At 39.6% G+C, this 144,179-nt stretch overlaps 3 protein-coding genes and 1 long non-coding RNA gene across 10 annotated transcripts; all 4 read left to right on the top strand.

Annotated features, from left to right (window-relative positions):
- Positions 1-9,002: 9,002 nt before the first annotated feature.
- On the top strand, positions 9,003-72,232 carry LOC108946747 (uncharacterized). Of its 7 annotated transcripts, none has more exons than XM_070188372.1 (7): positions 9,004-9,086; positions 28,053-28,208; positions 30,620-30,706; positions 30,956-31,250; positions 31,320-31,410; positions 32,768-33,054; positions 71,824-72,232. In XM_070188372.1, the coding sequence occupies exons 3-6, from the start codon at positions 30,629-30,631 to the stop codon at positions 32,961-32,963; spliced, it is 660 nt and encodes a 219-aa protein (XP_070044473.1). In that variant the 5' UTR covers positions 9,004-9,086; positions 28,053-28,208; positions 30,620-30,628; the 3' UTR covers positions 32,964-33,054; positions 71,824-72,232. The 7 variants fall into 7 exon arrangements, 6 of the variants coding, with proteins under 6 accessions (XP_070044473.1, XP_033514468.1, XP_033514466.1 ...); XM_033658577.2 differs by having other exon boundaries at positions 30,956-31,232; XM_033658575.2 differs by lacking the exon at positions 71,824-72,232 and adding an exon at positions 33,127-33,361.
- An 18,595-nt stretch (positions 72,233-90,827) lies between these two features.
- On the top strand, positions 90,828-93,847 carry LOC108946752 (uncharacterized). Its single transcript, XR_004509520.2, has 3 exons — positions 90,828-90,847; positions 93,520-93,607; positions 93,698-93,847. It is a non-coding gene; the product is annotated as an uncharacterized lncRNA (long non-coding RNA).
- Positions 93,848-113,984: 20,137 nt separating this feature from the next.
- On the top strand, positions 113,985-118,542 carry LOC104105671 (ruBisCO large subunit-binding protein subunit alpha). The gene is made up of 8 exons (XM_009614041.4): positions 113,985-114,166; positions 114,771-114,960; positions 115,602-115,723; positions 115,868-116,075; positions 116,169-116,314; positions 116,418-116,724; positions 117,199-117,650; positions 118,011-118,542. The coding sequence occupies exons 1-8, from the start codon at positions 114,110-114,112 to the stop codon at positions 118,296-118,298; spliced, it is 1,770 nt and encodes a 589-aa protein (XP_009612336.1). The 5' UTR covers positions 113,985-114,109; the 3' UTR covers positions 118,299-118,542.
- Positions 118,543-121,803: 3,261 nt separating this feature from the next.
- LOC138902030 (uncharacterized) lies at positions 121,804-133,914 on the top strand. The gene is made up of 2 exons (XM_070189836.1): positions 121,804-122,242; positions 133,136-133,914. The coding sequence occupies exons 1-2, from the start codon at positions 121,804-121,806 to the stop codon at positions 133,912-133,914; spliced, it is 1,218 nt and encodes a 405-aa protein (XP_070045937.1).
- The last annotated feature ends 10,265 nt before the right edge of the window (positions 133,915-144,179 follow it).

The following is a 144,179-nucleotide window of genomic DNA, read 5'->3' on the forward strand; positions in this document are numbered from 1 at the left end:
TAAATCATCAATACGAGGCAAAGGATACTTGTTCTTGACTGTGACTTTATTCAACTGCCTGTAATCAATGCACATTCTCATGGAACTATCCTTCTTCTTCACAAATAGAACCGGTGCACCCTAAAGTGACACACTAGGCCGAATAAACCCCTTATTAAGGAGTTCCTGAAGCTGTTCTTTCAACTCTTTCAACTCCGCCGGTGCCATACGATACAGTGGAATAGAAATGGGCTGAGTGCCCAACACCAAATCAATACCAAAGTCAATATCCCTGTCAGGCGGCATGCCCGACAGGTCTGCAGGAAACACATTCGGAAAATCACGTACTACCGAAATAGAATCAATGGTAGGAGTCTCTACACTAACATCCCTCACAAACACCAAATAAGATAGGCAACCCTTCTCAACCATACCCTGAGCCTTCTAATATGAAATCACCCTACTAGGTACATAATCTATAGAACCGCTCCACTCAACCCTCGAAAATCCTGACATTGCCAACGTCACAGTCTTAGCGTGACAATCTAGAACAACATGACATGGAGATAACCAATCCATACCCAATATCACATCAAAGTCAACCATACTGAGCAGCAAAAGGTCCACTTGGGTCTCCAGACCCCTAGTAGTCACCACACATGACCGATATATGCGGTCCACAATAATAGTATCGCCCACAGGAGTAGATACATGAACATATGAAACTAAAGACTCACAGGGCATATCCAGAAAATGGGCGAAATACAAGGAAACATATGAATACGTGGAACCAGGGTCAAATAATACGGAGGCATCTCTGTGATAAACTGAGACAATACATGTAATCACAGCATCTGAAGCAATAGCATCTGGTCTAGCAGGGAGGGCAAAGATATGGGCCTGGCCACCCCCTGATCTGCCTCCCCCTCTAGGGAGACCCCTAGATGACTGATCTCCACCCCGAGCTGATTGGGCGGGTGGTGAAGTAACCGGTGCTAAAGTCGAAGGCTGACTCCTCTGCTGAGATAGACCTCCACGACGACGAGGACACTGCCTCCACATATGCCCAAACTCCTCACACTCAAAACAACTCCCTGGTGCTGGTGGCGGGAACTGAAGGGAGCTTCGAGCACCGGGATAACTTGTAGAAGAACCTAGCATAGAGGGGCCCTGAACTGATGGAGCACTAGACGAATTCTGAGCTGGAAGGGCACCGAGTGATGAGTGGCCCTGATGAGAACTGTGAGAACCATGGCCAGATGATGCACCACAATGAAATGGCCGAGCTGACTGAGCCTATCTGAAATGACGACCTCTACTGTACTAGAACTGACCCCCAAAAAGAGCACCGCTGAATCCACCCTAACCACGAAGCCTCTTGGCCTCCCTCTCAACCCTCTCCTAACTACAAACCATCTCAATATGTCGAGCAATATCGACAACCTCCTCAAAAGTAGCACCAGACACTCTCTCTCTGGTCATAAGCAACCGAAGCTGAAAATTGAGGCCATTTATAAACCTCTTGATCCTCTCTCGGTCTGTGGGAACCAACCAGATCGCATGACGGGCCATCTCGGAGAACCGCATCTCATACTGTAACACAGACATATCATCCTGATAAAGCTGCTCAAACTGTCTGCGCAGCTCCTCTCTACGGGACTGAGGCACGAACTTCTCCAAAAAGACCACGGAGAACTGCTGCCAAGTAAGGGGTGCTGCGCCAACAGGCCTATGCCTCTCGTAAGTCTCCTACCATCTGAATGCAGCCCCAGAAAACTGAAAAGTATTGAATGAGACCCCACAAGTGTCCAGAATACCAACAGTACGAAGTATCCTCTGACACCTATCCAAGAAGTCCTGAGCATCCTCTCTCTCTGTGCCACTGAAAGGTGGAGGCTGGAGTCTCCCAAACCTCTCCAACCTATGCTGATCATCCTCAGGCATAGCAGGAACCACATAATCCTGAGCAGCTGCAACCGGCTGGGCTGGTGGTGCCTCTGGTGTCTGGAGTCCCTGAACAACCTGCTCGGGTGTGCGAGCGGCGGGAGTCTGAGTGCCTCCCCCGTCCTGAGAAGTGGTTGCCGCAGTCGAGATAGAGATTGCCTGAGCAAGGCCGGTACACACTGTCAGAATCTGAGCTAGGGCCTCCTGGAGGCCAGGAATCACAATAGGCACAGGTGATGCCTGAGCTGGTGCATCAACAATTAGAATCTGGTCCTGATCGAGGGCAACTGGTGGATCTGCAGGTACTGCCCCAGCTACGGTGCAGGCTGCACCTCTGCCCCTACTACGGCCTTTACCGCGGCCTCGGCCTCTTGTGGCCCTGGCTGGTGGTACTGGTGGCTGGCCCTCCTGCCCGGTAGTACGAGTCCTCACCATATGTGAGAGAATGAAACAACGGATGTTTAGTTACCAGAATCAACAGATTCGCACGACAAGAATTCAAGAATGTGGAATTTTCCTAAAGGTTCTACAGCCTCTCGAAGATAAGTACAGACGTCTCCGTACCGATCCGCAAGACTCTACTAAACCCGCTCATGACTCGTGAGACCTATGTAACCTAGGCTCTGATACCAACTTGTCACGACCCAAACTAACCCTGTCATGATGTCGCCTATCGTGGAACTAGGCAAGCCGACTCATTTCCAAAACAAACCCTATATTTTCATTTCAAAGATAATTTCAAGACTACTTAACATAAAAACCTTCGTAAAGGAGTTTGAATAAAAGCAAAAGTGCGAAAAGAAAAGCCCGACATCGGGGTGTCACTAATCATGAGTATCTACTATAATTTGTCTGACAATATCGAGACTAACATAGTCTGGAAAATAGCTAAATACAACTAAAGGAAGATAAGAGAGAGAAGAGCAGGGCTACGATCGCCAGGCAGCTACCATGCTATCCCCCAGAAAATCTGCAACCGGAATAGTCAACAGCCACTACCGTGTCCAGATACACCTAGATCTGCACATAAGGTGCAGGGAGTAACGTGAGTACGCCAACTCAGTAAGCAACAACAGTAAATAAAAACTGCGAAGTAGTGACGAGTAGTAATGCAAGTAAAGTTCATATCACAAAAATTCAGTAAGACACACCATGCTTTTAAAATTAGGGTTTGAATCAAATCAGCTCTTTTAAATCCAGTTCCAGTAAAATCATTTAAAGAGATCTTTCAATAGTTTTTCAAAAAAAAGCTCAATGCAAAGGTGAGAAAAATAATGAAATCATAATCAGCCACTCGGGCAACATCACTCATATACAGCCCCTCGGGCAAACCTCACAATCACTCGTATACAGCCCCTCGGGCATACCTCACAATCACTCGTAAACAGCTCCTCGGGCATACCTCACCATCTCTCATGCTCCCAGCCACTCAGTACTCGGCACTCACACTCAGTAGGTACCTGCGCTCACTGGGGGTGTGTACAGACTCTGGAGGGGTTCCTTCAGCCCAAGCGCTATATCAAGCCAAATCATGGCATAAATCAATCAGGCCCTCAGCCTATATCAAATATGTTGTGGCGTGCAACCCGATACCATAAATATCCTCACAAATCAGGCCCTCGGCCTCACTCAATCATAAACCTCTCAAGCCACTCGGGCTCTTAGTAAAACAGGGTATTCAGCCCAAAACAACATTTATATGTATCAAAACAGAGTAATAAAAACTGAGTTATGCAGTAAACATGTATAACCATGACTGAGTATAGATGTTCAATCGAAAACAGTGAGAGGATAGTAAGAAAAGGTCCCTAAGGGTCCAAACAGCACTGGCACAAGGCCCAAACATGGCATTCAACCTAATTTACATAAACTCTTTCTAAAACACATAAGTATCATATAGTTTTAACAAAATATGCAACTTTACAGTTGCTACGGGAGGACCAAGTCACAATCCCCAACGGTGCACGCCCACATGCCCGTCACCTAGCATGTGTGTCACCTCAAAATAGTAAAATGATACAAAATTCGGGGTTTCATACCCTCAGGACTGGATTTACAATCATTACTTGCCTTAAACCGGTCAAATCTCTACCCCACGATGCTCTTGCCTCTCGACTCGGCCTCCAAATGCTCAGAATCTATTCACAATCAGTACAATACCATCAATATACGCTAATGGAATGAATTCCACAAGAAAAACTATCAAATTAGCCCCAAATTCTGAAATCGGCTCAAACCCGACCCCTGGGCCCACGTCTCGAAATCCGATAAAATTTATAAAACTAGAAAGCCCATTCACTCACGAGTCCATACATACGAAATTTATCAAAATCCGACATCTATCCGAAACACTCCCGAGGCCCTCGGGACCTCAACCAAAAATACCAACAAGTCATATATCAACATACAAACTTAGTCGAACCTTCGAATCACTCAAAACAACATCAAATCACCAAATTATCCTCGGATTCAAGCCTAAAAACTTCTAATCTTCCGAATTCCACAAACAACGCCGAAACCTACCAAACCACGTCCGAATGACCTCAAATTTTACACACACGTCATAAATGACACCACGAACCTAGTCCAACTTTCGAAAATCTATTCCGACCCCGCTATCAAATTTTCCACTGCCAATCGAAAATTGCCAAATTTCCAATTTCGCCAATTCAAGCCTAATTCTACCACGGACCTCCAAATCATATTCCGGACGCACTCCTAAGTCCAAAATCATCTAACGGAGCTAACGGAACCATACAAATTCAATCCGAGATCGTTTACTCATAGGTCAACATGCGATTGACTTTTCCAACTTAAGCTTCTACTTTAGAGACTAAGTGTCTCATTCCACTCCGAAACCACTTCGGACCTGAACCAACCAACCCGGTATATCATAATATAGCTGAAAAATATAAAAGGAAGCAAAAATGGGGAAAATGTAGCTATAACTCTCGTAACGACCCAGGTCATTACAGTCTCTCTTCTTGCTGGCTGGAACAAGTGAGTACTTCTTGCTTCCTCTTCTATCTCTTCCTTTAGATTTCTGTGTGTTTCAACAGACTGCAGTGGTCTCGATAACTTTTAATTGCTATCCAAGAGTTTGTATGTGAACTAAATTGAACTAAATTATTTTTACGACTCTACTTGAAGCTGTACCAATTTTTTTCTTCCCATGTCTGCTTTGTTTTTCTGCTAAAGCCATGTCTAGTTTTGTTTTTCTGCTAAAGCCATGTCTGCTTACGACATATTCCATAGGAGAGTAGGAAAGAATTAAAAGCAAATTGATGGATCATGATTTCTCCAACTGTAAGAAGGAAGCTATGTATTTGAGAGAATGAATATAGCATCAACTGAAGATAATGAATTTAGGAAAAATTCTTTATTTTGTCAGACAATTCAGCCAATTTTCTAATTTAAAATGATCGACTATCGCATTTATGCATCTGTGTGAATCATTGTAACTCCTTTCATTCTTGCATACATACAATACAACAACAACCCAGAATCTCACTAGTGGGGTGTGAAGAAGGCAGAGTGTACGCAGACCTTACCCTTATCACGAAGGGATAAAGAATGAAAATAATAGCATCTGTAATGATGAAGTGAGTATAATTACTCACAATATCGGTATGCCTTTCCTCAAGAATACATTGCTACATGTGGTCTGTAGTGATGATTTTGTTTCAAAAGTCAATGCGGCATTTGAGTTGTGTAAACAGGGAAATATTTATATTACTCTGTCTAACAAATCAGAATTTTGAGCTAACAGTATTTGATCTGCCTGTGTTTTTAACAGCTAAAAAGAAAGATCATTCACCAAAAACACGTAACCTTACTATCTATGTTCTGGTTAATAACCATTCTTTAACTTGTGTGAACCAAAATGTTCATTTTGGACAACCTATTTAATTTATGCTTTCTGTTATATGTTACCTGCATGTGTGGTTTTGCTCTACAAACTTTCCTGTCTTCTTTCCCTTCATGTTTTCCACTTTGGTAAGCTCAGTCACTCTGATGGCTGTGTTTAAATATATCATCCACTGCCATTACTCTAGCTTCTGTCTTCCTTCTCCTTCTTTAGATCTAAATGACCTGCCTATGGATTTCGTGAAGAGTTTTTCAAAAACGCTTCTACACATTTTGTAATGTTTGCTTCCGTCCCTATTTCTTCTATTCTAATTTTAGGCACCTTTTTGGGTCCTTGCAGTTGTTGGGACCAAACACACTCACGCAAGTATACGTGGTCGTCAAGTAATAGAGTATCGTTCCCCCGAGGACTTATGATTAACTTTTGACTAATTCAAACTCAAATAGCTTATCTATTCAAGCGATTTCTTATAAAATAGATAATTGTCTAATTTACTACCTAAAGACTATCAAGTAATGGAATACCAGAAATCAACACAACACTTAAATAGTTTTAAATAACAATCAATGGGAGATAATATTTCAGGGTCACGGGTTATCTAACAATCATGTTGCATTCTTAAGTTAAAGTAACTAATTGATTTATCTGGATTGTTGATTCACAGGGTTGATATTGCTCGTAAGCATCTGTCGAGTCCTTACTCGCCTATTCAAGCTAACTTAATACCTATATGTCTATAGAATTAAGTTTAACAAGAACGCATTTACAATTCCTGTATTGCAACCAAGTAAGGCAATTAGGTATATGTCTATCCTAATTGCGAATCTATTCTCCGATGCCCGGATTTAAGAACTTACTCTATTTAATTCTATATGCAATCTAGAGTTCCCACTTTCGAGTTCAACTCTAGATTCGTAGATAGTATTTCACTGTTAGCTACTCAGCAAAATAATTTAAAACAGAATTAAATAAACAACCCAATATGATAAAATCAACTTCGTCAATTTAAACTTCAAACATCAACATTCATGTATACCCATGACCCTAGAACAATAGGGTTTTTAGCCACTCATGTTCATACAATCATCAAAAATTATATTTTCAAACATAAAATCAATGAATACTAGGGAAGGGATGGAAGAATTGATCAAATCCTCGCTTTTTAGTGTTTTGTGCCTCTCCTCTTCCTTTCAATCCGTTTCCTCCCTTCAAAAATAGGTTTTGGTTGGCTTTTATATGAGTTGGGGGCGTTTAGGGGTCGAAATAACCGAGTCCTAGTCAAAAAAGGAGAACTCCCGCTGGACTTGGCGCTCAAATTTCTTTGCTTCTGTAAAGTGCGCCACAGCGAGCGCCCCATGCTGGCTGTGGCACTCAACTTCCATTTCTGCAATTTTGTTCCGATTTCGTGGCCTTTCGTCCCAAATTGCATCCGAATGATTCCTACACATAGAAATACCAAAATTTAGCACAAACAATCATATTAAACACCTCAAATCGTCGAGACATGAGCAAAATGTGAGGCAGTATATATCAAAATATGCATACATTAAGCCGATTATCAGCAGTCTTAATGATAAACAAAAGTTAAATCATTCATGAACAGAAATTAACATGATTATAAGGTAAAGCACCATATGAATCGGATGAAGCAGAAAGAATAGCAGGGAAAAACCTTTTTTCAATCCTTACATTGTTATAGAAAGGAAGTTATAGCCATACGATTAGAAATTCGTTTAAACTATAGTTGTCTATATCCCAGTAGACAAAGATAGATTTCTTTCAACCTCACCAAAAAAATATAAAACTGGAAAATGCAATTTTTTGGGATACTGTGGGTTCTATTTGATCTAAAAAATATCGGTTAATGTGTGTTGATATTTTGATTCTGATATATTAATGAATACTACTGTGCGGCGTTGTGTCACAAGTAAATGAGATAGGATGATCTGCAAAAGCATCCATAAGGTTAGTCATATCATTTTCAAGCTTTCAGCTGATCGTGTAGGTATATGTAGGCACCAAAAAATTATGTGTACTAACAACCCAAAGTAATGACAGTTGTAGATTGAATAATAAAAGGAGAAGCAAATCCTTTTTTAGGATATCGCACAAATTATCACATTCTCAAGCCAGACGCTTTCAGTCCAAAATTACCTTAGACCTTTACTTGCCTTTAAGTAGCTCCTACGAAGCCTTCTTCTTCCATAAAGAGAGAATAGATAAATATTAATTACTTCAACTTTTCTTAGTGTATATGAAAAAAGGCATCGCGAGAATATTATTGGCCGGACAGAGAATCTGCTAATTCATCTAATTCACAAATGAAATATAGCCACTAAACGTCAGAGGATTTACAACCACATTGAGGACTTACTGATTGCTCCGTAAGGAGTTAGTGACTTATAATTAAATCTGAATAACGTACTGAGGTTATCAAAGTTTAGGTGTTGAACAACTAAGTTTCATTGTGTATAATTCATTCGGTAACGAAGTTTGTTATAGTAATCTTCACTCTCCAATATTCCTTGTAATCGAGTTTCACATGCCAATGAAGTCGAATTGCGCACATATGATTTGTGCCCTGCACCAAAAAAATATAGTTCTATTTTGAGAGCAGAGATTCTACTAAGTTGGCAACCGCCAAAAGAGAGGGACCTGCCTTAAATCGAACCACATGGCGAAGTTTTTCCATAATGTTACTCAAGACAGGAGAGTCAGAGTGAACCAAAATGTAAAGCTCTTTATATTAACTGTTGCACTTGCAATTGACATGACCAATGATTCTTGCTCACTGATGTGTTCGCTAATGTGCCAGAATGATATTTTTAGTGATTCGTATCTATTAGAACACACACAAAGAAGGGAAAAAAGGGGAAACAATTTGCTTTCACCCTACGGAGATGAATTGAACCATAATTGTTTTTTTAATGTTCGCTATGATAAAAGATTGTTGCCAAACTCTGTAAGAAATTCTCTTTTTTTAAATCCTGAAAGATTCTCCAATGAAAATTGGTGAATTACATGTTATTTTGATCGGTTAATCAGTTCACACCATAAACTAATGGAATAACCCAGTAGCACACACCAACAACCTGTTTTCTTCCTTGTACCATTACATTTGAGACGGTGACGTTACAATTTCCGTAGAGAATTATTTCTAAGAGTATTTTCGATGCCAACGTGTTCTACACGTTGACCACGACTGAAATTGTTTTTTTGCTTTGTAGAAAGGTTGACGCTTCTCTTACGTTTAGTACAACCAACATACTTGTAGAAGAAGTTCAGCACAGTAAAGGTAACCAACTATCTTATTTTTGTATATTTGTACATGTTGGGTCATATTAACATGTTCACTGTTCCTCATCCTCGTTGAACTGCTAATGGTTACTGTTGTCTACTATTTTATTTTGTACAATTATTTTGTTTATTTTTTGTTTGTAAACTGATTTTGTAACGACCCGATCGGTCGTTTTGAGCTCTAGCGTGTCGTTCGACGGTTTGAGGCCTTGAGTAGCTTCACTTCAGGTACTATGACTTATACGTGTATTCGGAATTGAATTTCGAAAAGTTCGGAGTTGATTCGGATGAAAAATTATAAATTCGGAAGGTTTAAGTTGGAAGAGTTGACTAAGGTTTGACTTTTGAGTAAACGACCTCGGAATCGGAATTTGAAGGTTCCAATAGGTTCGTATGATGATTTCGGACTTGGGCATATGTTCGTGTTGAGTATCGGGTCGCCCGGGAGTATTTCATCGCTTATTATAGAAAGTTGACATTTTAAAGGTTTTAGAATTTCCTAAGTTTGGTTTGAGATGGACTTTGGTGTTATCGATATCCGTTTGGGGTTCCGAACCTTGGAATAGATTCGTATCGTGATTTATGACTTGTGCGTAAAGTTTGACGTCATTCCGGAATATTTAAGTATGAATGGGATGCGTTCGTCAAAGTTTGAAAGTTTAAAGAAAGATTTCGATCATCGATTCGTAGTTTTGATGCTGTTTGGTGTGATTTGAGGCCTAGAGCAGGTTTGTGTCATGTATTGAGACTTGTTGGTGTGATTGGACGGGGTCCCGGGGACCTCGGGTGTATTTTGGAGGGTCTACGGGTCATTTTTCCATGTTGAGCTGTTATTTTCTGAGGTCTGGTACGTCCTTCTTCGCGTTCGCAAGGAAAGGGTCGTATTCGCGAAGAGGAAAATGGGAGAAAGGAGTCTGTGAATCGCGTTCGCGGAGGCAGATTTGCGTTTGCGAAGAAGAAATTTCTGCTGCATAGGACTGACTTTGGAAGCCTATATCTTTCAATCTATAAGGAATTTGGAGATGATGTAAAAATGAAAGTTGTAGTCCTTGGTGACTAGTTTTTATAAAGGCAAATAATTTATCATTTGGAGTATTGTACAAAAGGTTATGACCATTATACTAGAGGCTGTATGGAGGAGTTGGGCAGCTTGCTCTTGGCGATCGCGATTGGTTTTCCGCGATCGCGAAGGGCAATTTTGAGCTGAGAAAAGTTGTGCTTCACGATCGCAAAGAATTTTTCGCAATCGCGAAGGGTTAATACTTGGGCAAAAGCTATATTTCAGGGGTTTGGCTAATTTTCACCTCATTCCTTCCATGAGAGCCGACTTTAGGGCGATTTTGGAGTGCCATTTTCATCATCAAATTTTAGGTAAGTGATTTATATGTGGATTAAAACATGAATATATATGAAAATTGTGGGATTTTAAGAGATAGACCTAGAATTTGGTATTTTTAGATTTTTACCACGAAATTGGACATGGAATTGGGAATAAATCATTTATTTGAGTTCGTAGTGTTATGGGTAAAGTTTATCTTTGAATATTTTCGGAATTCGGGCACGCGGACCCGAGGGTTGACTTTATTGACTTTTCGAGCGGAGTTGAGAATTATTATCAATTAATTTATTATGAGTATTAAAGTATATTTTTATTGGTTTGCACATTGTTTGACTAGTTTTGGAGCGACGGGCATCGGTTTGAGGTGCTAGAGTGGTGTTGGAGCCAGTTATGGAACTTCGAAGTGAGGTAAGTCTAACTCTGTGAGGGGGAAAACTACTCCTAGGTGATGTATTTGATATGTGCTACTTGTTGGGGGGGGGGGCGGGCTACGTACGCACGAGGTGACGAGAGTCCGCATGTAGCTAGATTCATGTTATGTCCAGCTAGACTTAGGTTCCTGCCATGCCATAACTGCACTATTTGAGCTGCCCCTTGCCTATTAAATTCCTATATTTTAAATTACAACTTGAGACTAGACTTGTGTAGAGTGATAGACTTGCTATTGTAGACATTTAACGGGCTTCATGATTAGCCGCGGAATAATTATACTCCTCTTACGAATTTCTCCCGTGCTATGCGTGTAACATCCCAAATTTTTACTAATATTTGCATTTTTGATTGAGCATCTTTATAATGAGGAAATATTTTTTACTTCGCACTTCCTAAACGTGAAATTTACAATACATGAAAATTCCTTACTATAGGTTGTATTAATACTAACAAAGAAGTTCCATGGTGTTGCTATGCGTAACACTTAATATTATTTTGATGAATTGTTATTAAATACATTATAATTAAGATTTTAGGCTGTCACTCTTTTGTATTTATCTAAGGATATTTAGTAGTTGGGCAGCCATTTGTATTTCATATTTATCCAAAAATTCTTAAAGACAACTTTGATTGACTTAGTCTTCCATAAACTCCCCATTTTTATTCTTTCAAGAGAAAAAAAAATCCCTACTCTCTCTCCTTATTATCACCTTAAAATCATGAAAAACACCATAAATTTCCACTAAACCAACCAACAAAATTCGTTCTTGGTGAAGCTCAAGTTGCTCCTCTCTTTTGTGGTAAGTTACTAAACCCGTTTTTACACTAGACAGCTATTAGTATTTTCTTCATATCTTGTAGTATAGAGCTCCGTATTAAGTGATTAAGGACTTTCTCGAAAGCTATTTTATATATGTATAACTTTTATGAAGGAACCAAAATCTGGTTTGTCTTTTATTTATCCAAAAATAGGTGATGAAGTACAAGGCAGGTGCTGCCCAGATTTTCTGATTTACAAACCCTGCCCGTACTACTGTTAATAAGTTTAGCATAACGTTTTGTACAAAATTGATATGGGAGTGATTCAAGATGTTCTGAAACGCTAAGACACATATCTACAACTATAAAGAAGACCACACAGTCTAGTTTATCCTTTTTCATCTTCAAATCTGAGTTATAACACGAGGTAGTGATACTGTCCAGAATTTCTATTTCAAACATTTTGGGTAATTTTCACCAATATCATGTTTAGTTTGACATGTTAAATCACTGACTTTATATAGATATTTTATTATGTATTTAAGGTATATATATCCTTGTAAAATCTAAGGGGAAGTGTTTGAGGAAGTGGACGGATTTGGTTTGTCTAGGGCGTAGACGATTCGAACGTCCTCAAGTTGTGGTCGAACTATTTTGTGGTAAAACACCAAGGTTAGTGTATAAATTTTGTACTCTTTTTACTTGCTGGAATATTTTAAAATAACCTGATATTTTATTTTTCTTGTCTTTAATTAATAGCATTGTATTCGTGTTATATCAAGTATTACAAGATATTTGCTAAATCGTCCACTCGTACGGATTGTTTGATCATTTTGCATTCTTGTTGGGACTTTGTCCTTCTTGTGGCAGTGACTTTGTCACTCATCTTGGCATGCCTCTTGATTTGGAACTTTTTTCATCTTGACTTTGGATTTGTAGTTCGTCTTAAATTATGGAACTTGTCAGTGTTAAGTACGAACTAGGAAGCCATTTTTAATATGGTTCTTGATTCTCTTGACTATTGAGTTTTGACCCTACTTGATTTTGGGTTTCGGTCCATCTTGATATCTGATTTTACTTAGTGTGATGGCATGACATACATATTGGGCGAAAAATAGATATTTGACAAGCTTTCTTGGATTGATAGTATACGTTTTCTCAACTCTTGAATCTTGAACATAGTTATTGATAATTGGAAACACTTCAAGGGTTGATATTTGATACTTTTAATATATTTGTTCACTTGTTTTAAATTATATTTCATTTGAGATACCTATGACTAAAAATGAGAATTGGAGAAGTTAATGGCTCCAAGCCCCCAAAGTTTATACGCCACTAAGCTTTATGCTTAACGATAGTTGTTTTCTATCGTAGGTAATGTACGGGATGGAATTTGAAGACGGCCTTATGAAATAGTCTTTTTGTGAGCACTTATGGAGATCACATTTGCATATGCACCATGGTTTTGTATAGTTTTGGGACTTGTACATGACACATATGTCACACTTATGTATGTTATTTGGAGGCTTGGATATTAAGACCAAAATCTTGTAACTTGAATTTGGTAACTTATTTTATTATTTTAAGGTGTGTTAATAACTCAAGTCTTGTAATATGTTAAATTTACACTTTGTCTTATATATATGTACAAAGGAAAAAACTAGTTTTCTTTTTTATACATGATAGTTTGAAATTTATGTACAATACAAACTTGTAGTGATGTCGAATGAAAGTATAATTTTGTTATGAAGTTGCTTTAACGTGTTGATTATTCAAGAAGGTTTATATCACCTTATGTTGAAATTTTGACATTGTATTTCATTTTAAAAAAATAAAATAAAAATTATGAAGAGTATTTTCGAAAATAAAAATATTGCACTTTGGACCTCATCGCATGGGCCTATTTCTGCTACTAAATTATTCTGAATAATTTTTTAATTAATATCTTCTTAATGTTGTAAGTAGTAAATTAGATTTGTTTCGTAAGTAGCACCCTCCCAAAGGGGTTGCTATAAGTTTTGGTATCAGAGCCTATGTTTGTGATTCTAAGATTTTTGTTGTGATCGTACTTAATATTTTTGTTATTTTTCTTCTTAAAAATGACTTGGAGATTATAAATTTTTGCACACTTGTTTAATGTAATTTGATGTATTATTTGTGCATATGCATCATGTACATGTCCCTAATGCAGTGTGATCTTATCTTTTATAGAAATTTAATATGGCCTCTTCTTCGAATTGAGCTATTGAATCCGTTGATGAAAGTCAGGCCTATTATAATGCTCCACCTCACCTCCAAGAAGGAGATGAGGTACCCTTGCCTAACCTAAATCATCATCGTGTTAGTGAAAATGAAGTGGACAATAATTCAAGAGCAATGGGTCATATTACTCCTATTATGACTCCTCCATTTCAGTAGATGGCTGAGTTCTTTCGTCACTTGGCTGGGACAATGTCAGAACCTAGTGAAATAAATTTTGAGAAGATGAGGAAAATGGGTGGAGTTGAATTTGATAGCACTACTGATCCCACGGTAGCTGAACAATGGCTCGAGCGCATGGAGAGAGTCTTTGAACAACTAGAGTGTACTAAAGTTGCCAAATTTAAGTATGCTATCTCTCTTTTACAAAACGATGCCTATGATTGGTGGGTAAGTGTTCCAAATGCAAAAGCAAAATCTCCGATGCTGACTTGGGATGACTTTGTGAAAGCATTTCGTGTGAAATATGTCCCTCATGTGTATTGTGATTCAAAGAAAAAAGAGTTTCTAAATTTAAGACAAGGGAGTATGTCTATTGTAGAGTATCAACAAAAATTTCTCATGCTTTCTCGCTATGCTGGAGGTATTATTGATGGTGAAAGAGACAAGTGCAGAAAATTTGAAGAAGGTTTGAATGGTTACATTCAAAAATCTGTGGCAATCTTGCAACTTGAGGATTTTTCCAAGCTAATTTCAGCTGCTCTTACATGGGAAAGAATTGACAAGGAAAAATCTAGTAGGAGAGAAAACAAGTTTAGGAAGGGTAATTCAGATTATGGCGGTCCATCCAAGAAGGGAAAGTTTGACTATTCCAAGACTGAAAGTGCACAGAAGTCATCATATCATAAGCAGAATAAGCCAAATTTCTCTAATTCTAGTACTCCAAGTTATGGCCAAGGCAAAACTTATACACCTACTTGTGCACAGTGCGGAAAGAATCACTATGGTGTCTACAGAAGAGCTTCTTGTGCTTGTTTTAATTGTGGAAGTATGGATCATAAAGTGAAGGATTGTCCTAATCCTAATCCTCTTTCAGATACACATACAAAGGGTTCAGTTCAAAAGCCTATCACTACTCATTCTCAAGCTAATAGCGGTGCAAGACCTAGAAATATGCAAGCGGCGGGTTTGGGTGGAGCTAATCAGGCTAGTGGGTCGAGATCTACTGTACGAGTCTATGCTATGAGACAGAAGAATGACCAATATGGCCCGGACGTGGTTGTTGGTAAATTTCACTTATTTGGCATATCTGTTGTTACATTATTTGATTCTGGATCTTCGCACTCTTATGTTTGCTCATCACTTGCATTTTCTGATACTGTTAAATCTGTGAGACTTGACTTTGATGTGCTGGTCACGAGTCCATTAGGTCATCAGGCTATTGTTAACAAGATTTACCGAGATTGTCCATACATGATTCAAAATCTGGTCTTCCCTACAGACTTGCTTGAAATGCCCTTCCAAGACTATGATGTTATTGTTGGTATGGATTGGCTCCATAGGCACCATGCATTGGTTGATTGTAGGTTGAAGAAAGTGACTTTTAGAACTCTTGCATACTCACACATAGTAGTTCAAGGAGAAAGATCATTGACAACTAATATTATTTCTGTGGTCTTGGCAAGAAAGATGATTTGTCAAGGTTGTGATGCCTATCTTGCTCATATAGTCGATACACAATTGGGGAGTCCAAGTCTTAAGGACATACCAACTGTGTGCGACTTTCCTGCTGTATTTCCTGATGATCTTCCTGGGCTGCTTCTAGAAAGGGAGATTGAATTTTCTATAGAGCTTGTCCATGGAACTACTCCTATTTCTATAGCTCCTTATAGAATGGCTCCAGCTGAATTAAAAGAGTTAAAGGATCAATTGCAAGAACTTCTTGAGAAAGGTTTTATCCATCCTAGTATTTTGCCTTGGGGAGCTCGTGTTTTATTTGTGAAAAAGAAAGATGACACTCTTAGGCTTTGCATTGATTACCGGCAGCTGAACAAGGTAACAATCAAGAACAAATATCCACTTCCTAGAATCGATGGCTTGTTTGACCAACTGAAGTGTGCCAGCTTGTTCTCAAAAATTGACTTGAGGTCTGGATATTATCAATTGCGCGTGAGGGAGCAAGATGTTCCTAAAACTGCTTTTAGGACCAGGTATGGACATTATGAATTTTTGGTAATGCCATTTGGTTTGACAAATGCTCCTGCTGCATTTATGGATCTAATGAACCGTGTATTTAAGCCTTATCTTGATCAATTTGTGGTGGTGTTTATTGATGACATTTTAGTCTATTCCAAGAATAGAGAAGATCATGATAAGCATCTCCGGATTATCATGCAAATTCTGAAAGAGAGGCAACTCTACGCGAAGCTTTCCAAATGTGAATTTTGGCTGAGTGAAGTGGCATTTTAGGGGCATATTGTATCAGCTGAAGGTGTGAAGGTTGATCCTAGTAAGATTCAAGCTATTGTTGATTGGAAACCTCCTAAAACTTCAACTGAGATCAGAAGTTTCTTGGGTTTAGTAGGATATTATAGGAGGTTCGTGAAGGGCTTCTCTATTATAGCTTCTCCTTTGACCAAACTTTTGGGGAAAGACGCCAAATTTGTGTGGGACGACAAGTGTCAAGAGAGCTTTGAAAAGCTCAAATCCTTGTTGACACAAGCTCCAATACTTTTTTGCCAACTGAAGGGAAAGATTATGTGGTATACAGTGACGCATCTCACCGTGGCTTGGGTTGTGTTTTGATGCAAAAAGGGAAAGTAATTGCTTATGCCTCTCGAAAGTTGAAATCGCATGAGTTGAATTATCCCACTCACGATCTCGAACTTGCTGCCATTGTTTTTGCCTTAAAAATTTGGAGGCATTACTTGTACGGGGAGAAATGTTACATATTTATTGATCACTAGAGTTTGAAGTACTTGGGTACACAAAAAGAGTTAAACTTGAGACAACGTAGATGGCTTGAACTCATCAAAGATTATGATTGCACGATTGATTATCATCCTGGTAAAGCTAATGTGGTTGCAGATGCGTTAAGTCGCAATTCCCTTGCAAGTTTAACTCTAAGTCCTTTGCCCTTGCTTCTTGAATTAAGAGCCATGAATATTTGTCTTTCATTTAATTCTAATGGTTCTATCATTGCTAATTTGTAAGTCAAGCCAGTCTTACTAGAGCAGGTCCAAGAAGCGTAGAAGTTAGATGCGAAGCTTGTGAAACGGGTTGAAGAAGTCCAAAATAGAAGAGAATCAGATTTTACATTGAAGAAAGATGATTCCTTATTTTATAAAAATAGGTTGTGTGTTCCTAATGATGATTAATTGAGGAATCATATCTTGATTGAAGCACATAGTTTGCCTTATGCAATGCATCCTGGAGGTACTAAAATGTACCGGACCATCAAGGAGCACTACTGGTGAAGTGGTATGAAGAAAGACATTACAGAGTTCATTTCTAATTGCTTGGTATGTCAACAAATAAAAGTTGAACATCAAGTCCCAGCTGGTCTACTGCAACCCTTGTCAATACCTAAGTGGAAATGGGAAAGGATAAAGGAATCATGATGCAATTTGGGTCATTGTAGATAGACTAACTAAGAGTGCTCATTTCTTGGCAATCAGAATGGACTACTCACTGGAACGTTTGGCAGAATTATACATTAATGAGATTGTGAGGCTGGATGGAATCCCCGTTTCTATTGTGCCTGATAGAGATCCAAGGTTTACATCCAGATTTTGGTCTAGCTTACAAGAAGCTTTGGGTTCTAGGTTGAATTTTAGTATCGCTTTCCATCCACAAACAGACGGCTAGTCTGAGGGGGTAATACAAATCATGGAGGATATGCTTCGAGCATGCATTATTGAGTTTGAGGGTAGTTGGGACAAACACTTAGCCCTGATAGAATTTGCTTACAATAATAGCTACCAATCAAGTATAGGCATTCCTCCTTATGAAGCTTTGTATGAGAGAAAATGTAGAACGCCTCTTTGTTGGAACGAGGTTGGTGAAAAAAATTTGGTGGGTCCTGAGATTGTTCAACAAACTGAAGATAAGGTAAAAATCATCAAGGATCGCTTAAAAATTGCCTCAAACAGACAAAATTCTTATGCTGATCTTAAGAGGCGTGAAATTGAGTATAAAGCGGGTGATAAGGTATTTTTAAAGGTTTCTTCATGGAAGAAGATTATGAGATTTGGCCAAAAAGGTAAACTTAGTCCATGATTTATTGGACCTTATGAAGTACTTGAGAGAGTTGACCCAGTTGCTTATAAACTAGCTCTTCCACCAGAGTTAGACAAGATCCACAACGTCTTCCATGTTTATATGCTTAGAAGATACCTCTCAGATCCATCTCATGTTCTTCCTATTGAATCTATAGAGGTCAATCCTGATTTGACATATGGAGAAGAACAAATCCAACTCTTAGCGCGTGAGTTAAAAGAGCTTAGAAACAAGAGCATCCCCTAAGTGAAAGTTCTTTGGAAAAATCATTCTGGCGAAGAAGCTACCTGGGAGCGAGAAGAGGATATGCGAATTCAATATCCACATTTGTTTAGGGACTAGTACCAAGTAGATTTTGGGACAAAATTTATTTAAGGGGGAGAGAGTTGTAACACCCCAAATCTTTACTAATATTTGCATTTTCGATTGACAATCTTTATAATGAGGAAATATTTTTTACTTCGCACTTCCTAAACGTGAAATTTACAATACATGAAAATTCCTTACTCTAGGTTGTGTTAATACTGACAAAGAAGTTCCATGGTGTTGATATGCGTAACACTTAATATTATTTTGATAAATTGTTGTTAAATACATTATAATTAAGATTTTGGGCTGTCACTCTTTTGTATTTTTCTAAGGATATTTAGTAGTAGGGCATCCATTTGTATTTCATATTTATCCGAAAATTCTTAAAGACAAATTTAATTGACTTAGTCTTCCATAAACTCCCCATTTTCATTATTTCAAGAAAAAAGAAAACCCCTACTCTCTCTCCTTCTTATCACCTGAAAACTTTATGAAAACTACCATAAATTTTCACTAAACCAACCAGCAAAATTCGTTCTTGGTGAAGCTCAAGTTGCTCCTTTCTTTTGTGGTAAGTTACTAAACTCGTTTTTACACTAGATAGCTATTAGTAATTTCTTCATATCTTATTGTATAGAGCTCAGTTTTAAGTGATCTTGGACTTTCTGGAAAGCTATTTCATAGATCTATAACTTTTATGGAGTAATAAAAATCTGGTTTGTCTTTTATTTATCCAAAAATAGGTGATGAAATACAGGGCAGGTGCTGCCCAGATTTTCTATTTTACAAACCCTCCTTGTACTACTGTTAGTAAGTTTAGCATAACTTTTTGTACAAAATTGATATGGGGGTGATTCAAGATGTTCTGAAATGCTAAGACACATATCTATAACTATAAAGGAGACCACACAGTCTAGTGTGTCCTTTTTAATCTTCAAATATGAGTCATAACACGAGGCAGTGATACTGTCCAGAATTTCTGTTTCAAATATTTTGGGTAATTTTTACCAATATCATGTTTAATTTGACATGTTAAATCACTGAACTTATATAGATATTTTATTATATATTTAAGGTATATATATCATTGTAAAAGCTAAGGGGAAGTGTTTGAGGAAGTGGACGGATTTGGTTTGTTTAGGGCGTAGACGATTCGAACGTCCTCAAATTGTGGTTGAACTATTTTGTGGTAAAACACCAAGGTTTGTGTATAAACTTTGTATTCCTTTTACTTGCTGGAATATTTTGAAATAACCTGATATTTTATTTTTCTTATCTTCAATTAATAGCATTGTATTCGTGTTATATCAAGTATTGCAAGATATTTGCTAAATCGCCCACTCGTACGGATTGTTTGATCATTTTGCATTCTTGTTGGGACTTTGTCCTTCTTGTGGCAGTGACTTTGTCACTCATCTTGGCATGCCTCTTGATTTGGATCTTTTGCCATCTTGACTTTGGATTTGTAGTTCGTCTTAAATTATGGAACTTGTCCGTGTTAAGTACGAACTAGGAAGTCATTTTTAACATGGTTCTTGATTCTCTTGACTATTGGGTTTTGACCCTACTTGATTTTGGGTTTCGGTCCATCTTGATATCTGATTTTGCTTAGTGTGATGGCATGACGTACATATTGGGCGAAAAATGAATATTTGACAAGCTTTCTTGAATTGATAGTATACGTTTTCTCAACTCTTGAATCTTGAACATAGTTATTGATAATTGGAAACACTTCAAGGGTTGACATTTGATACTTTTGATATATTTGTTCACTTGTTTTAAATTATATTTCATTTGAGATACCTATGACTAAAAATGAGAATTGGAGAAGTTAATGGCTCCAAGCCCCCAAAGTTTATATGCCACTAAGCTTTATGCTTAACGATAGTTGTTTTCTATCGTAGGTAATGTACGGGATGGAATTTGAAGACGGCCTTATGAAATAGTCTTTTTGTGAGCACTTATGGAGATCACATTTGCATATGCGCTATGGTTTTGTATAGTTTTGGGACTTGTACATGACATATATGTCACACTTATGTATGTTATTTGGAGGCTTGAATATTAAGACCAAAATCTTGTAACTTGAATTTGGTAACTTATTTTGTTATTTTAAGGTGTGTTAATAACTCAAGTCTTGTAATATGTTAAATTTACACTTTGTCTTATATATATGTACAAAGGAGAAAACTAGTTTTCCTTTTTATACCTGATAGTTTGAAATTTATGTACAATACAAACTTGCAGTGATGTCGAATGAAAGTATAATTTGTTAGGAAGTTGCTTTAACGTGTTGATTATTTAAGAAGGGTTATATCACCTTATGTTGAAATTTTGACATTGTATTTTATTTTAAAATAATAAAATAAAAATTATGAAGAGTATTTTCGAAAATAAAAATATTGCACTTTGGACCTCATCACATGGGCCTATTTCCGCTACTAAATTATTCTGAATAATTTTTAATTAATATCTTCTTAATGTTATAAGTAGTAAATTAGATTTGTTTCGTAAGTAGAACCCTCCCAAAGGGGTTGCTACAATGCGTTTTTCTCGAAAGGTTTTTCTTAAAATCTATTACTCACATGTTTATTTGTGAGTGGGGTCAAGGACCCGTTAAAGTTTTTTATTCTAATGGGATCGGGCAGTTCGCCTCGGCAGCATAATAGATATATCTATGGTTCATATCGTTCGACCCTCGGCACTGCACACATTATGATGGCATCAGGCCGTTCGCCTCGGCAACATAATAGATGTATCTATGGTTCATTCCGTTCGACCCTCGACAGTGCACATATTATGATGGGATCGGGCCGTACGTCTCGGCATTTTTATAAAATACTCTTATAGAATCGTGCGTAATATTTGACAAAAAGCCAGTGTATCTGTGAGTTTTTCCTGATTTCAACTGTGACAACCTATCTTGTGAGGCCCATTATATATATACTCCGGTTGAGGAGGTAACTGCTAATTGAGAGCTCGAGTTTATTGTTGAGAAGGATTGTACCACGTATTACACTTGTTATTCTTTGTATTTACTCTGCCTCACATCTGTTTACTTCTACTGTATCTGTCTTATTGGGCCACTAGTAAGTGTCGATGTCGACCCCTCATCACTACTTCTCTGGGGTTAGGTTAGATACTTACTGGGTACGCATTGATTTACGTACTCATGCTACACTTATTGTGAAGGTATATATATGTTTCTGGTGGTCCTCTGGGCGCAGAGGCGCGACATTTGCGGGGACTTTATGGTGAGCTGCATTGCATGTTATGATCTGCAACATACAGAGTCTCCATAAGAGTTATTTATATTCTCCTGTCTAACTTATATTCCAGACAGATGTTGTATTTTATTTTATTTCCTAGTTAATGCTCATGCACTTGTGACACCGGATTTTGGGAGTTCCTACGGGTTGTTCATTATTGTAGTTCGCGTAAATATTATCATTTACCCTATAAATTCTATTTTGTACTATTTAATTAAGGAAAATTATGATTTCAAAGTAATAAAATGAGTAAACAAGTCGATCGATCACCATTAGCTTGCCTGACGGCGGTGTTAGGCATCATCATGAACTATAGTTGATTTTGGGTCATGACAGATTTATGTGCGTAACAAAAACTTGGGCTTGACATATTCGCTCTTTAATTGTTGGTGTCGTTTCACGGTGTCCACTTTATTTTATTTCACTTCGGGTCGTGTTTTGGTTAGATTTTTCCGCTTACTTAGCGAAGCTTTACCTTTTGAAAAGTACCTTTGTGCGGATATTATACTACGAAGAAAAAAACCTTAAAAATTATCCTAATTGCCCCTCCTATAAGTACAAAAATTGATCAGAAGTCAAGAGGTATTTCACTTGATTCCAATGTCACTTGTGCAAAAACAATAGTCAAAACGAACTTTTTTTTGAAAACATACCATGACATTATGAATCGCTTTCCATGTTTTCTTCCCTGGGGCAACTATATCTATTCAAAGAAAGCCTTAATTTTGTCACTTCCTGCCGTGTGATATGCATCTCAGTGATAAAAATTAATACACTGCTAAAAGGCTATGACAGTTTGCGCAGTATCATTTAAGAGTAGATACTACGGTTCTGATGGATCATACACAAAAAAACAAACGCCCCCTCTCAGAAACGTATATGAATGTCAACCGACGTGAAAAATACAAAGCATTGTCAGCAGAGAAAAAGCAGAAGTTGCTACTATAACGTCGACTTAAATACCAAGAGTCAAAGACACGTACACTTCTTGAGAATATAATTGTGGATCGCTTGGCTGGAATAATGGATCCAGCTGAATGCTCTACGAACACTTCTTACATTCTGCATCCAGGTTAGAAGATACGATTCTCCGTTCAGTATCGCTTTCACCTTTTCTCGCAGAGTTATCTCCCATTTTAAATAGTCAACTTCCTCTACGCTTCCTCTTCGATGTAGCTTTTAATACGTCTAAGGATCATCCTTTGCCTTGTGCTTTAGGTAACGAAAGAGATGTACTGCATCCACTTTATATCTACGAAAAAGGAGAGTATGCCACTTTCACACTTACTTTTATACTACTTGCCACCATTTTGTGCCATCTAAGGACCATCTAACTTGGTCTTAGATTCAACGTCAGCAGTACCCGGTGAACTACATAACAAAGACTCCGAAATAGTTAACCTAGAGATTCGTTTGGTTTTCTGTCTGCCGAAACAATAATTATTTCCTCTGGTTCACCTTCATTTTAACGGTCTATTTCCAATATATAGGTCGTACACCAACTACAAAGTCTGCTCCAATTATCGGTCAGTTGCGTTCAAACTATGTTCTGCTTAAGAAAGTTCCAATCTGCAAATTTTGCTCAGCAAAGAGATTTGAATATGAACTGCCTGCATTTTGCTGTGGTAGTGGGACAATAAAGTTAACTTTTCATCAAATGTCTGCCAAACTGCGTAATTTATTTCTTGGAAATAATATGGAGTCCAAACACTTTCGAACATACATTAGAACATATAATAATCATTTTACGCTCACATCACTTGGTGTAAAGTATGACAAAGATTTAGCAAAAATAAACTTTGGTATCTACACCTTTAGAGTTCAAGGGAAGATGTATCATTAGATAAATAATTTGCACCCTACAGATGGCAAACCAAGAAATATACAGCTATACTTTTATGATAATTGCAATGAGCTGGCACACAGGATGAAATATTCTGACAGAATCCATGAATCAGTAGTGAAAGAATTGATGGATATATTATCAATAAACCTATACTCTGTGTTTTCACGAACTTTGGTACATATACTGAACCTTCAAGATTTCCACATAGCCTTCAAATGTGACTTAAATTTGGACCAAAGAGTATATAATTTGCCGACTTCATCTGAAATTGCAGCAATATGGACCGAGGAAAATGATGAAGAAGCCTTTAATGCACCACATATTCAAATTTATCCTCGCACTGATCGAACACAAATAGTGAATTACTATTATGGCTGTTATGATGCATTGCAATATCCGCTATTGTTTCCGCTATGGTTTTCGCTATGGCAATGTGGAGGGCATTGTGGTATTAAGAAGCTCCCAGCAAATTTTCCTGCATACTTAAGAGCTGCGCATCACGAAGAGGTACCAAGTATAAGAAATGTTACGTCACTTGACGGATATCTTGAAATGGAAGCTGAAATTCTTAAAAAAGGACAACGACGAAGAGATACAATTTTTGTTAGTGAGTATTATTGTTACAAATGACAAATGAGAAATGATGATAAAGATGAAATATTGCATACCGAAAGAATATTTCAGCAGTATTCAGTTGACGAGTACATTAAACTCGAAACACAAAGGTTGGATTTCACAGTGTTCAATCAAGATTTATTCAGAATGGCTATGCTACAAGGACTTCTTGACATCTTGCAATTAGGTGAACGTGATTCTTCTAATATCGGGAAACAAAATTTCCTTCCAAGCTCTTTTATTGGAGGGCCTCAGGATATGCGACAACGGTACATGGATGCTATTGCGCTCGTGCAGCATTTCGGTAAACTTGATTTATTTATAACTATGACATGTAATCTCTCTTGGACGGAAATAAAAGAACATTTAATCTCAACTGATAAGGCACATAATAGGTCTGATTTGATCAGTTGAGTATTTAGAGCGAAAATAGAGGAATTCAAAAAGGATATACTAAAGCGAAATATCTTTGGAAAGGTAGCAGCTTTTATGTATACTGTAGAGTTCCAAAAGCGAGGTTTACCACACGCTCATTTTCTTATAATATTAACTAATGAATACAAGTTACTTACCCCAGAGGCTTACGATAATATTATTAGTGCTGAAATACCTGATGAAAATACAGAACCAGATTTATATTCACTTGTTCTTAAACACATGATGCATGGTCCATGCGGTAATCTAAACCCAACAAATTCTTGTATGAAGAAAAAAGGTTACTGTAAATTCAAATATCCAAAAAGCTTTGCTGATCATACATCAAAAGGAATAGAATCTTACCCAATTTATAGAAGACGCAATGTGGTGGTAAAAATAAGAGAACAATACTTGGATAACTCATGGGTTATTCCATATAATCCTTTTTTGCTCGGCAAATTTGATTACCATGTGAATGTTGAGATATGCTCTGATATTAAGTTTGTTAAGTATCTTTATAAGTATATATGTAAAGGACATGACAAGATTGCATTTTCAGTACATAATAACGACACAAATGCAGAAGTAGATGAAATAAAGGAATATCAGTCTGCTAGATGGGTGCCGCCTGCCGAAGCTATGTGGCGCTTGTACGGTTTCTCCATTAGTGAAATGTCACCGACTGTATGCCCTCTTCAACTTCATCTTAAAGGACTACAATTTGTTTCATTCAGAAGCAACGCAAATGTAGATACAGTTGTAAATAAGCCGTTGATTAAGCAGACGATGTTAACACAATTTTTCCAAATGAATAGAACAAATGCAGAGGCTATGGAGCTCAATCTATTATACCGGAAATTCCCTGAACATTTTGTTTGGTCTTCAATAGAGAAGATGTGGACACCTCAAAAACAACGACGTGTTATTGGTCGTGTTGTAACATATCATCCAACAGAAGGTGAGGGTATTATCTTAGAATGCTATTAATGAATATTAGAGGACCAAAATCATATAGGGATTTACTAACTGTTAATGGGGAACATTGCAACACCTTTAGAGAATTAGTAAAAAAATGGGGATTGCTACAAAGTGACAATAGTTTGCTTGAATGCATGTCAGAAGCAACAAGTTACCAGATGCCATACAGTTTGAGATGTTTATTTGCTACATTACTGATTTACTGTAATCCTACTAATCCAAGACAATTGTGGAAGAAATTTGAAGAGCACATGTCTGTGGATTATACGTTGGTACCCAATATTCACAAAAGAGATATTTGATACCGGGTTTTAAACCATATTAACGACATATTACACTCTATGGGTGATGACATAAATGAATATCAACTCATTCCTGAAACAATAAGGCCTTCTGTAGCGGCAAATGAGGCAAAGGAGGTACACTTTGAAAGGACCATCACGGTTACTAATGAGGATATACTATTACACAAAAAGTTGAATAAAGATCAACTTAAAGCATACAATATAATTATAGAGAGAATTTTTTCAAACAAAGCTAGGGCATTCTTCATTGATGGACCCGGAGGAACATGGAAAGCCTTTTTATCGTACATTGTTGGCAATTGTACGATCTAAAGGGTATATAGCATTGGCAACTGCCACTTCCAGTGTAGTTGCATCTATACTTCCTAGTAGACGAACTACACATTCAAATTTTAAAATTCCAATAAATATTGATGGCAATGTCACCTGCAACATCAACAAACAAAGTTCACTTATATGGGACGAAGTATCTGTTGCGAATAAGAGAATGATCGAACTGCTTGATTTACTTTTAAAGGACTTAATGGATTCAACGATACTATTTGGTGGAAAAGTTATAGTTTTGGAGGTGACTTCAGGCAGACATTGCCGGTAGTGCGGAACGGAAAAAAAGAAGATTTCATTAATGAAAGTTTACTATATTCTCATATCTGGGAAGAACTTGAAAGTTTGCGATTATTCAAAAATATGAGAGCGAAAGATGATCCTTCATTTTGTAATTATTTGTTGCGAATAGGAAATGGAGAACAAAAAGTAAACTTAACAAACAAGATTGAAATTTCAACTTCTTTCATCATTCCTTATACAACCGAAAAGGAATCTTTGGATAAATTATTTGCGATAACTTATCCAGACGTGCATACATTTTTTTCCTCCTCATCCTGTACAAGTTTCCGCGTTATCTTAACAACTAAGAATGATTTCGTCGATGATATCAACGACATGCTTATTGCTCGCTTCCCATAAGAATCAAAAACTTTTATTGGTGTTGATGAAACTATTGAATGTCATGATCAATCACAATTTGAGGATCTGTTGCACAGTTTAAATTCACCTGGTCTGCCTCCTTACAAATTGACATTGAAACAAAACTGCCCAATTATATTATTACGAAATTTAAATATGTGTGATGGTTTATGCAATGGAACACGTTTGACTTGTTGTGATTTTAAATCACATGTCGTTAGCGCCAATATTTCAGTTGGTGACTTTAAGAATACACATGTGTTTGTCCCTAGAATACCACTATTATTATCCCAAGATGAAAAAATGCCTATTCCGTTTAAAAGGACACAATTTCCTGCAAGACTGTGCTTTGCAATGACTATAAATAAAGCACAAGGTTAGACATTAGATTTGTTGGAGTTTATTTGTGAGAACCTGTGTTTTCGCACGGTTAACTTTACGTGGCTTTGTCTAGAGCAAAGAGTTCGAACGGTGTGAAAGTGCTAATCCGATCCATTATACCAGGTAGCGAGGACGATCACTACACGAATAACATTGTTTACAAAGAAATCATCCAAAAAGCTACTTTATGAGGATATTGCGACAAGAACAGATATTATCCTAACTAAGAAAAATGAAACAAATGACGAAGGATACTGATGATGTGCAATCCGATCGGTAGCAATCAGCTTGTATTCGCTCAAGCGATGAAAACTATAGCTATGACCTCTTCGCACATGACTGCTCCAACAAAGATGAATCAATAAGAGGCTGTGGTATTGGCTAAGATGGTCTTGGAGAGGCATTTTTTCATGAAGATTTAGTACATACTACTGAAGCTAAAGGGCGATAGCTGGACAATCGATGACATCACTTAATACACTGGTGGAGAATTGTTCCTATATGTAATTATTTCACAATCTAAAAAGATGACATAGATATTTTTAAACAGATGTACCTTTATATTTTATAAAATATAAATGTTTACAAAACTTGAGTGTTTGGTGCAATTGAACTTCTGTAAATGACATGACAAAAAACAATTTGTTAGATTCTACAGAGTCATTAGGTATACAGGGACAAGCCAATTAGCCATGAATGATCTTTTTAACTCATAATGCCAACTTTGTGTGCTAATTGTCACTACATATAATTTATTAACAGGAAAAATTTAATCCGTCTAATCAGGTTATCCATTTTATTAGCTGTGTGTATCTATTTTTTATCTTTCGGTATATACTGATGATGTCTTCTTTTTTCTCCCAATGTAGAGTCTGCATAACACATGGAGTACAGACTAACCATTGATAGGATCACTCCACGAACAAAAGAGTGGACGTCAAAGGTACAACTCATTGAGAAACCTCGACCAAGGCAAAGTAAAGATGGAAAGACGCGATTCTAAATTGCTGTTATCCGAGACGAAAGAGTAATCTTCTAACTATCATGTCACTTCTTATTCTTCTGGTTCAAATATAATTGCAATCGCTACTATTCTTTAATTGAAAGAAAAGAAAGAGATCCATCAACTTAGGTAATCACAAGTTTAATCGTTTCTCTCACAGGAACTAAATGTTTGAGATGCTTTATGGAAGTAGACATTCCACATTTACCATTCATGTATGTCTGATATGAGTTTCTTTAGATAAAAATTGTGGCACCAAACTTTGGAATTTCTTCTTTGGATTACTTACTTCTGCCTTTATAGTACTTTATTTGTCCATAAGAATATATTTGCGGTACATTTTGCAGTCGTCGTGTTTGAAATTTGCTTAAACTTCTTACATGTTGAGAAATTAAAGGGCAAGAATTCGGAAGGCAGGACCAATTTGATGGTAATTATTTCATTCATTAAATGTTCTTTCTCCAAGGCCACACTCTGATAAAACAATAGGAGTGGCAAACGGGCGGGTCGGGTCCGGTCAGATATGGTTCGGGTCGAAAACAGGTAATGAAAAAACGGATAAATTATCTGTCCTGACCCATATTTAATACGGATAAAAAACGGATTATCCGACATATTATCCATGACTTTTTACATATGATCACTTTTGGGAGAATTCTTAGTCTCCCTAACTTGAGGAACCCCCAATTTGAGACTTTACAAATGTAAAAGTTAGACACATTAGTTATCCATTGGTTACCCATTGGTTATCCATTTTCTAAATGGATAATATGATTCTTATCCATATTTGACCCGTTTTTAAAAAATTTATTATCCAACCCATTTTTTAGCGGATAATATTGATGGTTACCTGTTTTCTTTTAACCATTTTGTCACCCCTATAAAACAGATATCCATAAATTATTGCAGTTTGCTCCTTCATTAGATGTGAACGTGTAGTGGTCAAATATGATGATAACATTGTCATTAAGTACCTCTAATTACTTTTAGTTTAAAATTTATCTACCGAGATATGATTATGAGATCTGTTACATTACACAGAGTAATATAAATCTTTATAAATTGTAGGAAGCTGCTATTTGTATCTTAGGAAGCCTTTTGAAAATCCAAATTATGCATTACAATAAACAACATAAAATCACGTTAAAATTAGATTACATATACTATTTCAAACAAAAGAGTAAATGGAAGCATTTTTAATTGCTAGACATCTGATAGATCGTCTATATTGTTGAACACACACCCACAATGCTAATAATACCAGAAACAGTTCATTAAAGTACTTCAGCTCACAAATTACTTACATAATGCAAATTAAATATTAGGTACTATTATCTCAAGAATATGAGTTTATTTTCTTGCAAATACATGGGCATACGCATAGGAATATGTTTCCTTTTAATTTAAAGTGCCCTCTTATTTGAAAGACTCTTCGCGACTGATTTTCATTCATTAAGATAGCACTTTAGACCTTTCTTCAATTGTAGGAGTGTCATTTCATAGTTATCCTTCCACAACTTAGAGATTATTGAAACCATATTGTTTTCCTTGTGTTAACTGATCAGGTATACTTTTATATAGTAAGCTGAAGGATTAAATGTAGACGTTTCCTCTAACGTAGTAAACTTACACACTTTCATAATTGAGAGATTATTGAAATCATATTGTTGTCCTTGAAACCTTTTAGGTAGTTGGCTGATAATAATAATACGAGTAGCTAATACGTCAGTATCCTTTGGCAGTCATACATCGTATATTCAAGTTATTATTCATCCTGCTAATTTGCGATCCTTTCAGGTTTAATTTTATTTACTACCTTACTGCAAACCTTTTGACTGCTAAACTATGCATTTTCCATGTAATACCAATTCTCAGTTAATTAATGTATACATCATTTTAATTTTTCTTTTTACCAATAGCATTTTTGACTTTCTAGCCGCCTGGAATACGAACCACACTTGGTAGCAGGTCTATTTGGTCCTGGAATACGAACCACATTTTGCAGGTCTATTTTGTCTCGTCCACAGGGAACTATTAACTTGCTTTCTTTACCATTACTACTGGACTATTGGTAGGACTAAGAACGAAATATCATCAATCTCATCCAAAGTTGTTTCGAGCAGTAACAAGGTTTTACAAATAACAACTTTTTTTATGCTATTATTCTTCCATAATTTTGCCCAAATTTTCATGTTCTCAAGAGCTTGTGCATTTAGTTTTCCCTTGCCCCCTAAATTCCAATTGAGAAGTAGAAAAGAAAAAATAGCTGGTGGAAGCTTGAGATGGTGGCCTCATAAGAGAAGTAGCTAAAACTGGTGGAAGTTTGGGGTTGTCATAAAAAGTTTCCCGAGTCGGTTTCTTCTCTCATTTAAACATTTCAGACATATATAATTATTTTCCAGATTTTGTCATGCAATACAGTGGATTCTCTTTAGTTTTGGTGGATGAGATCTACATTTGGGAATGGGGAGTTCAACTACACATTCTTTAGTTCAAAGAGTCATGCTGACTTTAGGTCAATGGTATGAAACAATTTTAGCTATGCTTTATGACTGACTAATATTCTTCCTCGGGCCCCTTTTTTGGTAACGCTCTACAAATTGCAATTCCTGTATAGATTAGTTATCAATTGTGTTTCATGAGTTTGAGGCTGCTCGTACTTGTTGACTATCTTAATATTTCAATATTTTGCATTTGTATGTCTCCATGTGTTTATATGGATACACTTTCGCAAAGGTAGTTAACTAAGTCATCATTCTATCAAAATGCAGGAAGAGCAAGTAGCTGCTGTTCTGTACGGGGAAGACATAGAAAAGTATGCAGACAAGCTCACCCCGTTTTCCACTTACTTGATATCTACTACAAAAGTGAGGGTTCCTTTACCCTACGGAGTACCTATCAACCGTTTTGAATGGGTTATCGACAAATTTTCTGTCGTCGAAGAGGTGAAAGATGACAACATACAAGACCCACCGCTCCCACCTCCGACGAGGTTGAATACTGTACCCTTTGCATATCTGCACGAGCAACAGCGAAATACGGAATTTGGTAACCATTATTTTACGCGTATCCTTACATTCTGGGACTGTGTATATTGGTCTAAATTACAAGCCACTTGCCATGTCCACTAAACAGACATAATTGCCATTGTGGTGAACTGTGGCTCGATAAAGTATGTTGGCGCTAACAGTAACAAATATTGTAAAATCATCGTAATGGATACCAAGTAAGTCTGCTGGCATTCTTTTTACCTTATTACTTTCGCTACAACTTCCAAAAAAAAATTGGCTACAAATATATAGCCAAATACTGTATCACGATGTCGTCTTGTTTACTTGATTACTTTGGTAAGATACCTTTAATTAAGAAGTTATAATGTCATGAGATTATAATCTTAGCCATCTCCTCATCAGTGTCACCTTCTTCGACTAAAGCTGACAGGAAGAAATTTCTCCAGACTTATTTATTGCACCTTGAGCTTGATCTATGCCACTTGCCTTACCGTTTTGTTCAACAAATTTAATCTTTCTATGAATAGAACAAGGCATAAGATCCCCAAAAGGAAACTGTATAATCTTTCAGACATAATCCAGCTTTCTCTTTGTCTTGACATTTTGAACTACAACATTTCAGTGATCACCATGGTTTAGCACAAATTTTTATTTTGTACCTTGGCCTAGGTAAAATCCAGCATTGCTCACGAGAAAAGAATGCAAAGAAGTCTGAAATATGTCTATCGTTATTTTTTTTTAATGTGTCCATCGCTGCCTTTTTTAATGTAAACATTGACTGCTATCATCTGAGACATCTTAGTCAAGAAGACTTCATTCGTCAATGGGAGATCAAAACTCCTCATTTTCTATTGTCCATGTCATTTTTGTAGCTAAGCATGATTCATATATAATATGAGTTAAGAAGGTTTGTTACTCATTTTAGAAGATCATCCATTGGAAAAGATTTAAATGTGCAGCTAACTCTAATATATTAGATAGACGTGTATCATTTCTCCAAATGCTCTCCTATTTCCTCTTCTAGGTCAGTTACAACTTTTTGTAGAAATATTTTTGGTTGACAAAAAAACCTTAACAAAGAATGATAAAATGCGATATATTAGCATATGAAAAAATATTTAGATAAGTTCTTAAGTTCCTATATAGGCAGAAAAATTCTCTTCTCAATCTTTTTTCCCCTCCAATCTATCATCTAATTTATTTCTTCTCTTTTTTGGGCCCTAAAATATATATTTTTACTATGTATTCGCTGCGTAGATTTTAGAAAATACAGTGACAACTTCATACTCCACTATTCATTAGTTCCAAACTGGAAAAAATTGTATAGGTCATGCTGCATTTGTCTGCTTAGACACGCAAGATGCATCATTTAAAAAACCTTTCTGCCAACCTTCACTCTCCTGCGCAAACGTGTTACTTAATTCTTATAGCATTGTTTGAATTACGGTCTTACCGAATTGTCTCTCCTATTTTTATATTTACATCCTCTTCTTTGTTACTCTTCCTGACATTATTAGATTTGTAATTTTTTTATTGGGTACTGTCACTTATTGTCCATTCCTTTTACTGTAGTATGAAGCCTATTATCCTTACGCTGTGGGAAGACTTCGCCGACGTTGATGGAAGAATTCTCGCTGCACAGGTTGCTGAATATCCAATAATTGTAGCAAAACAAATTACCCGAGCCAACTATGTTGGTATGGAAAACATTACGCTTTTTTATTTTTGGTATTGCAAGAGATCTGTTGTGAATTCTTTACTAACATAATGTGTCATATGGGATTATCATTGTCGACAAGGTACAAATCGGTCATACTGATAAATCCACTATATCCTCAAGTTGGAAGACTTTTGAACTGGTATGGAACAAATATTGATATAATCAAATTTTATATTTCGTTAATTAGTTCATGCAAACTAAACATGCGCAGGTAAAACTAGATGGTCCAGCGTATGCAATTCCCTGTTGTACCACCGCGTTTCCCGTCTTACCAAACAAAAGGGACATACTTAGAGGGCTATAATTTCAAATTTTCTCTTTCAGTTAATTGCAAGTTTATAATAATTTGGTATCTATGCATCTTCATTGAAATTGTTTTGAACTACATTGCATCTCATTTTATAATATAACTTTATGAGTTAAAAATCTTAGAGCTTATATGCAAAGTCTCTCACCAAAATAATTTACTAAACAATTCTTGGGGATGTGTGACTTTGTCCTTATATTCAGTTGTTAATTATAGGTTTCAATGATGAAAAATAATATATCACATTTGGTGCAGGATCAAGAAGGAAACCAAAGGAATCAAGAAGCAATATCAGCCAAGAATAGATTAAGGAAATAATCTATTAACGGGAGTTCTAAAAGCAACGCAAGGAAAATAATCAATGATTAACGATGAAAAAGGAAGGGGCGCCGAAGATCCGGAAGAAGAATCAATCAGTGATTCTATAAAATGATTGACAGAAGCTATTACTGGAAGGTCCCAAATCAAAGGGAAACGAGATCAAAAAAGGATGCATTGAAGATCATTGAAGCCAGAAATCAAGGGATCTAGCGGATATGCTTCAAGTAACGAAGTGATATGTCTAGCGGATGAACTCCCTTGGGTTTGCAATCTCTCAAGATTCACGAATCGAAGAGGCCTCATGAAGTGTATATATATATATGTTCCGGACTTGAAGAAGATATACTTTGAACAAACCATTTTCACTCCTTTTGTTCTATTCCAAACAAGCATTGTAGTTCTTATAGATCTGCTGTGTAATTAGTGAGAGAAGAAAAAGAGATAAACACTGGTGAGACATTGTATCAAGAAAAGAAAAGTGACATAGAGATCAAACTATTGGTGTAAAGCTACATCAACTACTCTGTACTCAAGAAACTTCGATCACTGAAAGAGAACACCCTTGCAACTCAAGGGGACTGGAGTAGGATTCACATTGAATCTGAACCAGTATAAAATCCTGATGTCTTTAATTCCTGCACTTTATTTCTGCATTATTATTATCCTGTTCTTATTTCTAGTAGGCTAGTTGGTAAACTAATCAACTGCTTACAATACAATTTTTAATAGGCAATTCACTCCCCTTCTTGTACTTCCAATTGGCATCAGATCTAGTCTCACACTTTTTGCTTAACAGCTTGTGAGAAAGATCATGGCAAATCAAGTAATTGTTGGATTACTCTTTCAAGAAGGAACATCGCAGGTTAGGCCACCATATTTTAATGGACAACACTTTTCTCACTGAAAAGTGCATATGAAAATATATGCAAAATCCTATAATGTCATAGTATGGCACGTTATCAAAAAGGGGAACTATCCACTGCCAACAACTGCTCAACCACCTGCTGATCCAGAAGATATAGATGAGTACATAGACGAGCAAATGGCAATTGTTCAGGTCAATGCTAAAGAATGAAATTTACTCTATAATGCTATAAGTGGAGAGGAATTTGAGAAGATCTCAAGTTGTGATACAACCAAAGAAATGTGGGATAAACTGGAAGTTACTTATGAAGGAACCAGCAAAGTGAAAGAAACTCACATTAACATGTTGGTTCATGACTATGAACTCTTTCAGATGAAAGAAGGAGAATCCATTGAAGAAATATTTGCAAGGTTCAACAAAATCATTAGCGATCTAAAAGCTTTTGGTAAACCATACTCAAGTGGTGATCAAGTTCGAAAAATTCTGAGGAGTCTACCTACCACTTGGCAGACACAAGTAGTTGCACTTGAATCACAAGATCTAAACAAACTTTTATATGATGAGCTTCGAGGAGATCTTATAGCATTCGAGAAAACTCACCTCAAGAAAACAAACCAGGAAGAAAATAAGAAAACAGTCGCCTTCAAAGTCACAACTGAAAGGCCAGAAAATGATATTGATGACGACCTTGAAGCTCTTGGAGAAGAGATTGCCATGGTATCAAGGAACATGGATGGTTTAATGAGAAGATACCAAAACACAAGAAGAGGAAGGATACCTCCCCAGGCGAGCCAGACAATATAATGAACAAGACAAGAATGATGGACAATGTTATGAGTGTGGAAAATATGGATATGTTCAAGCTGAATGCCCAGATCTTAAAAGAAAGGTTTCCTGAGGATTCAATAAAAACAAATATTTTGGAAGCTGGAGTGATGAAGACAGCTCAGAACACGAGAAAATAGCAAATCTATTCTTCATGACAATCCTGGAAAATGACATGAACAAACTCTCCGGCTGCTGGACCGATGAAGATGCATCAGACGACGAATGCAAAGATGATAATGAAAATTGTTTTATGGCACGAGGTGAAACAAGCGAGGTAAGATCGCATAACTGTGATAGATGTAATGAATTGCAGGATATTCTTGACCTTACTCTAAAAGAGTCTCAAAAAATGATGAATGAACTAAGGGGAATAGGGAGAAGAAAGACTGGGGACTCAAGCTTGAAGTATGTGAAATTGAAAAAGAGGTACTTCAAGAAGAAGTTCAGGAATTGGAAATGTAACTTAATGGCATGCGCAAGTCCACCAGTCATAGTTCTGTCAAGTCTAACCAGGCGACTTACAAGTCAACTGGAAAAGGACAAGTAAGAACTGAGTCCACAAGTACTAACACAAGTGGAAGATCAAAAAATGGATCAGCCCCTATGTGTCACTACTGTAATAAAAGTGGACATAAATACTCTTTCTGTCGATTTCGTAAATCTAATATTTCGGGATGGATTTGGAAACCCAAAAACAATCCTGATCTTAGTAATACTAACAAACAAGGATCCAAGCAAGCTTGGGTACCTAAAAAAAAGTGATAATTCTGTTTTACAGGAACACCACAGGAAGAGTCGCAAAGAAAAATTGTACTTAGATAGTGCGTGTTCTAGTCACATGGCAGGTGACAAAAACCTATTCAAACAAGTTACAAAGATAAATGGAGGAAGTGTCAAATTTGGAGATGACATAAAAGGAAAGATAGTTGGCACTGTCACAGTTCCATTCAATAACAATTGTGATATTACTGAAGTGTATCTTGTAGATGGACTCAACTATAATCTCCTGAGTATAAGTCGGCTATGTGATTCAGGATACGAAGTTAAATTCAAGAAAACAGGTTGTGCCATTGAAGATGAGATAGGTAAAATAATACTGCAGGGAAAAAGTGATCATGGAGGAGAATTCGAAAGCAGAGCATTTGAAGATTTCTGCAATGATCAAGGATATACTCACAACTTCTCAGATCCAAGATCACCTCAACAGAATGGAGTAGTTGAGCGAAAGAATAGAACTCTACAAGATATGGCCAGAACTATGATATTGGAATATTCCTTGCCAAATCATTTTTGGGCAGAAGCAGTAAGCACAGCCTGCCACGGCCTCAACAGATGTCTTATAAGAACCATCTTGAAGAAGACTCCATATGAACTGTGGAAAGGTAAACGACCCAACATAGGTTATTTTCATCCTTTTGGCAGCAAGTGTTTTATGCACAACAACGGTAAGGACAATCTTGGAAAATTTGATCTAAGAAATGATGAAGGTATTTTTCTGGGATATTCCATTAACAGTAGATTTTTTAGAGTTTATAATAAACGCACTTTATCTGTAGAAGAATCAGTGCATATCATATTTGATGAAAATAACACTACAGTCGAGAAAGGAATTATTGCAGGTGATGAAGATATCAGTCAAGAAATACCACAGTCAAGCAAACCTCAAGAGTCGACTGATAGGCTAGACGGGATCACAGAGTCAACTAATGAACCTACCAACAGTCAACCAGAATCACAGAAGGAGTCAACTACTAATATGAGTGCAACACGTCCAAATGAGTAGAGAAGTGAATCGGAATACCCTTAAAGTTTATCATATGAGATCCAAGTGAAGGAATGAAAACCAGGGGAGCTCTCAAGAAAAAGGCAAATGTCGCACTCATTTCCCAGATTGAACCAAAGAAGGTTGAGGAAGACCTAAAAGACTCCAGTTGGGTGCAAGCAATGCAGGAAGAACTCGATCAATTTGATAAGAACAAAGTTTGGAAACTGTTGCCTAAACCTGCAGATGCTACTGTAATTGGAACAAAATGGGTTTTCAGAAATAAGCTCAACGAAGATGGAAAGGTTATGAGAAACAAAGCCAGATTATTAGCTCAAGGCTACTCACAGCAGGAAGGAGTCGTGTCATGACCCAAACATCCCTCCGAGACATGTCGTGACGGCACCTAGTCTCTACGACTAGGTAAGCCTAACAGATTGTGAAAATATTAATAATGGAAGCAAAACTAAACAGCTAACTACATTAGATACTGAATAACCAATAATAATACCGCTCGGCATATACAATAACCAAAACACTAGACGTACACAGTTTCCCAAAATCCGAAACATCGTGAATCACAAACTACAGAAGAAAGCCTAGTATCTCTATACATCAGAGTTTAACAAAAGAAATACAGAAGATAATGGATATGGGGAAGAGTAGAAAGGGACTCCTAGGTCTGCGGACGCGGAAGATCTACCTTGAAATCTCCAAAGCTGTTTCAACTCACTGATAATGCGGCTAGTAATGAGTACCTGGATTTGCACACGAAAACATGTACAGAAGAGTAGCATGAGTACACCTCAATTGGTACCCAGTAAGTGCCAAGCCTAACCTTGGTCGAGTAGTGACGAGGTCAGGTCAGGCCCACTGGTATATAATAAATAAGCAGGAGAATATAACAATATAATAAGAGACTGGAATTTAAACAAAGAGAACATAGCAAAGTAGCAATGCAGAACACAGGGATAAACAGCAGGGGATCTCCCGAGATACCGTCTCGTAGTCCCAAAATACAAATGCAAGGAGATCTCCCGAGGTACCGCCTCGTAGTCTCAAAAATAAATATGTAGGGAGAACTCCCGAGGAACCACCACGTAGTCTCAAAAGTCAATATGCAGGGAGAACTCCCGAAGAACCGCCTCGTAGTCTCAAAAGTAAATGTGCAGGGAGAACTCCCGAGGAACTGCCTCGTAGTCTCAAAAGTAAATATGCAGGAGGATCTCCCGAGAGACTGTCCCGTAGTCCCAAAATAAATACGTAACTCAAACAATTGAATATAACAGTTACAGCAAGAAACCTATAATTTAGACTAAGTACAAGTCAAGAAAGAAGTAGGACTTACTAAACATGCTGCAAAGAGTTCAAATAGGTAATTAGGACACGTAGACATGCTATTCTAGGCTAATAGGATAACTACACATGCTCGTATACTCAGATAAGATGAAAATAGGCTATTACTCAGTAAAAATCATATTTTTCCACAAATAGCCGATGTACGCACTCGTCACCTCGCGTACACGGCACTCACATATCATAACAACACCAAATCCTAAGGGGATTTCCCCCACACAAGGTTAGGCAAACCACTTACCTCGAACCAAGCTCAATCAGTCAGTATGAATGCTCTTTTCTCGATTATCCGACTCTGAATGACCCAAATCTAGCCAAAAATGATTATATATCATAAATACAACTATAATAGACTAATCTAATTAATGAAATCAAGACTTTAACAAAAATTTTGAAATTCGTCCTGAAAAGTCGACCCGGGCTGACGTCTCGGAATCAGGTAAAAGTCACAAAATATGAACACCCATTTACTCACTAGTTCACTCGTACCAAAATTATCCAAATCCGACATCAAATTCCGAATCAAAACTCAAAAACTTGGTTGAAGAATTTCTCCCATTTTTCCCAATATTTTCAACCCAAATCCGAAATTAAAGGATGGAATTAATGATAGATTAGTGGAATATAACCAAAAACAAGTGAAGAATCATTACCCAATCAGTGTCTCTGAAAATCACTCTAAATCTCGTCCAAATCCGAGCTCCCTTATCTCAAGTTTTGCTAAAAATGGCTTAACCCTCGATTTGGAATGTTATATTCTGCCCAGGTGCTCACATTACGCGATCGCGGAATTTTCCAAGCGATCGCGTAGAACAAAATTCCAATAGCTTTAAAACATGCTATGCGAACGCGCCACCTCACCCGCGATCGCGTACCAGTGACTGCATAAACCTACGCGATCGCGTAACACTCTGCGCGACCGCATAGAGTAAATCCTCCCACTGCCCAGGTCCTCTCTTCCTCACTGCGAACGCGGAACTAGCTATGCGTTCGCGTATCAATGGCCACGCAAACTTCGCGATCGTGGACGAGCTATTGCAATCATATAGAACAAAAAAGGTGACTGCCTAATTCAAGGCTTCGCGATCGCGTCTCCTCCTATGCGACCACATAAGAGGAAACCAATAACTAAAAATGCCAGAAATTTCTGAAATCTTTCAAGTCCAAAACTAGTAAGTTAACCACCTGGAATCTACCCGAGGCCCCGGGACCTCAATCAAGCATACCAACAAGTCCTAAAATATCATATGAACTTAGTCGACCCCTCAGATCACATCAAACAATGCTAAAAATACGAATCACCCTCCAATTCAAACTTAATGAACTTGAAACTTCAAATTTCTACAACCGATGCCGAAACCTATCAAACCACGTCCGATTGACCTAAACTTTTGCACACAAGTCATATTCAACATAACAGACCTACTCCAACTTCCGGAATCGAAATCCGACCCCGATATCAAAAATTCCACTCTCGGTCAAAATCTCCAAAAATTCGACTTCCGCCATTTCAAGACTAAATCAGCTACATACCTCAAATTCACAGTCCGGACATGCTCCTAAGTCCAAAATCACCCAACGGAGCTAACGGAATCGACGGAACTCATTTTGGAGTCGTCTTCATATAGTTCCGACTATGGACAAAATCCTAATACTTAAACTTCCGTTTAGGGACTAAGTGTCCCAAAACACCCCACAACCCAAAACAAAATCCCCCGGCAAGTCACATAAGCTGAAACATATACGGGGAAAGTAGTAAATAGGGGATCAGGGCTATAACTCTCAAAACGACCGGCCGGGTAATTACATCTTCCCCCTCTTAAAATAATCGTTCGCCCTCGAACGAGCATAGAGACCTACATGAAGTGGTAAACAAATGAGGATAACGGTTGTGCATATCTTGCTCGGTCTCCCAAGTCGCCTCTTCGACCGGCAGACCCCTCTACTGAACCTTCATGGAAGCAATGTTCTTTGACCTCAGCTTTCGAACATGCCTGTCCAAATAACCACTGGCTCCTCAACATAAGATAGATCCTTGTCCAACTGGACGGAGCTGAAATCCAGTACATGGGACGGATCACCGTGATACTTCCGGAGCATAGAAATATGGAATACCCGATGAACCCCTACAAGACTGGGAGGCAAGGCAAGCTCATAAGCAACCTCCCGAACATGTCGCAACACCTCAAATGGGCTGATAAACCTTGGGCTCAGCTTGCCCTTCTTTGCGAACCTCATAACGCCCTTCATAGGTGAAACCCGGAGCAAGACCCGCTCTCCAACCATGAATGCAATATCGCGAACCTTACGGTCCGCATAACTCTTCTGTCTGGACTGGGCTGTGCGAAGTCGATCCTGAATCACCATTACCTTATCAAGGGCATCCTGAACCAAGTCCGTACCCAATAATCTAGCCTCGCCCGGCTCAAACTAACCCACTGGAGACCGGCAGTATGGAGCTTCATACGGTGCCATCTGAATGCTCGACTGATAACTGTTGTTATAGGAAAACTCTGTAAGTGGCAAGAACTGATCCCAAGCACCCCCAAAATCTATCACACAAGCGCGGAGCATATCCTCCAGTATCTGAATAGTGTGCTCGGACTGTCCGTCCGTCTGAGGGTGAAATGTTGTGCTCAGCTCAACCCGAGTACCCAACTCCTGCTGTACGACCCTCCAGAACTGTGATATAAACTACGTACCCCGGTCAGAGATGATGGATACTGGTACGCCATGAAGCCTGACAATCTCGCGGATATAAATTCGAGCCAACTGCTCGAAAGAATAGGCAGTCATCACAGGAATGAAATGAGCTGACTTGTTCAGCTTATCCACAATCACCTAAACTACGTCAAACTTCCGCTAAGTCCGTGGGAGCCTAACAACAAAATTCATAGTGATCCGCTCCCATTTCCACTCTGGAATCTCTATCTTCTGAAGCAATCTACCTGGCTGCTGATGATCATACTTAACCTACTGACAATTTAGACACCGAGCCACAAACTCCACTATGTCCTTCTTTATCCTCCTCCACCAGTAATGCTGCCTCAAGTCCTGATACATCTTCGCGGCACCCGGATGAATGGAGTACCGCGAACTGTGAGCCTCCTATAGAATCAACTCACGCAATCCATCCACATTAGGCACACATAGTCTACCCTGCATCCTCAATGCACCACCATCCCCAATAGTGACCTCTTTAGTATTACCATACTAGACCGTGTCCTTAAGGACAAGCAAATGGGGGTCATCATACTGACGCTCCCTGATATGATCATAAAGAGAAGACCGAGAGATCACACAAGCCAATACTCGACTCGGCTCAGAAATATCCAATCTCACAAACTGGCTGGCTAAGGCCTGAACATCCAACGCCATGGGCCTCTCTGTTGCTGGTAGATATGCTAAGCTCCCCAAACTCTCTGCTCGACGACTCAAAGCATCGGCCACCACATTGGCCTTCCCAGGGTGGTACAAAATGGTGATATCATAATCCTTAAGCAGCTTTAACCACCTCCTCTGATGCAAATTAAGATCCTTCTGCTTGAACAAATACTGCAAACTCCGGTGATCAGTGTAGATCTCACAAGGAACACCGTACAAATAGTGCCGCCAAATCTTCAAGGCATGAACAATAGCTGCTAACTCAAGGTCGTGGACAGGATAGTTTTTTTCATGCATCTTAGTTATCTGGACTCGTAGGCAATCACCCTACTGTCCTACATCAACACCGCATCGAGAGCAATCCGCGATGCATCACAATATACAGTATAAGACCCCGAACTTGTAGGCAATACCAATACTGGGGTTGTAGTCAAAGCTGTCTTAAGCTTCTGAAACCTCTCCTCACACTCCTCTATCCACCTGAACGGAGCACCCTTCTGGGTCAGCCTGGTCATAGGTGCTGCAATGGATGAGAATCCCTCTACAAATCGACGGTAATACCCCGCCAAACCCAGGAAACTCCGAATCTCCATGGCTGAGGACGGTCTGGGCCAACTCTGTACTGCCTCCACCTTCTTCGGATCCACCTTGATCCCCTCACTCGATACGATATGACCCAAGAATGTTACTGAGTCTAGCCAAAACTCACACTTCAAAAATTTTGCATATAACTTCTTTTCTCTCAAAGTCTGGACCACAGTCCTCAGGTGCTGCTCATGATCCTCCCAAGTCTAGGAGTACACCAGAATGTCGTCAATAAATACAATGACGAAAGAGTAAAGATAAGGCCGGAACACACTGTGCATCAAGTTCATACAAGCTGCTGGGGCATTGGTCAGCCTAAATGATATCACAAGGAACTCGTAGTGACCGTACCGAGTCCTGAAAGCAGTCTTCAGGATATCTGGCTCCCGAATCTTCAACTAATGATAGCCAGAACGTAAATCAATCTTGAAAAACACTCTGACACCCTGTAGCTGATCAAATAAATAATTAATACGAGGCAATGGATACATGTTCTTCACTGTGACTTTTTTCAATTGGCGGTAATCAATACACATCCGCATAGAGCCATCCTTCTTCTTCACAAATAAGACAGGAGCACCCCAAGGTGACACACTGGGCCGAATGAATCCCTTATCAAGCAATTCCTATAAATGTTCCTTCAACTCCTTCAATTCAAGAGGAGCAATACAGTATGGAGGAATGGAGTTGGGCTGAGTTCTCGGCAACAAATCAATGACAAAATCAATATCTCTGTCGGGCGGCATGCCCGACAGATCAGCCGGAAACACATCTTGAAAGTCCCTCACTACTGGAACTAACTCAACTATAGGGGTATCAATACTGAAATCTCTCACATAAGCTAGATACGCATCACACCCCTTCTCAACCATTTGTTGAGCTTTAAAAAATGAAATAACTCTACTGGGAGTATACTCTAAGGTACCTCTCCACTATAATCGCGATAATCCTGGCATAGCTAGCGTCACGATTTTAGCGTGACAATCAAGAATAGCATAATGGGGCGACAACCAGTCCATGCCCAAGATAATATCAAAGTATACCATGCTAAGTAATAATAAATCGACTCTGGTCTCAAAACCACTAAGAGTAATCAAACATGACCGATACATGCGGTCTATAATAAGAGAATCTCCCACAAGAGTAGACATATAAACAGGGGAACTCAAAGAATCCCGAGATACTCCCAAATACGGGGCAAAATAAGAGGGCACATAGGAATATGTAGAGCCTGGGTCAAATAATACCGACGTATCCCTATGACAGACCGGAACAATACCTGTAATGACAGAGTCAGAAGCAACTGCCTTTGTATGAGCCAGAAGAGCATAGTATCTGGCCAGGCCTCCCCCTCTAGGGTGACCTCGACCTCCCCAACCTCCACCTCGAGCTGGCTGAGTAGGTGGGGCGGTAGCTGGTGCTAGAATCATAGCCTGAGGACCCGTTGGAGCATGCTGTGCCTGAGAAGTCTGTGGAGGTGCACCCCTCCTAAGTTTGGGGTAATCCTTCACCATATGGCGAATGTCGCCACATTCAAAACAAGCTCTCGGAGGGAGTGACTGCTGTGACTGGCTCGGGCCAGGTCTGCTGGACTGGCCACTAGGAACACCCTGTGCAGGAGGCACACTAGATACTGGCAATGCATAATAAGGCTCCTGGGGCCTAGAAGGGGATGGAACACCACTGGCGGCTGGAAGAGCTGAATGAATGGGGCGACTCACATAACCCTTACCATGGCGAGCTGCTGGGGCACGAGCACCAGAATAAGAACTAGTCTCTCGAGACCTCTTGGCCTCTCCCTCCTCTCTATCCCGGACAAGCATGCCCTCCAATCTCCTAGCGATACTCATAACCAACTGATAAGAAATATCCATCTCCAACTCATTGGTCATACTAATCTGGATACTGGGGTAGAGTCCCTCAATAAACCGTCGAACCCTCTCTCGAACTGTGGCAACTAAGACCGGTGCATGTCGGGCCAAATCACTGAAGTGGACTGCATACTCTGACACAGTCATAGCACCCTGGTGCAGCTACTCAAACTCCACGCGTCATGAGTCCCTGAGGCTTTGAGGGACATACTCTCTCAAAAACATGTCCGAGAGCTGAGTCCATGTAAGTGAAGCTGCCTTATCCGGACTACTCAACTCATAAGCACGCCACCACTTATAGGTTGCTCCTCTAAGATGGAAGGTGGTAAAAGAAACCCTAATCGTCTCCTCTACGCCCATAGTACGGAGAATACGATGACACTCCTCTAGAAAACTCTGGCATCCTTTGACGCCAATCCACTGAAGGTAGGAGGGTGGTGCTTCTTGTACCTCTCAAGTCTGAGCTGCTCCACCTCAAAAATTGTTGTCCTAGTCTCTTGCTGAACCGGAGCTACCGGTTGCATAGGGATGAACTCTGGGGCCTGGTCAACCTGGACCCTCGGCTCAGGAGTATGGGTTATGGGAATCTGTGCCCCTCCCCCGGCCTGAGATGTGGCAGGAGCTAGTGGGATCAATCCAACCTGAGCTAAGGTGCTGAACATGCTCATGAACTAGGCTAGAGTCTCCTGAAGGGCTGGTGCAGCAACAGGTACATCAGGTGTTTGCCCTCCAGCTGGAGCTACTGGGGGCTCCTCTGTGGCAGCTCGTGAGGGTGCTCTGGCTGCACCGCATGGGCATCCTATGCCTCTTCCCCGGCCCGGCCTCTAACGGCTCTAGCAGGGGATGCGGGTGCCTGGCCATCAGATCCTCCAGTACGGGTCCTCACTATTTGTGAGAAGAATAGAATGCAGAATTTTAGAATTCTTGATGTCAACAATTTTGCATGACAAGGAATCAAAGAAGTATAATTTTTCCTAGCAGTTCCATAGCCTCCGAAGATAAGTACAGACGTCTCCGTACCGATCTGCGAGACTCTAACAAACCGGCTTGTGAGTCATGACACCTATGAACCTAAAGCTCTGATACCAACTTGTCACGACCTAAACATCCCTCCGAGACATGTCGTGACGACACCTAGTCTCTACGACTAGGTAAGCCTAATAGATTGCGGAAATATCAATAATGGAAGCAAAACTAAATAGCTAACTACATTAGATACTGAATAACCAATAATAATGCCGCTCGGCATATACAATAACTAAAACATTAGACGTACACAGTTTTCCAAAACTCCGAACATCGTGAATCACAAACTACAGAAGGAAACCTAGTATCTCTATACATCAGAGTCTAACAAAAGAAATACAAAAGATAATGGACATGGGGAAGAGTAGAAAGGGACTCCTAGGTCTGCGGACGCAGAAGATGTACCTTGAAGTCTCCAAAGCTATCTCGACTCACTGATAATGCGGCTGGTAATGAGTACCTGGATCTGCACATGAAAACATGTGCAGAAGAGTAGCATGAGTACACCTCAATTGGTACCCAGTAAGTGCCAAGCCTAACCTTGGTCGAGTAGTGACGAGGTCAGTTCAGGCCCACTGGTATATAATAAATAACCAGGAGAATATAACAATATAATAAGAGACTGGAATTTAAACAAAGAGAACATAGCAAAGTAGCAATGCAGAACACAGGGATAAACAGCAGGGGATCTCCCGAGATACCATCTCGTAGTCCCAAAATACAAATGCAAGGAGATCTCCCGAGGTACCGCCTCGTAGTCTCAAAAGTAAATATGCAGGGAGAACTCCCGAGGAACCGCCTCATAGTCTCAAAAGTAAATATGCAGGGAGAACTCCCGAGGAACTGCCTCATAGACTCAAAAGTAAATATGCAGGGAGAACTCCCGAGGAATTTCCTCGTAGTCTCAAAAGTAAATGTGCAGGGAGAAAACCCGAGGAACCGCCTCGTAGTCTCAAAAGTAAATATGCGGGGGGATCTCCCAAGATACCGTCCCGTAGTCCAAATATAAATAGGTAACTCAAACAAATGAATATAATATTTACATCAAGAAACCTACAATTTAGATTAAGTACAAGTCAAGAAAGAAGTGGGACTTCCTAAACATGCTGCAAAGAGTTCAAATAGGCTATTAGGACACGTAGACATGCTATTCTAGGCTAACAGGATAACTACACATGCTAGTATACTCATATAATATGCAAAACAGGCTATTACTCAGTTAAAATCATGTTTTTCCATAAATAGCCCGTGTACGCATTCGTCACCTCATGTACACGGCGCTCACATATCATAACAACACCAAATCCTAAGGAGATTTCCCCCACACAAGGTTAGCCAAGCCACTTACCTCAAACCAAGCTCAATCAATCAGTAAGAATGTCCTTTCCTCGATTATCCGACTCCGAATGACCCAAATCTAGCCAAAAACGATTACATATCATAAATACAACTATAATAGACTAATCTAATTAATGAAATCAAGACTTTAACAAAAATTCCAAAATTTGTCCTGAAAAGTCGACCAGGGCCCACGTCTCGGAATCGGGTAAAAGTCACAAAATATGAACACTCATTTACTCAATAGTTCACTCGTACCAAAATTATCCAAATCCGACATCAAAATCCGAATCAAAACTCAAAACCTTGGTTGAAGAATTTCTCCCATTTATCCCAATATTTTCAACCCAAATCTGAAATTAAAGGATGGAATTAATGATAGATTAGTTGAATATAACCAAAAACAAGTGAAGAATCATTACCCAATCGGTGTCTCTGAAAATCGTTCTTAATCTCGTCCCAATCCGAGCTCCCTATCTCAAGTTTTGCTAAAAATGGCTTAACCCTCGATTTTGAAATGTTATATTCTGCCCAGGTGCTCACACTACGCGATCGCGGAATTTCCCACGCGATCGCGTAGAACAAAATTCCAACAACTTTTAAACATGCTATGCAAACACGCCACCTCACCCGCGATCGCGTACTAGTGACTGCATAAACCTACGCGATCGCGTAACACTCCGCGCGACCGCATAGAGTAAATCCTCCCACTGCCCAGGTCCTCTCTTCCTCACTGCGAACGCGGAACTGGCTATGCGTTCACATATCAATGGACAAGCAAACTTCGCGATCGTGGACGAACTATTGCGATAGCATAGAACAAAAAGGTGATTACCTAATTCAAGGCTTCGCGATGTCACGACCCAAAAACCATTAAAGGTCATGATGGCGCCGGACACCGTGGCCAGGCAAGCCAAAAATAAATACTTAATTTGTTTCTCATTTTTAATATTTCTAAAATCATATTTCCTTCAATTAAATAGTAAAAGATGAAGTTTACAAAATAAATAATAATATACAGTGCAACCCATAATCACCCAAAACCCGTTTTCACAAGTACATGAGCACCAACTAGGAATATAAAATAAAATACAACATCTGTCCGGAATATAAATTGGACAGAAAAATATAAATACTCTGAAGGATATTCTCCTGGCTGCGGACTTGTAACGTGGAAGGCAGCTCACCTAAGTCCCCGCAATAATCGCGCCTCTGCGCCCACGAGACCACTAGACATATATGCACCTGCACAAAAACGTGCAGCAAGTATAGCATGAATACTTAAATCAACGCATACCCAGTAAGTATCCCGCCTAACCTCGAAGAAGTAGTGACGAGGGGTCGACTCCGACACTTACTAAGGGCCAACAATATGATAATATGAAATTCTAATTAAACAAGATATATATAACAATAAAACTCAGAACAAGAAATAACTGAACAAGTCTTCAGAAATATTTAAGGTTTGAATCACCTCCTTCCTTTAAAACATATGATCACACAAACAATGAATTTATACCGATTATCAAAGGAACTTCCAGTTTTATTATCACACACGAATACCACCGAGGATATTCGGCTCGATCCAACATAAATGTAAATTGTGCACTGCCGAGGGTCGAACGACGCTAACCATAGATGCATCTATTACCTCGCTCGCGAATCATACATGCGACGCGGTCAAATATAAATTTATCAATAAATCATAACCATTTCTTGATTCTTTTCAAAATAAAGACAATTCGACTTGAAGCTTTTAAATCCTTAAAAATCCTCAACTCAGTTCAATTTGATACGGTTAACAAATATAATAAAATAACGGTGTCCACAAGCATAGTGTAAACCTAAAACTACCCGGACATAAATAGGAATAGTAGCTAAGTATGGACTGTCGTCACTTCGTGTGTACGTAGCCCTCACAAATAACAACACATATTAATTAGGTTCACCTATAGGGTAAGTTTCCTCTTACAAGGTTAGAAAGGAGACTTACCTCGCTCCAAAATTTCATAACCGGCTCCCAAGCCCTTCCAATAACTCAAACTGATGCCCAACACTCCAAAACTAGTCAATATACGTTCAAATTCGTAAATACACACTCTAATACTTATTATAATCTAATTTATAACAATTCCTAACTCCGCTTGAAAAGTCGATAAAAATCACCATCGGACCCACGTGCCCGGATTCCGAAAATTTTCGAAGATAAACCTTACCTATATCACCATGAACTCAAATAAACAATTTATTCCAAATTTCATGTCCAATTTCTTGGTCAAAATTCAAAAATATCCATTTCTAGGTTTTTCTACCAAAAATCCCAAATTTCTACAAATTTCAAGTCTAAATCTATATGTAAACCAAGTACTTAACTTGCAATAGGTGGGAATCACTTACCTTGCATAGGATGGAGAAAATACTCCCTTGAAGAGCTCCAAAAATCGCCCAAGCTGTGTGGAAAATGGGTGAAATGAACCCAAACCCAGCTTTAAAACATTCTGCCCAGCCACGATTTCCGCTTCTACGGCTCCGCATCTGCGGAAATAACCTCGCAGATGTGGTTTTCCCCCCTTAGCTGGCTTGTCCGCTTCTGCGATCAGCGTCTCGAATCTGCGAGACCGCTTCTGCGGAGCCTTGACCGCTCCTGCGGATACACATCAGCGCCCCCAACTCCGCATCTGCGGCTCTTGCCCAGGTGTTCCAGGACCGCTTCTGCGACCATAACGCCGCACCTACGGGCTCGCACCTGCGACCCCTTTCTCGCAGGTGCGATTGCACCAGACACCAGCTGCTTCAGCTCATTCTTCAACTCCAAATTTGATCCGTTAACCACCCGGAATCCACCCGAGGTCCTCGGGACCTCAACCAAATATACCAACACGTCCCAAAGCACATCATGAACTTAGTCGATCCTTTAAATCACATCAAACAATGCTAAAAACACGAATCACCCTCCAATTCAAACTTAGTGAACTTTGAAACTTTAACTTCTACCATCGATGCCGAAACCTATCAAATCACGTCCGATTGACCTCAAAGTTTGCACACAAGTCACATTCGACATTACGGACCTACTCCAACTTCCCGAAATCGGAATCCGACCCTGATACCAAAAATTCCACTTCCGGTCAAACTTCTCAAAAACCTTCAAATTTCTAACTTTCGCCAAATGACCCCAAAATGACCTACGGAGCTCCGAATCCATTTCCGGACGCGCTCCCAACACCAGAATCGCCATATTGAGCTATTCCTAGTCTCAGAATCCCAAAAGGACATCGATAACATTGAAATGCACTTAAACCCAAATTTATGAAATTCTTTCAAAATGCCAACTTCCATAATAGGCGCCGAAACGTTCCTGGGTCATCCAAAACCTGATCCGGACACACGTCCAAGTCCAAAATCATCATACGAACATGTTGGAATCTTCAGATCCCGATTCTGAGGTCGTTTACTCAAAAATCACCCTTTAGTCAATTCCTCCAACTTAAAGCTTCCGAAATTAGAATTTTTTTTCCAAATCAACTTCGAACTTCCCGAAATTAAATTCCGACCATACGTACAAGTCATAATACCTGAAGCGAAGTTGCTCATGGCCCCAAACTTCCGAACGATGTGCTGGAGCTCTAAACGACCGGTCGGGTCGTTACATTCTCTCCCACTTAAACATACGTTCATCCGCGAACGTGCTAAGAACTGCTCTGGAGTTGTCTGAAATCACTATTTAAAACCTCGTGCACCTACCCGTGCTACCACCACTCAGTTCAGTACATTTGCTCGAGCAAATCCAAAGATTCCCCTTTTTGTTTAGTTAAATTAGCCTTATAGTCAAATTCCAACATCCGAAATTTTCTGCCAGGCCTGCTTCCATAATCCGAACACTGTATCACTCACTACACGATGTACCAATACGTGATTGTATACTCTCACTGAATTCACACCATGCACTGCATCATTCACATGACCATAATAACATCCTCTGACAACAATAGCCGAAATCCCACGAATCTGATGCTTACAACACACCTCATGACTCATATAAGTCTTGTTCCAATTCTTGAAATGCCACGACAGAGAAGATGTGTAGAACTCATAGCCACCTGCCGAATTACAATTTATGGAGTATCTCCTCCCGACAAGAACCATTACCTCATTCTGGACTGAATAACAATATTTACTCTTTAATATGCTTTATATAAATCTGATCGCACTGATCCTAGGTCCAAAAATCTCGTCTCACCCAGTACAAGTTATTTCGGCAATAAGCCACCACGAACACTACCAAAGGTCTCATATGATTCCACCATGTGCCAACAATCCATAAACTCGAATGTGGTACATAAGGAAAAATGAACTCTGGAAAGAGTTATTCAACTCACGTAGCTAATTAAACAACAGAAAGGATGTTGTGAACCTTCCTCGGGAAATGAGAAGCAAAACACGCAATAATAGATATGGGAAACTGTACTCAATAACACACTGTTGCGGAGTGCAACCCGATCCACACATGATACCGTTGCGGCGTGCAACCCGATCCAACCATGATACCTGTGGTGGCGTGCCACCCGATCCAATCAACATATCTGTGACGGCGTGCCACCCGATCCAACCATATAAACGTGGCGGCGTGCCACCCAATCCACATATAATAATCTAAAGAAGACACACATCGACCCGTAACGCTCATACACACGAAATACCCGAATATCAACCATAAGCACGCCAAGTGCATAATACAAATCCTGGGGAGACGGGTAGCGTCACGCGCTACAAAACTCAAGCACCACTAAGGTACGATATATGACCTGTATCTCGAGAGCCATCCTGCTCACATAATATCACAAACCATACGGGATCTCAATACGAGTGCGAATAATCAAACCACCTCATAATCCACTTGGTATAATATAGATTACATGGGATAGTTGACGACAGGAATAACATCCAAGGCCCGAAGACCCCCCGAAAACAATGATATGTTGAGATGAGCACATCCGGCCTGATATAGAACCCACATTCACATTTAGATCCATCAACGGACCTCAAACCGATTCTGATCATACCATGCTTGACTAAGTAGACTCTCAAGGGCCCACAATGACCTATTCACGATACATAAGAACAACCATCAAATTCGGAACAAACTTTTGCATTCCACAACCAAATGAACCGAGCGACCTCCAGGCATAACCTCTCACATTAGCGATAGTACTATAATCCCCATACTTGGTTTCCAATCTTTAATCAATCAAGTTACTACATGACACACTTATACAATCTTCGTGTGGGATACGCTCTTACGACCTTTCGCACCAGGTCACAAGCCTGCACATCCATACCACCGGCCACACTAATGTTGTAAAGCAAATGAAGAAGTCGCAAATCATTACACAAAGCCCCTTACACAGGACACCGATCTCAGGTGACGCTAAAGGCAATACCAGCTCACTCTAAATATCTGAATTCTTCCCTGCTTATTTGAGCTCGTGGCATTCTTGTCGACATCAACTGCAATCTTGATCCTCAACTTCCAATTCCTATGTCGCTCACTGCACCTAACATACCAATACGCAAGAGTACCAGAATTTCATCATAACTCCTGAACTACTAATAGGGTACACACTTCATCATATAGAAACTTCTCACTTAACTCATCTAAGGAGAACCATTGCCCCACGTGACTAAATTCTCATAACCGCAGAAAATACAAACCTCGAGTGGTGGTTTAAACCACCATAATTCTTCCGAGCTCCATCTATACATAACAGGCCATAATACTCGCATGCCTCCAAATAAGATCAATTACGGCGGTTGTCAAACCTCGCACGTACCGCCACAAATCACAGGTATACTTAACACGCTGAAGGAACTAATCACTGCCATTATCATGCCAATTCAACCATTGCTAACCGAATTCGACTTTTTCTAATTTACTCTGGATCTTCCATAGAAATAACTACAGCTCCTTTATCAATATAACAAACTCAGTCTGCACTCATCCTGAGTGACCCCATTTCACGAGACCACATTGTCTCCAAAACCCACGAACCATTGCATGCCATCCTTGTGTGCATATTTGCGTCTTCAACTGGTACACCCGTTCTGAAAATCCCTCTATGAATCCGAAGTTATTTTCTCACATTCCTCCAATGCCATAACGCAGACCGAAGATAACGTAGAACACTCCAAGCCACTTTTCATAATCCACTGCAAAAGCTCAATACTTAACCATACTACTGGCTCGAAATCCTTAGGCACCGCACTTTGAACCCACTAGAACCATTGTTGAGAGTCATCCACTCTGACTTGTTCCCAATTATGATCAAACTCCAAGGCCTTGCTGGCACATGAACACCCTCTCAAAGAAACACCCAGTTGAATCACGTTCCTTGTAACTCACCTCTACACGAAGCATAAATTCTAAGTCTTCCCAAAATCTGAACATGAATCGATAAGGCCAATTATAACACATATTCCTCATATCCTTTGCTCAATTCACCACTGACGTTCACTTTCCTTAGCCGTAATAGCCCACCAACATACTGATAACCAGAAGCCTCTCAAGTAGACAACCATGCAACCCAATCGTAGGCAGTGGGGCTCTCCCACTTAGCTTGAAGATACCATTACATAACCCTGGAACCTACCAAGATTCCTTATCTCCTATTGACATGATCTCGCACAATCGACCCGCCAAATTCCTCGAAATCTTCCTGTTAACCATTTTATGAACATTCTTAATCACTAGCCACATTTACATGTTCGACCTCTCACCGGGTAGCCAGTGAAATTCTTCTTAGAAGCTTCATCAACACCACGCAACCGTTAACCTGCTCACTGAAGATAACCCACCTATGGAAATTCCGTGCCGACACCTTCCAACAACACTGCACCAAGTATTATTACCCCGAAACCAATAAACCATCTTGAGCCCGTCCTCATTCACCAGCTGTACAAGTCCGTTCACCCCTCATGGACATCAACTAAAGGTGCGACAATACATTCCAATCCAAAGTCATGTTGTATCCTGCTTTCTATTAAGCAACTCCCTCCTGTCATACCCAATCTTCCTCAATATAGCAGCCAATATTCCAAATTAAGCCCGTAGACCTAGTCATTGTCCACCATGAATCCCAAATCACTCTAACTTCCCCCAAGGTGTATAGTCATCCTACCACAGAACCCATATGCAACTTTGCCACTCTCCCACTTTGGTCAAACCCTCTCCTTTAAGCAACTACCTGACTTCTGTTTCTCACACTTGACCTTCTAGAATTTAACCACCGCAAGACACCCCCCCCCCCCCACATGTCCTTCCTCGTCCTTCGCTGCCTAGTTGTTGCCTTAATTCAATATCTATCTCTGTAGCACTTGAACCAAAAGATCGCTACCAACTTTAAACCCCTCCGAAGATCATCTTCCCCGAGCCATCAACATTAGAAATACCCATTTAAATTCTGGAATTACTGCACTCTGTTGTCTCTGACAACCACTTCTCCAACACCATCTCACACTACTCTGACCCCGAAGGCAAAATGATGAAGACCATGACATCGGCGAACCTTAACTTCAACAGGGACGACGGCACCACATCACAGATGAAATTTCCATTACACTAGAAAATACCAAGTCCCGTTACTCCATCAACCCAAACCTGAACATTTATAGTCCGATTGCCTTTCCTTCGAGGGAAATAAAATACTGGATCTCTGAATCATGCACTGGGTAAAACTCCTTTCCAAGTCTTTCGCTGATTCAATGCATAGACAAGTATCCTACCATTACACAAACATGGTCACGAATCGTCATAACAATCTATGCCAAATCTCAAAACATTAGGTAATACTGAAACTGAGTTGTAACGACAGAACGACCTTCCGCGAGGCGATGACAATAGCCCAATCAAATATGCAGGGAGAAACATCCTGCACCACTTCTGTAGTACCATAAAAGTTTCTCGATTCCCAATTTATAACAAGCGCTTCGCGTCGCATAAGAACGAATAGGAAGGGATTGAAGGCATAAGCCTCAAAGGAATCGAATCGCACGATGAGGAATCAAGAAGGGAAGTACACCTAACAGTTCTGTAGTCTATCGAAGATAAGTACAGACATCTCCGTACCGATCCACAAGACTCAACTAGACTCGCTCATGACCCGTGAGACCTAAGTGAACCTAGTGCTCTGATACCATGTTGTCACGACCCAAAATCCATTAAAGGTCGTGATGGCGCCGGACACCGTGGTCAGGCAAGCCAAAAATAAATACTTAATTTAGTAAAAGATGAAGTTTACAAAATAAATAATAATATCTTTAAAAATTCCAATACAGTGCAACCCATAATCCACCAAAACTCGGTGTCACAAGTGTATGAGTACCAACTGGGAATATAAAATAAAATACAACATCTGTTCGGAATACAAATTGGATAGAAAAATATAAATACTCTGAAGGAGACTCTACTGGCTGCGAAATCGTAACATGGAGGGCAGCTCACTTAAGTCCCCGCAATAATCGCGTCTCTGCGCCCACGAGGCCACTAGACATATATGCCCCTGCACAAAAATATGCAGCAAGTGTAGCATGAGTACGTAAATCAACGTGTACCCAGTAAGTTTCCCGCCTATCCTCGAAAAAGTAGTGACGAGGGGTCTACTCCAACACTTACTAAGGGCCAACAATAGGATAATATGAAATTCTAATTAAGCAAGATATATATAACAATAAAACTCATAACAAGAAATAACTGAACAGGTCTTCAGAAATATTTAAGAGTTTGAATCACTTCCTTCCTTTAAAACATATGATCACACAAACAATGAATTTATACTGATTATCAAAGGAACTTCCAGTTCTATTATCATACACGAATACCACCGAGGACGTTCGGCATGATCCAATATAAATGTAAATTGTGCACTGCCGAGGGTCAAATGACACGAACCATATATGCATCTATTACCCCGCTCGCGGATCATACATGCGACGCGGTCAAATATGAATTTATCAATAAATCATAACCCTTTCTTGATTCTTTTCAAAATAAAGACAATTCGACTTGAAGCTTTTAAATCCTTAAAAATCCTCAACTCAGTTCCATTTGATACGGTTAACAAATATAATCAAATAACGGTGTCCACAAGCATGGTGTAAACCTAAAACTACCCGGACATAAACAAGAATAGTAGCTACGTACGGACTCCCGTCACTTCGTGCGTATGTAGCCCCCATAAATAATAACACATTTTAATTAAGTTCACCTATGGGGTAGGTTTCCTCTTACAAGGTTAGAAAGGAGACTTACCTCGCTCCAAAATTCCATAACCGGCTCCCAAGCCCTTTCAATAACTCAAACCGATGCCCAACGCTCCAAAACTAGTCAATAAACGTGTAAATCCATAAATACACACTCTAATACTTATTATAATCCAATTTATAACAATTCCTAACTCCGCTTGAAAAGTTGATAAAAATCACCCTCGAGCCCACGTGCCCGGATTCTGAAAAATTTCGAAGATAAACCTTACCTATATCACCATGAACTCATATATATAATTTATTCTAAATTTCATGTCCAATTTCGTGGTCAAAATCCAAAAATATCCATTTCTTGGTTTTTCTACCAAAATTCCCAAATTTCTTCAAATTTCAAGTCTAAATCCATATGTAAACCAAGTACTTAACTTGAAATTGGTGAGAATCACTTACCTTGCATAGGATAGCGAAAATACTCCCTTGAAGAGCTCCAAACATCGCCCAAGCCGTATGGAAAATGGGTGAAATGAACCCAAACACATCTTAAAACATTCTGCCCAGCCATGATTTTCGTTTCTGCTTCTCTGTATCTGCGAAAAAAACCTCGCAGATGCGGTTTTCCCCCTTAGCCGGCTTGTTCGCTTCTGCGATCAGCGGCTCGATTCTCTGAGACCGCTTCTACGGAGCCTTGACCGCTCCTATGGATGCGTATCAGCGCCCCTAACTCCGCATCTGCGGCCCTTGCCCAGGTGTTCTAGGACCACTTCTGCGACCATAATGCCGCACCTGCGGCCCCTTGCACCAGACACCAGCTATTTAAGCTCTTTCTTCAACTCCAAATTCGATCTGTTAACCACCCGGAATTCACCCGAGGCCCTCGGTACCTCAACAAAATATACCAACATGTCCCAAAGCACATCATGAACTTAGTCGAGCTTTTAAATCACATCAAACAATGCTAAAAACACGAATCACCCTCCAATTCAAACTTAGTGAACTTTGAAACTTCAACTTCTACCATCGATGTCGAAACCTATCAAATCACGTCCGATTGACCACAAATTTTGCACACAAGTCACATTCAATATTACGGACCTACTCCAACTTTCGGAATCGGAATCCGACCCCGATACCAAAAAGTCCACTTCTAGTCAAACTTCTCAAAAACCTTCAAATTTCTACTTTTCGCCAAATGACCCCAAAATAACTTACAGACCTCCGAATCCACTTTCGGACGTTCTTGTAATGACCCGGCCTGTTGTTTTGAGTATTACAATCTAGTCTCCCCATTTACTGCTCAAGTTATGTTTTTTAGTTGTTTTATGATTTACCAGGTTGATTGGTTTGGGTCCGGTGAAGTTTTGGAATGATTTGGATCACTTAGTTCCAAGGGTTATAACTTAAGTTGAAAAGGTTTACCAGATGTTGAATTATGTGTAACAACCCCGGAGAATTTTTGCTAAGGAAATTAAGATTTTATGGTGCCGAGGTAGATCAATTAGTACAAAGGTTGTAGAACTTTCTCCCTTGGATGTTAATTTCAAAGTAATAAGACTGAAGAAAATACAGTGAGCTATCTCCCCATAGCGCAGTTATAGCATAGGAGGGAAGCTGAAAATTTTAGCAAACCAGTGAGCTAAAGCCTTATAGCACAAGGATAGCACCAATGGAAAAATATTGTATCCGATTTTAGCAAACCAGTGAGCTAAAGCCTTATAGCACAGGGATAGCACTAGTGAAAAAATATTGTATCTCGGCCTATTAATACATGAACGGGGAGAGAGAAGAATAAAAGGATTTCAAGACTAGGGCTTTTCTCTCCATCACCCATCCGGCCAAGGTTTCCAATACACACTTAAGGTGAGTTTTTAAGAGTGTTTTTATGAAGATTTCACTTCTCAATCACTAGTTACAACAAGATTTTGTATTGGATTCCATAGGATTTCTTCAAAATCTCAAGAACACCCCAAAAGTTGACTTTCAAGATTTGGTCTTCAGGAGGTAATCTTTCACTCTTAAACCTATAATCATGGATTGTTAGTGAATATATGAGCAAGAAATAAGCATTAGCACTTTTTGGATGGTGCTTGGAAGACATAAATACTTCAACTAGATTATTGGGTGTTGTAGAGATTTTTGTAATGAATTAATTAGTAACAATTGGGTGGATGTCAGTTCATTGATGATTGCAATGGTGCTAAAGAAGGAAATTTGTAGACAAAGGATGGTTTAGTATCTCTTATTGGTGGGAAAGAGGGATTGTTGGATGAAAAAACACCATTAGTAGAGGTAGTTGAATGCTATGCACTCTAAGTGTTTGATAAAATGCCATAACGACCAAAAACCTGGAAATTTTTACTAATATTGGCCCAATTGAATTATGTTGATGTAGATTGAAGTTGTAAGAGTAGTGGGTGGTTTTAGTAGCACTAAAGAGCTCCATCAAGGGGTGTTGGCTAAACTACTCTCTTAGAATTGAATTCTACGATATTCCCGTAAGTTTCAAGTATGGTTGGACTCGTGGTTGGATGGGCGTTCATATTTTGTAACTCCTGTCGGGTTCCAAGACGTGGCCCTCACGGGCGATGTTTGAGTGCAATTTCGGATTTTGTTGAAAAATTAATATTTTTCTTATGGAATTAACTCCAATAACTTTTATTGACTGAATCGAATAATTGTGGCTAAATTCGAGGCGTTTGGAGATAAATTCACAAGGCAAGGGCCTAGCAGAGTAAAGAATTACACGGTTTGAGGTAAGTAACACTTCTAATCTTGGTTTTGAGGGTATGAATCCCTGAATTACATGTTGTATGAATTGTTTGGAGATAACGCACACGCTAGGTGACGGCGTGTGAGCGTGCATCATAGGAATTGTGACTTAATTGATTCCGCGGAGTTGCATAATTAAATTAATGACATTATCCTCACATCCTCCACGTGTTAGAGAAATTTAGCTGAGATTCAGGTTGAAGATCATGATTTGGCTACGCGCCGATATATTTTGGGATCCACAGAGGTTGTGTTGTTGTTGAACAAAACTGTTTAAAATGTAATTTGTACTCAGTCATATCTATTATTTGCATATCATATCTCAGTCTCTGTTTTCATTCATTGATACATCATATCATCATGTCGGGCTGATTTTCATATCATTGTGTGCCCGAGAGACTGGAGAGATTTATGACTGAGTGAGGGCGAGGGCCTGATTTGTGAGTTATAATTATGGGATCGGGTTGCACGTCGCAAAATATTTATTTATTTATTTATGTCTGGATCTGGCTATTATAGCACTTGGGCTGAAGGAGCCCCTTCGGAGTCTGCACCCCCACAGTGAGCGTAGTTGATATATATATATCTGGGATGGATCTTCTCAGGGCATGGATCTTGCCATAGATATATATATTGAGGGATGGATCTTCCCTGGGCATGGATCTTGCCCAAAGCATTTATATTGAGGGATGGATTTTTCCTGGGCATGGATCTTGCCCGAAGCATTTATATTGAGGGATGGATTTTCCTTGGGCATGGATCTTACCCGAAGCATTTATATTGAGGGATGGATTTTCCCTGGGCATGGATCTTGCCCCAAGAATTTATATTGAGGGATGGAGTTTTCCTGGACATGGATCTTGTCCAAATCATATATACTTTAGGATGGATCTTCCCCTAGACTGGATTGGACTTGTACAGTACTGAGTAACTGGATGTTAGTTATTATGTATATATATTGGGATCGATCTTCCCTGGGTTAGATTGGCCATATACAGTACTGAGTGATTGGGTATTTTAGATCGTGAGTACACGAAGTTTTTACGAAGGCACATCACATACAGTATGTACATTGGCATGTAGATACAGAGATGTCATATTCCTTACATTTTTCAGAATTGATCTATTTTATTTGTACTAAGAGTAACTGTTGAACTTGAAAGCATGCCTATATTTTTGTATTGTTATTTCTATACCGAACTATACCTGCTGAGCCCGTCACTACTTTAAGCCCAAAGGTTAGTCTTGTTACTTATTGAGTTGGTTGTAGTCATACAACACTCTGCACCTCGTGTGCAGATCCAGGTGCTCCCGGATACGGCGGTTGCTAGATTTCTAAATTTATTATGTGGAGATTATCACAGATGGTGAGAATACGTACTAACGGATCGGACAATCAGTCATCAGTGCCACCAGTTAGGGCAGCAAGAGGCCGGGGTCGAGGTAGAGGCCGAGGTGTTGCTCGTACAGCAGTTGGAGCAGCACCTGTAGCACCGCCAGTTTCTCCAGCTCAGGAGCAGATTCCAGATATAGCTGAGCCGACAGGACCAGCTTAGGCACCATCTACAGCTATTGTGATTCCAGGCCTTTAGGAGGCACTAACACAGATATTGACTGTTTGCACTGGCCTTGCTCAGGTGGTTTCGGCTCAGGCCACACCTGCTACTTCTCAGGTACTTCTCAGGCCGGTAGAGGTACTCATACACCAGTTGCCCATACACCTGATCAGGTAGTACAGGGACTTCAGATATCGAGGGCATTACTAGCCCAGCCGGCTACAGCTGCTCAGGCCCTGGTGGTTCCTGTTATGGCTGATGATGAGCAGAGGAGACTTGAGAGATTTGAGAGGCTTCGACCTCCACCATTTAGCAGTGTTGAGTCAGAGGATGCTCAAGGTTTTCTGGATAAGTGTCAATGGATGCTTCGGACAACGGGTATTCTGGAGACCAGTGGGGTCTTGTTCACTACTTTTCAGTTTTCTAGGGCTACCTTAAGATGGTGGGAGGCTTATGAGAGGCGCAAGCCAGTTGGTGCAGCACCACTTACATGGCAGGAGTTCTCGATTCTCCTTTTGGAGAAATTTGTGCCGTAGTCTCGCAGAGAGGAGTTGCGCAGATAGTTTGAGAAATTACGTCAAGATGGCATGTCTGTGACACAGTACGAGATGAGATTTTCTGAGTTGGCTCGTCACACAGTTTGGTTGGTTCCCACTGAAAGGGAAAGAATTAGAAGGTTCATTGATGGACTCACATATCAGCTGCGGTTACTTATGACTAGGGAGAAGGTATCTGGTGCCACCTTTGAAGAGGTGGTTGACATTGCTAGGCAGATAGAGGCGGTACGTAGCCAGGAGTGTGTTGAGAGGGAGGCCAAGAGGCCTCGAGGTTCGGGCGGTTCTGGTGGGGTACCTTCTGAAGGACAGTCCTACCACAACAGGGGTCATCCTTATAGATACGCTCAGGCGGGTTGTCCAGTTCACCGTGGTGCATCATCCAGCCATGGTTCATACAGTTCTCATCAGGGTCAGTCATCTCTCAGTGCACTTCCAGCCTATAGTACGCCCTGTGCTCCTTCCGTTCAGGGATCATCTGTACCAGGTTCTTTTGATAGTTATCTGGGTTCTCGAGGTCCGCCTCAGAACTTACCAGCCTTTTCAGAGAGGGGTTGCTTTGAGTGTGGAGACTTGGGCCACATAAAGAGATATTGTCCCCGCCTTACATGAGGTCCAGTTCAGTAGAGGAGTCATGTTACGACTTTTGCACCAGTTGTTTCACCACCTGCCCTGCCAGCTCGGGGTTGGGCTCAGTCAGCTAGGGGTCGGCCAAGAGGTGAAGATCGATCAGGTGGCAGTCAGGCCCGATTTTATGCTTTTCCTGCCAGGCCAGATGTTGTTGCTTCAGATGCAGTGATCACAGGTATTGTTTCAGTGTGCCACAAAGAGGCTTCTATATTATTTGACCCTGGTTTCACATATTCGTATGTTTCATCAGATTTTGTTCATTATCTGGATATGCCCTGTGAGTCCTTATTTTCACGTGTTCATGTATCTACGCCGTCAGGCGATACTTTAATTGTGGACCGTGTGTATCGGTCGTGTGTGGTAATTATTGGGGGACTAGAGACCAAAGTTGATCTTTTATTACTAAGTATGGTCAATTTCAATATTAATTTGTGTATGGTGAGTTATCAGATGTTTTGTTATTTGGCTTTGAGCCAAGTGGGGGAGCCTGCTGTTGACGAATTGATTTCTTGGTTATATGTTGTACTGATTTCAGTTTGAGGCATACATGTGAATCGGTTATGATTTGCAGAGATTGAGGTTGGGGATGACTTGAGTAAGAAAATTTCTTGAATGCGGGTTATATTTCACTTTATGAAAAATCATGAAATGATTAAATTGTTATTTTGAAGGATGTAGTGCGTACGAAGTATGAATTTGATTGGTGGTGTTAAGGCAGGGTTAATTCTTTGGGGGCTGTTGTGCTAATAGGACTTGTGTCTTTCGGCCTGTTTGGGTAGTTAATATCTCTGCATTAACTTACCGATTTGAGTAGTGATAGCACACCTTGCACCTGCCTACTCCATGGCATGTTATTTGTACCAGTCCAGGAGCGTGAGAATCATAATTCATTTATCATATACATGTGTACTTATTTGATCGCTCCTGTATGATATGCTTGGACTGGAGGCCTGTGACCATGCCAGGAAGATTATATCATTGGCACGTGAGTTGTCCGTGCGGGTCCAGATATTGATACTATAGCACTTGAGTTGTCTGTGCGAGTGATGATAATGTGAGCTCTAGAAGAGCTGGTTATTCTTATTAATTTCGTGTGTCTTGTAACTATTATATATAATGATCTTATAGCATTACAGTTGTGGTAGTGCTTGTTGAACTGTAATACGGTTCTCTTCTTTGAGACATTTTCCATTTTTGGGTACACGAATTGCGCTGTTGTGGCTTGAGTTATATTGGTGTGGCGTGTCTGTGGGATAGTCGTGTGTAATAATATAAGGTCATTGGACCTAGAATGGGTACTATCAGGTTTGATTACAGTATATTCGGAAGGATAATAATAAAAGTCGGCTTAGAAAGTAATTATGGTTCTGGTTAGGGCGATAAAGCTCCATGACTTATTGATTTGATACGGGGTCATGAGATTCCGTGTGTATCTGTCACTATCACCAGTGTATGAAGGTTTTGGAACGAGGTTTTGGTTGATATGGTGTTTAATACTAGTACCGGGTTGGTTTTGAGTAGTTACTGTGATCGGGAATAGTGCTGCTAGTATGCGAGTTATGTAGTATGTTATGTGATTATATTTGGGGTTATGGTTATGGCTTGAATACAACTTGTTCAAACTTATACAATGTGTAGATATGAGAATCGGGTCTGGAAGAAATTCTGGATGTTGGAAACTGGGTTCTAAGTTTACGAACTAAGGTTAACGTAATGATCTTCAATTGTGTTGTGTTGTTAGGTCCATGGAATAGAGTGGCGTGGGATCACCCCCGGGCATATGCGTGGTAAGATAGAATAGTGATGTGATGGCTTGGAAACAACTCTTAGAACATTCGAGGACGAATCTATGTTTAAGTGGGGGAGAATATAACGACACGGCCAGTCGTTTTGAGTATTACAACCTTGTCTCCCCATTTACTGCTCAAGTTATGTTTTTCAGTTTTTTTATGATTTACCGGGTTGATTGGTTCGGGTCCGGTGAGGTTTTGGAATGATTTGGAACACTTAATTCCAAGATTCAGAACTTAAGTTGAAAAGGTTGACCGGATGTTGTATTATGTGTAACGGCCCCAGAGAATTTTTGCTAAGGAAATTAAGGTTTTGTGGTGCCGAGGTAGATCAATTAGTACAAAGGTTGTAGAACTTTCTCCCTTGGATGTTAATTTCAAAGCAATAAGACTAAAGAAAATACAGTGAGCTATCTCCCCATAGCGCAGCTATAGCACAGGAGGGAAGCTGAAAATTTTAGCAAACCACTGAGCTAAAGCCTTATAACACAGGGATAGCACCAGTGGAAAAATATTGTATCCGATTTTAGCAAACCAGTGAGCTAAAGCCTTATAGCACAGGGATAGCACTAGTGGAAAAATTCTGTACCTGGGCCTATTAATACATGAGCGGGGAGAGAGAAGAATAAAAGGATTTTAAGACTAGGGCTTTTCTCTTCATCACCCATCCGGTCATGGCTTCCAATACACACTTAAGGTGAGTTTTTAAGAGTGTTTTTATGATGATTTCACTTCTCAATCACTAGTTACAACAAGATTTTGTATTGGATTCCATAGTATTTCTTCAAAATCTCAAGAACATCCCAAAAGTTGACTTTCAAGATTTGGTCTTCAAGAGGTAATCTTTCACTCTTAAACCTATAATCATGGATTGTTAGTGAATATATGAGCAAGAAATAAGCATTAGCACTTATTGGATGGTGCTTGGAAGTCATAAATACTTCAACTAGATTATTGGGTGTTGTAGAGATTTTTGTAATGAATTAATTAGTAACAATTAGGTGGATGTCAGTTCATTGATGATTCCAATGGTGCTAAAGAAGGCAATTTGTAGACAAAGGATGGTTTAGTATCTCTTATTGGTGGGAAGGGGGGATTGTTGGATGAAGAAACACCATTACTAGAGGTAGTTGAATGCTATGCACTCTAGATGTTTGATAATATGCCAAAACGACCAAAAACCTAGAAATGTTTACTAATATTGGTCCAATTGAATTATGTTGATGTAGATTGAAGTTATAAGAGTAGTGGGTGGTTTTAGTAGCACTAAATAGCTCCATCAAGGGATGTTGGCTAAACTACTCTCGTAGAATAGAATTTCCCGATGTTTCCGTAAGTTTCAAGTATGGTTAGACTCGTGGTTGGATGGGCATTCATATTTTGTAACTCTTGTCGGGTTCCAAGACGTGGGCCTCACGGGCGATTTTTGAGTGCAATTTCGGATTTTGTTGGAAAATTAGTATTTTCTTATGGAATTAATTCCAATAAATTTTATTGACTGAATCAAATAATTATGGCTAGATTCGAGGCGTTTGGAGACAAATTCACGAGGCAAGGGCCTAGCGGAGTAAAGAATTACACGGTTTGAGGTAAGTAACACTTCTAATCTTGGTTTTGAGGGTATGAATCCCTGAATTACATGTTGTATGAATTGTTTGGAGATGACGAACACGCTAGGTGACGAGCGTGTGAGCGTGCATCATAGGAATTGTGACTTAATTGATTCCGTGGAGTTGTATAATTAAATAAATGACATTATCCGCACATCCTCCACGTGTTAGAGAAATTGAGCTAAGACTCATGTTGAAGATCATGATTTGGCTATGCACCGATATATTTTAGGATCCACATAGGTCGTGCTGTTGTTGAATTAAACTGTTTAAAATATAATTTGTACTCAGTCACATCTATTATTTACATATCATATCTCAGTCCCTGTTGTCATTCATTGATGCATCATATCATCATGTCGGGTTGAATTTCATACCATTGTGAGCCCGAGAGACTGGAGAGGTTTATGACTGAGTGAGGGCGAGGGCCTGATTTGTGAGTTATAATTATGGGATCGGGTTGCACGCCGCAACATGTTTATTTATTTATACCTGGATCTGACTATTATAGCGCTTGGGCTGAAGGAGCCCCTCCGGAGTCTGCACCCCCGCAATGAGCGTAGTTGATATATATATCTGGGATGGATCTTCTCTGGGCATGGATCTTGCCATAGATATATATATTGAGGGATGGATCTTCCCTGGGCATGGATCTTGCCCAAAGCATTTATATTGAGGGATGAATTTTCCCTGGGCATGGATCTTTCCCGAAGCATTTATATTGAGGGATGGATTTTTCCTGGGTATGGATCTTGCCCAAAGCATTTATATTGAGGGATGGATTTTCCCTGAACATAGATCTTATCCAAATCATATATATTTTGGGATGGATCTTCCCCTGGGCTGGATTGGCCTTGTACAGTACTGAGTGACTGGATGTCAGTTGTTATGTATATATATTGGGATGGATCTTCCCTGGGCTGGATTGGCCATATACAGCACTAAGTGATTGAGTAATTTAGATCGTGAGTACACGGAGTTTTCACGAAGGTGCATCACATACAGTATGTATATTGGCATGTAGATACAGCGATGTCATATTCCTCACATTATTCAGAATTGATCTATTTTATTTGTACTAAGAGTAACTATTGAACTTGAAAGCATGCCTATATTTTTGTATTGTTATTTCTATACCGGACTGTACCTGTTGAGCCCATCACTACTTTCAGTCCAAAGGTTAGTCTTATTACTTATTTAGTTGGTTGTACTCATACTACACTCTGCACCTCATGTGCAGATCCAGGTGCTCCCGGATACGGCGGTTGCTAGATTTCTGAATTTATTCTGTGGAGATTATCAAGGTAGATGCTTGGCGTCCGCAGACTTTGACTCCCTTCCTTTTTAGTTATTGTACTGTTCTATATTTTCAGACAGTGATTTTATCAATCAGACCTTGTATTCATTTAGATGCTCATGTACTTAGTGACACCGGATTTTGGGAGTGTTTATATATGTATTTGTGAGATTTCTTCTGCTGAATTTAAATATTATATTTTCAAGCTTAAAAAATATGGTGGTTTATTGAGATTGTCGGTTTGCCTAGTATTGAGATAGGAGCCATCACGACAGGTGAGATTTTGGGTCGTGACAGCTCCCACCATCAGAATCGCCACACTGAGCTATTCCCAGTCTCAGAATCCCAAACGGACATCGATAACAATTAAATGCACTTCAACCCAAATTTATGAAATTCGTTCAAAATGCGAACTTCCATAATAGGCGCCAAAATGTTTCCGGGTCATCCAAAACCCAATCCGGACACACATCCAAGTCCAAAATCATCATACGAACTTGTTGGAACTTTCAAATCCCGATTCCGAGGTTGTTTACTCAAAAATCACCCTTTAGTCAATTCCTCCAACTTAAAGCTTCCGAAATTAGAATTTTCTTTCCAAATCAACTCCGAACTTCCCAAAATTAAATTTCGACCACGCATACAAGTCATAATACTTGAAGTGAAGCTACTCATGGCCCCAAACCGCCGAACGATGCACTGGAGCTCAAAACGACCGATCGGGTCGTTACAGCAAGTCACATAAGCTGAAACAGATATGGGGAAAGTAGTAAATAGGGGATCGGAATTATAACTCTTAAAAAAACCGGTCGGGTCGTTACAGGTTGACTACGGTGAAGCTTTTGCACCAGTAGCTCAACTAGAGTCTATACGGATTCTTCTTGCATACGCATCCTTCAAACGGTTTAGACTCTTTTAGATGAATGTCAAAAGTGCCTTTTAAAATGGCTTTATTGATGAGGAGGTATATGTTAAACAACCTCCTGGTTTTGAAAACTCAAAATTCATTTACCATGTGTATAAGTTGACTAAAGCTCTGTATGGACTCAAACAAGATCCACGAGCCTGGTATAAAAGGCTTAGTTCATTTCTACTTGATCATGGGTTTATAAGAGGTAAAGTAGATACTACACTATTTATCAAAAGATCATCAGAAGGTAATCTTATTATTCAAGTTTGATGATATTATCTTTGGTAGTGCTAACCCTATTTTGATGATATTATCTTTGGTAGATACTACACTATTTATCAAAAGATCATCAGAAGGTAATCTTATTATTCAAGTTTGATGATATTATCTTTGCTAGTCTTATGCAAAGTGAGTTTAAAATGAGTATAATGGGAGAACTTACGTTTTTTCTTGGACTTCAAATACAACAATATGAATAAGGAACATTTGTGTGCCAGACAAAATATACAAAGGAGCTAATTCAGAAGTTCGGGATGAGCAGTGCTAAAGCAATTGGTACACCAATGAGCCCGTCAACAAGTCTTGACAAGGATGAAAAGGAAAATCCGGTCAACGAAACTAAATATCGTGGAATGATTGGCTCTTTGCTTTACTTAACTGTTAGTCAACCATATATTATGTTTAGTGTATGTAAATACGTCAGGTTTAAGTCAGCTCCTAAGGAGTCGCATCTGACTGCAGTAAAGAGAATAATTTGTTATCTCATCGGAACTATTTCTTATGGACTATGGTATACACGCTCTAAAAATTTTAAATTGGAAGGTTTTTCAGATGTTGATCTTGCAGGTGATAAGAAAGACAGAAAAAACACTAGTGGAACATGTCAATTACTGGAAAAGGCATTAATATCATGGAACAGTAAGAAACAAGGCTCAATTGCATTATCCACAATGGAAGCAAAATATATTGCTATTGGACAATTTTGTGCACATTTACTATGGATGTCTCATCAGCTGGGTAACTATGAACTATTTTTCAAACCTATTCAAATATTTTGTGATAACTCTAGTGCTATATGTCTCTCAAAGAATCTTGTGCATCATTCCAGGGCTAAGCATATAGACATTAAACATCATTTTATTAGAGATAATGTCCTCAGGGGAGATATAGAATTATTATTTGTTGGCACCACTGATCATTTAGCAGACATTTTCACTAAGCCTTTACTTGAAGATAGATTTTGCTCCCTAAGAGAACTACTTGGTATTATTAATCTTGATCATAAAAATTAGGACATATATGTTGGTTTTAATTCTTGTGTGCCTAATATTTTTAATTTTGTTTTTTGTGTAAGTTCGCATTAATTTAGCACCTACGATTTCCCTCTCTTTTCCCATCAGTCGCAGCTTTCAAGAAAGGAAATCAATCATTGTGACAGACACCCTTTCCTTTCCTACACTCAACCGTCAAAATCTTGTCCTTTTAATCTTCTGAATCATTATTCTCTGTCTTCATAGTTCCCATCGCTCAGAAACCTTTTTTAGAATTCCTTCAAACTCCTTCTCAAAACTTTTTCATGGCTAAACACTCCAAGAATCAGTCTGCCTCCATTAGAAAAAGTACTCGTTCCAAAGGAAAACCCTCTTCTCAACCCCCAGAACAAGTAGACCTAGGGTCTGACCACTCAGAAGGGTTTGCCTCTTCTCAGGCAGAACTATCCGATCACTCTCACCAAATAGTAGAAAAAGCCCTAGGAAAAAAGCCTATGGAAGATCCCTATGAATCTCTTACCCCCAAGAAATCCAGAGTAGACCTCTCGAGTTCTCTAGAATCCGACCTCAATTTTTGGGATACCCCAAATAGGGATTTCTTTGTTGCTCTGAAAGGAAAGCCCATTGCTCATGGCAGAGTAATCGATCTTGACGATATGTAGGTCCTCAATTGTAAGTTAAAGGATCTGTTTGTTTTTCAATGGTGGTCTAAATTCCTCTCTGTACCCCCTCCCAAAGTCTATGAACCTTTAGTGAGAATATTTTATGCAAATCTTCGCTCTAGCAAGCCTGATAAGTTGGAATCCCTAGTTTTAGGTAAACGCATTGTTCTTGATTGTGCCATGTTTGACTACATCTTTCAGTGTAAGTGCTCCGATTTTCCTATGCTTTTCAAGAATACTTGGCCTGATGATTTTGAAATTTTCTTTGATCAAGCAAAATATTGTATTGCTGAATGTCCATCTGATTTCCTTCCTAAACACTTAGGTCCAAGTGATGTTAGTTTTAAACCCCGAGTTCTGGCCCACATTATTGCAACCACTCTTCTTCCTCGTACTGGATCATTCTCCACCTTCTCTTAACGAGATACCTTTCTTGTCTACTGTCTTGTGACCAAATTCAAAGTTAAACTATCTTCTTGGGTCAATAAATTTCATGATTGAGAGTTCAGATGATCCCACCAGTTTGTCCTATGGTATGGCTATCACCCACATTTTGGAAGCCCACAACATCCCTATCTTAGAATACCCTTTTGTCTCTATTTCAAAATTCTACAACTCTAGAGCTTTCTCCAGTATGGGGTATGTGTATGCTAAGGGTTCCTGAGTGAAGAAACAAGAAGGTGAAGTCAAGAACGTTCATCCTGATTCCAAGATCAAAGCTTCTATTTCGAATCATAGTGTAAATGATCTTGATCTTACGGTGAAACTGACTGCCATTGACAACAAGTTAGCCATCATCAAGGACATTCTTGCTGCAACTCAAACCACTATTGGGGACATCCATGCGATTTCCAAGGAGAATGGGTTTGATGTTTCAAAGATGAGGGTTAAAATTCTCAAACTTGGAGAGAATGCAGTCAAAACTTTCTAAGAAATACATAACAGAATTGATGGGGTGACAGTTTCAGTCAATGCCAGCTTTGAACGTCTGAAGGAGGCGATTTGCAATACTCTTACTTATTTCTTGTGTCGTTAGTTGTGGAAGTTTCAAGCAATTTGTTTTTGTTTTGTTGTTTTGGACTGGATAACATGTCGCTGGATACTTTTTTTTATTTTTGCTAAACTCTGCATACCTATAATGTTTGCCTATGATGTGTTAGTCTCTACTTTGTTTGCCATGTATGAATATTTCCTCTTTGCTGATGTCAAAAAGGGGGAGAAAAATAAGTTGTACATTGCAGGACTGTTGGCAACTCCTGTTGAGGGAGAGTCGACTGAAGTATATGCAGCACCTATTGAGGGAGAGTCGACTAACTATGCAGCACCTATTGACGGGGAGTTGACTACAAGGAAGTCAACTGTTGTTTATATATATTATTTTTTTCATCATCAAAAAGGGGGAGATTGTTAATTATAGGTTTCAATGATGAAACATAATATATATATATATATATATATATATATATATATATATCATATTTGGTACAGGATTAAGAAGGAAACCAAAGGAATCAAGAAGCAATATCATCCAAGAATAGATTAAGGAACCAATCTATTAACGGGAGCTCTAAAAGCAATGCAAGAAAAAGAATCAATGATTAACAATGAAAAAGGAAGGAGCCGCGAAGATTCGAAAGAAGAATCAATCAGCGATTCTATAAAATGATTGACATAAGCTATTATTGGAAGGTCCCAAATCAAAGGGAAACGAGATCACAAAAGGATGCATTGATGATCATTGAAGCCAGAAATCAAGGGATCTAGCGGATATGCCTCAAGTAACGAAGTGATATGCCTAGCGGATGAAAAGCTCGTCAAGGCCATAAATCAAGGAAGATCAACAGAAACTTGACCTTATTCTTGGAAAGAATCAATCTATGATTCCTTTAAAGGATCAACTCCCTTGGGTTTGCAATCTCTTAAGATTCACGAATCGAAGAGGCCTCATGAAGTGTTTATATACATATGATTTAGACTTGAAGAAGATATACTTTGAACGAACTATTTTTACTCCTTTTGTTTTACTCTAAACAAGCATTGTAGTTCTTATAGATCTTCTGTGTAATTAGTGAGAGAAGAAAAAGAGATAAACACTGGTAAGACATTATATCAAGAAGAGAAAAGTGACATAGAGATCAAACTGTTGGTGTAAAGCTACATCAAACACTCTGTACTCAAAAAACCTCGATTACTGAAAGAGAACACCCTTGCAACCCAAGGGGACTGGAGTAGGATTCACATTGAATCCGAATCAGTATAAAATCTCGGTGTCTTTAATTCATGTACTTTATTTCTGCATTACTATTATCTTGTTCTTATTTCTAGTCGACTAGTTGGTAAACTAGTCAACTGCTTACAGTACAATTTTTAATAGGCAATTCACCCCCCCCTCCTCCCTGTACTTTCATCAGTGAGTATTTTGGTATGGTATATGTAACATTAGTAAGAGCAACCAATACTTCTATGAGCTTCCAATATGTACTGTTGTCCCTTAGATCATCTATGAAATAGCACCACGTTGGTTGTTGGGATAGTTGCTCTACAATCTTACAAATAAGGTGATATTGTTGTTCAATGTTGACTAAATTTCTGCAAAATTAACTTATTCTTCCAACATGAACTGTTGTAGTCACTGAGGCTAATAACTAGAGTTTCTTATCTTTATTCTTAGAAAATGTCTATACCATATGTCCACATACCACATATGTACTATATGTTGGAGCGGTGGTCAGCTGAAAAATTATGTTATCTGCATTATAATTGTGATCAACTGAAAGATGTATTTTTTTGGGTACTTTCTGTTAATTTTCCGTGTTATTGGTGTAATATGCGCAATAATTTCTCACTAAAACAACCTATTCCTACTTTTTCCTACTTTTTAAAAGTTTGTCACAACCTTTTTATGTTATTTTAAATCTACCTCACATTATGTTGCAATTGAAATGCTCTATACATGTACAGGGTCAGAGACAACCGACCAAGATTGATGAGATACAGTCAGCAAAATTCCTCGGCAGTTGATTCGTCTCTTGTGCTTGCGCCAGAACACAATGATACTGTACCAATTGCTGATATCCAGTCACAATCTCCTGTATGTGTATTTCATGAATGCTAATATGTGTACATATAGAGTACTTTAGTATTTTAATCCCAACTCAATAAATCTACTTATATCCCCATATTTCACAAATACAACTCTTTTATGTGGAAGGTAAATTATCATTGCCAACTGATGACCAAGATTTCTATGAATTATTGTGTTCACACTGTGGGCAGCAGTACAGAACTCATTCGCCAAAAATATTCATTGTGCGAGCTGCAATCAACGTGCGATGTTAACACCCAGGTATTGCAGCTTGGAGTCCGAGCTTAATAAAATATGTTTGTTGTCAATCTTCAAATAAAAAAAGTATCTTCTTTCATTGGCTTTATGAAAATCAAATAACGTAAATTAATTGCATATTAGGGCCCGCTTTGAGGTTGTAATGACAGATGGCAGTGGATCAGTTGCAATATTATTAGGTGAATTAGGAGAGACATTTCTTGATATGACCGTCACACATATGTATGAAATAATCTTAGTAAAGGTACGTTGTTGATGGCAACAGGAAAAACTTTGTTAAAACTATGATAGTGTGAAAACAAGTTTACTCTTAATTTTTCCAATTTTGTCTTCCTTGATGTTTGCCTTTGTAGGAGATAACTGATATCTCGATTAATTAGTTGACTTACACGCAAATTGGAGCGGACACCAACACTAAAAAAACATAACTGTAATTCATCCAATACTTACTCAAGTGTGATTAGAACAAACCATTCTTCTCAAATGTCTTTATTTTTCTTTTTCCTGTCTTCAGAATTTGGCAGAAAAGTTGTCTTTTTCTGATTCATCAATTGTCTAAATGCTTGTTAAAATATTGTTTAAAAATATTTATCCCCTGACAGAGAAAAAAATAATATAAACATAATTGTTCATAGCTTAAAATTTTCAATAAAAGGAGGGGGCAAAAAAGACTGCAAATAAATAGAATTGATATTCCTCCACCAACCAACAATTTAAAATTTTCCCCTATGTTTTAGCTGTATATCTCTCTTTAGAAATTACCAAAAGATTTTAGGAAAAAAAAAAGGTAAAACAATAGTATTATTTTGAAGAATCGTGATACAAGAAGATTCATTTCACCTTCAAATAAAACGTCAAGATTGTTATGAAAATCATCGAGCAAATTTTTTAAAAAGTGTAACAGTTGACTAATATATTTTTCCTGAGTGAGAAAAAAAAATATTCTTTAAGGTGATATTTGTTTTTCTTTTAAGATAAAACATAATACCAGAAAATTAAACATCCTTGTATGTTTGAGCTTGACGTCAGACTCCTAGAAGAGAAAGTTAAATAATTAATGTTGAAAATAATGTATACTGGGACAACTCAATGCATACTGATTAGATTTCTCCTAAGTCACGTATAGTTGGATACTTGCACAGGAAAAATCTTTAGCTGAAGTAGCACATGCTTTTAAGGTACCAAGAAGAGCATCTGGTTGTATAGCTTTGTCTTGATTTTACCATTGTTGTATTTCCCACATACTTCCTCTCAATGAGACCCCTTTGATGTTATAGATATTTCACAGCAATGCATTCTTGTTAATTGATTAACTCTAAGTTGTTAGCCGATTATTCAGTGTTGCTTTGTTGGTTGATCATCTGACTTGTGCTGCTTGGCAATGTTAGTTATTGCCGATGAAGAGAGTTTGCCAATAATTTTCTTACTAAAGTACTGATTATGATTGCTTGTACCTCCATTTCCGTATGCCTGTTGAAAACTAAAACATCTCCTTTAGGTCACTTAAATATTACAATTGGTTTCTTAAATTAATCATTAATGAAAAGATAATTAAAGGCTATAGAAGCTTGTAGCCTCTGAAACTAAGAGGTTACCTTCATCGACTAAGAATGCGTAAGATCTAGCAGTAACAGATCTTTTTCAATGCGTATTATCTAACTTTGTCTTTTTTTACTGACCAATTTCTAATTAAACCAAGCCTAGAAATTTGTTGTGCTCTCTGTCCCATCAACAAAATTTTGATCGAGTGATTTCAATTTCCTCAAAAAGGTTTTAGACTCCATGACAGATAATGTACGCACAAGAAGCTACAAAAAAAAATATACACCAAATAGCAAAGTTTTTCTGAGAGCAAAAGTGAGTATTCATCCTACCAATTTCAAGAACAGAGTAAGCTCCTCAGTAGTATTTAGCAAATGGATAAGGGAACAAAATTAAAATCAGGAAAACACATCCTATTAAAGTAATTCAACTGCAACCATTAGATGAAGGTTACAACTTTCGACGACATATGTGAAACCTAAAGTGCTACACAGTTTAATTCATAATATTAGTAAGTGTATCAATCAGAAATTCCGATACACTGAGAATACCTTTAGCAACAAAGGTCAATACGAATTACAAAACAAGGCATCGTTATAATTCATATAAGGCTAGACATGCCCCGGAAGGAAAATAAGCACATGTTGGTTTACACCTGCGTTCTTATATACACCTTTACTATAAATGAACGAAAAAGTTAGGTGTCTTTTAATCTCTTCTGCATCCCAAGTACTTTATAGGCTTAAAACATCCATTTTAATTCAGAGTATATTACTTTTGACCACTATCTTGATGTGTTAAATTCATCTTTTTCTCTCTTGCAGGAACAACCATTACCTCTTGAACATGTTCGACGGTGTCTTCTTCATAAAATCTTCAAGATACAACTGAGAAAAATATTTTCTAGAACTTCTGATATGTGGTTGTTTATTGCGTCCTACTTTGTCAAGGAAGATTTGTTTCAATTGCCCGCACCAGTAGCCTCTGAAGAAATTGGAGAAAGCAGTAACACTAAATTGGAAAATGGTCCAATAACGAAAGAACTGAAGAAAGAGTTAGAAAACGAAGAAAACAGTCACTCTAATGTGGAACAAGTTACACCCAGAGAAGAGCTGAAGAACGAGTTAACTACAGAAGGTGGCTTTACTACCAAGAGGCAACAAACTGAACTGGAGAATTGTCACGACCCAAAATCTCACCTCAGGTGTCATGATGGCACTTAATCTCTAAGACTAGCTAAGCCGATTACAATTATAATTCAAGCCATTTTTTTAAACATATAATTATAACACCTTCCCAAGACTGGTAATACTAAGCCACGAACTCTAACTGAATACATGCAATGATCTCAAAGATCGAATATATAATACTGTTCGAATAAGAGTTGACACTACAATAAAATGAAAATACTCCAAGGAACTGCGACAGCCAAGCAACTCTACCTTGAATCCTTGCGATCAACACACTAACTCTGCCCGAGTCCGATATCTCCAATACCTGGCTCTGCACAAAAATGTACAAAAGTGTAGTATGAGTACACCACAGTCGATACCCAGTAAGTATCAAGACTAACCTCGGTGGAGTAGTGACGAGGTACAGTAAAGACACTCACTAGTCAAATAACTTGTGCAATATAGCAGTATACAATAGTACTGGAAACAACTAGCAATGATAACAACAAAATTAACCAGTGATATAACAACAAGGCAACAAGAACATCATAATTATTGCTCAAACTAATAAGGAACACAAGTATAACCAATTAATCAAGTCCTTCAAATATAAATCTTTCACATATTATTCTTTAAGATAAATATCTTTCGAATATACTTCTTTTGAATAAATATCTTTCGAATATACTTCTTTTGAATAAATATTTTTCGAATATACTTCTTTCAAATAAATATCATTTCAAGTAAAAGTCACCATGTGACACCTCATTTCACCAATCATAAAAATTATGGGTCTCAGCCCACTTTCATATTTTTCACGGCACTTCGTGCCCATATTTCTATCACAATCATACGGACAACTCACGTATCAATAATAACATCATCATATTTTTTCCGGCACCCCATGCCCATATTTCTTTCATAGCCGTACGGACAAGTCACGTACCAAAATATCAATGTATATAAGATTCGCAGGATAAATTTATTTTCAATAAAGTAAGTTTATAATTTTTAAACCAAGTAAGAAATCATCAAAGAAATGAGTTTATTTTTGAACTCGTTTGGGTGAAGAAAATGACATTTCAATTAAAATGAAGCATCTGATGACTATTAATTTGGATGTAAAATTTATTAAATTAAAATATAATAGCAATTTTTTTTATTCGAAACAACTCAAATCTCGAAAACCAGTAAAAACCATAAACATAAATCCTCAGAGTCTTGTACAAAGAGCCAAAGCTAACACAATACAATAAGGAATACAAAACACATAATAAAATCAAATAATACATCACGGAAGAATACAAGAATTTATATATCACAGAAAAACAAAATAACCAAAGGCAAGTGCAACCATAGAAAAATATCAACAAAAGGCACTCCTGAGGTACCGCCTCGTAGTCCCAAATCATAAATAAATTTCAACAACGGGTACTCTCGAGGTACCGCCTCGTAGTCCCAACACAAATATTACCAACAATAATGCCCCCAAGCCATCACAAGTCATCACAAATCAATCTCTAATATATGCCACCTTGTCTCATCACGTGCGCAATAATAAAGTAAATGCCCGCCTTGTCTCGCCGCACGCGCAAAATAATATTCCCACCTTGTCTCGCCACATGCGCAAACCCACATATATAGCCCGCCTTGTCACGCCACATGTGCATATATCAATAGTAACAATAGCACAACAGAAACCTCGTGCAAACACCCGAACAATCCTCCCAACAATATTATGTGCCAATGTCACGCCCCAACCTCGGGAAGCATGACCAGCGCTCAATCGAGTGAACCCGGCCGAGCAAGCCTGTTAGATGCTTTCTACCCAATTCACTCATGATCAATACAAGACGTGATTTCATTAATTAGACAGAAGGAAGTTCATACATACAACATTAAACCGTTTCATTAGTTATTGAGCCTTTAGGTCTCGAAATACACATTCCTTATAGTTTGAATGGAATAAGTGATCAAACACAACATAACTTAGTTAGCATTCCCAACACCTATATACAACCCACATAGTGTCTACGAAACCTCTAAAGATACAAAAGATAGTAAAGATGGTGCCGGCAACAAGGCCCCGGCTATACCTCAAAAGGTGACCACAATATAAACAGAAGGTACAATACATGACACCCCGAAATGAAATGGGGCTCACCGAGTCCGCTGAGAAGAGGATGCAGCACTATCTGTGATCAACACTATCTGCTATGTAACCACCTGCATCCATTTAAAGATGCAGCGCCTCCGGCAAAACGGACGTTAGTACTGTCGAATAGCACTAGTATGTAAAGCTAAACACCAGCTCAATAGAATGAATAACAATACAAGAGGAGCAGTCAAGAATTCAATAAGGATTCAAATAATAGTAAAACAACAAATTAAGGATCATATACGTTTTCAAGTCAATTTTCATATTATTAGGTTGGGTGATCTTTAGCACCAATATTCCATAATTCACAATATCTCTGTATTCTTACACGGAGTCAGATCTCGGCCCGATTGGCTAGGCCATCTCATTTGAGACATTACATAATTTTATTATAATTTCCAGCATAATACCACCATGTGCGCGGCATGGCGTCCGATCACGGCCCGATCAGCTAGGCCATCTCATTTGAGACATTACCACATTTTCATTCACAATACCACCGTAATCTTACACAAAGTCCGATCTCGGCCCAATCGGCTAGGCCATCTCATTTGAGACATTACCTTCTTCAGTCAATCATCTCACATCGTACTTCTTAACAATTATAAAGTCATTCTTAGCACTTGACCGTATTTTATAGTTCCAGTTCCCTTTTGCACGTTCAAATATCATTATCATTATCAATACCAATAGGGCTTCCCATTCAAGACATTAATTCACATATGAGCAATTTAGGAAATCTTAGGCACATAGAGGTCTTTCATACAATTTTGCATAACAACATTTATTTCGATCTTGACATGAAGTTCTAACATTCCTAACACATATTTCACATTTTTGAACATATTCTCAAATGACAAGATAACATGATGAACCCTGTAGAATAAATATTGAACTTACATCCTTCAACACAAACACATTAGAAATCGCCAATTCTGTAATGATCAAGAGCTTACTCTAATTACATGAACACTGTGGGCTTCAATTCTAAGGAGAAGGGAGATTAGCCAACATACCTCAATTGAGCTTCTTAGACTCTAATATGATCTGGAATTCTTAGCAACTTCAGTCTATTTTAGAAATATAACAAGTTGGACCAAAATTAGGAAGATGAACATGGTTTTAGTTCATTTGGAGATATTATCAAACACTAGGTGTGCAGCAATGTTTTAAGGCCCTTTTTGGAAAAGACTCCACCAACCCACACCCCATTCTTTTCTATCTTTAACTTACAACCTTCCCACATACTATAGGAATACATGTATGCATGGTAAGAAATCCCATCCCCATGAATTACCTTACTAATGACCCATTCTAGTTATATTTTGAAATTAAGAGTTTGGGTGATAGAATCTTACCTCTTAGGAAGAAGACCTAGGTGCCTCTCTTGATAATCTTCAAGGTTTTAAGTGAGAATTGAAGAACAACTTAATGAAGATCATTTCCTCCCTCTAGGACCCTCTCTCTCACTCTAAAAATATTAGAAAATATAATCAAAATGGTCCATGGGATGTGTTTTAACGGAATAGGGTCGGGTTTAAAAATTCAAAAAATGAAGCTCTGAAACGGGTTCTGCGGTCGCATATGCGACCGCACAGTGGTTATGTGGTCCGCGAAATGACCGTGAAAATGGGTGCCAGAACAGGAAAATAAAATTGACCTGGTCTGCGGTCACTATGCGTCCCGCAGACCTGTTCTGTGGTTGCATAATGCACCGCAAAATGATTCTACGGTCGTATAGTGCACCGCAGAACCTCCCTCCGAAAAATTCCAAGGCAGGATATGCAACAGGAATGCGGCCCGCGAAACGGTTATGCGGTCGCATAATGGCCGCAAAATTGGGCATCAAATATGCCCCAGAATTCTGCCCCCACTCTGCGACCAGTCTGCGGTCCGCAGAGTGGCTCTACGGCCGCAGATTGGGCCGTAAAAATGCATACTTCTGCCCAATATTTTCCTTCAACTCCCAGCGCACTGTTCAATCCAAAAATTATGAACCGATTATTAACCTCTACTCCTACTTTGGCATCACAAAATCCGAGTTATTAGGAAAACTTTTACGGGGCCTTACATCCTCCCCCACTTAAGATCATTCGTCCTCGAATGAGAATAAGGGTCTGCTATTAGCACCTTATGCAACTCAATTTTTGTTTCATACCCTACACCAACAACTCCAAATTTAACTAACTTCCCAAATTTTCCAAAATTTTGCTTTGTAACTAGGCCTATCCACCTGTCAGAGAGTCCCAGAAACATATCTTACAAACATATGCACAACTCAACGACGTAACAAACTCATAACAATACCAACCGTGGACTCATAAGCAACACATATTCAAAAGGAATACCTTGACATTAGCTGAACAAGTGATACAAAATTCATAGGCGACAAGTTCATAACAAGAAAGGATTACACAGCTATTCAAACAAGTAAGGATACTTCTTCTTCATTTCTTCCTCGGCCTCTCACGTGGCCTCTTCAACCTGCTAGTTTCGCTATAATACTTTCACGGAGGCAATTTCTTTATTTCTCAACTTTCGGACTTACCTATCAAGGATGGCAACTGGAATTTCTTCATATGACAATTCTTCATTAACCTCAATGGTCTCAACCGGCAAAATAGCTGACGGATCTCGAACTACCTTCTTCAACATAGACACATGGAATACCGGGTGGACTAATGACATTTCGTATGGTAGCTCAAGCTTGTACACCACCTGGCCAATTCTCTGAATGATTTTGTATGGCCCGACATACCTTGGACTCAATTTTCCCTTTTTCCCAAACTGCATAATACCCTTCATGGGGGAAACCTTCAAGAATACCCAATCATCTTCTTTGAACTCTAAGTCTCTGCGGCGAACATCCGAATAGGATTTTTGACGACTCTGAGCAGTTTTCAACCGCTCCTTTATGATCTTAACTTTTTCCATAGCCTGATGTACAAGGTCTGGCCCTATCAACTCTACTTCCCCAATCTCGAACCACCCAATGGGAGATCTACATCTCCTACCATACAATGCCTCAAATGGTGCCATCTGAATACTCGCATGAAAGTTGTTGTTATAAGCATACTCTATGAGTGGAAAATGATCATCCCAGCTACCTTTGAAATCAAGAACACAAGCACGCAACATGTACACAAACGTCTGAATAGTCCACTCTGCTTGTCCGTCGGTCTGTGGATGGAAGGTTGTACTAAGATTCACCTGAGTACCCAAACCTTGCTGAAATATTTTCAAAAATTGGCCGTGAACTGAGCTCCTCTATCGGAGATGATAGAAACTGGAGTACCATGTAGCCTGACCATTTCCTTGATATACAATTAAGCATATTGTTCCGTTGTGTCGGTAGATTTAACTGGCAAGAGATGAGCTGATTTCGTGAGTCGGTCCACAATCACCCAAATTAAGTCAAACTTGTGCGGAGTGCGAGGTAATCCTACCACAAAGTCCATATTAAGTATTTCCCACTTCCACATTGGAATTTCTATGTTTTGTGCCAACCCACCAGGCTATTCATGTCCGGCATTCACTTGCTGACAATTCGGATACCTTGCCACAAAGTCTGCCACATTTCTTTTCATGTCATTCCACCAATAGACTTCCTTGAGGTCGTGATACATCTTTGTAGAACCTGGATGCACAGACTACCTAGAAGTGTGAGCTTCGGTCATGATTCTTTCCCGGAGACTACCTACATTCGGAACACATATTTGCCCTTGGTATCTTAGGGTACCATCATCCATGCTAAGAGCAAAAGCCGTAGTCTTATGTTTTTGAACCCCCACCCCCCCCTTCAATTACACCAAAAATGGATCGTTGTATTGCTTCTCTTTGACTTCCACAACAAGCGATGATACAGCCCTATTTTATACAATTACCCCTCCTTTATTAGAGTCCGTAAGACGAACTCCCAAACTAGCCAATCGATGGACTTCATTGGCCAATGGCCTTTGATATACCTCCAAGTGTGCTAAACTACCCATAGATTTCCGGCTAAAAGCATCCGCCACAACATTGGCTTTTCACGGGTGATATAGAATATCGATGTCGTAGTCCTTGAGTAACTCAAGCCATCTTCTCTGCCTCAGATTCAGCTCCTTTTGTTTGAAAATATATTGAAGACTCTTGTGGTCCGTGAATACCTCCACATGGACCCCATACAAATAGTGACGCCAACTTTTCAATGCAAAAACCACCGGCGCAAGTTCTAAGTCATGTGTTGGATAATTCTTTTCGTGATTCTTGAGTTGCCTAGAAGCATATGATATAACCTTGTCGTGTTGCATTAACACACACCCAAGCCCAATTCTTGAAGCATCACAATATACTAAGAATTTGTCTGTACCCTCTGGCAGGGTCAACACCGGCGATGTAGTCAATCTTGATTTCAACTCCTGGAAGCCCCTTTCACAAGCGGACCATTGGAACTTAACCGCTTTCTGAGTCAATTTAGTCAACGGAGAGGCAAGAGTAGAGAACCCCTGCACAAACTTCCTGTAATACCCTGCTAAGCCCAAGAAACTGCGAATCTCGATGGGCGTTGTAGGTCTAGGCCAATTCTTTACTGCTGAAATCTTTTGAGGATCAACCTTGATTCCTTCTCTAGAGATAACATGACCCAAGAATATGACAGATTCGAGCCAAAATTCATACTTTGAAAACTTCGCATACAATCGATGCCGATGAAGAGTCTGCAACACCGCCCTGAGATGATCAGCATGGTCCTCCCGACCTCGTGAATACACAAGAATATCATCAATGAACACTATCACAAAGGAGTCTAGGAAAGGCTTGAAAACCCGATTCATAAGATCCATGAAAACCGCTGAGGCATTTGTTAGCCCAAAAGACATCACCAAAAATTCAAAATGCCCATACCGGGTCCTAAAAGCTATTTTCGGAATATCCTGCTCCCTGATCTTCAGTTGGTGATACCCGGGTCGTAAATCAATTTTGGAGAAGTGTCTAGCACCCTGTAACTGATCAAACAAATAATCTATTCTTGGTAGTGGGTATTTCTTTTTGATTGTGACTTTGTTGAGCTGTCGGTAGTCAATACACATCCTCAGTGATCCATCTTTCTTCCTCACAAAGAGAACCGGTGCGCCCCATGATGACACACTCGGTCGTATGAAACCCTTCTCTAGCAAATCCTTCAATTGTTCCTTTAGTTCCTTCAATTCTGTTGGTGCCATCCTATAGGGTGGAGTGGATATAGGATGCGTGTCTGACATCACATCAATCCCAAAATCAATCTCCCTATCTGGAAGAATCCCATGGAGCTCATCAAGAAAGACCTTCAAAAATTCATTCGCAACTGGCACAGACTCGAGTATAGGTGCCTCAGCAGTGGTGTCCATAACTCGGACCAAGTGATAGACACACCCCTTGTTAATTATCTTTGTGGCCTTAAGGTAATAAATAAACCTACCTTTTGGAATCACATTATCCCCCTTCCACTCAACAACTGGCTCATTAGGAAATTCAAACCTCACAGTTCTAGTTCGGCAGTCGAGCTTAGCAAAACATGAATAAAGCCAATCCCTTCCCATAATTACATCAAAATCAACCATCCCCAATTCAATGAGATCGGCCATAGTGTCCCGACCACGCACCGTGACAACACAACCCAGACTCGCCAACCGGAGTAGATACAGAGAACGGCTCAGGAAGTTGTCCGGTTCTATACCAAATTCCATAGCAACAAAAGGGGTAACATAGGACAAGGTGGAACCGGGATCAATAATAGCATATACATCATGCGTTTGGACAGTCAATATACCTGTGACGACATCTGCAGAAGCCTCTGCACTATGGCAACCACTCATAGCATAGAAACGGCTGGGTCCTCCTGAACTCTGTGCACCACCCCTAGCTGCACCATGCCCTGTTAGTGCTGGAGGGCCTCGAGCTTGAGGGGGTGCTGAAGATATAGCAGCTGCAGAACTGGATGGTTGTGTTGTACCTATGCCCGCACCATGGCGGGATGAACGACACTCCCTCTGAATATGACCCCCCAATCCGCACCCATAACATATAGGTAAGTCCATGAAGCAGATCCCCAAGTGCATCTTCCCATACCTGGGGCATGGGGGCCTCCGTTGCTGCGGGAATCTCCCTCTTGATCGGCCCGGATGGTAGGGTCCCCTGCTGCCCTGATTGGGCCTGAATCGACTCCCTTGCTACTGACTGTGCCCCGCTGGCGGTGCACTGGCTAAGACTGAGCATAAGACTGGGATGGCCCTGATGACCCCCCTGAAAGCTAATCTTCCCCCACCAAATAACTCCCCAAAGTTGCCCGCGGACCGGGCCTTGCTGGTACCCTCTCGCTCTCTTCTGTTCTTCAACTTGTGGTCCTCTCTAGCTTGAGCAAATGCTACCATTTTCCCATAGTTCATATCTAAAGTCAAGGCAGCTGTAGCGGCCTCATTGATAGCCAAGGGGCTAAGGCCCTGCACAAACCGGCACACTCTAGCCTCCATAGTAGGCAACATGTGAATAGCATATTTTGATAGGCGCGCGAACTCCATGTGATACTCCCACACACTCCTACTCCCTTGCTTAAGATTATCAAACTCTGTGGCATGGGCTGCCCTAGTCTTAGTAGGCATGAAATGGTCTATAAATGCATCAGCAAACTCACTCCATCTCGCTGGAGGGCTCCCCTCCTCCCGAGAGTCCTCCCACAGCTCAAACCAATAATATTCCACCCCTTTCAGGCAGTAGGCGGCCAACTCCACTCCCTTCGTCTCAGTAGAGTGCATAACCTGGAGAGTCTTATGCATCTCATCAATGAAGTCCTGTGGGTTCTCCTCGGGAATAGAACCCGTGAACACTAGAGGATCCAACTGAAGAAACTTGTTCACCCTGGAACCACTAGAATCCCCTTGTTGGCTTGACAAAGTGGGTGCAACATTTGATCTCTGGGCTTGAGAAGCCACTATCTGTGTTAGCATCTGAATAGCTCCCCTAAGATCCACATCAAAAATACCAGAACCGGAAGCTGGGGCTGGAGGTGGAATCGGAATATCGGTTGGAGGAACTGCTACACCCTCAGTAGATGTAGGAACTGGTGTAGCATGAATAGGTGTAGTGGAATCAGGTAGTGTAGCAGTCAGGGGATTATCCTCACCCCTCGGGTATTCACCCGCCTCACCAAGTAAAGGGTCAAGTGCCACTCCCAAGGCAGCATTGGATCCTTGGCCAGTTCTTGCTCTCTTCTTAGGTGTCATATACTGAAAGTTAAAGGAATGTACGAGTTAGAAGAGGAACAGCTGCACAATTAGTTTCACCGCACGATCCAGAATATCAAAGAAGGGTATTATTCCTAAATGTCCAAGTGGCCTCTAACTTATAGAAGTGGTCGACAACATACCGATAAGAAGGACTCTACCAGACACGGCTCCGAGACATCCTAGGACACTTTAAAATCTTAGGCTCTTATACCAAATTTGTCACGCCCCAACCTCGGGAAGCCCGACCGACACTCAATCGAGTGAACCCAGCCGAGCAAGCCTGTTAGATGCTTTCTACCCAATTCACTCATGATCAAGACAAGACGTGATTTCATTAATTAGACAGAAGGAAGTTCATACATATTTTAAACCGTTTCATTAGTTATTGCGCCTTTAGGTCTCAAAATACACATTACTTATAGTTCGAATGGAACAAGTGATCAAACACAACATAACTTATTTAGCATTCCCATCACCTATATACAACCCACATAGTATTTACGGAGGCTCTAAAGATACAAAAGATAGTAAAGATGGTGCCGGCAACAAGGCCCCGACTATACCTAAAAAAATGACCACAATATAAACAGAAGGTACAATACATGACCCCGGAATGAAATGGGGCTCACCGAGTCCGCTAAGAAGAGGATGCAATACTATCTGTGATCAACAATATCTTCTATGTAACAACCTGTATCCATTTAAAGATGCAGCGTCCCCGGCAAAAGGGACATTAGTATCGTCGAATAGCACTAGTACATAAAGCTAAACACCAGCTCAATAGAATGAATAATAATACAAGAGGAACAGTCAAGAATTCAATAAGGCATCAAATAATATTAAAACAACAAGTTAAGGATCATATACGTTTTCAAGTCAATTTTTATATTATTAGGTTGGGTGATCTTTAGCGTCAATATTCCATAATTCACAATACCTCCGTATTCTTACACGGAATCCGATCTTGGCCCGATCGGTTAGGCCATCTCATTTGAGACATTACCATAATTTCATTATAATTTCCAGCAAAATATCACCATGTGTGCGGCATGGCGTCCGATCACGGCCCGATCGGCTAGGCCATCTCATTTGAGACATCACCACAATTCATCCATAATACCACCGTGTTCTTACATGGAGTCCGATCTCGGCCCGATCGGCTAGGCCATCTCATTTGAGCTATTACCTTCTTCAGTCAATCATCTCACATCGTAATTCTTAACAATTACAAAGTCATTCTTGGCACTTGACCGTATTTCATAGTTCCAGTTACCTTTTCTACATTCAAATATCATTATCATTATCAACGCCAATAGGGCTTCCCATTCAAGACATTAATTCACATATGAGCAATTTAGGAAATTTAGGCACATAGAGGCCTTTCATACAATTTGGCATAACAACCTTTATTTCGGTCTTGACATGTTGAAAATATTCTCAAATGACAAGGTAACATGATGAAGCCTGTAGAATAAATATTGAACTTACATCCTTTAACACAAACACATTAGAAATCGCCAATTCTATAATGATCAAGAGCTTACTCTAATTACATGAACACCGTGGGCTTCGATTCTAAGGAGAAGAGAGTTTAGCCAACATACCTCAATTGAGCTTTTTAGACTCTAATATGATCCGAAATTCTTAGTAACATCAATCTATTTTAGAAATATAACAAGTTGAACCAAAATAAGGAAGATGAACATGGTTTTAGTTCATTTGGAGATATTATCAAACACTAGGTGTGCAGCAATGTTTTAAGGCCCTTTTTGTAAAAGACTCCACCAACCCACACCCCATTCTTTTCTATCTTTAACTTACAACCTTCCCACATACCATAGGAATACATGTATGCATGGTAAAAAATACCATCCCCATGAATTACCTTACTAATGACCCATTCTAGTTATATTTTGAAATTAAGAGTTTGGGTGATAGAATCCTACCTCTTAGGAAGAAGACCTAGGTGCCTATCTTGATAATCTTCAAGGTTTTAAGTGAGAATTGAAGAACAACTTGATGAAGATCACTTCCTCCCTTTAGGACCCTCTCTCTCACTCTAAAAATATCAAAAAATATGATCAAAATGGTCCATGGGATGTGTTTTAACGGAATAGGGTCGGGTTTAAAAACCTAAAAATTGAAGCTTCGAAATGGGTTCTGCGGTCGCATATATGACCGCATAGTGGTTATGCGGTCCGCGAAAATGGGTGCCTGAACTGGGAAAAATAATTGACCTAGTCTGCGGTCACTATGCGGCCCGCAGACCTATTATGCGGTCGCATAATGCACTGCAGAACAGTTCTGCGGTCGCATAGTACACCGCAAAACCTCCCTCCAAAAACTCCCAAGGCGGGATATACGACAAGAATGCGGCCCGCGAAACGGTTATGCGATCGCATAATGGCCGCAAAATTAGGCATCAAATATGCCCTAGAAATCTGCCCCACTCTGCGACCAGTCTGCGGTCCATAGAGTGGTTCTGCGGCCGCAGAATGGGCCGCAGAAATGCATACTTCTGCCCAACATTTTCCTTCAACTCCCAGTGCACTGTTCAATCCAAAAAGTCTGAACCGCGAACTTCGGGTTTTTAGGAAAACCTTTACGGTGCCTTACATCCTCCCCCACTTAAGATCATTCGTCCTCGCATGAGGATCAGGGTCTGCTAATAGCACCTTATTCAACTCAGTTTTTGTTTCATACCCTACACCAGCAATCCCAAATTTAACTAACTTCCCAAATTTTCCAAAAATTTCGCTAGAGTTTCCTTTGTAACTAGGCCTATCCACCTGTCAGAGAGCCTCAAAACACATCTTACAAACATATGCACAACTCGATGACGTAACAAATTCATAACAGTCCAACCGTGGCCTCATAAGCAACACATAATCAAAAGGAACACCTTGACATTAGCTGAACAAGTGATACAAAATTCATAGGCGACAAGTTCATAACAAGAAAGGATTACACAGCTATTCAAACAAGTAAGGATAGTTCTTCTTCATTTCTTCCTAGGCCTCCCACGTGGCCTCTTCAACCTGCTGGTTTCGCCATAATACTTTTAAGGAGGTAATTTCTTTATTCCTCAACTTTCGAACTTGCCTATCAAGGATGGCAACTGGAATTTCTTCATATGACAATTCTTTATTAACCTCAATGGTCTCAACCGGCAAAATAGCTGACGGATCTCCAACTACCTTCTTCAACATAGACACATGGAATACCGGGTGGACTAATGACATTTTGGGTGGTAGCTCAAGCTTGTACGCCACCTGGCCAATTCTCTGAATGATTTTGTACGGCCCGACATACCTTGGACTCAATTTCCCCTTTTTCCCAAACCACATAATACCTTTCATGGGAGAAACCTTCAAGAATACCCAATCATCTTCTTTGAACTCTAAGTCTCTGCGATGAACATCTGAATAGGATTTTTGACGACTCTGAGCAGTTTTCAACCGCTGTTTTATGATCTTAACTTTTTCCATAGCCTGATGTACAAGGTCTGGCCCTATCAACTCTACTTCCCCAATCTCGAACCACCCAATGGGAGATCTACATCTCCTACCATACAATGCCTCAAATGGTGCCATCTGAATACTCGCATGAAAGTTGTTGTTATAAGCATACTCTATGAGTGGAAAATGATCATCCCAGCTACCTTTGAAATCAAGAACACAAGCACGCAACATGTACACAAACGTCTGAATAGTCCACTCTGCTTGTCCGTCGGTCTGTGGATGGAAGGTTGTACTAAGATTCACCTGAGTACCCAAACCTTGCTGAAATATTTTCAAAAATTGGCCGTGAACTGAGCTCCTCTATCGGAGATGATAGAAACTGGAGTACCATGTAGCCTGACCATTTCCTTGATATACAATTAAGCATATTGTTCCGTTGTGTCGGTAGATTTAACTGGCAAGAGATGAGCTGATTTCGTGAGTCGGTCCACAATCACCCAAATTAAGTCAAACTTGTGCGGAGTGCGAGGTAATCCTACCACAAAGTCCATATTAAGTATTTCCCACTTCCACATTGGAATTTCTATGTTTTGTGCCAACCCACCAGGTCGTTGATATTCGGCCTTCACTTGCTGACAATTCGGACACCTTGCCACAAAGTCCGCCACATTCCTTTTCATGTCATTCCACCTTGGCATCACGGAATACGGGTTTTTAGGAAAACTTTTACGGGTCCTTACAGCCAATATCACAACATCTCATAAATTGTACCTCAAGTTCTCAAATACTACAACATATCACAAATTGCACATCGAGTGCTCAAATATCAAAACATATCGCAAATTGTACATCAAGTGCTCAAATTTTTCAACTTGCCACAAAAATCAACACTACATCATTTTTCACAATAAGGAGCTCATGACTCGACCATAATGTGCACAAAAACCTTAACAAAAATATCCGGGAGCGAACAACTCAATAAAATAATATTTTATAATTTAACACTTTGCCTCAAATATCATTTACGACCTTTATAATTCAATACCAATTGCAACAACATGAACTGGAAAGTAATTCATTAAGGAACAACGCCTTCTTTAATCCTTTTTTTTTTTGGCAAATAAATTAATGCCTCCTTTTAAACTTACATAATAAATTATTTGCAAATGAATAATCCATAATGAAATTATCTCCAGAAAATATTAACTCAACAAAAAGAACACGGGATTCACATAAAAATCAAAGTGGCAATCACACCAAATTATCGTATAAAAACAAATTCAACAAACAAGGATTTATGCATGACAAATAAAGGATTTACTATGTTTCAATAATTTTTCAATTTAATACATAAGGGTGTCTACAATTTCAACCAATGTAATTTGCACATATAAACCAAGTACGTACTCGTCACCTCGCGTACATGGTTTCAATTACACAATTTTCACATAAGACTCAATGCCTAAAGGGTAATTTTCCCCACTCAAGGTTAGGCAAGATACTTACCTTTTTGAAGTTATGCTGATATTCTAAAATCGCTTTCTTGCTTGAATTGACCTCCGGACAGCCTAATCTATCCAAATTAATTGTATAATTTCATTAAAATTTATCGAAAATAATTTCGGATAATAAAACTTCGACTTAAAATTTTATTCTAAAAAGTCAACCAAAGTCAATGCAGGGATTGCCTCTCGGAACCCAACATAATTTTCACGAAATCTGAACACCCATTCCGATACGAGTTCAACCATACCAATTTTATCAAATTCCAACAAAAAATCATCCTCCAAATCTTGAATTTTCGTTTTTGGAAGATTTTTCAAAAATCCTTGTTTCTTCCATTTAAATCCGAACTAAACGATGAATATAACCATAGATTCATGAAATATAATTACTTTAGGATATAGAACACTTACCCCAGTCGAAGTCATTAAGAAATTCTCAAAATCGCCCAAAACCCGAGCTCCAAAAATCCCAATCGAAAATGAAGAAATGACAGATTTTCAATTCTTAAGTTTCTGCCGAATTTCGCATTTGCGAATTAACAGTACCTCCAATGAACAGTGTTCGCAATTACGATAAATTGTTCATAATTGCGAGTGAACAGTGATTTCGCAATTGCAATAAATGGTTCGCAATTGCGAATGAACAATATTTTCGCTATTGCGATAAATAGTTCGCAATTGCGAATGAACAGTACCTCACCAGAAACCAGCATACTCAAACTTCTCCGAAATGATCTGAAACCACCCTGAAACTCATCCGGAACATTCCGGACACAAACCATATATGCATTTCAATCATAAAACATGCTACAGACCTGCTCGCGCACTCACAACACTGAAAAGAGGTCGTCTTGACTCGATATTGACCATGGTCAAACTCCCAAATTTCTTAACTTTGCGAGTCTCTCAACCAATGATCCAAAAATACACCCAAACCCCTCGGGACCCGTCAAATCATACCAACAAGTCCTAAAACATCATACGAACTCAGTCGAAACTTCAAATTACATCAAACAATGCTAGAACCATGAATCATACCCAATTCAAGTTTAATAAAACTAAGAAATTCTAACTTCGAAACCTATCAAATCACGTCTGATTAACCTCAAATTATGCACACAAGTCATAAATGACATAACGTACCTATACAAATTTTCAGAATTGGATTCCGATCCCAATATCAAAAAGTCAACTCCCCAGTCAAACTTTCCAAAAATTTAATTTTCGTCATTTCAAACCAAATTTCACTACGGATTTCCAAATAATTTTTCGGACATGCTCTTAAATCCAAAATCACCATACAGAGCTATTGGAATTATCAAAACTCCATTCTGCAGTCTTTTACACATAAGTCAACATCCAATCACTATTTTAACTTAATCTTTAAACATTGGAACTAAGTATTTCAATTCATTCCAAAACCTCACCGGACCCGAATCAATCATCCCAACGAGTCACATAACAACCATAAAGCATAAATCGAGCACTAAGTGTAGAAACATGATTGTAATACTCAAAACGAACGGTCGGATCGTTACAAGAACCCCCTAAGAAAAAATAAAGGTTAATAAACCCTATCTCTACTTTTTCATTACTCTTTTTAACATGAAAAACAAATAACTCAAACAAAACTCAAATAAAAATAGATGCAACAATGATGTCATCAAAATTGAAACAAAACTTTAAACTCTCATGTTACCTTCGAACCTTGAGTTACTTCAGCCGGAGATCCCTCGCAAGAAAAAATAAAAGTTATTGTAGTAAACTATTCTTGTGCGAGCAAATTCGACAATTCTCACCTTATTATTCTTTCTAACTTGGAAAACAAAAAATACAAGGGAAAAAAATTGAATAGAAACAAATATAACAATGTCGTCATTAGCACTGAAACAAAAAATTTGCAGCCTCATGTTCTCCTTAGTACCTTCGACATGTAAGTTACTTGAGTTAGTATCCAACTTCATCATATATAACTTGCGAGAAACTAATTTAGCCTTCGAGCTGCAACAATTATGGGTGTTAATGATTCGGTTTGGATCGATTTTTCCCTAAAAAGAAACTAAACCAAGTAAGTCAATTTTTCAAATATTAGAACCAAACCAAACTAATTAAGTTAGTTTTTTATCGATTCGTTTTATGTCGGATTTTGTCGGTTTTTCGATTTTATCGGTTTTTTGTTAAATATGAGACATACACTACCAAACACATATTCCGGCGGCTACATTTTAAATGTAACACTATCAAATCGATTACCCTTTGAGAAATCTATCATTTAAAAGATATATTGATGATAATTGAATCAAATAGTGATGAATAATTTAAGGACTCAATTAAAAATAGATTATTTTAACATAAAATAGATTCATATACTTAGCAAAAGAAAACTATCAATCAAACTAGAATGTAAATACAAAGAACTGTACTAAAAGTAAAAACGATTAATATATACCATAAAACTTTGTACAAAAATATACATATATATATATAGGTGTAATAATAAATTTGAAATAGCTACTTCTATAGTCGGTTTGGTTCGGATTTTTTCGATTATTTTTTGATTAAAACTAAAACCAAACCAAATTTGATCGGTTTTTAAAATTTAAAACCAAAATCAAACCAAACCAAAAAGTATCGGGTTTTTTTGTCGGTTTAGTTTGATTTGGTTTTCGCTTTGGTTCGATTTTTCGGGTTTTTATGAATACCCTTAGCCCAATATCTAAATTCATGTCTATTTGTACCAACAGAGAGAACATATAATTCTTATATATAGGCATTTCAGTTAACACAATCATAAAATTTTGTTGAGTAGGTACACCATTATAAACTTAGATTAGCACTTTTCTAGCAAAACAAAAGAAACAAGAAAAGAACACAAATAGAGATTATTTAGTAAGATCATTAGTGAATTGCACCACTGTAGGAATTAGTAAATAGAAAAACAACTCAAAGAAAATTTAAATATATATTAAAAAAAGGCATATTCCAACAAACCGAGATTATTCATTCATTTCCCAATTTTCTTTCCAACATCTTAAAATTTTTCAAAAACTCATTGGATTAAAAGCTATATTGGTCTTACTATAATTGAGGATAAGAAACATATCTCATTGGCTTCCCAAATCTAATTGCGTTAATACTTTTAGACTACAGAAATGTATACTGTTCAGGTTAACTTTATGTTCAGTTGTCCATTTTTAGCAATATGAGTTACTAGTAGAGGGCAATCAATTTGATAGTGTTACATTGAAAATATCCCATCATACTATTATTTGTCATTATTTAATATCGAATCAGTTTTAATTTCATTGATGTCCACTCTCAACTTTTGCCGAACTCTTGTTCGAATTGACAATTTTTCTTTTTCAATTACTGCTATTCTATTTATTCATAATGTGTGAGCTGCGGCTTTATCTTTGTATTGTTTACATGAAGAGTTTCTTCTAAGAAAAACAATGCTCACTAACACTGGTTGACTTCTAAGAAATAAAAAATGTTTTGTACATCATACTTAAAAGTGATAAACTTTTAGGAGCTTGTTATTCATGTTCGAGAATAAATTTTTTGATTTATGATGTAGGAGTAGAAGATTATAGTTGAAGCACAAACAACTCAAAAGAAACTTTAAATATAATATTTAAAAAAAAAAAACTATTGCATATTCCATTCCATCTTTTATTCATTGATTAGCTCTAATTCGCTCACATTCATCCTCTTCAAAGAACCCCGTCCCGCAGCCAATCAAAAAAGAAAAGACAGAGAAAGCAATAGTTTTATGCGACTCCTAATATACCTGGTGATTGGCAAACATTATTGTGTTGATAATGTTGACAATCCATTATTAGCTAAATTTCAAGTGCACTACCTTTCATCAAACATCAATAATGTTCTACTGTTCATGCCTAGAAAAGAATTCTCTAAGTTATTATGATAATATATTGCAAAATTGATGCATTGGATAACTTATTTTGTCCAATTCAGTATTGTTATGCTTTTTATTCCTGATAAAAACTTACTTATAAAGTAGTACTACTTTATCTGTACAGGTTTTCTAAGACATTCTTGTGCTTGAATTTGATTTATACTTTCTACTTGCACTGTTATTTCCCTTGAATTGGAGTAACTGACTAAGATTATGTAATATATTTTTAAATATAAACTGTCGTTCACTGATGGAATTATTTTTGGTTGACGAAAAAAGGCACCATTATAGATCTTACGTCTGTTTTTGTTGGCAGGGTGTTATAACTCTGTAAAATACATGTATATACATCTTCTCATGCTATGTACATATGTGTTTAAAGGTCGCTAGCTTGTGTTTGACAGGTAATGTAAAGAACAACTCCCTACTTTTTTCAACTACCAAATATGTTGCCACTTATTGTTACTGACGTCCTTTTGTTTCCAATATTGCAGAAAATATGGACAACGCAGTTCACTTTGTGTAACTTACTGGCATATACATTTATATTTTTGTTAGCCGGTAAAAGATATTGGTCTTGTAACTGATGTAAATAGTGTGTTGAAAGACTAGCAGTAAATACGACCTCTTTTTTGGCTTGAATTTATTTTCTTCACTCTGTTATATATCCAAGTTTCTAAGACTAATGTTTACCAAATCAGATAACAAGATCGAGGGGTATTCCTTCACCATCGACCATCTCATGTGCTTATATAGTCCCCAAATCTATCGAGGGGAATTAATCAAGCTTGACCGTCGGGCCAGTAAGGCTCTATTCTCGAGCATTGATAAAGATCGTGATCGAGGCTGGTTAGGCCGATTCGTCTGAGTGAAGACCTCGGATTTGATCCCAGTCGAGTATATGTCATTTCCTGAGAAGTGGAACATGTCACGTAAGTATAATCTTACTTTTAAGATTTATTCATTGCTCTTTCTTTTCCTCTATTCTCATTAGTATTTTGTGGTGGTACAGTTGTCACTCGGATCCTGGATGCAGTTCCTCAACTCAAGGAGTGGATCTTTCGAAGGGCCGATGGAAGGCCCGTTCCCATGGTGAGATTTTTCTCAAGTGACAATTGATTTCCCTTTCGCGCTACCAATTTCTGACTTGCTTTACTTCTTTTTTGCAGAACCAAAAGATGTTGAGATGAGGCCTCCATCTGATAATGATGATATCTTCACTGAGCCCCCTGCTTCGGGGTAGGATAAAGAGAAGAAAAGAAAAAGGGCTCCGAGTTCTCCGATCCCTGAGAAGAAGAAGTCAAGGAAAAGATTAGCGTGTAAACTCAAGGAAAGCGCTAGTGCTCGAGCACTGTCTTCGGACTCACTCTATCGATTAAGGGATGAGTCCGAGGGGGAAGGGGAAGCCTTCGATCTGGTGGCCAGTATGCAGTCGCAGCTCGAAGGGCAAGGAGCCTCCGAACTAGGGGGAGGCGAGGACGATCTTCATCAAGTCGGGGAGGGCGAGGTGGAGACAGGAACTGAAGCTTTCCGAGATACGGGCAAAGTCCCGTAGGAAGCACTTGGCCCGATAAAGATTGTTGAGTCATCCTTATTCACAGAGTCAATGTTCAACGAGGCCTAAGTACAAAAGAACGCAACATTGAGGGGGGCCATAGAGCGAACGACCCCTTCCGCAGTTTTTTCGACGGCTTGGACTCGACGACCACGGAGGACGCCATCGGATTTGGTGATTTAGAGATACCGAGGAAGAGCTCACCCTCTGAAGCAAGTGGGCCTTCCCTGAGCCGAAATTGGTTGACCGATTCCCTGCCCCGAGTGCATATCCCGATCAGAAATGTACCATTGTTATTTCCCTTCCGGATGACGCCCGGGTTCTTTCCGCCCCTGTAGGGGTGGCCAGTTATCTTCGGTGTCTGGTGACCGAGGATGACCATGCCAAGATGAATGAGTGGAGGAACCTTGCTTATTCAACGAAGCGCAACAGGCACTTAACCAGGCAATCATCATATTTTCCTTGATAATTTTTAATTTTGTACTTAGGTTATTTCATAAATAACTTGACATTTTCTTCGTGCTTGTAGGCATCGATGCTTCATCATGAGACCTTTTTAAGGTACCGAGAAGAGCTGAAACAACTCGAAGCTGAAGTTCAAGAACTCACTGAGAAGAGAGACGCCTTTAAACTTCTTAGCGAGCAGTTCGAAGGGGAGGCTAAGAGCCTCCAGGCTAAGCTGGAGGTTGCTCGGAAGGAACATGCTGACCTGACCGAGCAGGCAAAATTTTTTGAGATTAGTGATGATGAACTAGATTCGGTGACTGATGGTCAAAATCTATAGGTCCAGCAAAAACTCGATCGGATTGACCAGCTCCGAGCTGAATTGGATATAGTTAAAGTTGAGATCGATGAATGGAGAGGCAGAATAGATCGTCTGGCCTCGGAGAAAAAGGATGCTTGGGCATAACTAACTTCGGCTGAAATCCATCTTAGAGCGGCAAAGGAGAGGGCCGAGGTTCAGACCAAAAAGGTTGAGGAGCTCTGATCCCGGTTTGGTTCGGCTATCTCAAATCGAGAAAGTCTGGCCAATGAGCTTAGAACGGCCAAGTCAGAGGTCAGTGTGGTCAAAGTTGAAGTTGATGAAATGGTGGCCCAATACAAGGCCGATGCCGAGGCAGCTCAGGACCTTGTAAAAAATATAGTCGAGCATATTAAGTGGAAATCCCGAAGGGAGGCCCTCGAGGAAGTTCACGCTTGGGGTTTTGATTTATCTGCAGAGACTGAGAATGTCAAGGTGCTTGAAGCCGAGGCCAGGAAGTTGGCCTATCTTGAGGAGGAAGATTCTGAGGACTCAAGTAGGTCCGAGGATGGAGAAGACCCCGGGGATCCCGGTGACGAGGCGGGCTCTGGCCAAGATCAGGCTGCTTCTGTTTGATTTTGTTTTTTTCTTTTTTTTATTTTGTACTTTTTGTCAAGGCTTGTTATGCCTTTGTAAAGACCGTATATATAATACAAGTTTTTCGATAATTCTTGAGTTTTTTCTTTGTATTTCTCTTTATGTTCTGCAAAAATTGAAATACCTTAGCATTAAATAGTTAGGTCCTGTTCGGGGTTTTGAACTAGCCTTGCCTTTGATTTTTCTTAAGGCAATGTGTAAATTCGGTGTGACCGGAAATTTTTCCCAAAGTACATATGATTCCTTAGATTGTAATTTTGCTGAAGGTACCTTTTATTACGGGCTTCGGACGTCTCCGAGCCATTTTAATATAGTTGTAGCCTTTTAGTTCGGGTGTTGCCCAATGGGTTTGACACCTCGAGTTATCTGGACTTGCCTTAGATAACAACCCCCGAACGGGGTTAGCTGTAGCTTTTTCGAGTTCGGGCAATTTCAAATAAGCTTCTTGCCCTTGGGTTTCAATATCCCAGAATGGCCGTAGCCTTTTAGTTCGGGCAACGCCAAATAGGCTTCGTGCCCTCGGGGTTTTATATCCCGGAATGGCCATAGCCTTTTAATTCAGGCAATGCCAAATAAGTTTTGTGCCCTCGGGCTTTTATATCCCGGAATAGCCGTAGCCTTTTTAGTTTGGGCAATGACAAATAAGCTTTGTGCCCTCGAGTTTCATTATCCCGAGATGGTTGTATCTTTTAATTCAGGCAACGCCAAATAGGCTTCGTGCCCTCAAGCTTTTATATCCCGGAATGGCCGTAGCTTTTTAATTCGGGCAACGCCAAATAGGCTTCGTGCCCTCATGCTTTTATATCCCGGAATGGCCGTAGCCTTTTAATTTGGGCAATGCCAAATAAGCTTTGTGCCCTCTGGCTTTTATATCCCGGAATGGCCGTAGCCTTTTAGTTTAGGCAATGCCAAATAAGTTTTGTGCCCTCGAGCTTTTATAACACGGAATGGCCGTAGCCTTTTAATTCGGGCAAAGCCAAATAGGTTTCGTACCCTCGAGCTTTTATATCCCGAAATGGCCGTAGCCATTTAATTTGGGAAATACCAAATAAGCTTTGTGCCCTCGGGATTTGATATCCCGGAATGGCCATAGCCTTTTAATTTAGGCAATGCCTTAGGTGGCAGTCCCCAAGTGAAGTGGCTCTTAGGTTCGATGTCTTCGGGGAACCAAATGAAAAATCTTTGAAAGGACAGGAACTTTTATCCAAAAAGAATAGGTTTCCTTTCAATTTTATGTGTAGTATACAAAGTTAAACTTGTATTTTATGACCGGGCTCGGGTGATCTATGTGGGCATGGTTCAATCTACCGTTTGGCCTTTACAGAGAATCTTATTGACCGAGCCTAGATTGTTCGAGCACAAGAATCAAAAATCATTTCCCCCGGATTATGCCCCCGGTGTTCGGGGTTTGTCGTAGATAAGCCTCGAATATTGTTGACTTTGATTCTAAGTTAGCACGATTTCACTGTTGCCTCGTTAAAAACCTTGCCGGAAAACCCATTTGGGACAAAAACGGATTAAGAGAAAAAGAGTGTAACGTGTGCTTTCAGGCCTAAAGAATTGTGTTGGGTACCTACAAGTGTTAGTCAAAAATGTAGCTGAGTAAAAGAAGGTGATCGGGGTCGTACCTTAGCAGTAATATCGCTTCAAGTAGGTTATGTTCCAGTTGTTCGGCAATTGTTCACCGTTCATTGTTCCGAGTTTGTATAACCCTTTCCCGATAACCTCGATAATTTGATACGTACCCTCCTAATTCAGTCCCAGTTTTCCTTCGCTCGGATTCCGAGTGTTTGGCGTGATCTTTATTAGTACCAAATCCCTGATATTAAAGTGTCGAAAGTTGGCGCTTCGATTGTAATATCTCTCGATTTGTTGTTTTTGGGCTGCCATTCGGACGAGGGTGACCTCACGCCTTTCGTCTAGTAGTTCCAGACTCGTGTTCTAGGTCTCGTTATTTGTTTCTTCGATAGCATATCGAAACCTGAGACTCGGTTCTCCGACTTCGACCGATATCAGAGATTTGGCATCGTAAACCAGTGAGAATAGGGTTGCCCTGATACTAGATTTTGAAGTCATACAATATGCCCACAGGACTTCGGGCACGATCTCCTTCCATTTTCTTTTGGCGTCGATCAACCTCTTTTTGAGGTTTTGGATTATGGTTTTATTAGTGGATTCTGCTTGTCCATTCCCACTAGGGTGGTAGGGAGTTGATAAGATCCTTTTGATCTTATGGTCTTCGAGAAACTTGCTTACTTTGCTGCCAATGAACTGTTTCCCATTATCTCATACGATCTCGGTCGGTATTCCGAACCGACATATGATATGGTCCTAGATAAAATCGATGACTTCCTTCTCCCTGAACTTCTCATATGCCAAGGATTCCACCCATTTAGAAAAATAGTTAGTCATAAATAAAATAAATTGGGCCTTACCGGGTGCTCGTGGAAGCGGGCCAACGATGTCCATCCCCCATTTCATGAATGGCCACGGTGACAAGACCGAATGCAGGAGCTCTTCGGCTCAATGAATCATCGGAGCATGCCTTTGGCACTCATCACATCTTCGTACGAATTCCTTCGCATCTTTTTTCATGTCGATCCAGTAGTAACCGGCCCTGATTATTTTACGGACCAATGCTTCGGTACCTGAATGATTTCCACAGGTGCCTTCGTGAATTTCCCTTAGAACGTACTTGGTATCTCCCGGTCCTAAAGATATCGCGATTGGGCCATAGAGCATTCTTCTGACTAAGATTACATCCTCGGACAAACTAAATCGGGCTGCCTTCGTACGTAGGGCCCTCAATTCTTTTGGATCCGGGGGAAATTTTCCAATTTTCGGGTATTCTATTTATTTGTTTCTCCAATCCCATATTAGGCTCATTGAGTTTATTTCAGCATGGCCCTCTTCGACTACCGACCTCATTAGTTGTACGACTGCCCCTAAATTGAGCTCATTGTCTTCTACCGATGATCCCAAATTAGCGAAGGCATCGACCTCGTTGTTTTGATCATGAGGCACATTTTGTAGAGTCCATTCCTTGAACCGGTGTAATGTTTCATGTAATTTATCCAGGTATCTCTGCATTCGTTCTTCTCTTACCTCAAACGTCCCATTAACATGGTTTACCACAAGGAGGGAATCGCACTTAGCTTCCATCACCTCTGCCCCCAAGCTTTTGGCTAGTTCGAGACCTGCAATCATGGCCTCATATTCGGCCTCGTTGTTTGTCAATTTTATAGTTCTAATAGATTGTCTAACTACATTGCCCTTTGGTAGCTTTAACACGATGCCAAGTCCGGACCCCTTCGCGTTCGAGGCGCCATCTGTAAAAAGGGCCCAGATCCTCTAAGAAGTCCCCGAGTTCAATAATAACTCTCTTTCAACTTTGGGTACCAGCGTCGGCGTAAAATCGGCCACAAAGTCTGCCAGAATTTGAGATTTAATGGCGGTTCGGGGCCGATATTCAATATCGTACCCACTGACCTCAATGACCCACTTGGCTAACCGTCCCGAGAGTTCAGGTTTATGCATTATATTTCTCAATGGGTAAGTAGTCACAACACGTATGGGGTGGCATTGAAAATACGGTTTCAACTTCCTAGAGGCGCGCGAGCGCCAATTTGTCTAGGTGAGGGTATCTAGTTTCGGCCTCACCTAAAGTTCTGCTAACATAGTAAATTGGAAATTGCGTACCTTTTTCTTCCCGGACCAGGACTCCACTTACCGCTATCTCCGAGACCGCTAAGTATAGGTATATCTGTTCGTCTATCTTCGGCGTGTGGAGCAGCGGCGGTCTTGATAGATATCTCTTGAGCTCTTCCAAGGCCCTTTGGCATTCCGGAGTCCATGAGAAGTTATTCGTTTTCTTCAATAATGAGAAGAATCGGTGCCTCTTATCGGAGGACCTCGAAATGAATCTCCCTATAATGGCTACACGTATGGTTAGCCTTTGTACGACCTTTACGTTATCTACGACCATGATATCTTCGATGGCTTTGATCTTATCGGGGTTGATCTTGATTCCCCAGTTGGATACTATGAACCCGAGGAATTTACCCGATCCATTTCCGAACGCACACTTCTCTGGGTTCAACTTCATATTTTATTTTTGCAATACATTGAAGGTTTCCTGCAAGTGTTTTAAACGGTCCTCTGCTCGCAGGGACTTAACCAATATATCATCAATGTAAACCTCCATTGTTTTTCCTATTTGTTCTTCGAACATCCGGTTTACTAGGCGTTCGTAAGTGGCACCGGCATTTTTTAACCCCGAATGGCATTACGTTACAGCAGTATGTGCCGTATTTAGTGATAAAGAAGGTTTTTTCCTAATCACCTGGGTTCATCCGTATTTGGTTGTACCCGGAGTAGGCATCGAGAAAACTGAGAATCTCGTGGCCATCTATGGCATCGATCATGCGATCGATGTTGGTAGAGGGAAGGAGTCCTTAGGACATGCTTTATTCAAATCTTTATAGTCTACACACATTCTTAATTTATCCCCTTTCTTAGGAACTACCACTACGTTTGCTAAATAATTCGGGTATTTAACTTTCCGAACGGACCCTATTTTAAGAAGTTTAGATACCTCATCCTTGATGAAAGCATGTTTGACCTCGGATTAAGGCCTCCTCTTCTGCTTGACCGGGTAGAACTTCGGATCCAAGCTTAGCTTATGAGTGGTTATTTCTGGCGGTATCCCTGTCATATCGAGGTGGGACCAAGAAAAACAATCTTTGTTAGCTATAAGAAATTGAATGAGTTTTTTTCTGAGCTCGGGGTTTAATCCCGTGCTGAGGTATACCTTTTGATCGGGCAAGTGTTCACTTAGTACAACTTGCTCCAGTTCCTCGACCGTTGATTTTATAGCGTCGGAATCATTGGGGGATATGAAAGACCTAGGGACTCTATGGTCGTTGCCCTCGTCTATCCCTTGCTCCTATGATTCTGTCGAGGTTGGTATCGGTGAATGCTATTTGGCCCCATTTTTGACCATCGGATTCAGACTCGTAGACACCGAGAGTGTGGATGCCGAGATCACCTCATTGACAGTGAACATCTCCTTAGCGGCCGATTGTTCCCTGTAAATTGTTTTGATTCCTTCGGGTGTCGGGAATTTCAGCACCTGGTGTAATGTCGAGGGTATTACTCTCATGTTGTGAATCCATGGCCTTCCGAGCAAAGCATTGTATCTCATATCCCCTTCGATTACATAGGACTTGGCTTCTTGAATGGTTCCGGTGACGTTCACCGATAATGTTATTTCTCTTTTAGTAGTCTCACAGGCCATATTGAACCTGTTTAGGCCTCGGACTGCAGGTACGATCTGATCTTGTAGGCCGAGTTGTTCCACGACCCTCGATCTGATGATGTTGGCCGAGCTACCTGGATCAATCAACACATGTTTAACTCGATATTTATTTATGAGTACCGATATTACCAGTGCATCATTGTGGGGATGTGCGATCACCTCTGCGTTTTTGTCCTTGAATGACAAGGTTCCTTCCGGTAGGTAATCTCGAGTATGTTTCTCCCTTGTGATGGAAAGTTTGGTGCGCTTCAGCATCGGTCCCTGGGGGATATCGACCCCACCGATGATCATGTTTATGATGTGCTGAGGTTCCTCTGGTTCAATTCGTTTATTAGAATCCATGTTCCTAAAATGGCTCTTAGCCCGATCACTGAGGAATTCTTGGAGATGTCTGTTATTGAACAGTAGGGCTACCTCTTCCCTTAATTATCGGCAATCTTCCATTTGTGACCATGAGTGCCGTGATATTTACACATTAGGTTAATATCCCTTTGGGCTGGATTGAATTGCAAAGGTCGAGGCCATTTGGTATCTTTGATGTGTCCGATGGCGGACACGATAGCATGGGCATCGATGCCAAAATTGTACTCTGATAGCCTCGGTGCTTCTTTAGGCCCGATGGGCCTGTCGAAACTATTTTTTCTCATGAGTCCTCAGTTGTTCTGTCCTCGGTCATTTCTTCTTTCATTTCTCATAGGGTTTTGCCCGGACCCACTGCTTCTCCAGTCCCTATTATATGGTTGATACCGATCTCGATTTGATCTAGGTTCGTGATCGGTGTCTCTCTTGACTCGGTCGATGATCCTGACGGGGTGTACGGATCTGGAAGGGGTCCCAAGCTGGTCATCATCGACCCTGATTTTCTATTGATACTGGTTATGGACATCGGTCCAAGTGATTGCTAGATATTCTACCAAGTTTTATTTCAACTGTCGTGAAGCTAGCGAGCTTCGAATGTTGAGTCCTTGGTGAAAGCCTGAATGGTCGAATCATCCGCGACCGTGGGGGGGCAAATCAATTTGTTCAATTTGGAACCAGGATATGAATTCTCTTAGCATCTCGTTATCCCTCTGTTTTATTTTGAAAAGGCCTGACTTCCTGGTCTCGACCTTTATAGCCCCGACGTGTGCTTTTATGAAGGAATTTGCAAGTATAGCAAACGAGTCAATAGAATTAAGAGGCAGGTTGTGATACCATATAATAGCTCCTTTCGATAGGGTTTCCCCGAATTTTTTCAACAGGACAGACTCGATCTCATCATCCTCCAAGTCGTTCCCTTTGATGGCACATGTATAGGAGGTCACATGCTCATTTGGGTCGGTCGTTCCTATGTACTTAGGAATCTCGGGCATGCGAAACTTCTTGGGGATCGGCTTTGGAGCCGCGCTCGGGGGAAAAGGTTTCTGAATAAATTTCTTGGAATCCAGGCTCTTCAGTATTGGGGGTGCTCCCGGGATTTGGTCGACCTTGGAATTATAGGCTTCCACCTTTTTATCATTGGCTTCGATTTTCTTTTTCCCTGTTTCTATCCGTTCCGTGAATTCTTCGAGCAATTTTATGATTTCGGGGTTTGTCCCCGATTCACTCTCGCTCGTTCTTTCCGAGATTGGTTCGTTCCTGTGGATGGATTCCCGGGGAAGCTCGGGTTCATTCCTGCTCGATTTTCGACCTTAGTTCTACAATTGAGCTATCACCGTCTGTTGAGCCGGTAGCATTTCGAAGATCATACGCAGTTTGATCCTATCATTTTCGCCGTCGTGCATGGTTTGGGCAATCGAACGCACTTCCCTGTGCACGCTGTTTTCGGGGTCGGTAGGATGGTTTGTGTCGATGGACATATGCAAACATGCGTCGATGGGAACCACCACCGGGATTCTACCAAGATCGACCGGTAGTGCCTCGTTACCGAGTGATGCATTGTTGTTCCTGCCATGGTGGCTGGATTCTGTGTTTATGTAAGGGATAGACTGTGGGTTTGACATTCCGATCCTGACCTGAAATTAGAAATACTTCAAAGAGAAAGTGTAAAATGGAGTGTGTTATGGTGATTTGTATCAAATAGCCGCTATTATCCTTAGCCCCACGGTAGGCACCAAACTATTTATCTTCAAAATCGGATAACAATTGAATTTGTTAGTGATTTAAAGGATATGCGGATTAGTTCGATACTAAACGATAAATTTGATAGCAATTGAAATAAATAACGATAAATTATCAGCAAACCACACGAATTGGATAATTTCAGCCTAGGAAAGTTGTCAACCCTCAAGCGGAATGTACTTTGATCGACACCAAGATACCAAAGAATAAGAACTTAAAGAATAACGGTAATGTATTACTTATGAGTGTATGTTACCCTCCCTTCATGAATTGTGAGGCCCCCTTTATATATTAGAGGAACCTACTTTTAAGGTATTATTCTATTATTCTACAAAAGGTAAAAGGGTCCTTGATTTGATGACCGTTGGTCCCTTTTTTGGTATGTTCCGTAATTTCTGCCGTAATGTCCGGTTAGTTGCAGGAATTTTGGACCCTTGTTGGATAAGCTGGCAATATGTTCCTTGAGACCATTATAACCGGGACCGGTTATGACCTCGATAAACTCGAAGATAAGTCTGGTGGTTCCGGTAGTTAATTCATCAAGATAGGAACCGATCTCTGGATTTTATCACCATCTTTCGATCCACACTATCATGTTGGATGCTCGGTCAAATCCCGAGTTCGATTTTACCCGTATACAACTAAATCAAAAGAAAGTTATTGCCATCCAAAGGATCATTTAAAGTGATAAGATAAAGAAACAATTTGTGATGGGTTTAATATAACTATGTCATCTTTTCCTAATTAATATCACGACGCTCTTCGTCTTGGAGACCATAATATTTAACAAATCAACTCATATATCTCAATACATAATTGATCATAATGCAAGTTCGCTCCTTATAGAAAGTAATTTATTTTCTTTATAAATTAATATAAGCTGCTATTTTTATGAAGTTTGGGCTCGGGCTCAGCACTGGCCATTCCCACTAGTTATTAGTTACGTTACAATAGATAAGAGTCTTGGTTGGACAATGGTAATTGATTTAAGTTTTAAGGAAAAGGTAAACCTAAAAAAGAACTTTGTGAATATGAAGTTTTGTTTGGAACTTGGAAGTGAATTTCACTTAGGTAAAAATTTGTGAGTGAAAATGGATCTTTCAGTTGAAATTTTTACCTTCAAACTAGTATTTCAATATTTTATTTGAGGTTTGGATAGGGTTCATTTCACGTTTGATTATTAAATTTTATGCATTATAATAATAAATTTATAAAACTATTTGTCACATTAAAGTAGTTAAACTTTATATATTATAAATTAATTACCACTTTAAAATGCCTTAAGTTTACCACTATAATTTTTTGATATTTCAAAGAGTAAAAAATAAATAAAAGTTAAATGAAAAAAATAATTTAAAGAGAATAAAATTTAATAATGAAAAATAAATAAAAACATCTTAACTCTTACGGAGCATTGTGGGAACCATGGGTGTTTAACGGGCGGGCTGGGACGGGTTGGACACAAAAAAACTTAGCCTGTCCGTTTAACGTTGCGGGCTGTTAGCGGGATGAGTTAACGGGCTGTTAGTGGGCTGTTAGCGGGCTGTACTTTTTCGGGGTTTTTTTGTCCATCCGGGTTTGGACTTAGAGGGCTGTTAGCAGGCCGTGCATTTTTTTTTAAAGTAAATTTTATTTTTCTTATTCAATGTTATTGATACTTAAGTGTTTGCAAACTTTTAAGGCTTAGAATTAAACTTTGAAGTTGAAAGTTTTAAATTTAAAATTTGAATTTTATAATTTTAAAATTGAAAGTTGAAAGTAAGTGGCTACAAAAAATTATTTAATAAGACCAATAGGCAATATGTAAGGATCAAGCTCCGAAGACTTTCATTTGATATTTTTATTGAATAATATATAATACTTCAAATTAAGTTGCAAGTTCTTTTTTGATTTTGTTATTTTTGAACTTGCAAATTAAAAGTTTACAACAATTATAAAAAAAAAATAGTACATCACATGTTTTGCATCATTTTTGTAAATTCATCCATGTCAATATGAGGTTCTTGGTTTCTGGCATTGGTTGAATCAGAACCATAAATCATTATATCTCTAATTTCTTGGTCCTCCGCTTCATCTACCTCGTCACGCCCTTGATTTCGCCGTTCTGATCTTATCCAATCTCTGAAGCACACTAGAATTTCCAAAGCGTTGCTATATAAAAAGAAATATTTGCATCTACAACAGAAGAAGTATCAACAATGTTAGCATAATAATTATATAATATTTCTAAATATTTGTGTAGATCAGAAATACAAGTATCAATATCAGGAGTTTCAGTTGGTCCAATATCCATATAAGAATATAAAGCAGTGATTAATTAGCGACAAGTGGTCATTTTGATAGAAGGGTTTAAAATAGCACCAATTAGGTAAATAGGGGGAACTAGGTAGAAATATTTTTTAAACTTATCTAGCATAGATTCAACAACAAAAGCATATCCGTCTTTCTTCTTCAAATTATGCAGTAAAAGAGAAATTTGAGCAATATGAACTAAACCATTTGCAATAGTAGGATAATTTATAATATTTAATCTGACCGTTGGCAACGGTCCAAAAAAAAAGTTAAAAAATGGGTTGAACCGGGCTGTAGCCCGTTAAAAATCTGTTAACGGGCTTAGCAGGTTCCGGTGCACCGATATCAAAAAACTGTTCCTTTGAAACCCGCTCCCCGCCCAACCCGTCCCAACCCGCCCCTCACGCTATAGTACCGGGCTGACCCGGGCTGAACCGGATTGTAAACGGGTCAGCCCGACCCGATTAACAGGTATATTCAGAACTCCACATTTATACACAATGTACAAAATAGATCTATGCAGCTATAGCAGTATAGCTTAAACCCCAACAAAAAAAAAACCTATGCAAGACATTTCCATCTAAAAGCTCCAATGGAGAAAAAGAAAACTAAAAGGTGAAAGGGAAAAAACTTTAAATATAATATAATTTAATAATGGAACATATATAAAACACCTAAAGTCGTCTTACTAGAAAATGTTGTGGTCACTGTCCAAGTATCCACAAATATACACAAAGTGCAAGGATTTATGTTAATATAAAGATGTGGCTTTTGCTTTTTGTGCTGCATAACTATTAACTTTTATAGATAAAAAGAAAACAAATAGGATTTTTAACTTAAGTTGGTGGAAGGGAAGCTGAAATGGGTGGTTTAGGACATAGCAAAATATAATAGAACAAGTTAAAGTTTCTACTAAACTGTATGGCATTTCTTAAAACTAAGAGAGTTATTTTTTGACGAGTTGAAGTTATATATCTTGATAGTATAAAATATATTTACACACTCCTATCACTTATAAGGAAATTAAAATTATAAGGAAACTAAAGGTAAATTTATATTATAAGCATTAATTGGTAAATTAATAAATATAGAAACTAACTTGCTGTCACGACCCAAACTCCCTCCGTGTAAGCCTAACAAATTGCGTAATATAATAAAAACGAAAGTAAAACTTGGCAACTAACAACAGTGGATAACTAAATAACTAATAACAATGCCGCTCGGCATGTGCAATAACCAATACTCTATAATATACAGTCTTCCCAAAACCCGAAACATCATAAGTCACAAGGTACAAAAGAAAATTAGTATCTCTATACACTAGAGTCTAACAAAAGAAGTACAGAAGGTAAATGACATAGGAGAGAATAGAGGGGGACTCCGAGGTCTGCGGACACGGCAGATATACCTTGAAATCTCCGTACAACAGCAAGCACTCTCAGCTAGTAGTGGGGCTGATAAGAAGCACCTGGATCTGCACACAAAAACATGTGCAGAAGAGAAGCATGAATACACCACAATGGTACCCAGTAAGTGCCAAGTCTAACCTCGGTAGAGTAGTGACAAGGTCAGGTCAGACCCACTGGTATATAATAAATAAAGCAGAAAAATATAACAGTATAATAAGAGATCAGAATTTAACAAAAAAAAAAATACAGCGATATAACAATGCAACACACTAGGATAAACAGAAGGGGATCTCCCGAGATACCGTCTCGTAGTCCTAAAATAAATATGCAGGGAGAACTCCCGATGTACCGCCTCGTAGTCTCAAAAGTAAATATATAGGGAGAACTCCCGAGGAACCGCCTCGTAGTCTCAAAAGTAAATATGCAGGGAAAACTCCCGAGGAACCGCCTCGTAGTCTCAAAAGTAAATATGCAGGGAGAACTCCTAAGGAACCGCCTCGTAGTCTCAAAAGTAAATATGCAGGGAGAACTCCCGAGGAATCGCCTCGTAGTCTCAAAAGTAAACACACAGCTCAACTGATAAATACCATAGTTAACAGCAAAAATTCTACAGTTAAGACTGATAAAGAACAAGGAAAAATAGGAAAATCAACTAGGCATGCTTCACAGAGTTCAAATAAGCAGTTAAAACACGTATACATGCGATATCAGGCTAAACAGGATAACTATACATGTTGGAATAACTTAATTAAGAATGAAAATAGACTAATACTCATTTAAATGGTATAACTCAAATTAAAGGAAAAATATGTTACTACTCAGTAAAATAAATCAGATTTTTCAATAAATAGCCTGTGTACATACTCGTCACCTCACGTACACGATGCTTACATATCACGACAGTACCAAATCCTACGGAGATTTCCCTCCACACAAGATTAGGCAAGCTACTTACCTCGAACCAAGCTCAATCAATCGGTGACAATGCCTTTTCCACGAATATCCGATTTCGAATGGCCCAAATCTAGCCAAAATTAATTATATAACATAAATATAACTATAAGGAACTAATATAGCTAATGAAATCAAAGCTAAAGCAAGAAATTGAAAAATCGCCCTAAAAAGCCTCCCTGGGCCCACATCTTGGAATCAGGTAAAAGTCATAAAATATGAATACTCATTCACTCACGGGTTCACTCGTGTCAAAATTATCCGAATTCGATGCCAAAATATCGATCAAAATCCAAAAACTCGGCCTAAGAACTTTTCTCAAATATTTTTCAATTTTCCACCCCAAATCACTAATTAAATGATAAAATTAAAGACATAATCATAGGAATTAACCAAAACTAGGTAAAATCACTTACCTCAACCACCCACGTTAAAGTCCCTCCAAAAATCGCCTAATTCTGAGCTCTCAAGTACAAATGGTGAAAAATGGCATAAATCCTCGATTCTAAACTTTTAAATCTGCCCAGGTGTTCCCTTCTTCGCGAACGCGGCCACTCTTTCGCGTTCGCGTATAACAAAATTCCACTAACCAAATTTCCTCCTTCGTGAATGCGAGGGACCTCTCGCGAACGCGTACCTTTTACTCCCTGGTCCTTCGCGAACGCGATACCCACCACACGAATGCGTAGACCAAATGACTGGGGTCCCCAGTTGCCTCACTTCCTCTACGCAAACGCGTTAGCGATGCTTCCACTGACTATACCTTCGCGAACGCGGGATCCTTTGCGCGAGCGCGAAGAACACACTTGAGCTGGCCTCCCAGATGCCCTATGCGATCGCGAGACCTCTCTCGCGAACGTGATGAAGAAATGTCTGCAACAAAAACACTAGAAATCTGCTATCTTTTCTTAAGTTCAAAAGGTCCGTTAACCATCCGAAATCAACCCGAGGCCTCTAGGACCTCAACCAAATATATCAACAAGTCCTAAAGTACCATACGAACTTAGTCGAACCCTCAAACCACATCAAACAATGTTAAAATCACGAATCATCGTCTGATTCAAACTTAAAGAACTTGAAACTTCCAAATTCGACAACCGATGCCGAAACCTATCAACCCACGTGCGATTGACCCCAAATTTTGCAGACAAGTCATAATCAACCTTACGGACCTACTCCAACTTTCTGAATCGAAATCCAACCCCGATTTCGAAAATTTTACTACCGATTAAAATCTTCAAAACTTCGACTTTCGCATTTCAAGCCGGAATGAGTTACAAAACTCCAAAATAAAATTCGGACACACCCCTACGTCCAAAATCACCTAACGGAACCAACGGAACTCCATTCCGGAGTCGTTTTCATACAGTTCCGACTACGATCCAAATCCTAAGGCTTAAGCTTCCGTTTAGGGACTAAGTGTCCCAAAACTGTCCCAAAACACTCTGAAAACCATGACTAACACCTCCCGGCAAGACACATAAGCAGAAAAACGACACGAGGAAACAGTAGACAGGGGATCGGGGTTATAACTCTCAAAACGACCGACCGTGTCGTCACACTTGCTATAACATGTTAAGACACATTGATAGTGTAATTTTCTTTTATAATCACTGAGTATAACTTAAATCCTACTTTAGTACACCACGAAGGAGCATTTGTGATAACTACTTAAGAAGCATGACTAATGACAATTATCTATACTATATTAAAAGCATGAAGGCCCTTAGCGAAATATCGTTCGTCTTTTTCACTTTTTAAAAATAGACTTTATATTAGACAAAATCGTAATTTAGTTATTTTCCTAAATTTTATGGCTTTGAAATCAGCTAACATTTTGGTTATTAAATATTTCTTTATTTGAATTACGTAGAAAATCCTAATCTTCAGGACATTCAAAAAAAATATTATTTTGGGAAAATAGGAGAATTACGTAGGAGTCTTACGTTTTTTTTTTGGTTACATATGCTTACGATAAATTTAATGAAATATTTGGCATTTATTCTTCTTATAGGGCACTTCGAATTCTAAGGGGAAGCTTTTGTATATTATTACTATTAAATAAAAGTGAGAGGTTTATATTTAATTAAATATTTTTTAAATTAATGAATGTATATTTCAATATATTATAGAAATAATAATAAAGATAAAAAAATTATTTAAGCAGGAAAGGAGCTGAAAAAGAATTTATATTTTATATATTATTATAAAAGTATGAAGCCTCAATGCAAAAAAAATAAAATTATTTCTTTTTAATAGTTAGAACAAATAATTAAGTCTTTGGATTAATTACTCCCTCAATTCAGTTTATATAAAATCTTTTGTTTTTTGAGATTCAAACTACCAAAATTTTAAAATATTTTTCATCGTATTGACACGAGAAGAAATACAACTTATAGTATTTCTCGTATAGTTTTTAAATATTTAAATGTTAACTTTAAAATAACGAGTTAATTCAATTCAATTTAGCTTTAAAGATCAGTCAAATTAACTCTTGAAAAATAAAAAAAATTCACATAAACTAGAAAGGAGAGAGTAATTAGCAAAATAATTCAATTTAATTCCTTTTTAAAAATCATCATATAAGTAAAAAAAATTAATTTGATAAAACTCTTAATATACATAAATTTATTTCTATAAGAAGAGTATTGACGGTGAAAAAAATAAAAAAAAATAGAGCAAAACTGATTATGTTATAGTTTTAACTTGTTATTTATTTTTTGTATTATGTAACAAAAATAACAATAATTTTCATAAGATATCCACATATGTTCTAAGAAATTACAATAATGCATATATGAGACAAAAATAAATTATTTATTGAACCAGCTAAATTAGATCAATATTTATATTTTTTAGGAGCTCAGATCTTTTTCATTAATTTTGTTCAATAACTCAAATAAATTATTTAATATAGTTACCTAATTTTTTAAAAATTATATACTTATGATATAGGATACACGCTAGTAACAATAATAATAAACTTAGTGTAATCTCACAGAGTAGGATCTGGACTAATAATAATTATCTTTTGCAATTTTAATTGTAACAATTTAGCTAAACTGTGCCTAAAATCTAAATAAAAGATTCAAAAGTTGCCTTCAATAGATTCGGCGGATAAACCACAACTGGTCTCTATCCGCCTTGATATCTTTCTAACCAGCAAAATAAGAGTTGCCATCTCCTGGCAATTGGCATTTCGTTGGTGAAGTGTTTAGGGCAAGTTACATATTTGATCGGTCGGCAAAATATAATTACATCCGCTAATCAATATATAAAAAATATAATGTATTATTTTTCGTATATTAATAATTATAATACAAAAAATATATTTTATGGGTTATTATTTTTTGGAGTGGCCATATTGTAAAGTTTCCCCAAATGTATAAATGAAGCCCATACATGGAAGATTTACTAAAACTTCTATTTATACTAATATTAAAAGCACTAATGCCCTTAGTGAAATACCGTTCGCCTTTTTTACCCTTTAAAATATGTTTTACATCAGACAAAGTTGTAATTTAATTAACTATCCTAATATCTAGCACTTTAAAATTAACTAAAAATTTTGGTTATTAAATATTTTCTTATTGAACTAGATAAAGAGTTATAGTCAATAAAAAAATTCCGTATATAATTTTTTTTTTTGTTAATTTCTTACGTTTTATTTTTACTTTTGGGGGAAACTTATCTTCATCTTCTTAATTTCATATTCATAATATTAAAGACCTATATTTTATATTATATATATTTCATCAACTCCTTTTAAAAGTATAACGTTGAACATGAAAGTTTTTCCATAATATATTTAAAGTCTAGAAAAGGTCTATAGCTCTCTTTTTTTGTTTGGTTGTGCATGAAAAATTTGTCAACCTATACCGAGTTACTTGAACAAAAAGTTTCTGTATCCTTTTCTATTCTATTTACTATTTAGCTAAAAATAAATAAATAATGTAGTATTATTCTATTGTATCTCTTTATTTTTGTTATTCATTATACGGGCAAAAATATACAATAAATTTTATTATCTTTTACTTTCATGAGCCGATCTGTATATTTTTATATTTATTTTGGTTTAATGTGTAAGAAGCTATAAAGTGATTAGTAGAATAAACATAGAAATTTATTTATAACAAGCTATAAGTGATTATTATAAGAGCTGTGAAAATAACCTCTTACAGAAATACAGAGTAATGTTGTGTATAATAGATTCTGTGGTCCGACCCTTTCCCCGACCCCGCGGATAACACAAGCTTAGTGCATCGGATTTAAGAAGAATAATAGAAATTTATTTTTCATATTATGCTAGCTGGCATGAAGGACAAATGCACGACTATGGACAATTGGGTTGCCTCATTTCGCCTTACCAACCCATGAAAAACTCCTGATACAGGTTTAGATCTTTTGTGAAAACATATTTTTTGGATTTTAAGATCCAAAATTGAGAGGAAAACAACCCAGATCGTACGCTAAGGTCCCTAAGGAGTCACTTAGTGGAAAACATGTGATTGAGCGATGACAACCATGAGCTAATAAAAGACAACATTTGATTGTCCATAAAACTTGGTAGAAATAAAAGATAATATTTGATGTAGAATCTAGATGCATGGTTCTCGATGGAGAAAGAAAATTCTCTAGAAAAAAAAGAGTAGATTAATGGATGCTATTTTGTGATAGTAATTTTTTTAAATATTTTGGGAATAATTTCTACAATAATTTTTTTGGTTAAATAAAGAACAGTTTGAATAGACCTCTTATTTCAGTTAACTTGTGTCTTCCAGAATAAACTTGGGAATATATAACTTTCTAATTTTTCTTAGTTAACTCTTAAATCTCCAAAGGTTATATGTTCTTGTTGCAACTAAAAATAAAGTACGACAACTTGTGAAACTAAAATAATAAAATTGTAAAACTGAAAAAATATTAAGTTGAATATAGTAATTGAGAACTTCTATGGGTAGAATTTCTTCTTTCTCGAGTAATTGGCTAAATAGGATCAACAATTATTATTTTCAAGATTTTTTTTGTAAAATTTTATATTTTTAACTCGAACATAATTTTCACTATAAAATATGTAATTCATTGAGACAAGTTACACGCGTACTCTAAGATTAGTCAACACAAAAATTTAAAGTATTAGGTTCTTCAACATGGGATTCCTCCATAAAATGAGCTGCTCAACATGAGTCATAACAATGGGCTTTATCACTATCAAATATGGACCAATATCAACAAACATTAGAGGATTAGGCTGCCCATTGATTAAAGTAGCCCAAATTAAAGCCTGAGAAAGAAAAGTGTCTTTTACTAATAGTCATTCTTAGTGCTTCTATTTAGGGATTTATCACTACTTATTTTATTCTGAAAAATTTGAACAAAAAATCTTAATTTCAGGACAATTTAGGATATTAATATTTCGCAAAATTGAACTAAAAAACTAAAATTCAGAACACATTAGCTAACTCCTAAGTAGCAGACTTTTCGAGTGGCGATATGGTATCACTACCCATATACATAAATTATATATTTATTATATATAATTATACTTCTATGGATTATTTTTAGTTTAAGCGATTTAACGTGAGGCTATTTGGGTAATTCTTCTTAAATATCCAAAGTCTTGCCCAAGAGATGCAAACAATTAAATTACCCTTAGCTTTCTCTCAACGGTTCTGGAACGGATAGAATCTTCTAGAAACTCCTCACTCACTGCTCAATAATACTTCCAAAATTACAACAATATTAAGCCCTAGCTACTCTCTCTTCGTATACTTCACCAAACTTCTCTTACTCTTCACTCCAAACCCACCCAATCCCCTTATCCTCTCACAAAAACAAAGGCTTTCTTCCCCAAAGCAGCAGCAGCTCCCCTAAAACCCTCTAATGGCTTCTGCTAATGCTATCTCCACTGCCTCTATCATCCCTTCTCCTTCTAAACAGGTTCCTTCTTTGCTACTATTTCTTGTTTGTATCATTTCTTTATATGGGTCTTGTTGTTTTGAGTTTTGTTCGATACTGTGTGTGTTGTTTGTGCCATTTCTTCTTATGGGTCATGTTATTTTGAGTATTTCTTACTATTATTAAGTGCTCTTTATACCGGTGAGTTTACTAGTATCAATCGACGGTGTAAAGAATTTTACACTATCAGGTAAAGGTTACAAATTACAAATTCAATGATACAAATCCACACTTTTTATGGAAGGTTGCTTGAAAATATCTTTTGGTGACCTGATAGTGTATAATTTCTTTATACTATTGGTGTATATAAGTTCAATTCTTTCTTGAAATGGATTATTGTATTCGTGTTTAAGAGTTCATTGTACCATTTATTTATAAGGGTCATCTTGTTTTAAGTCTTAGGTGCTACTATCGATGTTCTTTTTACAATTGCTTTTTGTATGGGCGATTTTGCTTTGAGTCCTTTTGGCTACTATGTGAGTTATTTGTATTATAGGTCTTCCTAGTTTTGAGTCATTATAGCTACTGTGTGTTAAATTTTGGGATATGCTTATTTGCTGTTTATTTATTTGGATGTTCGATGCAGGGGGCATTGAAGAACAGGAGGGTCAACCAATTGCAGGGACATAAATTCAGCAACAGAAATGCAAAGAACAACCGGTTTGTAGTCAAGGCATGTGCTAAAGAAATTGCCTTTGACCAGAAATCTAGGAGTGCCCTTCAGGCTGGTATCGATAAGCTCGCTGATGCTGTCGGTCTCACTCTTGGTCCCAGGGGTAAATGTTTGCTCTTTCCTATTCGTCTTTTCAATATTTTGTAGTACCAATATTTGGGTTCTGTTACATATTTGAATGACAAATACTCATAATTCTAGTCAGTTTTTAATTTATACTTGGAATTGAAGAAAATTGGTGGCCTGAAAGTTTTTGTGGAGCAACATTTTAGCTCCCTTTGGATGTTTTAGTTATGTCGTTCCGATTTCGTAGGTCCAAAGTAGATAAGTTTGAGGCATATGATATTGTCAGGCACGGCAGAATTAAAGGAAAATGTTGTTTCATTCCTTAGAAGAATTCTTAGTGCAGTTGAAGGTGAAGCGGAGAAACTTATTTTATTTTTTATGAACTTTTACTGATAATTCTTGGTAAAATGCCCGACTTATGCCTAGCATTAGTGTGTTATGTCTGAATTTCCCTGCTCCAAGTGGTACAATACAAGATATTATTGGAACATTTTTTGAATGCTATTCTTTATCTTCTGTTTCTGCTAGCTTTGATTTAACTAGCATGGACTGCAATTTCATGTGATGGGATTTGGATCTTCAATATTCATCCACTTGTTTGATCAAGTCCGTTAGTATACTTTTGTATGCTTGGTGCTAAATAAATGCAATTCCTGAAGACATTTTACTCTCCTACAGGGAGGAATGTAGTGTTGGATGAATATGGCACCCCAAAGGTGGTTAATGACGGAGTTACAATTGCTCGTGCTATAGAGCTACCTGATGCTATGGAAAATGCTGGCGCTGCCCTTATCAGGGAGGTTGGTTGTTATGTCAATTCTTTTACTTAAGATCATAGTGGTTTTGCCCCGGATACGCTTTCCTCTAGTACATGATTTGCTACATACTGTTGAATTTATTTCCTTGATTTCTTTTTTAATAACTTTGAAATGCATACTTTGAAGGTTGCAAGCAAAACTAACGATTCAGCCGGTGATGGAACCACGACTGCATCTGTTCTTGCTCGCGAAATCATTAAACTTGGTCTATTGAGTGTTACATCTGGTGCAAATCCAGTGTCTTTGAAGAAGGGCATTGACAAGACTGTACTGGGTTTGATTGAAGAGCTAGAAAAGAAGGCTAGACCTGTTAAAGGTCGTGATGACATCAAAGGTAATGTTTTAATGCTTTTCTTTGAGAGACTATCCATCATTCATCTGTGTATGATGCTAATGATTAGTCTGTCGATTTGTTTTGTTCGACCAGCTATTGCTTCGATCTCTGCTGGAAATGATGAAAGCATTGGCACCATGATTGCGGATGCAATTGACAAAGTCGGTCCAGATGGTGTGTTGTCCATCGAGTCATCCTCCTCCTTTGAGACAACTGTTCATGTTGAAGAAGGAATGGAGGTTTGTATCTATGTAACAAATATGCTATATTCTCTGTAGTGTCTGTTACTGACAGTGGGTTTAGTGTTGTTTTTGTTGACATTTTTTGCTTCATTCCTTGCAGATTGATAGAGGATATATTTCCCCACAATTTGTCACCAACCCTGAGAAATTAATTGTTGAGTTTGAGAATGCTAGAGTCTTAGTTACGGATCAGAAGATCTCGGCTATCAAGGATATTATCCCCCTATTGGAAAAGACAACTCAGTTACGCTCTCCTCTGCTCATTATTGCTGAGGATGTCACCGGGGAAGCTCTGGCTACTCTTGTCGTGAACAAGCTGCGGGGTATACTGAATGTTGCCGCCATCAAAGCTCCTGGATTTGGTGAAAGGAGGAAGGCTCTTCTGCAAGATATTGCCATTGTGACAGGTTTCTCTACTCACTTAACTTCAGCTTTCTCTTCAAATAAAATATTGATGATAATGGAGAGTATACTAGTTTCCAGGTTCCCATTTGTTCTGTGTCTTACATAAGTTAGAAGAGCTTGTTCAACAAGTATTCACACTTATCATATTTAGATGTTTAGATTGTCAAATTGATAGAAACAAACATAACCGTTAAAAGATAGAAAAGAGGAAGATTTTATGTGTTTTAGTGAGGGAGAGAGAGAGACTAATGCTGAGCTAAAACCAAGAACTTTATATCTTGTTTGTTTCCTTGAATCCTTAATTTCATCCGTTCCTATATTTTATTTTATTTTGTTTTAATTTTAGGTAGAAACTGGGACACTGTTCGTTGTACTTTCCTTTTCTTTCGTGACAGATGCAATGATTGTTTTCTTTGCTAAAATGCATCTATAAGGCAGAACATTTCCTGACTGTAAGATTTGTGATATTATTTCAGGGGCTGAGTACCAAGCAACTGACCTGGGCCTGCTCATTGAGGGTACCCCAGTTGAAGCACTTGGAATTGCCAGAAAGGTGACCATTACCAAGGATTCAACAACCATCATTGCTGATGCAGCATCGAAGGACGAGATACAGGCTAGGATTGCTCAGCTCAAAAAGGAGTTGTCCGAGACAGACTCGGTTTATGACTCCGAGAAACTTGCTGAGAGAATCGCCAAGTTGTCTGGGGGTGTTGCCGTCATCAAGGTCGGAGCTGCTACAGAGGCTGAGCTTGAGGACCGCAAGCTTCGCATCGAGGATGCAAAGAATGCAACTTTTGCTGCAATCGAAGAGGGAATAGTACCTGGTGGTGGTGCTGCCTTTGTTCATCTATCAACTTATGTCCCTGCCATTAAGGACAAGCTCGAAGATGCAGATGAAAAGTTGGGAGCTGACATCATTCAAAGGGTAAAGAGGGCTCAATTATTAATGATTACTCCTATATCTAGATTTTTGGCCCATGCCAAAAGTATCCTAAAACTTATGGTCCTAAATATGCTATTGACATTTTTGCGGTTATATACAAAAGAGCATGTCATAAGGGTAAAATGGAAGATTGAAGGTTAAAGAGTTTCCAAAGATACAAGATGTCATTATTTTCGAAACAGACCAAAAATGAAAGATTGAATTATAACATGAAACCGAGGGAGGATCATTTTTGTTTTTGGGGTGGGTGGCGGGGCTAATTCTATAACACGTGTGTAGAAATATGAAGTAAATGTAAATTTTACTTCTTTTCGTCTGTTAACTACCAATTTGTTCTTGCAGGCATTAGTAGCACCAGCATCTTTGATAGCCCAAAATGCTGGAATTGAAGGGGAAGTAGTAGTGGAGAAGGTAAGGGAAGCTGAATGGGAGATGGGTTATAACGCGATGACAGACAAATACGAGAATCTTGTTGATGCTGGAGTGATCGATCCAGCCAAGGTGACAAGATGTGCATTGCAGAATTCAGCATCAGTTGCAGGAATGGTACTTACAACACAAGCCATTGTGGTCGAGAAGGCAAAGCCTAAGGCAGCTGCACCTGCTGCTCCACAAGGGCTCTCAGTGTGATCCACCATAACAATATTTGGTAGGAATTTTTGTTGGTGTTGAGATGAACTTTGACGCGGGGGGCTGTCTTGTTAGGGAAGATGACTAGTGTAGAACTAGATGAGTGCATTATTAAATTTTTAGCTGGCTTTTCAGCTTTTAGTTCTCACAGTTGAAACTTGCATTAAAGCAATATTGCTGCTCATTCTGGTACCATAAAGGCAATCTTCTATCTTTTGGAATGGATAAAAGTCTTAGTTATTCATGTTCATTTCTTTTCAGTTCATAGATTGTTATTTCACTTTTGCTTTAGGTAGAATATATCGACAACCACTTAAAATTGTCAAACACTTTTCACTTAGACATTCCATTTAAGTCCGTTTGCCAAAATACAAAGATGCCTGGCAGGTGTAATTGTCTTTAAATGTGACAATTGTAATTAAAAAGAAAACAAAAATAGCAGAAAACCCTCTCCCCTCCCCGATATAATTCTTCTCCGACAAATCATTTCTCTCCCCTCCCCACGCCGTTGCTTCTTTCCCCCTTCCCACCCATTTTTGCTATATTAATTCTTTGGATTGTCCCGAAGGCAGTATTCTGGAAATAACAAAGAAATTATTATGACTTTTATTGTGTGTTGCAAAAACTTGAAAGAATTCTGTTTTCCCACTTGTTCTTTCAAAACATATTTTTGGGTTGAGTTTGTTTTTCAAGTTCAAAAGGAAACTTGTGATTAGGAGACATGGCAAGAAACAAAGTGAGTTTTCACGGAGGTGGAGGGAAGATAAGATGGAGGAATTTGAATTTGTGCGCACCTATGAATTCTAAGAAGCCCATATTCTTGCCATCGATGATAATCTCATTGATAGGAAAGTTCTTGAACGGCTGCTCAAAATCACCTTTTGTAAAGGTTGAATGAAAATCCACACCCCATAATCCTAACTCAGTTCTTTTGCTTTTGTTCAAAATTACAAACAGAAATCTTGATGCTAATTTTCAATCTGGATTTGCTGATTTTGTTTTGGCAAAACTTGGCCACAATTTCAATAGATAGTTTGGTTGGATTGGTCAGCATTTGGGTGTGAAAATATTGAAGGAGCTTGAGGAACAAGGTGAAGATATGGGGTCAAAATGAAAAAGAAAAGTTCAATGGAAAATTTTCCGGCAAAGCTATTCATTTTCCGGCAAGGGAGCTTTGCTAACCATGGCCTCCTATTCCAAGAATTCAAGCTTTTCAAAAAATAAAGAAAACACTGATGATGCTGCCCCTCCTACAGTGAGCACTATCATTCCCAGAAGGCTTAACACAGCCAAGAACTTTGAAGAGAAGTTTTCTTCTGCTAACTCCCGCACATGGGCTTTTGGTGTGTACCCTTCTTCCATTCGTCCTTGTAGCATTCCTGCTGTGAAAGAAGACTGTGGTTGTTATGATTTGAACATCATCGCTCCCGATCTGGCGGAGCGAGTACCTTTCCCTAAGAAGTGTTTTACGTACATTTACACGTACCCCTCCACTTTCGGCCCATTCTTATTGAGCGGGGGACTTAACCCCGTAATCTTGGAGTTTTGCTTCCGTTATCAAGTCTTCTCGGCACATGTGAGCCCTTATGTGTGACGGATGGTAGGCTGTTCGGCGGCTATGCTAGGAGACGGGGGAAGAAATCTCCCTGGATCGAATGATGAACCTTTACTCTCCCAAAATTTTCGTAGGGGAGTGATAAACTTTAGCAAACGTGGTCACCATGCTTTGCTCAACAACATGGATGATGATAATGATCGTGGTTGGATGGAGCGATTCAATGTAGTTGCCACCATGGATATCATCCCGGCCACAATTCCATCCTTCCCTGAGTCATGGAGTCGTACACGTAAGTTCAACATTTTCCTTTTCTCTAATTAAAGGTTGTTTCATGCTGTTACTGATCCTTCTCTTTGCATTATTTCAGCAACTCGGTGGATACCACCAAGGGTTGAAGGCTTGGACCAGTGGGTCCAGAAGATTTTAGATATTGCCACGCCTGAGACCCGCCGGTGGAAAGAACTGGCCCTCAAATACGGGTGGAAGGCCAAAAATCATGGTAAATTGATTCTCGAACTAACCTTGTTTTTACCTCACGTATAAGAAAATTGGCTAACATCTCTTTTCGTTGAATTCAGGTCTCCCGCAGGGCTCTATTACCGTCCCCGAGGAGGACGTTTTGGCTGATCTCGCAGATGCGGCGAGGTTGTTGTAGGAGGCTTTCACCCGAACGGGCGCCATCGGACCTGTTTTCGGTGTAGGTGCTTCCTCTTTAAGTCCCCGTCTGGAGAACAAGCAACAAAAAGGCTATGTTCCTCTACGGCGGAGGGTAAAAATAAAAGGGTAAAGAATGCTGCACCCGAGCCAGCCGCAGCCACTGTGGTGATGGACGATGACGAGGGAACCAGTGATGAAGGGGCTTCCCCACAGAGGAGACGACGACCTTCATCAGCTCAACAGAATGCTCAAGAAGAGCTAATAACACCAACCAAGGACGACGTTCAAGGGCTCTGGGGAGAGTGTGTTATAATGGAGGATGCCAATTCTCGCTTCTGAGCCCCAATCGCTGCTCCCGGTACTGTGAGGTTGTGTACCAGACCTCTTCCATTTTCTGTTGATGAGCAACCAATAACTAGCACTGGTTTTGCCGCAGCTTCTTCTTAACCCACAATGCCATCAACTTCATCTCCTTCTTCGCCAATCATGCATTCACCACCAGCAACTTCTACATCATCCCCACCGGCCGCAGACACCCGGGAGGAGGATGTTTCCCCTCCCCAGCCCATAGACCATGGGAATTTGAGGTATAACTATTCACCCCCTTCTGTAGATCCTCAGAGGAGGAGGAGCGTCTCCCTCTCGGTCTCTACAGAGTGCGATCTGCTGTCCGGGCCGGTGGAACTTGCCAATTACATGAAGTCACTGGCTTCAGAGAAAGATAAGAAGAAAATACACTCTCTTTCGGGGGAGTATATGGTAAACAACGTCATGCACAAAGCAGCAATGGTATGATATTTGTTCCTTCTATTTCTTCTTCTTGTCTTGTTATGACAGGATTTCTGATTTGAGTTTTTGCTTTGCAGGCTAACTTCCTTGCTTCCGAGGGCCTTTAGAAGTTTATCCTCGATAAAAAAAAACTTATATCCGAGCGGGATCAACTTTTGGCTTAGCGGGATCAACTGTTGGTAAAGCGGGATCAAATTGTTACCCACCTCCCGACACTGGAAGCATAAGCTGTCGAAGTCGTTGAGTTAGAGGCTCAGTTGCAGCAGATTGAGCAAGAAGTAGTGACCCTCATCCAAGAGGCCGCCCTGTTAAAGGTACAATTTCAAGAGGTCAAGGAAAAATGGTCTGAGGTTCAAAATGTTGTTCTTGCTGCTGCCGAGCGTGAGGATGCCTCTACTGAGAGGTTGAATAATTTGGAGGCAACCTTGAATTCCAAAGCTAAAGAAGCTGCTGTTACTGAGGAAAAGCGTGCCCTAGATGGAAGAGAAGTATAAGAGGGTCATGGAGCATAATAGAGTTTATAACTCCACTATCCGTGACCTTGATCTCAGCCTTCAGGCCACAAGATCCGAGCGGAATAGCCTTTCGACCGAGGTTGATCAGCTTAAGTCAGAACTTCAGCGCCGAGCTGATTCCCTCATAGTTGAAAAAATATATTCTATGTATAGCATGAGGAGAAAAACCTTGGAGGAGGCCAAAGCGGGCATCATTGATTTTGATTCCGAGATCGCCAATGCCCGTGAGCTGGAGTCAATTGCCCGAACGGGCCTCCCGGTTCAACCTGATGCAACTGACTCCTCTGGTTCCGGTTCTGAGTTCTCGGGAACTGAGGAAGAAATTGAAAGGGATAATGATGAAGGTCAAGATCCCTATCCGGTGGCAGATCCACCTACTCCTCCTAGGGGCGCAAACGCTTCTTTTCCCTCGGGTTCTAGGCGCAGTAGTTTAGTTTTTTGCTTTTTTTCCCCTTTGTTTTTTGTTTCATACTTTTGTACTTGTGCTGCTTGGCACGTTTGTTATATAAAAGTGTTTTTTTCGTTTAAGCATCTATTCTTTTTTGCGTCGAGTTATGCAAGGCTTTGGGTGCATTTTCCCTCGTTAGTATTTGGATTTCGGGCATAAATTCTTCTGGAACCAACCCTTTGCTGTGAGGGTTTCATAAGACAAGGCACTTTTATGTTTACATTGCTCTTGAAGAGGACATATCCTATTCATTCCAGCACTAGCATTTATTGTACTTGATTAACTTTCAAATGATAAAATTAATTCATCGTTTGGCAAGAAACAAGATAAAAATAAAAGGACTTTACTTTATTCCTTCCATTTTCAAAAGTGCATAAGCATTCGTTATGCTGAAAAGAAATTGTCATTACTTATGGCTAATTTGTACAACTTGTTTCTACGGGGCTAGCCGTGCAGTCCCCGGTCCCGATGATATATCTTTATTCTCAAATTTCGTAATCCTGGTTTATGTGGCAGTCATGTTGCCATATTCTCATATCATTCCCCCCATTGTTCAAATGCGAAGAATGGGAATTTGAACACTGGAAGTCTTGTTCCTTTGACGATCCCACTAGCGAATGGTTGGATAATCTTTGGTCCGATAGCAAGCTTCATTTCCCGTTAAGAACTTTGTTATAAAGCCAAAGATTATCCAACCACCCCCAGTGGCTTGTACTCGTGAGCGGTCAGATAATCTTTGGTCCGATAGCAAGCTTTATTTCCCGGTAGGAACTTTGCTACCGAGCAAAAGATTATATCAAATCGTCTCGTAGTGGTTCATTGTTTCCATGCCTTATCGTTTAAAGGAATTATTTCTGCTTATGGTGCTTCCTTCGTAGTATGCTTTCTGTTGCTGCCTCGTTAAAAACCTTGCCAGAAAAACCCAATTGGGACAAAAACTAGATGAATGGAAAACAGTGCAGCACATACTTTCAGTATAGGCGATGTTCCTCAGCAATAATACCTTTTGAGGTGTGCCACATTCCAGTTGCTCGACAATTTTACTTCGTATTGATTTTTCAGTTCATATGATCCTTTCCCGGTGACAGCTGAAACCCAGTAGGCGCCTTCCCACATTGGACCCTACTTTCCTGCATTGAGCTCTCGAGTATTTTGAGTCACTTTCCTTAAAACCAAGTCTCCCACTTTGAAATAATGAAGATTGACTCTTCGATTATAATATCTTTCCATTATTTATTTTTGGGTCGCCATCCTTATATGCACCAAGTCCCTGTGTTTGTCGAGCAGCTCCATTCTGACAAACAATGCTTCGTTGTTTGCTTCTTCATCCACCCAGAAGTATCTCATGGTAGGTTCTCCCAATTTCACCGGGATCAGGGCTTCTGCTCCATATACGAGAGAGAAAGGCATCTTTCCCGTCCTTGATTTGGCCGTTGTTCGGTACACCCATAGCACTCCCGGCAACTCTTCGGGCCATTTGCCTTTGGCTGCTTCCAATCTCTTTTTGAGATTTTGAATAATCACTTTGTTTGTCGATTCCGCTTAGCTGTTTGCACTCGGAGGGTATGGCGAAGATGTGATTCTTTTGATTTTTAAATCTTCAAGGAATTTTTTGACCTTTGCGCCTATAAATTGTGGCCCGTTGTCGCAGGCTATCTCATTTGGTATCCCGAACCTGCAGTTATATTTTCCCACAGGAAATCGACCACTTTGCGCTCGTCGATTTTCTGGTAAGGACTTTCTTCGACCTACTTAGAAAAGTAGTGAGTTATAATCAAAAGAAATCTTACCTTACCGGGAGCCGGCGACAGCGGACCGACTATGTCATCCCCCATTCCATGAATGGCTAGGGCGACAATACCAAATGTAATGGTTCTGCTGGCTGACGCACCAATGGCGCGTGGCATTAACATTTGTCGCATTTCTGAAGAAATGTCTTAGCGTCTTGTTCCATCCGAGGCCAATAGTAACCTGCCCTAATTAGATTTAATACCAACGAGTCCGCACCCGAGTGATTTTCACATATTCCTACATGAACTTCTCTCATGACATAATTAGCCTCGGAGGCTCCTAAACATCGGGCCAACGAGCCTCGGAAAGACTTTCTATACAATTGGCCTCCCTTGAAGCAGTTTCGGGCTGCTTTAGTGTGTAGCGCCCGTGATGCCTTGGGATCTTCGGGGTAGTGTGCCGTGCTCAAGATAGTCGATGATCTCATTTCTATACTCCCAGACCAAATTGGTCGAGTGTACTTCATAATAACCATCCATATCTAACACCAAATGCATAAGCTGCACTACCGTACCGGAGTTTGGTCCCTTCATTTTCGTGGACGAGCCCAGATTGGCCAGTGCGTCTGCTTTTGCGTTTTCTTCTCTCGGGATATGGGTGATTGACCATTCCCTGAACCATGCGAGCAAAGTCTTGAATTTCACGACATTTTGCTGCACGCGCTCCTCTTTGGTGTCGAAGATTCCGTATACCTGATTTACTACCAATTGGAATCGCATTTGATTTCAATGACCTCAGAGTCCAATCCCTGGGCTAGTTTAAGTCATGCAATCAAAGCCTCATACTCGGCTTCATTGTTAGTCAAGGGAATAATTTTTATGGCCTACCTCAGGGTTTCTCCCGAGGGCGTGATTAGTAATACCCTGAGCCTGGACCCTTTTACGTTGGAAGCTCCATCCGTGAACAAGGTCCAGACTCTCGATGTCGATTTCGACACCATCAACACTTCTTTAGTGGCCAAAGGCAGCAGTCCAGGACTGAAATCGGCCACAAAGTCGGCCAAAACCTATGACTTGATCGCAGTCCTAGGTTTATACTCTATGTCAAATTCACTCATTTCGATTGCCATTTGGATAGTCGACCTGATAATTCAGGTTTGTGAAGGATATTTCGCAAGGGAAAGGTTGTCACCACGGCTATCAGGTGATATTGAAAATAAGGCTTAAGCTTTTGAGCGGCGACTACAAGAGCTAAGGCCAATTTTTTGAGGTGTGGATAGCGAGTTTCTGCTCCCGTTAAAATTTTACTAATATAATAAATAGAAGATTGCGTACCTTCATCTTCACGGACTAAAACGACACTTACCGCTACCTCCGAGACTACTGAGTAAATCAACAACTATTCGATTTCCTACGGTTTTGATAGTAACGGAGGGCTCGATAAATACCTTTTCAAATCTTTCAAAGCATGCTGGCATTCCAGAGTCAATTCGAAGTTGTTCCTCTTTTTCAGAAGTGAGAAGAAGTGATGACGTTTTTCTGAAGACCGGGAAATGAGCCTGCTTAAAGCAGCTAGTCTTCTTGTTAACCTCTGAACCTCTTTCATATTTAATAGTTGCTCGGGAATGTCCTCAATGGATTTAATTTTATCGGATTGACTTCGATCCCCCTTTGTGACACCAAAAAACCCAAGAACTTACCGGAGCTGACTCTGAATGCACATTGTTCGGGGTTAAGCTTCATGTTGTGCTTCCTTAGGATGTCAAAGGTTTCTTGGAGGTGTTTAAGATGATCACCTGCGTTCAAAGGCTTAACCAGCATATCATCTATGTAAACTTCCATTGTTTTTCCTATTTGTTTTTCAAATATTTTGTTCACGATCCTCTGATAAGTGGCTCCGGTGTTCTTAAGCCCAAAAGGCATCACATTATAGCAATATGTCCCAAAGTTCGTTATGAACGAAGTTTTTGCCTAATCCTTCGGTTCATTTTGATTTGGTTGTACCCGGAATAGGCATCGAGGAAACTCATCAACTTGTGACCGGACGTCACATCAATCATTTGATCAACGTTTGGCAATGGGAATGACTCCTTTGGGCACGTCTTATTCAGATCCTTATAATCTATGCATATGCGAAATTTATAATTCTTTTTCAGAACTACTACTATGTTAGCTAGCAGTCAGGATACTTTACCTCCCGGATTGAACTGATATCAAGCAATCGAGTTACCTCTTCTTTGACAAACCTGTTTCTGACCTCGGCAATATGATGTTTCTTCTGCTTTACTGGAGGGATGTTCAGATCAAGGCTTAATTTGTGCAAGACCACTTCTGGCAAAATACCTGTCATATCCGCATGCGACCATGCAAAATAGTCCACATTAAATTTAAGAAATTCTATAAATCCTGACCTGAGCTCGGGGTTTAATCATGTCCCCAAGTGGAACTTCCTCTCAAAGAACTTTTCGAACAATGCGACTTGTTCGAGTTCTTCTACTGTGGATTTGGTTGCTTCTGTCTCTTTTGGTACCTGAAAGTATCTTGGTACCTAATAGGATTTTGACGACTCCTCCCCCTTGTCGACTTCGTGTGGCTCGGGAACATGCGTCGGCTCCTATTATTCTATGCTGCATGTTCCTTCCCTTTGCTACTGGAAACCGAGATCGCGTTCATCTCCCTTGCCGCCGGTTGATCTCCTCTTATTTGTTTAATTCCATCTGGGGTTGGGAATTTTAAAAGTTGATAGTATGTTGATGGCACAACCTTTATCTCGTGTAGCCATGGTCTTCTAAGAATAATGTTGTAGCTAATTTCGTCGTCTACTACTTCAAATAGGGTTGTCTTCATGACCCCTTCGACGTTTGTGGGCAGCAGGATCTCCCATCGGGTTGTCACACTTGCTAAGTTGAACCCGTCGAGGGGCTTTGTGGATGAAATGATGCTTCTGGTTAACTTGGCTTACTCTAGCACTCTCTATTGGATAATATTGACTGAACATCCTCGGTTTACCAAAACACGTTTAATTTTAAATCTAGACAATTAAGAGAAATTACTAGGAATTGTTGTGCAGTAGCAGGAGTTCATCTACATCCTCCTCCGTGAAGGTGATATCGTCCTCGGCGACTTCCTGAAGTCTCTTGCTATGGGTCACCAATACCTTTATCTTTTTTGCGTCCGAAAAAGTTACACCATTAATCTCGTTCGCCCCGAAAATTATGTTGATCGTTAGACGAGGAGGATCTTCTCCTGCTTTTGAGGGTTCCGCGTTATCCCCGTTGCGGCTGTAAATATTCTTAGCCTGATCGCTTAAGAACTTCCTAAGATGGTCGTTCTTCAACAATGTCGCCACCTCCTCGCACAGATGATGACAGTCCCCTGTCCGATGGCCGTTAGTCCCATGATACTCACACGTTAGATTAGGATCTCTCTAACTAGGGTCGGATCTCATCGACCTCGAGAATCATGCTTCCTTAATGTTACTCATTGCTGATACCAATTCCACCACACTGGTGTTTAAACTATACTCAGACAGCCTGGGGTAAGTGGAATCCCGGGAGCTCGATACCTCTTTGTCCTGCAACGATATGTTATTCCGGCCACGATACGCACTCCTATCGGTAGAGAACCTATTTGCTGATTGAAAGCCTATGTCACGTCCTTCGGCCCTGTCGTAGGGCAAAAACCGACCTCTAGAAGACCGTCGATCTGTGTCGAAATCATCCTTCAACTTTTCCTTATTCTTCTCTCGGTCCCAACCCTTGGTTGATGCCGAGAAACCGAGCTGGTCATCCTCTATTCTTATCTTTGATTCGTAGCGGTTGTGGATGTCTGCCCGCCTAGAACTCTAGCAGACTTTCCTTCAATTTTCGGGAAGCGTCAGAACTCCTCAGATTCAGCCCTTTTGTAAATGCCTCAGCTGCCCATTCGTCTGGCACGATCGGTAACATCATCCTTTCCTTTTGAAATCTGGTCACGAACTCTAGCAGCAATTCAGACTCTTCTTGAGAAATTCTGAATATGTCGGCCTTTCGGGTTTGTATCTTCCTGGCCCCGGCATGGGCCTTGATAAAAGAATCTGCGAGCAGCATGAAGGAATCTATTAAGTGCTCGTGTAGAAGTGAATACCATGTCAGGGCCCCATTTGTGAGGTTCTCCCCAAACTTCTTCAGCAAGAACGACTCAATCTCGTGCGGAGCTAAGTCGTTTCCTTTCACCGCCATTATATAGGTGGCAATGTGCTCCTGAGGATCCAAAGACCCGTCATATATCGGCATGTCTTGGCATTTGGAACCGCTTTCGGATTAACTTTAGTGTCGCTGTTGGTCTGAGCGGCAATTGGGTATACTTCTTTGAGTCCGGTCCTTATAACACTGGCGGTGCGCCCAGGATTTGTTCCATTCGGGCATTTATTTTCCTCATAAACAGGATGAGCTCAATTTTAAAGGGATCTTTCCCGTTATTGTTACCAGATCCGCTGTCGTTCCCCCTGGCCTCGTTGAAGTCGACCTCACCCCTCGAGGTGTTGTTATCAACCCTTTGTGATGTTTGGTTTACGGGAGCACCAAGAGGAACCAGACGTCTTCCATTCACGTTGTTGGAAGCACCTGACAACGCTGTCTTCAACTCAGTCATGACCTGATCTTGTCATGAGAGATGGCCTATAATAGCCCTTTGTTGCTCCCTTAGGATTCTCACCGTTTCCACAACGCACTCGTCTTCAACATCATCAGGAGTTGCCTCTCGAACGTATTGTGGATATTTCTCGTCGTGGACCGGTGTGGCTACACCTTCCTCGTTGTGGGTATCACTGATCGAACCTTCGTGTCAATGCGTATTTCCTAATGCCTCAACGTTGTGTGTAATGTTGACATCATTATCTACCATGTCCTTATGATTTTTCGCTAAGAAATAAAGAATTTAAACAGGTTAGTAATAGATGCAAGGATCAATTCAATTACGCAACTGTCTAAGGCCCACGGTGGGCGCCAAACTGTTTACCCGTAAAACGGTACAGTTGAATTTGTACGTGGTTTATAGACAAGCGAATCGATTTGATCCCAAAATGATAAATAAATTAAAAAAAAATACAAGACTTAGCGTTAAAATCGAGATAAGACAACATATAGCTTGGTTCCGAGAGCAGAGCTTCCGAAGGCAATAATAATAATATCAATAGACAAGAAATAAAGTGTTATTGAGCTTAGAATAATATGTAGCATAAGTTTGTTAGAAAATTCGTGTCATTACAATGGCTGTTGAAATCACTATTTATAGCAAGGTCCTAGGATCAAGCCCCTCTTAAATGACAATTATGGAGGCCATTGAAGAATGTGTAATGGCAGGCTATGAATGTCATAATTCTCTATAACGGACTGTGTATTTAATACTACAGAATATTCTTCATTGAATGTTATCGGGCGGCAGGCATTCGTTTGTCTTTGTTAGCAATATTCCCTTCGGGGGCTTTCTGGTGCCAACCAAAGCTGCTGCCCCGGTCTTGGTTTCCACATGTCTCACTTTTCGTCTGTCTCCGATTTCACGTGTCGCTCTATTATACTAGTATTTAATATGAATCTATTTTAACCCATGCAATATCAAAACAAAATGACATTTTACATAAGAAATCATACCCTTTCAATTCAAACATAATGTAATTGAGCCACGATCACAAGCACTGTGGGACGAAAAGTTTAAACAGGTAAGTCGCCGAATCAATTTGCGACTTGCTGTTAAATAGTTCCAGGGGCATTTTTGTACTATCACTTTTACTGGGTGACACACTCTTGCTCTCTAATGATAGAAAAATATCCCCGACTAATAAAAATTCTGGAAAGGCTGTGTTTCCTTTGTCGCATTTTTGACGTCTTAATTAGTTTTATTTTGATCAAATTTTACCAATTCTAAAAGTTATAATTTACCTAAATAATTCAAGATTTTATGAAGTAATTGCAGAAATGTTAAAGTAGAACAGAAACACTATCGAATTGTTAGTGAAACTTTACATTTTTGAATGCTCAATTCAATTTATGACTGTTTAACGTGAAAAGCAAATGATACTCTTGTTGATCCAGAGTCATTTGATTAGTAACAATGAACAATTCAATGTAAAGTTTGTTTGCCCTAAAATTGGATAACAATTAAATTTGTACGCGATTTTAAGGATACGTGGTTTAATTTAACATGAATAATTAAGAATATCAAATAAATAAAATAGAAATGAAATAAACGTTCTAACCAATTGCAATATTATGGCCAACCCTGAGCTTAGACTGCCCAATGACCTCACCCTCGGTTGGACCCTCGGTTCAAGCCCAATCGTGAATGAAGAACATGACAAATGAGCAAAAACCTTAACAATATCCAAAAGGTACAAAATAAACTTTTATTGCTTTGATTTACGTATTACAATATGTGTTACAAAAGAAAAAACTTCCCCTTTATATAGTAGGAGAGTTTCAACCTTAGTATAAGTCTAAAAAAGGTAAAAATCTTCTTTTCCCAATAATTACTGATCCTTAATCGACATCGAGCAAGATCCGCGCCGTGATATCCGGTTGAATGCGAGTATCGCGGCACTCTATCCGTCACGCGTAACCGTTCACCCTGTCTCCCGAGGTCTTAGAACCCATTCTTGGCCCGGGACACATCGCTTTACCATACCCGATGACGGGCACATCGTTCAACCTTCCTGGATCTAGATACAAAGGGTCTCGTGCATTCGTGCTCTCCCTCTGTTTTCTCATCGAGAAATCGGGGTAGGCATTACCCCTGATTTTACCCGTACACAGATAGTTCCCTCATTTTTCGGAGAGTAGGTTTACCGAAATGATGGAAAGCGATAGATGAACCCCGATTACTTCCTTCGTATGTTACAACCGAGATAACGGGCCAACGAAACATCCCATTAGTCACGTCGTTCTGACTTCGGACACGTGTCAGCCACTGATTGACTGCCCTCGAATGCGAAACGTCGCGCATTGATTGTTCTTTCTCTATAAAAGCTCTGATCCCTTTTCACTTCTTCCACTTTCCGACTCTAGAACTTACCCTCGAATTCTCTAATTGCTTTTAACTCCTCCAAATCTCCATACATTGCTCCTTAAACCTTCATATCTTCATCTTCAATCCTCATACATTCTCTTTGGATCTTCAACCCAGACCTTCATACCTTCATCCCATCTTCAAATCTTCATATTCTTTCTTCAAACCTTCATATTTAAAAGATTACGATGACAAAAACTTCCAAGTCAGTGCCTCAACAAACTGCTCCTTCATCTTCCAGCCCGGCCACAGATACCGAGGTGGCCGTTCCCGAGGTGGCTCAGGAGCCCCCCTTGAAGAGCTTCGTACCCGTGGGCTGCTCTATAGGGAATGATTTCAATGTCGAGAAAACCTCTAGCCAACATGACCGAGGTGAGGGAGCAATGAGGTATATATGCTCCGTTACTGAGGAAACACTACCCACAATCTGGGTGGACTGTAACTAGGAGGGTAAGGAAGTGGTCATCCCCGGGCCCAATGACGACATCACTACTCACGTGGAGGGGTATTTAAGTGTTTACACTTACCCCTTCATGCTCGCCCTGGTGGACCCCATAGTCCTTGCCTTATGCAAAAGGCATGAGGTGTGCCTTGGGCAAATTCATCCATTTTTTTGGAGGATCATAATCCTTTTACGACACTTCGTGAACAACACCGAAGCGCCTCGGTTCACCCTTGACCATCTGCTTTGCCTATACAGTCCCCGAATCTTTCGAGGGGGGATGATCAAGCTCGTTCGCCGAGCAAGCAAGGATTTGTTTTCGAGCATCGACGAGGACCGAGACTGAGGCTGGCAGGAGAAGTTCGTTCAGGTTAAAATCGAAGACCTCATACCTTCCGAATTCTTGTCGTTCCCTGAGAAATGGAACGCATCCCCGTAATTTTTTTCCTTCGCGAGTATTTGTGATTTCCCTTTATTCTTTCTCTCATTGCTTGTGTTTGTCGTTGTGCAACTGTTTACCGAGTTCCTAATCCAGTTCCCCGCTTCAAGGAGTGGATCGAGGGGATCTGCAAACAGATGACATACTCCGAGCGCGCATGGCATAAGCTCTTGAAGCCCAAATGGGAGGCTTGTTCCCATGGTGAGATTCCTTCCTGAATAATTTCTTTCATGCTTTTAGCTTACACATTGCTAAGACTTCTTTTTTCTTACAGTTTTTCCCAAGACCACCAAACTCAGGACGTTGGATGAGGAAGAGGATCCATCCTCGCTTGCCGAACCCTCCGCATTGGGACAGCCCCGGGTGCCGCAAAGGAGGACAAAAAGAAGAAGAAAAGAAAGTCCTCGAGTTCCCCGGATGTCGAGGCGAAGAAGAAGAAAGTGACCATCCGAGTCCGAAAAATCAAATAGAGCACAAGGTCCAGGGTACCAGACTCTGATTCCCTCTACCGGCTCAGGGATAAGCACAAGGACGATGACTTTTTCATTGCTCATGGGTCGACCCTTAACGAGGGGGAGCAGGCAGCACTCGATAAAGACGACCATGAGGTCGATCCCTCACTAGCTCGGGAACTAGAGGAAGAGACGGAGGATGCGGCCTCTCGGGAATCCACTCCCATCCCAATGAAGGAAACTGGTGTCATTGACATCGTGGAAACACCCTCCTACACTGAGTCCATGCTCTAAGAGGCCAGGCGGGCAAAGAGAAATCAAGCGAGATGGTGCAGATCCCAGATGATACCTTCAGCACGTCATTTGACGACATGGATATGGCCAAACTGGAGGACGCTTTTGGTCTTGGTCACCTAGAGCTCCCCAAAAAGGGTGTTCCATCGAGGGAAGGAGAGCCGAGTTCGAGCCCAAAATTAGTGAAGCAATTTACTGCTCCGAGCATGGACCCCGAGCGCAAGAGAATGGTCGTTCTTATAATCACGGCGAACGCCCGGGTCTTGTCTGCTCCGGTGGGCGTAGCCAGCTACCTTTGATGCCTGGTGACCGAGGAGGACCAGAGAAAGATGAATGAAGTAGGCACATCGAGCCTCTTCAACGAGGTGCAACAGTTACTGAACCCGGTAAGACGTCTGCCCTTTGTACCCCTTTGTCAATCTTACTTGGTTTTTGATGTGCTCTAATAACTTCATCATTTTTCAAGTTTCAGTACTTCATCATGAAAGCTTCCTCCGGTCCCGCTTGGAGATCAGGCAGGTCGAGTTCGAGCTCAAAGAGCAAGACTTGAAGAATGACATGTACAGGGCTCTTAGTGAGCAGCAAGACGAAGCCCTCAAGGACCTCCCGACTCTCCGAACCAAACTGGAAAAGTCCCAGAAGGAGGCCACGACCTTGAAGCGGGAACACACTGAACTGGTTGAGAAGATAAAGATCTTTGAGTCTAAAAACGAGAAGCTAGTTGTGGTGACTAACAACACAACTTCGAAGGTCCAAGAGAAGATAAACCTGATCGACCAGCTTCGGGATAAGATGGATGAGGTCAAGGCCATGATCGAGGCGTGGAAGGGCAGGATGAACATGCTGGCTTCGGAGAAAGAGGCTACAAAAATGGAGCTGGCATCGGTCGAGAACCAATTTTGTGTGGCAAAGGAAAAAGCCGATAAGTGGTCTCAGGTAAATGATGATTTTCGGGCACAACTGAGCTCGACCGTCACGGAACGGGATTCCCCAAGACAAGAATATGTCGTACTAAGTTTCAAATTGGATGCAACCTCTTCTGACGTCAAGGAAATATTGGCCCAGTATAAGGCTAATGTGGTGGTAGCCAAGGCTCGCTTAAAGACGAAGATCGAGTACATAAAGTGGTTATCCCGTAGAGAGACCGTCGAAGAAATCCATGCCCGAGGTTTTGACTTGTCGGCCAAGATTGAGGATGCCAAGATACTTGAGGCCGAGGCAAAGGAACTCTACGAGCCTGAGGGTCCCTAAGGTTCTGAGGGTTTCGACGGTTCTGGCAATGAGTTGAGCCCTGGTGAAGACGAGGCGTAAATGCCTTAGTTCTTTTTTGATTTTTCTTTTGAGTATTTTCTTTTACATTTATTTTGAGGCCATTTTATCGTGCCTTTGTAAATATTTTTTTTTTAATATATAAAATTTTGCATTTGGGTAATATCATATCTTTTCAGCATCTACTTGCAGTTTTTTATTTGTGCATCATTTTTAATGCATTAGAATAAAATCAAATGTAGTCTAGAGCATCCGTTCTTCGGAGGCCCATGCGATTCCGATGAAGACTCTGGATTACTTGTGGCTTCGAGTCTTCGATAAAACCGAAGACCTTTAAGATACTTAAGTATCTGAGACGATGACTTTGCCGAGGGTAATCTTTTGAAAGGATTCGAGTTTTAGTAAGGGCCTTACTTTCTAATTATGGACTTGGACGTCTCCGAGCCATTTTTAGGGTGGCCGTAGCCTTTCATATTCGGGCACCGCCTAATAGGCTTGGTGCCTTCAGGATTCGGTAGTCCGGGTCGTCCGAATTTTTGTAAGACAACATCTCCCGAGTAGGGGTAGCCCGTGGGCTTGATAGTTCCCTAGTAGGGGTAGCATGTGGGCTTTAGGATCTAAGACTGTAGAAATAAAATGCGTAGTAATAAAGTGTAAGGGAAGTAGAAATTTATTTTTTCTTAATATGAAAGGTACATGATCGAAGGCGTATAACTCTTGTGTTGTGGCTAGAGTGGACTATGTGGGCACGGTTCGTATGGCCGTTTGACCCTTACAATGAATCCTAACCACTAAGCCTTAGCTTTTGGCACATAAAATTTTCTTTTCCCTTGCTACAGATCTTTATCTAGGGGTAATGGTCCCCAGTATTCGAGGCCGAACTTGTGAGGGCTCAGATACTGTTGATCTGATGCAAACAATCATCGATTCCGGTTCAACGTCGGTCATCAAATCTAAGGTAGCACTTTTTACTATTGTCTCGTTAAAATCCTTGCCGAAAAACCCAATTCGGGACAAAACCGGTTCAAGGAAAAAAGAGTGCAACTCGTACTTTTAGACCTAATAGCCACATCCACCCCTGGCCGAGTACCTGCATACGTTAGTCTGTAATATAGAAATATCAAAAAGGAATTAAGTCTGTACCTTAGCAGTAGTACAGCTTTAAATGTGCCACGTTCTAGTTGTTTGGTAGTTGTACACCATTTTCCGCTTTGAGTTTGTGTGAGCCTTTGCCGGTTATTTCGACAACTCGATACGGTCCTTCCCAATTCGGACTCAGTTTCTCTTCGTTTGGGTTCCTGGTGTGTAGTGTTACCTTTCTCAATACCAAGTACCCGACTTGACATTGTCGAAGGCTAGCTCTTCAGTTGTAATACCTTTCTATTTGTTGCTGCTGGGCGACCAATCGGACCAGGGGCGGCCTCCCTCCTTTCATCTAATAGTTCCAGGCTAATGATCATGGCCTCGCCGTTTGACTCTTCGGTAGCATGCTGGAACCTGAGGCTCGATTTCCCCACCTCAACAGGTATTAAGGCTTTGGTTCCGTATACCGAAGAAAACGGGGTGGCCCCGGTTCGATTTCGAAGTCGTACGGTATGCCCACAGGACTTCAGACAAGATTTCCTTACATTTTCCTTTCTAACTGATTAATCTCTTTTTTATTTTTTGGAGTATAGTTTTGTTTGTTGATTCCACCTGCCTGTTCCCACTAGGGTGATAAGGCGTCGATAGTATCTTCTTGATCTTGTGATCTTCAAAAAACTTACTCACCTTGCTGCCGACGAATTGTTTCCCGTTGTCGCAAACGATCTCGGCTGGTATCCCAAATCGACATATTATGTGATCCTAGATGAAGTCAATGACTTCTTTCTCTCGGACCTTCTTGTTTGCCTGGGCCTCGACACCCATTTGGAAAAATAATCGGTCATGAATAGTATGAATTAGCTTTACCGAGTGCCCATGGCAGGGGACCGACGATGTCCATATCCCACTTTATAAATGGCCACGGAAACAGGACCGATTGGAGCATTTCTCCTGGTTGATGGATCATCGGGGCGATTCTTTAGCACTCGTCGCAATTACGTACCGAGTCTTTCGCATCCTTCTCCATTTCGGTCCAGTAGTAACCGGCTCTGATTAGCTTTCGACCCAAGGATTTTGCCCTCAAATGGTTGCTCAAGTGACCTCGTGAACTTTTCTCATGGCATATCCGATCTCTCCCGGTCACAAGCATCTGGCTAGTGGGCCAAAGAAAGATCTCCTGAACAATGCCCCTTCGACCAAGCTAAATTTGGCAACTTTGGTGCGCAGGGCTCTCGATTCTTTGGGATCCGAAGGCAATTTTCCTGTCATCAAGTAGTCTATGTATTTGTTTCTCCAATCCCAAGTTAAACTCGTTGAGTTCACTTCGGCGTGACCTTCGTGTATCACCGAATTCAATAGTTGCACCACTGCTCCCGAGCAGAATTCATCAGAATCGGCCGACGACCCCAAGTTAGTCAGTGCATTGGCCTCACTATTTTGATCTCGGGGTACATGTTACAGGGTCCATTCACTAAATTAGTGTAGGGTTACCTTTAATTTTTCCAAGTACCTCCGCATCCGTTCTTCTTTTACTTCGAATGTTCCGTTGACTTGATTTACCATGAGGAGGGAGTCACACTTGGCTTCGATCACTTCGAGACCTGTCACTTCGGCCCCAGGGCTCTTAGCAAATTCTAGACCTGCAATCATGACCTGATTATACTTCGCGTATGAGGTTTTAATGCGATATCAAGCCCGGACCCCTTCGCGTTGGAGGCAAAATCCATGAAGAGGGTCCAGATTCCCGAAGTAGTCCCCGAGGTGAGCAGTAGTTCCCTTTCTACTTCTGGTATTAAGGCTCGCATAAAGTCGGCCACAAAGTCTGCCAAAATCTGAGATTTATGGCAGTTGGGGTCGATACTCGATATCGTACCCACTAATTTCCAAGGCCTATTTGGTCAACCGACCCGAAATCTCGGGCTTATGCATGATATTCCTCAGCGGGTAAGAGATTACGACATATATAGGGTGGCATTGAAAGTACGGATTTGGCTTCGTGGAAGCGCTTAGCGAAGTGAGTGCTAACTTTTCCAGGTGAGGATACCTTGATTCGGCCTCGCCTAGAGTTCTACTGACATAGTAAATAGGAAATTGCGTACCTTCTTCCTCCAGGACTAATACACAACTTACCGCTACCTCAAAAACCTCCAAGTAGAGGTACATCTATTCGTCTGCCTTCGAAGTGTGCAGTAGGGGGAGGGGGCTCGATAGGTACCGTTTGAGTTCTTCCAAAGCTTGCTGGCATTTCGGGGTCCAGGAAATGTTATTCTTCTTCTTCAATAGCGAGAAGAATCGATGGCTCTTGTCCTAGGACCTCGAGATGAACCGGCCCAGTGCGGCTATATGCCCGGCCAGTCTTTGAAATGCCTTGACGTTGTCCACCACGGCTATGTCCTCTATGGCCTTTATTTTGTCGGGGTTGATATCGATCCCCCGATTGGATACCATGAACCTGAGGAATTTGCCTGATCCGACCCTGAATAGGCATTTCTCCGGGTTTAGCTTCATGTTTTATTTCCTCAATATGTCGAAGGTTTCCTGCAAATGTTTCAAATGGTCCTCTTCTCGCAGGAACTTGACCAACATATCGTCAATATAAACCTCCATTAATTTCCCTATTTTTTCTTCGAACATCCGATTTACTAGGTGTTGGTAGGTGGCACCGACGTTCTTTAATCCAAACGGAATTACGTTATAATAGCAGGTGCCGAATTTGGTAATGAAAAAAGTATTTTCTTGATCATCCAGGTCCATCCGAATTTGGTTGTACCCGGAGTAGGCGTCGAGAAAGCTGAGTATCTCGTGCCCGGCCATTGCGTCGATCATTCGATTGATGTTAGGGAAAGGGAAAGAATACTTAGGGCATGCTTTATTTAGGTCTTTGTAATCTATATACATGCTTTGTTTGGATACCTCATCCTTGATGAACACATGTTTGATCTCGGACTGTGGCCTCCTCTTCTGCTTGACTAGATTGTACTTCGGGTCCAAACTCAGCTTGAGAGTGGTTACCTCCGATGGAATCCCTGTCATGTCAAGATGGGACCAAGTGAAACAATCGACGTTAGCTTTAAGAAAATTAATAACTTTTTTCCTGAGCTCGGGGGTTAACCTCGTGCCCAGGTATACCTTTCGATCTGGTAGGTGCTCGATTAATATGACTTGATCCAACTCTTCAACCGTCAATTTGGTGGCGTTCGTGTCATCATGAGTTATGAAGGATCTCGGGACGTCATAATCATCCTGTTCATCTGCTCCTCGTTCCTCCTATTTCTCCGGTTCGACTGAGGCCAGTATCAGTGTTTGCTACTTAATCTCTTCATTTTTGGTGGGTTCCGCATTCCTCAATGTCAAAATCGCGGGCACCAGGACTACCTCATCGACACCAAACATCTCCTTTACAGCCGGCTATTCTCCGTAGACCGTCCTGACTCCCCCCGGTGTGGGAAATTTCAATGCCTGGTGCAAGGTCGATGGTACCGCTCTCATGTTGTGAACCCATGGCCTTCCGAAAAGAGAGTTATACCCCATGTCCCCCTCGATCACGTAGAACTTTATTTCTTGGATTGTCCCGGCGGTGTTCACTGGAAAGGTTATTTCTCCTTTAGTGGTCACACATTCCATGTTAAATCCGTTCAACATCCGGACTGCTGGTACAATTTGGCCCTGTAACCCCAATTGCTCCACGACCCTCGATCTGATGATGTTGGCCGAGCTACCTGGATCAATCAGCACATGTTTAACTCGAGATATATTGATAAGTACGGATATTACCAGTGCATCTTTGTGAGGCTGTACGATGCCCTCAGCATCTTCATCGCTGAACGAAATGGCTCCCTCCGGGACATAATCTTGGGTGCATTTTTTCCTTGTGATAGATACTTTAGTGCGCTTTATCATTGATCCTTGGGCAACATCGACTCCTCCGATAATCATGTTGATCACATGCTGAGGTTCCTCTTATTCGACCTGTTTATTAGCGTCCCTGTTCCTAAAGTGGTTTTTGGCGCGATCACTCAGGAATTATCGAAGGTGCCAGTGATTGAATTACCGGGCCCTCGATCTCTTCTCTTCTCGTTCCTGGCGGGATGACGCCCGAATCCGTTTTACCTTCGGTCAGCGTTGTATAGTTGATACTGATATCGGACCGGTCTTGGTGTATTAGTGGAAAAAAGGCATGACATGTGGACTATCAACGAGGTGACAGGGCATGGCACGTGGACCGTCGATATAGTAACAAGCGGCGTTCTTAATTAGATGAGTTAAAGAATGCAAAACAGGCACGGGAGAAACACCCACGGGGTTACACTGAGAAAATAGTTGGACCTGACATCTATAAAAGGGGAAACAAGAACGAAATGAATAAAGGCCGTAAAGAAGGGAAGATACATGACCCCGTCATAAATAAGGAAGGGGAATCGATACAGTTACAAGAAATCATTAGCCACAAAGATTTCTGTTACATTTGTATATGGTAACGGACAATCAATACCATTAGTGAGCCCGAATTAAGTAAGTAAACCGTTATAATTGTATGCTCATACATAATGACTGAAACCTCATTTGTAATAGAGGAGAGAATTGTTGAAATTTATGCAATCATTCTTTACTTTATTCTCAATGTTCTAAACCTTAATTTTGGGAGTGATTACCAATCTATTTCATATTTTCTTCGTTAATTTTTTCCATTCCTTGATTTACTTTTCAAATTATTGAGAAAGTGAAGTAAATCTTGGTTATCAGTAACCCGATTTCTTCTAAATATTGAGTTTGACCGAGAAATCTATTTTTGGGTTAAACAAATTGGTTCCGTTGGTAGGACTCTGATAATTTGTTCACTTTCCAAACTCTATTTTTTAACAAACAAATATGTCAACCGTTAACAAGAACAACCAGCTGAACTAACAAGGCAGAACTCCACCATACGACACACCTATGGGATCCCCTCAGCAATCCCGTGGAAGTTCACCTGAAAGGTTTGCTTCGCGCGCTGATGATCAGCAGGGAGATGACCAAACCGTGGAGCACGATGCTCTAAAGCAATTGATTGTAGACACGTGAACAGTGAACTGCAGGCTTTTGTCAGAGGATTACCCAATGCAGCGCAAACTCCTCCACCAGTTAATACAACAACTTTGGAGAACCCGCATTCAGGGCTTGAAAATTTTGGAAGTGGAGAAATTCTTAATGAATCTTGTGATGGAGGGTCAGGTACACCAAATAATTCTAATTAACAAAGTTTAGTGCTAACATTAAAGAAAAAGTTGAAGGAGCAAAACGATCGTATAGAGAAAATACCTGGCATGCCTCCCGTGATCAAAGATGTGGATATTGACAAGTATTCACAGCAACCCTGGAAGCCAAGTGCAGCACCTTTACTAATTCTCAAAAAGTTTAAAATATTTGATATTCCCAAATATGATGGAACAACTGACCCTCGAGATCACGTAACTGCGTTCACTACCGGCGTGAAAGACAATGATTTAACCAAGCAGGAAATCAAATTAGTTTTGGTTAAAAATTTGGCGAAACACTCACAAAGGGAGCATTAACATGGTATTCTCTTTTACCTGAAAATTCTATTGATTCTTTTGATGAGCTTGCAGATTCATTTATAAAAGCACATTCGAGAGCTTAAAGAGTTGAAAAAAAGATGGAAGACATCTTTAAGGTTAAACAAAAGAGTACAAAATTGCTCAGGGAATTCCTAGATAGAATGCAGCGGGAGAGGATGATGTTGCCTCGGGTACTTGATAACTGGGCAGCTATGGCATTCGCAAGCAACTTGAATGACAAAAGTTCTGAAGCCACGAGGAGGTTGAAAAAAGGTTTGCGAGAATTTTTTGTAACAACTAGGAACGATGTGTACAATAGATACAGTACGAAGCTGCGGATAGAAGAAGATACGGTCGCACAACCAAGGGCTGAATAAAAACCAGGTTCGAGACGTTCAGAATCAGAAAGGAGGTCCGGTAAAAATAGGTACGTGCGGGGCGACATTTTCGATCTAAACAGGAGAATGCACGATATGATTTAAGATCAAGGCAAAAAGATACGAGTTCTTCATCGAGGTTCAAAAAGGAGCGAGATACCTGAAGCAATAATTCCAATACACGAGCAAGAATAGGGATTGCACCTTTAACATTAACACATCTGAATTAGTGGCTATTTTAAGAGGTATAGGGGAAAAGTGTGATGGCTAAAATAAATGAGATCAGATCCGAACAAAAGAAACCCAGATTTCTGGTGCAAATTTCATAATGATCATGGCCATAGAGCAACAAATTGTAGGCTTTTGCAAGGAGAGGTCGAATATTTATTGAAGCGGGGTTATCTTATTGATTTGTTCAGTGAGAAAGGAAGACCATCATACATGAAGAACAGACAGGAACCCCCAAAACCTCCATCACCAAAAAGAACAGTCAACGTATAACTGGAGGAGATGAAGTCAATGAAGTAACATATACAGCCGCGAAAAAGACATCAAAAGTCACTATCACTCACCGAAAGCGAGTTCGCCAAGTCTTGGATGGAGACAGTATAACATTCGACGATGAATACGCGAACGACTTGATGATTCCTCATAATAATGCACTGATAATATCTTTACTTGTACATGATACTAATGTAAAACGAGTTTTGATTGATCCAAGTAGCTCAATGAACATCATTTTACTGAGGGTGGTAAATGAAATGTAAGCTAATGATAAGGTCATACCAAAAGCAAGGTCCTTGTTTGGGTTTGATAATTTAAGCGTTGTTACGAAAGAGGAAGTTGTACTTACCACATTTGCAGAAGGGGTCATCAAGGATACAAAGTTCCAGGCGATAGACGCGGACATGGCCTATAATATGATTTTGGGAAGACCTTGGATTCATGATATGAACGTTGTCCCATCCACATTGCATCAAATTATCAAATTTCCTTCACAGTGGGGGAATCCGTGGAATCCGCGGAGATCAACAAGCCTCATGAAGTATCAACTCAGTGGTCATTGCAAGCATAATAGCTAATGATGCAGATGCGAAATAACAATTACAGAATTTAGTTGAGGACTCCACTGTTAAAACCTCAACTAAAGACATGCAATGATAGATTGATGTCGACTCGAGACCCGATATGATTCAAGAGCCAGAGTAAAATCAGAACATTAAATCAACTACCGAAGAGCTCAAAGCTATAATATTATTTGTCCACTAGCCAGACAGAAAAGTTCACATCAGAGCAAATTTGAGCCCAGAAATGAAAAGTAAGTTAATTGAATTTTTACGTGCTAACGCAGATTGCTTTGCTTGGTTGAACTCAGATATGAGAGGTATACAACCTAGGTGATAATTCATAAGCTGAATGAAGATCTATTACACCTACCTGTCAAGCAGAAGAAAAGGAAGTAAGGGTCCTTCAAGAATTAAGTGATGCAGGATGAGGTACAAAATTTTTTGAAAATTGGTTCAATACGCGAGGTAAAATACCCTGGCTGGTTAGCTAATACCGCTGTGGTTCCAAAAACGAATGGAAAATGGCGAGTTTGCATAGACTATACTGATTTATATAAGGCTTGTCCTAAAGATTCATTTTATTTACCGCATATAGATCAGTTAATTGATTTTACTGCAGGTCATGAACTTTTAAGTTTTTTAGATGCATATTCAGGATATAACCAAATAAAAATGGACCCTCTAGATGAAAACAAATTTTTGTTTATCACAGACAGGGGGACTTATTGTTACAAAGTCATGCCATTTGGCTTGAAAAATGATGGAGCCACATATCAAAGATTGGTGACTAAAATATTTCAAGAACGCCTGGGAAAAACTATGGAAGTCTACATAGACGATATGTTTCTCGAGTCAGCACAGGCGGGGAATCATTTTCGACACTTGTCAGACACCTTTGAGATTCTTCGCAAGTACAATATGAAGTTAAACCCGAAATAATGTGCTTTTGGTATGGCTTCAGGTAAGTTTTTAGGTTTTCTTGTTTTTAATAGAGGTATTGAAGTGAATCCCGCACAGATCAAAGCTATTGAGGAGATACCATATATATTCACACGCAAGAAAGAAGTGTAGAGATTAACATGCATGATAACAACTCTAGGAAGATTTATATCAAAGTCATCAGAAAAACATTTTAAATTCTTTTCAGTGTTGAAAAAGAAAAATCAGTTTGAATGGACTGACGAGTGCCAACAAGCTCTCAAGGACCTAAAGTCGTATTTATCAAATCTGTGCCTTTATCTCATCGAAAAGATCAAATGTCAAATCCATTTATTTTTCTGGTATTCAAGTAGGTTGGAAGCCAAACCAAAACACAGTGAAAGATTGCTCATTTACCTCGTTGTGTCAGAAGTAGTGGTAAGTGCGGTGTTGGTACATAAAGATAAAGATAAACAACCCCCAATTTATTATGTTAGTAAGTCTTTACTAGATGCTAAGACACGATATCCACACCTAGAAAAGTTTGCTTTAGCATTAATTATTGCATCAAGGAAGTTACGTCCTTACCTTCAGTGTCATCCTATTTTTGTTATAATTGCTTTCCCCATAAGAAACATATTGCATAAACGTGAATTATAAGGTAGATTACCTAAATGTGCAATAGAACTCAGTGAGTATGATACCATATATCGGCAGGTGTTAGTAGATTTTGTAGCGGATTTTAGCACGAATTTAGTTCCTGAAGAATAGAAGGACCTACAAGTGTTTACCGGAGCTAATCCGGGGACTTAGACCCTGTTTACTGACGGTTCCTCAAATGTTAAAGAAACAGGTTTAGAAATTATTTTAATTCCACCCTCGGGTAAAGTAATAAGGCAGACAATAAAATATTACCCAATCACTAACAATGAGGCAGAATATGAAGCTGTGATTGCAGGCTTGGAACTAGCACGAGAACTTGGTATCGAATAAATTGTAATCAAAAGTGACTCGCAGCTGGTGGTTAATCAAATGCAGGAGACTTACATGGCAAAAGAGATGCAAATATAGCAATACCTTGAAAAGGTAAGAGAATTGCTTAGACAATTTCAGACATGGAAAGCCGTGCAAATACTCAGGGAGGAAAATGCAGAAGCAGACGCGTTAGCAAATCTCAGGTCTGTCGCAGATGCAACAAATGCAAAAAATGCCATTGTGATACATTTGTTTCATTCAACACTCGATCA

The sequence above is a fragment of the Nicotiana tomentosiformis genome, chromosome 11 (genome assembly GCF_000390325.3).
Source record: "Nicotiana tomentosiformis chromosome 11, ASM39032v3, whole genome shotgun sequence".
Taxonomy (NCBI): domain Eukaryota; kingdom Viridiplantae; phylum Streptophyta; class Magnoliopsida; order Solanales; family Solanaceae; genus Nicotiana; species Nicotiana tomentosiformis.

What these genes read in the sequence shown, in the direction of transcription:
- LOC138902030 (XM_070189836.1), top strand. Translation starts at nt 121,804, where the DNA reads ATGGAGCATAATAGAGTTTATAACTCCACTATCCGTGACCTTGATCTC. An exon ending in TCCCTCGGGTTCTAGGCGCA is followed by an intron (nt 122,243 to 133,135) that starts GTAGTTTAGTTT and finishes TTCAAGTTTCAG; the next exon opens with TACTTCATCATGAAAGCTTC.
- LOC104105671 (XM_009614041.4), top strand. Translation starts at nt 114,110, where the DNA reads ATGGCTTCTGCTAATGCTATCTCCACTGCCTCTATCATCCCTTCTCCT. An exon ending in GCGCTGCCCTTATCAGGGAG is followed by an intron (nt 115,724 to 115,867) that starts GTTGGTTGTTAT and finishes CATACTTTGAAG; the next exon opens with GTTGCAAGCAAAACTAACGA. An exon ending in ATGTTGAAGAAGGAATGGAG is followed by an intron (nt 116,315 to 116,417) that starts GTTTGTATCTAT and finishes CATTCCTTGCAG; the next exon opens with ATTGATAGAGGATATATTTC.
- LOC108946747 (XM_070188372.1), top strand. Translation starts at nt 30,629, where the DNA reads ATGAGATCTACATTTGGGAATGGGGAGTTCAACTACACATTCTTTAGT. An exon ending in ATGCTGACTTTAGGTCAATG is followed by an intron (nt 30,707 to 30,955) that starts GTATGAAACAAT and finishes ATCAAAATGCAG; the next exon opens with GAAGAGCAAGTAGCTGCTGT. An exon ending in ATCATCGTAATGGATACCAA is followed by an intron (nt 31,411 to 32,767) that starts GTAAGTCTGCTG and finishes CTTTTACTGTAG; the next exon opens with TATGAAGCCTATTATCCTTA.